General features: G+C 45.8%; 1 protein-coding gene across 3 annotated transcripts; it reads left to right on the top strand.

The window, feature by feature from the left end:
- Positions 1 to 282: 282 nt before the first annotated feature.
- SHQ1 (SHQ1, H/ACA ribonucleoprotein assembly factor) lies at positions 283 to 61,513 on the top strand. 3 transcript variants are annotated; one of them, XM_068154370.1, is made up of 12 exons: positions 283 to 311; positions 1,848 to 2,030; positions 5,099 to 5,163; positions 5,968 to 6,090; positions 6,853 to 7,004; positions 7,500 to 7,612; positions 8,311 to 8,438; positions 19,358 to 19,512; positions 21,846 to 21,899; positions 24,191 to 24,314; positions 35,567 to 35,687; positions 60,284 to 61,513. In XM_068154370.1, the coding sequence occupies exons 2-12, from the start codon at positions 1,888 to 1,890 to the stop codon at positions 60,930 to 60,932; spliced, it is 1,827 nt and encodes a 608-aa protein (XP_068010471.1). In that variant the 5' UTR covers positions 283 to 311; positions 1,848 to 1,887; the 3' UTR covers positions 60,933 to 61,513. The 3 variants fall into 3 exon arrangements, with proteins under 3 accessions (XP_068010471.1, XP_068010473.1, XP_068010474.1); XM_068154372.1 differs by lacking the exon at positions 283 to 311 and adding an exon at positions 1,047 to 1,084; XM_068154373.1 differs by lacking the exon at positions 283 to 311 and having other exon boundaries at positions 1,905 to 1,938.
- Positions 61,514 to 121,896: the final 60,383 nt, after the last annotated feature.

Genomic DNA, 121,896 nt, shown 5'->3' with positions numbered 1-121,896 from the left:
CGGGCCGGGCCGGCCCAGCACCACGCCGTGAGGGAGCAAGGGGAAGGCCGGCGCAGAGCGAGGGCGGAGGCTCCCGCTGCCTCCCGCTGCGCTGCACACCGCCCTCGCACCAGTCCCCCGTTCTGAAGTCTCTTCCGCTGCTACTCTCCTCTGAAGGCGGGCCGTGAGGAAGAGGCGGGCCGTTAGGGGGGTGGCTGAGCCGTGCCGAGCCGGCGCTCGTCCCACCGGCGCTCCCTGCGCATGCGAGTCCCCGCCTCAGCGCTACGGCCGCGCGCTGAGGGCAGGCGGCGGCGGCGGCGGGAAGCGGGGTGGTGAGTAGCGCTGACTGCGGGCGGGCCGGCCGCTGCTTCGGCGGGACGCGGCTGGAGGGAGGCTTAGAGCAGCGGTGCCGACCCTGCTGGTAGCTGTGTCCTCGGAGGGCTCTCTCTCCCCTCAGAGGCCTCGGTTCGCGGCTCTTAGCCGCGGTGTGTGTCGGCTGGTGGGAGCCTGGCTCTGCTTGCTGGCTCGCCTCCCCTCACCGCTGGCCGCGTGGTCTTCGCGGCGTCTCCTCCTGTCCCGCAGTGGTCGGGCGTACGGCTGGAGGACTCCGGTCTGTGTCCCCCGTGGGACGGCGTGGGAGTCGGCCTGTGTTTGACTGAGTTCAGCGAGTAGCGGAGGGGAACTCGTGTCTTAATTTGAGGGACCAAAGCCTGTGTCCTCTGTCCTGCCAGCCCCTTGCTACGACAGGAACATTGCAGTTCTACATGCTGCGTCTCTTCTGTAGTGCACAGTGGTGGTCTTACAGAAAAGTCTGTGCAGCTTAATTGGGGATACCTGGTTTTAGGTTTTGGGAATTGAATTGTGGTGGGATGGATTTTGGTCGTTTCTAGGCAGTGGTCTGAAATACCTGGAGTGTGTGTGTGAGCCTCCACATTAGTTTGGGGTCATTGATTTGTGTCAGGGATGCCAGAAGTGCAACAGAGCTGAGAAGCTCTGAGTGGAAACAGCTGGACCCGGCTTTGGGGCTGCTGCTGAGTGTTCTGAACCTCTTGGGTAAATGAAAGTGTAGGCTGGCATATCAGTCTCGAAGGATTTAAACGAGCTGGTGAGTATTTCTTTTATTCTGTGGTGTTAGCTTGTGGTACTCAAATAAGAGATAAGTCCACAGAGATGTACATCATTTTGCAGGTGTTTCTTCTATAGGTACAAATCCATAAGCACACCACAATTTCTCAGTTTGAAAATGGTGAGACTATTGCCCTGGAATCAAGTGATACAGTGAAATGGGGAATTTCACTTCCATATACCTGTCAGTTGAAGTAGGTTATTCATGTGAATTACTTACATGGGGAAAAATTAATCTGTTAATTTATACCTGTTAATGGTTAATGCTCCATGTTTGCTGATGAAGCTGTTAAAATAGGGATATGTTTAATAAAGATAACTGTGAAAGTGGGGAGTAGCATCTTTCCACTGTTTTGCAGTGATCTGTTCACTAATGAGCTGTGGAGATCTAACATCTGCTATGTGTGAAATGAGAAACAACAATTACAAAAAAGTTGCCAAGTTCTAGGAGTGAATTTAGTGTCTTTTTTTTTCCTGTGGAATACAATAAGATGCTTTCCTGTGCTCCAAATGCTTGCATTAATTTACCTTAACTTGTTTTATTAAGGTGTGGAGAGGTGGTGCTTTCAAATCCTTGGTAACATTTTGTTTTGGTGCTGTGGTCTTGATTTTTTTTCTTCTCGAGCATGTGAAAGATAATTTTGTGAGCACCTGAATGTTCTTACAGAATTTTTTGAGAGACACTATTTACTGTCATAAATTAGAAGCTACAATAATCTTTTCTTGTTTTCCTTTTTTGACAGGGCCACCGAGCTAGTGGTTGTTTTTCCTGCTGGATTCACCATGATAACTCCAGCTTTTGAGCTGAGCCAGGATCCGGATTTTCTCACCATAGTAATCAAAGTTCCATATGCTAGAGTTTCAGAGTTTGATGTCTACTTTGAAGGGGAAGAGTTTAAATTTTATGCTAAGCCATACTTTCTCAGGCAAGTAGGGGAAGGATTTAAAAGAAATGGAACTTCATAAGTAAAAGTCTGTAGAGAAGGAACTTCATTTTGGTCCCTTGAGAAGATCCCTCAGCTGCAGGTTTTACCCTCAGCTGCAGGTTTTACCCTCAGCTGCAGGTTTTACCCTCAGCTGCAGGTTTTACCCTCAGCTGCAGGTTTTACCCTCAGCTGCAGGTTTTACCCTCAGCTGCAGGTTTTACCCTCAGCTGCAGGTTTTACCCTCAGCTGCAGGTTTTACCCTCAGCTGCAGGTTTTACCCTCAGCTGCAGGTTTTACCCTCAGCTGCAGGGAATTGTTTTTATGGATCAGGCCTCTTTGTTTCTAGGCATTAAATCATGTTAATGGGAATTTAAGTAAATACTTTTCTAAATTTACAATAGATTTTTAATGGTAAAATGGCCAGACAATTTTCTGTATGTAATTTGTGTGGTATAAGTGTATGTTTTCTGTGTGGAGAGCTGGATACAGTGTATTTGGTGAGGAATGGATTTTGATGCACTTGTAATAATGTAAAGGTATAAAAGTTGAGTGAGTGGAAGTAGGAAGCGAGGTTCTGTGCCATAACCTTTCCCTAGGTAGCAAGTTCCCCACTGTGCTACAGCAAAAGAACAAGAGGCAGGCAGTCTCAGTATGAAAGTGTTAAGAGAACCTCTGACATGTAAGAACTGACAAGCTATTAACCTGTTTCCTGCATTCCTGGACATGTTCCTCCTAGATACATTAGCAGACCACAAGAGTTTTAGTAGACTGGTAGGATGCAGTGACTTAGTTAATCTAAATAACCAATACAGGAACTCTGGATGAGTTCTCATAACTTGTCACAGCAGCATAGTTTAGAGTTTTAAAATTCTAGAGTCTTCCATATGTTACACACTGTGCCAAGGGCAGCACTGCTGTGGTGACTATGACCTTCTCCAAGCTGGCAAACCAGGATCTGTAAACTTCGTGTATCAGCTGCTGATCTCTTGTGCCAATAGTTATGGAAAAAGGTTTTGGAGTACATGGGGATTTAACTGCGTGACTTCCATTACCATCAAAAGGAGTCGTGTAGTTGAGGCCTTATGCTGCTTTTGGAACATGAAAAATTTAAGGATGTTGCTAGGTCTTGTAGGAAGAAAATTAGGGAGGCAAAAGCACATTTGGAGCTTAGACTGGCCTCTGCTGTGAAGGACAACAAAAAGTCCTTCTATAAATACATTAATAGCAAGAGGAAGGGCAAGGACAACCTCCACTCCTTGGTGCACATGGAGGGGAATGTTGTAACAAAGGATAAGGAAAAGGCAGAGATACTTAACACCTTCTTTGTCTCAATTTTTACTAGCAGGACAGAATGTCTTCCAGACAGCTGGCCTGCAGAGCTGGCAGAAGGAGCCAGGGAGCAGCATAGTTTTCCTCTGTTCCAGGATGGGGTAGTTGGTGGTCTGCTCAGCCGCTTGGATCCCCACAAGTCCATGGGACCAGATGGGATCCATCCTAGGGTGCTGAGAGAGCTGGCAGAGGAGCTGGCCAAGCCACTCTCCATCATTTTTCAGCAGTCCTGGCTCACTGGCGATGTCCTAGAGGACTGGAAGCTGGCCAACGTTGTGCCCATCCACAAGAAGGGCCGGTTGGATGAGCCAGGGAATTATAGGCCTGTCAGCCTGACCTCAGTGCCAGGCAAGATCATGGAACAGGTCATCCTGAGTGCAATCACACAGCACTTAGAGGATGGCCAAGGGATCAGGCCCAGCCAGCATGGATTTAGGAAGGGCAGGTCCTGCCTGACCAACCTGATCTCCTTCTATGATCAGGTGACCCGCCTGGTGGATGTGGGGAGGCCTGTGGATGAAGTCTACCTGGACTTCAGCAAGGCCTTTGACACCGTCCCCCATAGCAAACTCCTGGCCAAGCTGTCAGCCCATGGCTTGGACAGCAGCACTCTGAGCTGGGTTAGGAACTGGCTGGAGGCTGAGCCCAGAGAGTGGTGGTGAGTGGTGTTGCATCCAGCGATCGGCCAGTCAGTAGTGGAGTCTCCCAGGGATCAGTGCTGGGCCCCATCCTCTTTAACATCTTTATTGATGATCTGGATGAGGGCATTGAGTCGATCAGCAGTAAATTTGCTGCCAACACCAAGCTGGGGGCAGGAGTTGACCTCGACAGGCTGGACAGATGGGCAGAGGCCAAGGGCAGGAGATTGAACACATCCAAGTGCCAGGTTGATTGGCCACAACAACCCCATGCAGAGCTACAGGCTGGGGTCAGAGTGGCAGAGAGGGACCTGGGGGTGCTGGTTGATGATAGGCTGAACATGAGCCTGCAGTATGCCCAGGCGGCCAGGAGGGCCAATGGCATCCTGGCCTGCATCAGGAAGAGTGTGGCCAGCAGGAGCAGGGAGGTCATTCTGCCCCTGTACACTGCACTGGTTAGGCCACACCTTGAGTCCTGTGTCCAGTTCTGGGCCCCTCAGTTTAGGAAGGAGGTTGACTTGCCAGAGCATGTCCAGAGAAGGGCAACAAAGTTGGTGAGGGGTTTGGAACACAAGCCCTATGAGGAGAGACTGAGGGAGCTGGGGTTGCTTAGCCTGGAGAGGAGGAGACTCGAGGGTGATCTTATTGCTGTCTACAACTACCTGAAGCGGAGTTGTAGACAGGCAGATGTTGGTCTCTTCTCCCAGGCAGCCAGCACCAGAATAAGAGGACACAGTCTCAGGCTGCGCCAGGGGAGGTTCAGGCTGGAGGTCAGGAGGAAGTTTTACACAGAGAGAGTGATTGCCCATTGGAATGGGCTGCCTGGGGAGGTGGTGGAATCGCCATCACTGGAGGTGTTCAGGAGGAGACTTGATAGGGTGCTTGGTGCCATGGGTTAGTTGAGTAGGTGGTGTTGGATGATAGGTTGGACGCGATGATCTTGAAGGTCTCTCCCAACCTGGTCTGGTCTGGTTATTCTATTCCTATTCCATTTCTATTCTATTCATTTCTATAGGCTGAGATGTTAAATTCCAGAATTTGTTAGGCATGCAGTGAGGCATCTTGGTTTTGTTTTGTGGTTTGTTGTTTTTTTGCACACAGATTGACACTTCCTGGAAGAGTTGTGGAAGATGGCAGAGAAAAAGCATCTTATGATACAGACAAAGGTATTAGTTAATGTTATCAGTATATGTATCGTGAAAAATGCAGCTAAGTCTCCAACAATTTCTATTTTGCTACACTGGAATTGCCTGGAACTTCAGTGAAGTATTTGATACTTTAAAGAAATGTAAAGTTTATCCTATGTTGTATTTAAATCAAAAAATAAAGCTGAGGATTTATTATACCTATTTAGGCCATCTTTAAGCATCAAGGATGTGTTAAGAGCTGTGGGAGCTGTATCAGGATTAATCTGTAAAGAAGGCAAGGTAGTGCTGAGTAGAAAGGAGAGAATCCTGAGGCAGTCTCTTAGCTACATCTTAAGAGAGTAGACATTGGCCTTTCTCCACACTCGAAGGTGTGTACTCGAAGGTATTTCTGGAATTCAAGTATGTAACTTCTGAAATGAATGTGTTCATTAAAAAAAACCAAACCAGCACTAAAACCTGTAATTTGCTGCTAGCAAAGTACTTGACTTAATAATCAGCTTGCTGAGTGTATTTTCCTGTCCTCTTCTGTTGATTACTTGATTAGTGGAAGGATTAAAAATAAAACAAAGCTTCTTTTTCTATTTGTTTCTGTTTATATGCTGTGAGTTCAGAGAGCACAACTGCTTAACTATTTTGTATCATTATGGTTTTTGAATTTTGTGTAACTTCTGAAGTAAGGTGCACAGAGATTGATGCCTAATAAAAGTGCTGCCTGCAGGGGTCCCATCTTCTGCGAGCCTTTTTCTGTAGAGGGGAAAAATGCACATTTTTGTTTGTCGTGGTTGTTTTAACACAATAACTATATTCTGACTTTCCTTTAAGGAACTTTTACAATTCAATTACCTAAGGAGATTCCTGGCCAGTATTTCGAGGGACTGGACATGCTAACATCTCTTTTAGCACCGAAGAAATCAAGATCAGCAAAGCCTCTAGTAGAAGAGATAGGTATGACAAAAATTACCTTGTTTATATTAGTAATACGTGTGCATAATGAAATAATTCTAGCTGATAGGTAGCAGGAACACATTATTTCTGTTTTTCTAACCCAAAGTATGAGAAGGATGTGAATAAATCTGGAAGTATGGATAAGCATGGAAATAACTGTGGGGTAGGTGATATATATAGCACCTCTGTAGGCTTTATATTGCTCTGAAATACGCTTAACAGATGCGAATCCTCTGTAGATCTTTGTACCCCTCTAGTGGCTGTATCCTACATCACACACTTGAGTCTTCTGCTTCCCATACTCCGGCGCAGCTGGACTCTCAGCTCAAGTGACAGCAGCTAGTTAAAACCATAGGTTCTGGTGGATGACTTGTTTAACATCAGTATTAACAGACAGGAATGTTTGACTATCTGAGTTTAATTTTGTAATACTCAACCTTAAATTATTGATAATATCACTTTGCTCCTGGCAGGGATCTTTTAACATCCAATTCTGACACTAGTGGAACCATTGTTTCAGTCTTTGAGGGAATGTACTTTAAAGCTTTAGTGTTCCTGATTTTTCCTTTTGAAAGCTGGAGGATTTGGAGCAGGACCTGTGGATTGCTGCTGTGAAGATGTCTGTGTGACCCAGTGTTGTAGAATTACTGACAAATGGAGTAAAATGAGACAGGCTTAAGGTGTGATCCGTGCTTGCCTTTCTGTTACATCATGTATATGTTGTATGTAATAATTTTCTTTCTGACCATACAACGCATACAGCTGCCTCTGCTGACTTGTCTGAGGAGGAGGAAGAAGAATTTGACTGGGAAATAGAGCAGACCCCTTACAATGAAATTGCAGAAAGCTCTCTACCACCAGAGTACTGTTACGGATTTGGGAATTTGCGGTCAGGGGTGTTCCAGCGGCTGCAGGTAGAAGCATTTTTGCCTTTTTCCTGTCATGAAAGTTCTGGGTCACTTGTTGGGTGGGCTTCCTGCTTAATTCTGTAGTCAGGAGAGAATCATTAGGTAGCTGTGACAGAATATTCTGCTTTTGCATGTAGTAGTATAGAGGAACCTTTGTTCTTGCAGAAGTAGGGGGTGGTTGAGGCTGAGTTTATTCTGTAGCAGAGTCAAGAGCCTGACCTGTTTCTGCAATAATGGCAGTGTTAGAAAGGCCTGAAGGGGGTTCTTGGCAAAAATGGCTTCTGGAAGTGAGCTGCTATCACTATCACAGTTCAGCTGCCTGTGAAGATGTGGAGGAAAGGCCTGGATGGAGTAGGCCATGTGAATAGTTCTGGCAAGCTACAGTCTACAGGCCGTTAGCATTCTGCTGTTAACACTTTATATCTGGTGTTGTCTTCTTAATAAATAAATTTTGTGAATCATAGCTGAGGCTTGGTCCTCTAAGTGTTGTTCCATTTGCAGGATGAGCTCAGTGATGTTATTGACATTAAGGATCCAGACCAAACTCCTGTCGATGAACGTAGGAGGCAACGCCTGGCAGCTGAGGCTGCCAAGTTTGACCCTGACCATTACCTGTGAGTATTGATGTATTTCACTTTGTCAGGTGAAGATACCTTGGTTGAAAAATACTCACTTTTTCTTTTCATAAGTGATTGGTTTTAAGATCACTTTTGGAAAGAATGGAATCACAGGATCATTAAGGTTGGAAAGGACACCTAAGGTCATCAAGTCCAACCTTCTACCCAACATCTCCATGACCACTAGACCATGGCCTGAAGTGCCACCTCCATTTGTTTCTTTTTAACACCTCCAGGGATGATGACTCCACTACATCCCTGGGCAGCCTGTTCTTATTTATCTGTTTCTTTGTCTTGTCACAGTAGGCCTTAGAGGATGTGTGTAAGCAATGTCTTGTGTCAGTGTCACACTCTTCTGTTTTGGGGTTCTCTGCTGTTTAATTACTGCTTAAGTCTGTACCCAAGCAGAGACTGTTGTGACTGTTGCAAAACTTTGTTTCCTAGTCCACCTCTTCAGATGAGTGGCCAATACTTGCCAGCATTTTTGGATTGTAGATATCAGAACTTTGTTTTTCCCTGGTGAAACAAGCATTACTGAACCATTCTGGTCTGTAACTTCAAAATTACAAAGTTTTTCTCTAGGCCACTTTGGGTTTTGCTTTCATCTCCTGAAACTTTTTTCACAGTGGAATGAGAAAGAGTTTCTTTGTGCTTTGCATGACTTCTTGTTTTGCTTTTTTTTCTTTTTTCCCTAGAGCTGATTTTTTTGAAGATGAAGCTATTCAGCATGTTTTAAAGTACAAACCATGGTGGATTGATGCTCATAAAAAAATGATAGCCTTGCAGAGAGAAAGTCATCAGGAACATGACACTCAAACACTTGGTGAGAACAAGCATATATGTACACACCCCCTCTGTTGCTTGGGTGATAATTGCTGTGGTGATACTGTTTAGGTTATCATTCTTTAAGCAAAAATTTTGGTTTTAACCTACTATTTTAGCTCTTAACTTTTATTCTTAGAGGAGTACTGTTACTTCTGTCCTCAAATAGCATTTTTGTGTTCTCTGATGAATAGTTACATGTTATGAGACAGTTGGGCTTGGAGCACTTGGCTGTTTATTACAAAGTGGTCATTTCCCTGTTAGTTGTGTAGTGTATGAACTCTTTTTAATCTGCAGAACAGATTTTTGGAGGTAACTGTTCCTAAAGGCCATTCTGGAATTTCAAGTGTCTGTGAAGAAAAAATTCCCCTTTAAGGCTATGCTGTAGTCTTTGAGATTTCAGAGGAGCTGTCAGTGTCAGTAAGTCATGGCATCTGAAATCAAATCAAACCCATCTTTGTGTAGTGATTGTAATAGCTAGAAAATAGGTCACTTATTGCTGGTGCTTATCAGCTCTTCACTTCAGAATTTTCAAGGAGCTGTTCTCCCTTTCCTAGTTGTATTTTCAGTGGAAAAAGTAGTCAAGACTGGATTTTGTGCCTGCTTCCACATATGGTGCAGGCACTTCACAGCAAGTTTTCAAAGAAACAGCTGTGGAAGATTGTGCTAATATGAGCCCTTATCTCTGTCTTCTGGAGGATGTTTTATTTACACAATGCAACAGAAGTTGAGGGTATTTATTATTCTGCTGCTATTTTTATGCATCCCAGAATTTTTTCAGAGGAAAATCTTTGTGTCCTCTCAGAATGGTTTAGATTGGTAGATGACCTTGTAACAACACTATTACCAGCCATCTGAGATTACCTTGCTGTACACAGTGACTACAGGCAGCAGTGCAAGTTGCTGTTATGAGTTTTCTTTTATTGTCCTTTGTTCATTTCCTATGTCTGAAAATCCTATATTCCTGAAGTAGATAATGATAATCCCTTCACCAGAAGTTCTTAACAAATATTAGTGCACTAATAATACCTTCACTTTCATATTTTCTACAGGAGAAGAACAATAGAATTTGGGTAACTTGTGTATTTTACTGTGGGTGTAATCTGATCTTCATTACTGGGCTCTTTTCAGCCTCTCAAGTCAGAAATTGTTAATTACATTCATCATAAGCATTTGATTTAAAAGCATTGGACAAAGGTACAAGAGGCTTGAAAATATAATAATGAGGGGTCTTTGTTTGTTTTTATCCATTCATTCCTTTGTAAATGGAACACTGCTAATGTTTGCCTATGTTAAGAAGGATAATGAAAAGGGAGAGCTGCAGAATGTGATTTTTGTTGACACAAAATGGGTTTACTCCAAAGTGAGATTCTGAAGGAAAATGCCCATATGTATGTGGCTGGGGTTTAAAGGCAAAACCAACGGACAAATTACTCAAAGGCCTGACAAAGCTGCTAAGGAAAGTGAGGCAGAAAACTGGGCTACATAGAAGGTCATCTTTTCTCTGAACCACTTGTTAGAGCAGATACATATGTCCTAAAGATGATTTAAAAACAAATAAGTTTAGTCTGACCTTTGCACATCTGAGTGAAGAGGCTCCTGTAGTTTTGTGGACCTTTAGGAAATGTAAGTAACGTAAGAGGCCATCTGGTGTTTGGGTTATATTAATGACAACATCCGACCCTTAGAGAAGAACTCAGTTTTGGTAACATTCTTACTGCTCTTTGTCTGGCAGCTGCTTCTGGGAATGGTGAGCAGCTGAATGAGGATCTGAAACTGTTGGAGGTACTAAAGCTGAGTGAGTTGCGGTGAGCAAAACCACCATGAGGGGGAGTACAGGTTCCACTTGAAGGTCTCTTATGAATGGAAATACAAAAGGGCAGGCAGGAGGTGGGTCTGGGGTGTTGGACCTGGAATCTAATCATCAACAGGATGAATTCCCTGTGGTTTTGTGGTTCTTTTATGCTCTGGCCAATCTAGCTAGTCTGAGTTACAGATTCAGGAGCCCTTAGAAGCTGGAGGCAGTTTGACTGAATATCTGCATTCATATGCACTGCAGCATTCTTGCTTGGTAAGTGGAAGTGATATAGCAAAGGCACGTAAAAGGAAAAAGGACTGTGTCAAATGAAGGACCTTCTTGAGAAATCTCATGTTATTTCCACTAGCACTGAGGAGCAGTCTGCCTGCATTAAGCCAAGATGTTGCTATTCAGCTAGAAGGACAAGCAAACTGTCACTGGTATTAGAGTGCGGTTGTAGTAAGGAGCCTTTGAACACTAGTGTTTAGCTATAAAAAGCCAAAGGGTACTCAAGCACCGAAGCCCTGGGGACTCCAATGTTATATGTATTTCACTATGTTTCAGGGTGTTTTATGAAGTGATATGTGCTGATTCTTTGAGCCTCTGTTAGGCACACATTGCCCTGCAGGTAGGTGTGAGGTCAAACCTTTTGTCTTCTAAAAATCGGATACAAATGTCCCCTGTTTACTTTTGAACCTCTTTAAGGGCATAGAGGAGGAGGAGTTGAAACCTTCGTGCAGTTTCTTTTTATTCTTTGTGTAAAAGAGGCATGAAGTGAGGAGTACCTAGAGTTCTCACTCTTCCTGAGTCCCAGATTTGTGTAGGATTTCTTACTTCTCCTGAGTTCTGAATTTCTGTTAAAGAAAGCATCTAAAATAAGGCAATTTCTGTCATCTTTCGTGATGGGGACTTTAAAGCATACTGCTTATGGAGAGACTTAAATACCAGGGTGTTTAAAACATGTGCAACTCACAGCAGGTGCACTGCCATGGCCAGCTTGCAGAATTAGTTGTCTATCCTGTGTTAAGGAAGGTTTTAGTTTTGATTGTGTGTGCTGTCTGAAGCTGTTACATGAGAGCATGGAAATTGAGAGAGGTGATGAAAATCACATAGTGTCAGATGTGCAGCACTGTGTGCTGGGGAAGTCCACCCCCCTCAAACATGAAAGGATGTAACTTTACAGAGGGTTGTTTATTGAACTTAAGTGACTGGTAAGACAAGTTAGAAATGGTAATGCTAAAGCTGATAATAAATCTACTGTTGGGCTATTTGACACCTTTAGAGTTCCTGCATTTTGTGCTCTGTTACTGCTGCCTTTGGGACAGTCCCTATCCACACTCCATGGAATCAAGAAGAGGGAAGTGACTCCTCGAGTTACTACACAGACAAATGAGTTTAATGTGGGAAAGTGATATAAAAAATTAACAGGTTCCTTAGGTTTCAACTATCTTTAGAGATATATCTGCCTGGATGCATTCCTGTGTGATCTACTCTAGGTGATCCTGCTCTGGCATGGGGGTTGGACTTGATGATCTTTCGGGGTCCCTTCCAACCCCTAGCATTCTGTGGTTCTGTGATCTTTCCTTACGCAGAAACACTGAATGAAGGACAATTTTTGGTTTCCTCTTTCTGCTGATTTATACTGATGTCCTTTTGGTCCTTTATCTTCATTGGTTTCTTGGAAGCAAAAACTTGATTACTTTTGTATTTATAATGTCTTTGGCTGCAAGGAACAATTAGAAATACAGATTGCTGGAGGGTTTGCTCTTTTTTTTCTTTCTGCATGGCATTAAGTGAAGTGAAGATTTTGTGTGGCTGATTACTGCTTTTACTCTCTTGCTTTCATTCCTGGTTATTCTCTCTTTTGTTTTTATATCATCAGGGTTTTTTTAATGTCTCATTACCAAATACATTTTTTAGATCAGCTCTTTTCATTAGCATTTAAAGTCTTCAGCCTTCAAGTCCTTACCTTGAATCTATTTTTATTTAACCTTTTAACTTCTTCTCCAGCTTGTGTGCATGGTGTGTGTATTTTGGCATCTTTTAATTTTTTCTTTTATTGTCTTAAGTGTCTCTTTTGTTTGTCCTTTTTAACATTTTATTGTATATTGTCTCTTCTTGCCCCTTGTGGGGCTTTGTTGTAGTCTTGTTTTACTGCCTTTGCAGTATTGCTGAGGGATCAGACGAACTGGAGAGCAAAAGTCACCATTGTGAATGTAGCAAAGTATCACTTTTGGAGTGGACATTTCTGAAGCTGAACGGCCCAGATTTTATTCATAGTTACAATGTCTAATGCAAGTCAAGTAATACTCCATAAAGCCTGACTAATTGCACAGCCTTTCCTGTGAGGGAATAAAACTTCTGGAAAGCTTGCTTTCTGCTGCTGCTGAACATTAGAGCCTTGCTTCTACAAATTCCAGATGAAAGGTTTTGTATTTTGTAACAGTCACGTTCAACTTGGTTAAAAGTTCATTGCTACTCTACTTCAAATTGCACAACTGTAAAAACTCCTTTTTGAGGTAACACAATCTTCAAAGGCTCAGCCTGACATATGTATGTAATATAACATTGATATGCTCCAGGGATAATTTGTTTTCTTTAAGGTAACCTGTCATGCTTCCAAATGACCATTCCTTCTCGCTGATCTCTTTAGAGAATGAGAGACTATTTCTTTTTAAAGATCCACCTTTCAGTCGGGCTCTGCTCAGATACATACCATTACTGGTAGATTCATAAGTTTAAGATGAACCATTTTCCTTTTTTTATCAGATTTCTGCAATTGTTCTGTCTCCCTGTTCTACTCAGTCTTCCAGGCCTTTGCAGTGTGTGTACCTCCCTGGCACTGTTCTACTACAGTCCAAGTATTTTTCATGTGGGGAATGATTGCTTCTTTATTCATGCAAAATTCTTGCCATAGAGATGATAGATCTCTATTGTAAAGGAGCTTAGATTTTAAAAGGTAAGAAGAGTAAGACATGGAAGAAAGAACGATGTGTGATTTTGATCTGGTTTGTAGGAAGTGCAGAGTTGTTGAAGAATAATGACAAAAACTAGTTTCAAGGGAGTTGTGAGGTCTAGGAAAGACTGTCCCAGTCCAGTGACTTTATGGAGAATGGCTGGAGGAAGAAAATCAGAAATGGTAGGGAGGATATGTGCTGTAAAGGTTGATTTAAGAATTGGAGAAGAATGGGGGAAAAAAAAAGATGGCATGTGAGGGTATTTCTTCCATGGATGGAAGAAAAGATATTTGTGGGGGAGCTAAAATGTGAATGGAAGAACTGTAAAGAAAAAGGTGGGATGGACAAATCAGACATGACTGATTGTGGTTCAGAGTGAGTATAGATGTGGAGACTGCTTTGTTTTTAGGACATTTAGTTCACCTCTGGAAGAAATGGGGCTTGTCTGATCACAGTCTCTTTGATAGAGCTTTAGGGGTTCTCAAAGCTGGCCATGTCCTCCAAGTTCTGCAGAACTGGCCCCACACACAAGCGAGGGAGTGCTTTTATTGACCCTTCAGTGCTATCTTTTTAAAAGTTGTAGAGTCCACAGGAAGAATATATTACCAGTGTCAGTACTGTGGAAAGTTGTAGGGGGAAATGCTGATCCTCAGCAGAGCCTTTGGGCATCCTTCTAATCACAGTAGTGCTGCCTTTCCTGCTTTTCTTAGGAAGAACTTGAATTGTTTCCTACTGATTAAAATCAATACGTAGCCAATTAATCTGCTGTCTACTGACTAATCTCCTGTTTTAACTGGTGTTGCTGATTGTTTACCTTACAAGCATAGAAGTACATATTTAAAACCTTTAACACTGTAGCACAGTATTTTAGTTAACATTAAAGGAAAAAAAAGAGCGGAGATACACAGTTCTGCTTAGATACTTTCTTTTGAGGTAACTGTGGTACTCAAGATCTTCCTTCACAGGACTGTGAGCCAAGACTCTGCTCTCACCAGAAGGCTGGACCAACTGATTATCAGAGATCCATCCTGACATACTCATCTGTAATTCACCAACTCTGACCACTGAGTCAGCTATCTGTCTTGATAACACATTTTATCTAAGTGCCCTTAACACATTTAGAACCCTAAGAGCCACAGCAGTCTTGAGATACAGATCTCTCACTGGCTTGATTTAAGTGATGGGATCAGCAGTGTGAAGTATCAGACTGTAAGAAAACAACCTCTAGCTGTCAGACCTCATCCTCCCCTTTGGAGATTAAACTGTGCTTCATTGACAGCTGGGTACTGTAGGGCAATTTGAAATATGTTTATTTTAACATGAGGGATGACTAGTTGAAATAAAGGAGGTGGTTAAAAATGGTAATTGCTGTAGTATCATCTAACAGTAACTTTATGTATGAGATGAATTTGATTCCTTTAGTAACACATATATTATTGCAGAGTCATGGTTTAGGTCTTGACAAATGTATGAAACATTTTAAAATCTAACTTAAGGAGAACTTGCAAATTTAAGTGCTTTAAGTAGCAGCAAATGCTGCTTTGCATTAGGTGACTGTTGTTCTACAAATATTAGATGAAACATTAACACAAGTGCACAAAAGAGTACAGGTTTTATAGCACAGAAAATGCAGTAATTTTGCTTGCTTTGTTAATCTTATGCTATGTAGTTTTTGAACTGGGAATACAAAAAGGTAGGTAGTAGTTTTGCTGTCTATGAGTTCCAAGCATAGAGTCACAGAATTGTTTAGGCTGGGAAAGAACTAAATGATCATTAAGTCCAACCATTAACCCAGCACCGCCAAATCCGCTGCTAAACCATGTCCCTTAGCGGCATATCCACACATCTTTTAAATCCCTCCGGAGATGGGGACTCCACCACTGCCCTGGATAGCCTGTTCCAAGACCTGACAGCCCTTTGAGTAAAGAAACTTCCTAATGTCCAGCCCTAACCTCCCCTGGCACAACTTGAAGTGGTTTTCTCTCATCCTGTCATTGCTACTTGAGAGAAGAGACCAACACCCACCTTACTCCTAACTCCTTTCAGGGTGTGAGCATCTCCCCTGAGACTCCTTTTCTCTAGGCTAAACCACCCCAATTCCCTCAGCTGTTCCTCATGAGACTTGTGCTCTAGACCCTTAACCAGTTTTGTTTGCCTTCTCTGGACACCCTCCAGCACCTTAATGTCTTGAATAATTTATTACTCAAAAGCTTTAGGGAATGGCTAGATATTTATTTGTAAAATTGGAGTATTTTCTCCAGAGAGAGAAATGTTATTTAGAACACCTGGCACTTTGCAGTGAGTTAATGAACATCTTGTAAAATCTATCTGTGGGAATTGTCTGGTATGCCTCTTGTTTACTGTTGGGTAACAGATTGCACTTCCTGTGTTTGTGGTCCAGTTGTTTGTGTTGTGATGCTTCAGAGAGTTTGCCTTTTAGAGGAAGGAAACTTCTCCTATGTTTTATGAACTTCTCTAGGAGTTTATTTTGCTTTCTGCTTGGGAGGGAGATATGGTTGGCATTTGTATGTTCCTCTAGAATGTGGATTTGGGAGAATCTGAGAAATGCTTGTTATTAAAACTTCAGAAAACCAATTTTTTGTTCTTTATTTTTGCTATCTTTATTGGACCATTTCTTCTCTCTTATCAGAGTGATTAATTTTGATCAGTTATGAGACACAAACTTCAGGTTGTGGTTCCTGGTTCAGAAGAATGGATTCTCACTAGTGGGTTCAGTGCTGAATATAATGAGTTTCAGAAGGAAAAGCTGTGCTCCTAATTCAGGTGCAGCTCGGCTGCTGACTGCAGCAAGCACAGGGGGGTAGGTGTAGAAATAAGAGAGCTGACCTGTTTAATGGCTCTTCTGTCTGTGATAGATTCTTCTGTGCTTTCAAGGAATTACATAGCTGCTTTGTTACAAACTTCTTTATTCCTGCAGTCATCAGAAGTGTTTTCATGCTTCATGAATTTGATCTGTAGTGATCTTTGCTAAAAACTTCTGGCTGTTTGCTTTTCTGATTTTCTTTTCCACCTTCAGCCTCAGAGCCTTGCTTCTCCTTTGTGCTTCTCTTCAGGGTGAAAGTGCCACTTGAATGTGATTTTAGAATAAACTGTGTTGTGGAGAGGGTTTTCTAGTGAAAACTAGCTGAGATGGGAAATGCCTTTTCTCTTTCCAATTGGACCTTCAAGCTGTAAACACCCCGTTGTGATACCTCATTAAACCACCCTCCTGTAGCAACACACAAACTGGTTCTATGTCTTTCAGAAATAATCATTACCTCTTTTCAAATGTGCTACAACACTGCACATCTGGTTTTAGGAAGAATTCTGATATGAATGGCAGAGGTGAGTCACTGAAGAATCAGTGCCATTTGAGAACTTACAAATGGGCTGGTAGAATCTATATTCATCATCTGTATTTGTGATTTAAGGGCTAATACTGAACTGCATTGCATTAACAGCAAAGCAGAGTTAGAGCTGCCATAGTCTTGCTAAATTGTCACTTTGTGCTGGATCATGGTGAGTGGAAGAAATTGGCTTTCTTGAGGTGATATAAAAGCTGGAATTTCTTCTTTTTTTCTGTGGGAGCATGTAAATAAATGGATCTGGCTTGATGCCAAAGAAATGTTTAGCTCATCAAGAAGTTTCCATAGGAATTTAAATCAAGGTTTTCATGGTTATGAAGCTGATAGAAACATTAAAAAAAGTTCATAAAGGAAAACATTTGAAAATGTTTCTCTTAATTTGTAATTTTATGTCTGGAGATGAGGTGTGTGCATATGTACATGCCTTTGGCATCACAGGCATTGCTTTCAAAACATGTAATAAAATTAGAAAGCTTGGAGGAAGCTCCTGGGATGAAGACCACATGTCTGACAGGCAGACTGTGTCCCTGAAAATGTGGATTGTGTGAAATGATGATGAGCAGTGTTTAAGGAGAAACATCTATAAGCACACTTGCAATCATCATCCTGAAGATAGAGGAATATGCAAGGGGTAAAAAGGAACTTGGCTTAGTAGCAGTTGTAGCCTTTTCTTTCTGTAACATGCACCCCCTCCAAGGATTTAAATGCCCCTGTCCCAGGGGTCCAGGGTTATTCCCAAATGGCTCATGCAGCTGAGAAAGAGCTGTGAGAGAGTCTGCAGAAAAATAAGAGCAGTATAATTGCAGGTAGGATTGCTGAAACAGGACCTTTGATAGCTCTGGGATTCCAGAGGCAAATACCTATGCAAAGACCTAAAATCCTAAACTGGAAAAACTGGGAATCAAGTGTGGGAATTGTTGGGTTATCGGTTGAGTTGTTAGCACTGATGAAGCTGGTGGAAGGTGACAGCTCAGCAGTGTTCAAGGATCTGTCTCAGGGAGCCACAAGGACTTAACCCTTCCCAGCCACCTGCCTGGCTAGAGAGGACTCTTCAGGTGCTTTATCAGGGGTGATGAACAGGTTAATACTTAGCCAGTATCACATGCTCATCTTGGTGTTAACCATTAATTGTTCTACATGTTACTACACCTTGCCTTCAGCTTTTCTCTGCCCCAGCCAAGTGTGCCAGAAAGTAATGACTCAAAGGGGTGATAAAAGAATAATTGAAGGGAATTTCAGTATTAATTGTAAGGTTTTGGGTTTAATCCCACTCCCCCTTAGAATAAACAATTAAAATTCAATTAGTTAAGGAGTATATCTTGTCTCTACCTCTGGCACATAGGGTTTCTTTTGAGAGTGTAAATGAGTTCCTGTCCTCAGAGAAATCTTGTTCAATGACTGGTATTTTATACTCGGGCTGGCTCCAGTGTTACTGGTGCTCCAACAAACTGTGGAGTGGGACTTCCTCAATGCAACACAGCATCAACTGTCAAGCTAGTAACAATTTTCTCCCATCAAGTTACCTTATTCCTGTAAATTTCTTCTGTGATGTGACTAAAAATGTGCTCACTACATCTCTCCCATTGAGTAGATCAGAGCCTATTGACACGGAACACCTGCACTGCATGCAGCCTGGGTGAAAATCTCTTAGCTCTGGCTTCTGGCTGTTTTAATTGTACTAAATGGCTCCTTGATTTACTTCAAGTTTGTAGAGATGGCTTCTAGTCAGTTATCTACTTCATCTCTACTGCTATTTCAAGGCAATTCTGCCATCCTTTCTGAAGTGTTTGAAGTGTTCTTCAGAAGGTTACCATTCAGCATTCAATATCCATGCCCATACTTTCTAGAGGAATATTTTGATGCATTGTCACAGCATGCCAGCTTTGTTGCCATCTTTCATATGCATCCCAAAGAGAAAGTACTGGGTAAGAAGGGTTTTTTGGGTTGGCTCAATATAGCCATTCCGAACTAGGTGAGGTACAGTAAAGATAAGCAAAATGTGATGGTGACTGATAGTGGCTACCATAGGTCGTTGGAAAGGAGATGCAGCTGTCACACTAGTGTTGGTGGGTGTAGGATTTTGAACCTTCTTCAATCTTCCACAGACACTGGAAGGATATTATCAGACAGCATAAATGCAGCTGCTAAATCCTAAACAAAGCTCCTAAATCAAGCCTGGGTTATGAGTTGAAATTCAGAGTTTTATAGAATGGTTTGGGTTGGAAGAGACCTCAGCGATCATCTAGTTCCAGCCCCCTTGCCATGGGCAGATTGCTCAATTGATGAGACTTGGAAATACAGCATTGTACCTTTTCTTCCCCCCCTCCCCTTATTTTTCCCCTTCTTTTTCCTTTCTTTTTTTCTTCTTGTTTCTTCCTCTTCTGTTTCTTCCATTTTTCTACAATTAGACTGAATGTTTGCTGTCTTGTTTTCTTATTTTTATCCCATGCAGCGTGGACTTAGACTTCAGTTTACCAAGATCCTGAATGTGCTTTTATATCTATATGAGACACCTAGGCACCCACAGAAATCCTTGGCACTTTCAGAAAGGTTCAATAGTACCAATGTGTACATGCAGTACATTGCAGGGCTGGAACTTGACTTTGAAAGGAATATATTAAGAATTTAATCAAAGTGAAAACTGAAAGCAGGAATGATTTAGGCTTTTTGTTGAGTGATGAGTGACTTGTGATTAGTTATAGGCTTCTTTTTAAAGGGACTATTGAAGTAGTATTACCGCCTATTAAAATGAATGTGCCAGCTTTAAATTCATAATCAATTACCTTTTTACTTTTTATAGTTGTCTTCTCTGAGGAGGAGAGAGAGCAGATGAGGAAGTTCACAAATAAATCTTATCTGCTGGATAAAAGAAGCCGTCATCGTGTATATCTTGGTTTAATTGATATCCTGCTGGCATATTGCTATGAAATCTGTGTCAATGAAGGAGACAAGAATGTAAGTCCAAAAAAAACCCTAAACCATAAAAATTGAGTCTGTTTAAGGAACCTAGCTCTGGACTTTGTACTGACGTTTAGGAAACTTGCCTTTTAAAGTGAACTTACCTCAAAGCATTAAAAATACATAATCGAGTAAGTTAAAATGAAAGACTTTAAATCTCTAGATTGAGCTCTTGGGATGTATGTGGGGTGGGTCCAGGGGAGGGCCAGGAAGATGATTAGAGGGCTGGAGTACCTTGCTTGTGGGGACATGCTCTGAGAATTTAGGCTGTTCAGCCTGAAGACAAGGCAGCTTGGGGGAGACGTTAGGGTAGCCTTCTAGTACCTGAAGGGGGCCTGCAAGAAAGCCAGGAATGGACTTTTTACAAGGGCTTGTAGTGAAAGGATGAGAGGGAATGGATTGACGCTTGAGGAGGGCAGATTTAGACTGGAGATTAGGAAGAAATTTTTTTCAGTGAGGTTTTAGAGACACTGGAACACGTTGCTCAGGGAGGTTGTGTTGCCCACTCTCTGGAGGTGTTCGAGGCCAGGGTGGATGAGGCCACGAACACCCTGGTCTAGTGAAAGGTGTCCTGTGGCAGGGGGTTGGCACTAGGTGATCTTTAAGGTCTCTTCCAACCTAAACCATTCTCTAGATCCATGATTTAATACAACTACAAAATATTTCTTCTTGGCTCATTTTACTTGGAAAGGAGCAGAGTTGTGGGAGACTCCAGGCCATTCTGCTTCTCTGATTTGGCTTCTGTCATAGTGTGTCTTGACTCAACTACATGCAGATTTCACAAAAGAGTTGTGCTTTTTTTTTATTGCTGGTTCTGGTTTTGGAAAAGTTCCATAACAGGTACCTGTATTTGTAGTAACACCACTACTGCTTTGGAGAGTCCAAGAAGGGATGGGAAATCGTTGTCTGTAGGTCTGAAATTATGTGTTCAGTGTTTTACATAGGTTACCTTTAGAGGCCTTTAACCAAACTGATGGGGGGTTTTTTGGTGTGGATTTGTTTGTATATGTATTTTTTAAGCTTATACACTGGCTATGGAAAGTACTTCTTGAGGTATTCTGGAAACTAGAATGAGGCATTTAAAGGTGGTTGGGTTTTTTTTGTGTTTGTTTTTAATTGACACACATTTTAAAGAACAAAAAAAAATCCAAATGCAGAGGAGTTTTCTCCTAGTGTTCAAGCACTGAAGGGAAGTGGGAAGGCATGTTTCCATTTTCAGGATTCTGGTGTTTTCCCATCTCTTATACAAAGAGCAGCCAGCTTTATTTTGTGTTCTGCATCCAAGGTTTTTCACAGGAGATAAATAGCAGAATTTCAGAACTGATTCCCTGCTGTCCTTTGGAGAGCTTTTGTTTTTGAAATGGACTTGCTCCCCAGATAGAACTTTGTGCCTAGCGTCTCCTCTGCTGATATTAATCAGTGGGATGTCTTCTCAGTGCTTTAAAACAAAATATTGAAACATACAATCAAAACCATTCCATTGTAATCAGCCTGAATTGTGGGGCATGGGTTTTAAGAATGGCAGGCACAATGTTCAGACCTGGCCACATAACATTTTAATAACACTGTTATTCAGCAGAATAATCTGGCATGGTGGTTGTATCATGTGTTAGTGCTGCACAAAATTGCAAAACCATGAAGAACACAGTTGTACAATTCTTTGCAGCAACTGTGTGGTAGATGTGGAGAAAACACAGTGGCTTTTTTTTCCCCCCTTTTAAATATTTTTGGTGGGTTTTTGTTTTGGTTCCCCCCCCACTCTTTTAATAGGAAAACCAAGACGTTCAAGCCACACAAATCTTTACTTGAGCCAGGATTAGAGATGGAGGCTTCCTGGCTTTTTGCCCTGCTCATCCCACTAGACCACAGTACCACAGAAATACTGTGAATCTGTCACACTTCAAGAATAATGACATTTTACATGTACTGCTGGCTTTAGGACCCTCTCCGAAGGCCAAAAGTCATGAGCTGCTTTCAGGAAACAAGGCATTTTAGCTTGAGCTTTGTTGATTTAAGTTTCTGGTTTTTTGGTGAAAAGGGACAGAATTCCACTAAACTACCATTTTCTGTGATTGCTGTTACATTTTAAAGGCTTTTGCTGCATGGGCTAGATACTCCCAGCATGGAAATCAAATCCGTTATTTAACATCTGCATTGCAATATAAGTTTTAATGCTGTCCTGTGGCCATTTGAATGCACATAATATAATTACTGCCTCATATTCACAAAGGTTCTTAAATTGCTGCCAGAATGTTATCTTAAACAGTTTGCCAGCAGTCTTGAATGTTGAATTGGATAATACTTGTTTTATGGTCTTCTCTTAAAATCAGGTTGAATCATCTTGGAACATCAGGAAACTGAGTGCAACGTTGTGCTGGCTGGAGGTGAGTTAAAACTTAAAGCTTTGCATTGTGTTTGCTGGATTGGTTCTGATATTTTATATTGCTTTTGTGGAAAGTTTATTGGCATTGAAGATGACTTAAGTATGTTGTTTTTATAATAAATATTACAAGAAACTGACTCTGACATCTGGGCTTATGAGCCTGGAATATGAGCTCTCACCTGTCTGGGTGCTGGGCCGCCTTCTGTCCCACTCTGGAGGATAGGCACAAATTGAAAGCCGCTTGTATGCATGCCGTCCCTAGCTCTTGGGCTTGATTCACAAGTTCTGACCTTTAATTAGGAAGTAACTGTAATTATTCATCCCATATGTCCACAGTACATGCATGCGACTCCATCCTTAGGGCAAGCAAATACAGCCTTCTGTCTCCTTGATCAAAAGTCACAGATATACCTTCCCATTTAACTGGCTAAAGTGTGTTGAAATAGAAAGGGCATAAAGGGCTTGAAAGCAGGCAGTGTAATTTCTTAGTGTGCTTGTGTTGGGTCCTACCTCAGATACAGGTTTTAATAACTTTTGGAGGTGGCAGGCCTTAATAAAGCAGCCTGTTGTTTGCCTCTGGGGGTTTTGACTGCTGAGCCTTTTTTCAGCCTTTCTAGTTCATCATTCTGCACTTCTAGCTTGCACTTCATCTCAAAATCAGGTGGCTTCTGGCTTCTTTTCCATTCTGATGTGTGTCTTCCAAGATTTCTAGTAGTGGCAGAAGAGAAGGCTTCAGGGAGACCTTAGAGCAGGCTTCCGGTACCTGAAAGGGGCCTACAAGAAAGCTGGGAAGGGACTTTTTGCAAGGGCTTGTAGTGATAGGATGAGAGGGAATGGAGTGAAGCAGATTTAGACTGGAGATAAAGAGCAATTCTTTGCCGTAAGGGTGGTGAGAACACTGAAAGAGGTTGCTCACAGAGGTTGTAGATGCTCCCTCCCTAAAGGTGTTCAAGGCCAGGCTGGATGAGGCCTTGAGTGACCTGGTCTAGTGGAAGTTGTCCCTGCCCATGGCAGTGAGGTTGAAACTAGAGGATTTCCAAGTTCCCTTCCAACCCAACCCATTCTTTGAATCTGTGAACTGGTTTCCCAGTTCTGTTAGTTTGATTTGCAGTTGAATGTTCTGCAGTAGCAACAGAGGAGTGCAGTTGAAACGTGGCGATTGCCTTAACTCTTGAATTTGTCTCAGATCCATAGCCAAACACAGAGAAGGAGTTTGCTGCATGTGCTTATCCTATAATCTAGCAGCTCTTGGCGCAGCCTGTGCCAACAGTATATTTCACACCCAGAAAATTCAGTCTCCTGGCACCAAGCTGTTAATAGCTATATCTGTTCTACAAACCATGTAGAGGCGGGTGTTTTCATCAATCTGTAAACAAAATTGCCTCAGCTGTAGTTTGTTTGAACTGACTGCCATTTTGCTGTGCATGACATCTACACACCTTAGACTCTAAATATTAAATGATAAAACATAAATGATTCAGATGCTTGCTGGTGATCCATTAAAGTGAAGAAACAAAAAATGGGTTGGGGGAGTCACATAATGCCAAAAAGTGCTGGCTGTCAGCAAAGTGTTTTTAGTCATTTTAATAAATGGAGGGCTCAGGACAAAATGGGTGGTTTTATTTGAAGTCATAGATGGTAAGTTTTGTCTTGAAAAGTGAAAGCTGGGAAGGAAATTACTCTCTTAAAGTCCTTAATAACTCATTAATGCCTCTGGCCTGAGTAAATTAGAGGTCTTCCTCACTCATAAAGGAGGACGATGAACTACTTTCCCTAGGCAGATGTATTTATCCCTGTCTTGAATATCTCTCATTTTCATGAAAGGCAGAGTCATGTATAATTTTTAAAGATCTTATATGTACACATGTATTTGGTTAATATCATATGGTTTTAATTTTTCCTTTTTCTTAAAAGGCTTTTTATAGCTTCCCCTTAATATATCTAATAATGTAAGACAGATGCAATTTATTGCTTTAATCTAAATAACGGCAGAGTCTTGAGTTAGATATTTTTATTGTTCTTATTTTACTTCCAACCCACCAAAAATCGCTGGACTTCTGTTAGCCTGCCATGCACACTAAATTGGCAGTGTCTTGTTTCTATTTAACATGCTGATTTCCATATCTATTAAAATACAGATTGATTTTTTTTCAGAGGCATACTATGTTAAAGTGTTGGGGTTTATTTTTATTCTGCTATGGCTTTTTTTCCTTAAAGGGAAAGAAACAAAATCCTACTAGTTTATATCAAAAAGTTCACAGACTGATTCAGATTCTTCCCTGATCTACACAGAGTTTCACTAGTATTCATGATGTCCTGGTATCTTTTGGGAGAAGAGTGCTGTGCTATCCTCTACATAGACATTTTGGACTAGTGACACGTGCCTTCAATGACACAGTCATGATACTGCAACTAGGTAAGTTTTTTAGGGGTGAAAAGTGATGCTTACATAGCCACAATGCTTGTATGCCTGGGGTTTCTAGTAAACTTTTATTCCTTTGGTTAGTTTCACCTAAACTTGCTAGAGCATCAACATTCCGAGGCATCTTGGGGTTTTGTGAAAATGGAGCTGGGGAGAGAAGGGAGCAAAATTAGCATCCAGGAAAGAGCCCTTGAAGCAGCTGATGTATTAGCCAGGGATAATGCAACTGTAGTGTAAATGCAGCTGTATTATTCACTCCAGAAAATCTGCTTGGAAGAAATGGTATAAATGTCACAACAATGTTTGATCAGATCTTGTATCATGATAGATCAGGATAATTCAACCATGATTTGTAAAGCTTTATGGAAAACATCTTCTAGGTATTTTTCTTTGTGCTGTATTTGTCTGTGAAGAGGCATTTTTTTTTTGTTGGAAAAGAACATTTTAGTGAAGCTTTGGGTAAGGTGGTGTAATTTTTTTAGACCTCATTCTAAAGGTGTCTATTTTATTTCAAAGCAGGGTCACTTATTGTTACAAGTACAGCAGCAGTCATTTGTTCTTTGTGTTCTTCAATTACCTGGCTGAAACCCTGTTAAAAGAAGACTGAAAAGATTTCTGATAACTTCCATGATTTATCTCCATCTAAGGGAACTTTTTTCAAGCATCATCTTCAGTTGTTCCAGCTGTTCTGTTTAAGTCCTACTCATCATACATTTGCAAGTGGAAGCCTGGGCAGCTTCCCTGCACGATTTACTGTTTGGAAGGGCTATTATTTTAATTTAACCCCTGTCAGGGATGTTAGGATTTTGACAGAGAGGAGGCTTGCCCTAATGTTGAATTCCAGCTCTCTTTGCCAATTTCTTTTTCTAGAATTAGATCTTCTGTTGTTTTGATTTATTTTTAAACTGAGCCAGTCCATTAATTACTTTTTTCCTGCTCCAAATAACAGTAGTTGATATCGAGCCATCTTAATTCCTAAACTGTTCCGTTGTGTGTGCCAGTTCAGCACTGCCATACAGAATCACTCATTGGAGGGCAAGAGGTGGTTTTGTGGTTTCTATTCAGTATTACAGTTCTTTGTAGGATTAAGGCAGAAGGGTTGAGATGACTCTGTGTTAAGTCTAGTGGGAAAACCCGAAGTCCTGAATTTCTATCAGCATTAAAACATGTTTTGCATCATTGCTCTTTTAGTACTTTCTATGTCATTTTTTTCTTTTAGGGTCAGAGGCTTAGGCCTCTGATTTTGATATGTTATCTTAGTTGCCTGTTTGTTATTAGGAGAATAAGACAGCTCTAAATAACAGCCAAGGAGACCTGTTCACAAAAACCCAGCAGTGAATACCACAAAAATGATTCTGTTGAGAAATGAATATTAATTTTAAACCTTTTTTTCTTTAAAGCATAAAGAAGTGACTGCATGCTACACATTTGTGTCTTTGTTTCACATTCAGGAGTGGAACTCCAATGATTTTAATGACTGCAAATAGTGCTTTCAGCAATGATACTCTTTTTATACACTCCCTCATTATCCTGGACAGCTTTCATATAATAGTGGAAATTTTCAAACATGCTCATTCCTGCTTCATAGTTTATAAAATGCTTTAGCTTGGAAGGACCCTGGAGATCATCTAGTTCCAGGCCCCCTCCTGTGGGCACGGACACCTCCCAGTAGACCAGGTTGATTAAGATTTCATCCAGCCTGGCCTTGAATACCTCTGGGGAGCGGCATCCCCATCCTCCCTGTGTAAACTGTTTCAGTGTCTCACCACCCTCACTCCACTCTAAAGCAGTCCTCCTCAAGTTCACTCCATTCCCTCTCATCCTGTCTCTACAAGCCCTTGTAAAAAGTCCCTTCTAGGCTTTGTATGTAGGCCTCCTTCAGGTACTGGAAGGGCATTCTAAGGTCTCCTCAGAGTTGTCTTTTCTCCAAGCTGAATAGTCCCAACTCTCTCAGCCTGTCCCCACAGGGGAAGTTCTCCAATTCCCTGATCATCTTCATGGCCTCCTCTGGATCTGCTCTAGCAGCTCCATGTCCCTCTTATGATGAAGTAGCCAGAACTGGCTGCAGTACTCCAGGTGAGGTCTCATGAGAGCAGAGTAGAGGGGCAGAATCACCTCCCTTGTCCTGTTGGTCACACTTCTTTGGTTGTGTCCCAGGACATGGGTGGCCTTCTGCCCCACCCTGCCAAACATCAATATTAGTATCTACTAATGCAAAAAAAAAAAAAATTGATGGTTCAGAATAACTTCTACTGTAAGTCAGGTAGTGAAGGTTTCAGGGGAAGATATATTCTGTCCCCACTTACCTCCACTGGTTTATGTTGCTGTTTGAGTGTGAAAAAGGAGACTTCTGATAAGAAGACTGAAATCATACAGCCCTGCCAGTCTTTCAGGTATTTTAAGAGGCTGGTACCTGAGAGGTGAGCTGTTTGCTTTGTCTTTTAATATTATGATGGAAGGTGTTATTGGGAGTGAACCTTCAACCATCCAACAAAAGTTTTCAGTGGTTTGGTAAAGGAGGTGACATCTACAATTATGGCAGTGTCAGATTTCCCTCTCCATCCTTCCTTGCTGGACACATGGCTGCTGTTGCCTCCTTAGCCTCTGCTTCCAAAACACAGCAGCCTCAGTAGTGCTTATTGTCACGGGCTCTCTGTGTCACCCATGATGGTCTTGCTCCAACAACAAAGTCCCCAGCTTCTCAAGGAGTAGTTTGGCTCTGCTAACTCTTTCTCTTCTGGGATGGGAGGTAGGCTAGCCTTGTTTTTTCTGACCTCAGTGATTTGCCTAACAATGACTGCCTGCCTTATAAGAGAACTTTATTTTATTGATGGTGAGAATGGTTGAGAAGCAGTGGCAGAAGTTCAGAACTGCAGCAGGTCTGGCATCATTCTGTGCATGTCTGTGCTGTGCTGGTTGCCTGGGAAACGTTGCAAGATGGGGCGACCGGCCGCCTCCACAGAGCCGGCCGGCGAGCTTCCAGACGCTGAAGAGGCACATGCAAGCCTCAGGAAAAGGGGACATGTGCCTCTTTCAACTGGAGTTGTTCATGGTGGAGATGAGGACACTCCTGAGTATGTGCTGTGATGATGTCTGGGAGCTGCCTGCCAAGCAGACACCCGTACATTGCTTACTTCATGTGGACATAAATCTGTTGGGAGGGGCATTAGCAACTTTGCAGTGTAGTGATAAAAGTAATGATGAATATTAAGTTCTGGAAGTTCTGGGGCTTGTATCAACTTAGTGTTTACTGTTATGATGTGTGTACAGGGTGAAAAGTGCTAAGTTTAAGTAGACAACTACCAAAGAATTGGGAGAGAGAAAAGATGAAGTTATCTGTCTATAACCAGGAGCAGGGGGGGGTGGGGTGGGTAGTGTGTGTCTGTGTATTCTTAAGGAAATTTCTAGATGATGTTTGTACTGCCAGGGTACATTGGTTCAGCCAGAATACTGCCTTGTTCAGTGGAAGCTGAGCCATGCTTTTGAGGACTTTCTGGTTTTACACAATACTTAGCCAGCAACACAATGTGCAAAGCATAGTAGTCATAGGTAGCATTAAATACCCAGTTCGTCTGTTTGTTTAGTGGAAGTGATGATGCTTCACCAGTTTGGCACTACTGCAATATATATGTGATGGACATAGGTAAAAGTGACAAGTAACAGATACTGAATTCACATCACAGGTTCACAGAATGGTAAGGATTGGAAGGGACCTCTGGAGATCAAGTCCAAGCCCCCCTGCCAGAGCAGGACCATATCATCTAGCAGGCCACTTAATAGTGCCACAAAACTATTCCTTGTCATGTAGGTGCCAGAGGACTTGCACCTAAACTTAAAAGGAAAGATCAATATGAGTTGACCTCATCCTGACTTCAGGTTTCTCTCAGGATGCTGGTAACAGAAACTGGGATGTAGTATAATAACATTTTGATAATAATAAGCACAGTAAACTAATGTATTTAAAAACAAGTAGAGACTTCTGATGGGATGGAATTGTAAAGCCTCAAGTGATGTGACTTGACTTTACAAATATTAGTACTGCATTAGTGGATCCCTTCCAAGCTATAGGGTACTGCATTTTAAAGCTATTAAGGATCCTTGTGTGTGGTTGAAACACTTTTCTATTTTGAATGGAGACTTCCTGCCAGAGTGTTAATTGTAAGACAGAATGCATTAAGCTGATTAATGTGGAGGTCCTCAGCAGACTTTTCATGTTTTACTGGTCTGTAATACTTGAACAAAACTGTTTAGAATTCGGCATGGTTGTCAAGCATAGCTATAGGATTTAGCTGCTCCTTGGGTGAGTTTAATAAAGGGAAGGAAGTGGCAGCTATAATGTTATTCCCAGCAAAACGTATGTACTGCATTGGACACTTAACTGACAAGTTTCTCAGGTGTGTTTTTATGTCAATATGTGGAGTCTTGGGGGTGTTAGTGGGTGATTAAACTCAGCATGAGCTGGCAATAGTTGCTTGCAGACTGGAAGACCAGCTCTGTCCTGGGATACATCCAAAGAAGTGTGACCAGCAGGACAAGGGAGGTGATTCTGCCCCTATGCATAGCTCTCATAAGACCCCCATCTGCAGTAGTGCATCCAGTTCTGGTGCCCCCAGCATAAGAGGGACATGGAACTGCTGGAGCAAATCCAGCAGAGGGCATGAAGATGATCAGAGGGCTGGAGAGCCTCCCTTGGGGGGACAGTCTGAGAGGTGGGGGTGTTCAGCCTGAAGAAAAGGTGGCACTGGAGACACCTTAGAGCAGCCTTCCAGTACCTGAAGGGGGCCTACAAGAAAGCTAGGAAGGGACTTTTTGCAAAGACTTTTAGAGACAAGATGAGAGGGAATGGATTGAAGCTTGAGGAGGGCAGATTTAGTGGAGATTAGGAAGAAATTCTTTCCAGTGAGGGGGGTGAGACACTGGAACAGAGAGGTCATGAATACCCAGGCTGGATGAGGGTGTTGAGTGACCTAGCCTAGTGGGAGGGGACCCTGCCCATGTCAGGGGGTTTGAACTAGATAATCTTCAAGGTCCCTTCCAAGCTGAACCATTCTATGAATCTCTGAATACTAATTTGGCATTTGCCATCTATGAGCTAACAATGAAGAGAAAACATATTTGTGCTCTTGTGACACAAAATCTGCCTAACTTCTTTCCATTCAGCAGTTAACACCAATAGATTTAGGATGATAGGATTGTCCATTAAAACCACATAGTACTTTTGCCTAGCTGGGTAAATGATTACCAGGATTATTTCATTTAAAAATCTTGTCTTGTTTTTAAGAATGATGTTGTTCTCAATTTTAATTGAGATAGTGAAGTTCAGTTCATCTTGGTAGAGGAATACTTCTCCTTTTAAAGTGTGGGGAAACATAGAAATGTGTAGGAAAAATAATGTAAAATAGATTGAAGTGGACTGCTGATTTTTTTTCTGTGTTTCCAAATAGGAAGCACATAGGAAAGCTGGCAGAAAGTAATGAAGATTTAAAATCAGTAGGTTGTTATATGAAGTGGCAGATACGGAGCTGGGATCAAACAATAGCCTTTTTAGAAGTAATCTGTGGAAAGGAACTACTTTCCTCTCAGAAAAAAACAATGGATTGCTCCTTATATTTGGTGTTCCATCGTGCAGTGCTTAGCTACGTGAAGCAAAGGAGCTTTGCTCTCCTTGACATGTCTTCATCTTCTATTCTGTGCCTGTCTTAACTCCACTATACAGTGAAATGACAGTCCTAGGGCTATAAAAGGAGTATGACTTTTGCAAGCAGCACATTTTGGGTTTGCTTTAATAGACAACCTTTCAGTGAGCTGCATTGACATAACTGACATAACTGCCAAAAAAGCTCCTTGGCTGTTCATCTCTTGGCTTTGTCAGTGCTTTGATCCACTTCTCTGTATGGATTCACAAATACTTGCACTACTACATGACAAGGAGCTGTGGAAAGGTGAGGCAAAGGAGTGCAACAAGGAGTACTTAAAGCAGTGTAAGTAATAATACTACTGAATACAGAACCACAGCTTGAAAGTTAAGACCAGATGTCTACTGAAGACTGAAACAGTTACCCAAAGACAGAACCTGCAGTGTGGGATTTCACAGGAATGGGCCAAGTATCATCTGTATGTTATGGGATATCATACACTAAGGTTGAAATAGGGCTTGGTCTTCAGCTGTGGGTTTTGGGTGGGGTTTTTTTGTTGGGTTGGTTTGGTTTTTTAATTCCTGTGGTAAGGAGTTAAATGCAGTTTTGTAAAAGGACTTCTTGTTTGTAGGATGCACCCATAGGATGTGTAGTCGAAAGCAGAAGTTTGCAGTCTGCTGTGCTGTGTGTTTGCCTGTACAAAGGGTTTTCTAGGTTATTGCCTGGCTGGGTTTTCAACTTCTCTGCTCAGAGGCCCATTAAGCTACTCTAATCTTAAACTTCAGGAAGAAGAACTGCTTTTTATTGAGAATTAGTTTTATCAATTTACAGTGTTACCTGACAGATGAGTAACAACAGTGGATGTTGTAAATGGTTTTAGGCTGGCAGCTTGACAGCTAGAACCTTAAAAATTAGTGAAATGTAGCATTTCTTTTTAAAAGAGCACACTGCTTTTTAGTCAAAATAGTTAAGTCTGATGAGCTTGGCCTGACAAGTGTTGCTGGTGATGCAATCTAAAAGTTCCTCAGCTACATCTGGGATTTTATATTTTCTTTCCTGACTTCTCTTCAGTTGTTCTTTTCCAAACAAGTAAGGTGTTGGAGTTCTGTTTGCCATGGCTTCTTACTCTCCACATTCTTTTGCCTTGTTTCTATCTTCCACATCCTTTAATTTTCACTCTGGTCTGTATTTCTTCAGTACTGAATTACTTTAAAACAATTAAATGTTGTGCTTGAACAGCAGGGGGAGTTCTGCTCTTTTTTGGGTTTTGGTGTGGTGGTTTAGTTTTTGTTGGTATTTTTTTTTTAGATCTCTAAAATGTAATTTCATCCATGTTCAGGTTTCATAGCCTAGGAGGAGCCAGCCTCTTGGGAGAGGGTTATTAGATTCCATTTGCAGTAGTGGCTGTTTTCATTTGATTCCTTCCCCCCCACCATTAAACAGTGAAAATGATAATTAGCAATTTTGTAGTGTTCCAGCACTTAACCCTTTAGCCACTTAGATCAGAAAACTGAGAGGAATCAGTTCTCTTCTTCATAAACAATGGCTGCACATGAAGAAAGCTTAACTACAGAGGGACTTCTGGTTGTGAAATGAGAAAATGAATATTCCAGTTTTTAATCTTTTACTGCATCCAAAGAGTAGTGATCAATGCCTCACTGTCTAGATGGAGACAAGTGACAAGTGTTGTCTCCAGGGGTCTGTACTGGGATCAGTGCTGTTCAATACCTTCATCGATGATACAGACAGCAGAATCGAGTGAACCCTCAGCAAGCTTGCAGATGATACCAAGCCGAGCAGTGTGGTTGTTAAGTCTGAAGGATGGCATGCCAGCCAGTGGGACCTGGAGAGGATAGCTGAGGAGAATCTCATGAGGTTCAATAAGGCAAAATGCATGATCCTGCACCTAGGCTATGCTTAACCTCCTCTTCACCAACAGGGAAGGGCTGGTGGGTGATGTGGTGGTCAGAGGGTGTTTGGGGTCCAGTGACCACGAGATTATTGAATTCTCGGTATTTGGTCAAGCTAAGAGGGACAGCAAGAAGACCTCCACTCTGGACTGCCGGAGGGCAGACTTTGGGTTACTCAAGGAACTAATTCAGAGGGTTCCTTGGAATAAAGCCCTTAATAATAAAGGAGTCCAGGAGAGCTGGACCTGCTTCAAGGAAGAATTGTTGAAGGCACAGGGACAGGCTGTGCCAATGTGCCGGAAGATGAGCCGCCGGGGCAGACGGCCAGCCTGGATGGTTAATGAACTTTTAATAGAACTAAGGGAAAAAAAGAGGGTGTATCATCTTTGGAAGAGAGGGGAGGCAACCCACGGGATGTTTAAGGATGTTGCCAAATCATGTAGGAAGAAAGTTAGGGAGGCAAAAGCACATTTGGAACTTAAACTGGCCTCTACTATGAAGGACAACAAAAAGTCCTTCTGTAAATATATTAATAACAAGAGGAAGGGCAAGTACAACCTCCACTCCTTGGTTGACATGGAGGGAAATGTTGTATCAAAGGATGAGGAAAAGGCAGAGGTACTTAACACCACCTTTGCCTCAATTTTTACTAGAAGGACAGAACGTCTTCCTGACAGCTGGCCTGCAGAGCTGGCAGAAGGAGCCAGGAGCTGCACAGTTTCCCTATGTTCCATGAGGAGGTGGTTGGAACTCTTCTCAGCAGCTTGGATCCCCACAAGTCCATAGGACCAGATGGGATCCATCCTAGGGTGCTGCGAGAGCTGGCAGATGAGCTGGCCAAGCCACTATCCATCATTTTCCAGCAGTCCTGGCTCACTGGAGAGGTCCCAGAGGACTGGAAGCTGGCCAACGTTGTGCCCATCCACAAGAAGGGCCGGTTGGATGAGCCAGGGAATTAGAGGCCTGTCAGCCTGACCTCAGTGCCAGGCAAGATCATGGAACAGGTCATCCTGAGTGCAATCACACAGCACTTACAGGATGGCCAAGGGATCAGGCCTAGCCAGCATGGATTTAGGAAGGGCAGGTCCTGCCTGACCAACCTGATCTTCTATGATCAGGTGACTGCCTGGTGGATGTGGGGAGGCCTGTTGATGTGGTCTACCTGGACTTCAGCAAGGCCTTTGACACTGTCCCCCATAGCAAACTGCTGACCAAGCTGTCAGCCCCTGGCTTGGATGGGAGCACACTGCAATAGGTTAGGAACTGGCTGGAGGCTGAGCCCAGAGAGTGGTGGTGAATGGTGCCACATCCAGCTGGCAGCCAGTCAGTAGTGGTGTGCCCCAGGGATCAGTGCTGGGCCCTGTGCTCTTTAACATCTTTATTGATGATCTGGATGATCAGTAAATTTGCTGATGACACCAAGCTGGGGGCAGGAGTTGATCTGCTGGAGGGTAGAGAGGCTCTGCAGAGACCTCAACAGGCTGGACAGATGGGCAGAGTCCAAGGGCATGAGATTGAACACATCCAAGTGCCGGGTTCTGCACATTGGCCACAACAACCCCATGCAGAGCTACAGGCTGGGGTCAGAGTGGCTGGAGAGCAGCCAGGTAGAGAGGGACCTGGGGGTGCTGGTTGAAGGTAGGCTGAACATCAGCCTGCAGTGTGCCCAGGCAGCCAAGAGAGCCAATGGCATCCTGGCCTGCATCAGGAAGAGTGTGGCCAGCAGGAGCAGGGAGGTCATTCTGCCCCTGTACACTGCACTGGTTAGGCCACACCTCGAGTACTGTGTCCAGTTCTGGGCTCCTCAGTTTAGGAAGGAGGTTGAGTTGCTGGAATGAGTCCAGAGAAGGGCAACGAAGTTGGTGAGGGGCTTGGAACACAGCCCTGTGAGGAGAGGCTGAGGGAGCTGGGGCTGCTTAGCCTGGAGAGGAGGAGACTCAGGGGTGACCTTATCGCTCTCTACAACTACCTGAAGGGAGGTTGTAGACAGGCAGAGGTTGGTCTCTTTTCCCAGGCAGCCAGTACCAGAACAAGAGGACACAGCCTCAGGCTGCGCCAGGGGAGGTTCAGGTTGGATGTTAGGAAGAAGTCCTATACAGAGAGAGTGATTGCCCATTGGAATGGGCTGCCTGGGGAGGTGGTGGAGTCGCCGTCATTGGAGGTGTTCAGGAGGAGACTTGATGGGGTGCTTGGTGCCATGGGTTAGTTGTTTAGGTGGTCTTGGATTGGTCGATGGGTTGGACACGATGATCTTGAAGGTCTCTTCCAACCTGGTCTGGTTTATTCTAAATAAAGACTGGTTTATTTATTCTAAATCTTAGACATCAGTGCAGGATAGGGAATGATGAAATTGAGAGCAGCCCTGCAGAAAAGGTCTTGGGGCTCTGGTCGATGAGAAGCTGGATGTGAGCCAATGTGCACTTGCGGCCCGGAAGGCTAAGGGCATCCTGGGCTGCATCAAAAGATGTGTGGCCAGCAGGTTCAGAGAGGTGATTCTGCCACTCTGCTCTGATGAGAGCTCACCTGCAGTACTGTGTCCGGCTATGGAGCCCCCAACACAAAAGAGACATGGACCTGCTGGAGCAGGTCCAGGGGAGGGCCACAAAGGTGATCATAGGGCTGGAGCGCTTCTGCTGTGGGGACGGGCTGAAAGAGTTTGGGCTGTTCAGCATGAGAAGAGCTACATTTCAATATCTGAAGGGGGCCTACAGGAAGGCTGGGGAAGGACTGTTTAGAAGAGCTTGTAGTGATAGGATGACAGGCAATGGTTTTAAGCTGGAGAAAGATTTAGATTGGACATAAGGAGGAAGTTCTTTATGGTGAGGGTGGTAAGATAGTAGAACAGGCTGCCCAGGGTTGTGGTTGAGGCCCCATCCCTGGAGACATTCAAGATCAGCCTGGATGTGGCCCTGGGTAGCCTGATCTAGTTGGAAGTGTTGCTGCTTACTGTAGAGGGGTTGGACAAGGTGACCTTTGAGAGTCCCTTCCAACCCAAATGCAATCTGTGAATTGATCAGCTGTATGTCAAGTGGCACTTTTTTCAGCCCAAAGAGAAATTTTTGTGGAGGCTCATTTTGCCAAATTTCTCTGTAACTGAAAGAGGTAGGAGAAGTTCTGCTGCATTCAGAGCAGTGATCAGAGCTTAGGTGATGGAATCCCTCATGTTGGCTTGCACAACTGCTGGGGCTTCTGTGTGCTTGACCCTGCTGTGGGCAGTATTCCCAACCTTATCATTTCCCAGCACAGGTATTTGTGTAGGCACAGAAACAGCTTTTCTCTTCAGATAAATGATGGAGCACAACTTCTGGTTATTTGACAGTTCCTTTTCAGCTTGCCCTTTAATTTTTTAAATTTTTTTAATATTTAGTGCAGTGTGTGACTGCTTAGGTTTGGGGCAGCACAGTTCAGAGAACTGGCAAAGCTGGGGGAAGGGGATTCTTCAGCTGTAGAGAATTACACGCATGACTGTGCCTTGAGGCTTTGGTCTTGCAGAAAGATTCCTGCTGAATGCAGAGGCTCCACATCCAAACAGATATGGGTACTGAAGGGCATAGTCATATTACTGCTGTTCTGAGACTGAATCAACTTCAAGTTGCAAGGTGTTTGTAGATAGCATGGATATTAAAGCCTCAAAGGTGAGAAGATGAAGATTATCTGGTGTGATTTCTCGTGAATTACAGAAGTAAACATCTCTTCCCAGGAAAAGCTGCGGTTTTGAAGTGCCTGCTGGACATTCACAAGATTTTTAGGGAGAATGACCCAGCCTACATTCTTAATGATCTCTTCATTACAGACTACTGCATCTGGATTCAAAAAACCAAGTAAGTTCTGAAGCAATTCATGATGTGGGGAATGTTTTCACCATGTTTCATCTATGAATGAGATTCAGTGAAATCAAAAGAAAGGCTCTCTCCTGTAAATGGAAATGTGATCTCTCTTTCATTGGGCAACCTTGGCTATCCAGCTGTTATTAACTATGTAAGTAAAGACTTTCAGTGCCTTTTTGTTTTTAGTGTATGGATCTCATTGTGGAAAGGAGAGAGAAATTGAAATTTAAATAAAAATGTGATTTTTTTTTTTTTTGTGTTGTTGTTAAGGATTTTGTGTTCTAATGGTTTTGGGGGGAAAGAAAAAACCCAGTTCCTGGGGAATTTTCATTCTACTGTGATCTTAGGAAGAGAGATGTTTATATAACACTTATGTAACATTAGGAAAAAAGGATGGAAACAACTGCTAGCTCAGGTTAAATTTATAACTTCCAGTAGAATTGGTAACTTCCAATTCTGGGGGGATGCACATGCAAACCATTTACATCTGCATGAAGCAGCTGATTTATAGACTGTAGCAGTTGTACCAATTGATTATTAACAGCAAAATAAGTGTCACAAATCTCCGTGTGCTGTGCACTCTTGCCCTGTGGTTGCTTGCCAGCTCTTTCCCTGGCAACGTGCTTTGGCTTCCACTTCACTTGAGAGGAAGCAGTGACTCTGCCACTTCCAGATACAGTCACTGCTCTTCAGCACTTCTGTGTTTCACCTGGGCTCTTTCAGTGGTTGTCAGTGTGGCTTTGCTGATTTCCAGTCTGGGGAGCTTTGCAACCAGACACATGTGCAGCATGCCTTAATGGTTTAGGGGGGAAAAACAAGTATTAGTAGGAAAATGGTGAGAAATTGATGAAATGAACACAGAAATCTGCATGTTAAAATCTTACTAAGCTTCATATTGTTCTTGCCAGATATATTCTGTTTCTCATGTAGGTTGTTTTCTTTGTCCCTCTCTTTTTGTCTTTGCAGCCTTCTCTGAAGGTTCCCAAAAGTACACATATGAGCTGCAAGTAATGCTTCTCTGCAAAGGAAGGCATTACCTATACAAACACAGAAATGCCATTGTCATATTTGATAAGGCAGCAATACCTAGACTCATAAACCAGTGGTTAATAATAGTATTTTCATTCCAGTTCAGTTTGCTGTGAGGACAGGCTGAGGGAGCCGGGATTATTCAGCCTGGAGAAGAGACCTAGGTGGGGGGACCGTAGAGCTGCCTTCCAATACCTGAAGGGATTTGACAGGAAGGCTGAAGAGGGACTTTTCAAAAGGGTGTCTAGCAATAGGACATGGAGGATTGGTTTAAAGCTGATGGAGAGTAGGTTTAGGATCTTAGGAAGAAGCTCTTCAGTATGAGGGGTGGTGAGACTAGAATAGGTTGCCAAGGGAGGTTGTGGATGCCTCCTCCCTGGAAGTGTTCAAGGCCAGGTTGCATGAGGCATCCCTGAGAGGTGTCCCTGCCCATGGCAGGGAGGTTAGAGTAAATGATCTCAAAGGTCCCTCCCAACATAAGCCATTTTATGATGATTTAATGAGAGACTATGGGGTGGAAAAAAATAAGTGTACAAGGCAAGAGGCAGTGAGGGGATACAGAGGGAACTTGGTAGTAATCATGATCAGAACAGAGAATATGAAAAAGAATTAAGCCAACTTGCCTAGGTTGTATATTTAGGTGTGATTTTTGCCAGTACTCCTTGGAGAATTAACGGCCTTCAGTTCATAGCTGCTTATTACATACTGCAGAGATTGTTGATTCTTCTTCTCTGTGTGCTTTCAATAGCTGTGTTCCTAGAGATGACAATGCACAAAATTTCTAAAGCAGCTATAGATGTCTTCAGATGTTTTGATTCATCAGTTCTGATTAGTTAGAGGAACAGCCAGTTCATTTTACATGGCTGATTTTGAGGAGGCCTTTTTTGGCCACACCTTAAACACAAGCATGGGGAAATTCATGTTCAGGTTGAAAAAGTGCACTAAGGGGAAAAGGAAAAAGTTATTTCATGCATCTTTCACAAAGAAATGATTCACAAGGCAGTAATATCACTGCTGCCCATATCAATGAATATAATGTCTAGCAAGTCAGTCATAAAACCCAAGGCTTTCTTTAAACACTGCAGGGGAGAATGTATGGTGGATATAAGTGACTGATACATGAACACATTTACTCCCAGACGCATACATTATGTACCAGTTAAGCAGAACTGACAGCTTCTGGAAAGAGGGCAATTAAGCTATCTTATTGTCGTAATGACATGGCACAATAGTTGTCTGTCATTAGGAGAACAAGAGAAAGAGGAACTGCAGAAACCATTCCTATTTTTAGGGTCTGAATCAGAAAAGCATTTAACTATGCGCTTAAGTCATTCGTGTTCAGTTTAACGATGAAGGATGTTCTTGAAGCTAAGGACGTGCAAAGTGAACAGGAATATCTGGCTTACCTTGAAGGGAACAACAAAGCTTGCTTGTCATTCCAAAAACACTAACAGAATGAGAAATGGGTGGTGGCTTGTCTGCTAAGGACAAGGCTTCCCAGCTCCCCAAGGTGAGCAAGGAATCTGGAATGGAGGGTGGTACATCCTCCATTCCAGAGGAGGAAGGTTATGAAAATTACCTGAGAGGAGGTTGTAGCAAGATAGTTCTACCTAGTAACAAGTGGCAGCATGAGAGGAAATGGCTTCAAGCTACACCAGGGTAGGTTTTGGTTGGATATTAGAAGAAACCTCTGCACTGAAAGGGTTCTCAAACATTCAGATAGGCTGCTGAGATAGGTGGTTAAATCCCCATTCCTGGAGATATTTAGAAGATGCAGAGGTGTGTTGCTGAGGAACATGATTTAGCAACAGGCTTGACAGAGTTCAAGAATAGTTGGACTCAATGATCTTAAAGGGTTTTTCCAACCAAAACAATTCTATGATTCTATGGCATCCCTCTGGTAATTGCCTTAGTGGTGAAAGAGTTTTGGGAGGGGAGGGTATTTACAGGCATTTTTGTGGTGGTCTTTCAATCAAGTTATTTGTGTATCTGATCAGTCTGGATACTGCCTCTGTTTTGTTTCTTGGCTGTTCCTTACTCTGTGCAAGCTTCATTACCTGTCTACATTTTCTCCTGTTATTTCCTAGCTTAGTCCCAGTGCACTCTCAAAATGTGTGAAGAGGTTTTTCTTTTCTTCCCCTCTTTCCCTGGTGTGTGACCAAGTCCTAGTGGAGGTTGGGGTCTTTTTAGCAGTTAAAACTCTCTGCAGGTTCTCTTCACTGAAAAACTGAAGCACTTTTAAAATCAGTTGGAAGGAAGCTTTCTAGCTCACCTGTACTGGCAGAGAAAAGCCTGGGAGCTGGAGGTTTAGAGGACCAAAAAACCCAAAAAGCTTGGCACAGACAAAAACATAAAGGATGTATCAAACATACCATTGTATTCCAGAGTAAGCCTCCAGGAGATGAACACTACTGATAGGTACTGGCTTTTAACTACTCAATGTGGAACAAAAACCTTATAGCCAACAGTTTGTCAATAGCTGATTGCAAATTTGGTTTGAGATCATAATTTAGCTCTGGCTAAATTAGATGAATAAGTGAATGTGTCACTGGGCTGGCAAGAGATGATTTATTTTAAGCACAATGTATCTGGAATTGGAAATGATGAAGCTGCTGAATGAAATGCATGCAGGTGGCTAATAGTCAGTTGGGTATGATCAGTATGATGAGTACAAGCTCGTTCTTTAATTCTAAGCACTTTTTAATTTCAGTGTAGTGCAGGCTTTTTTAGGGAAGTGCTTTCAATCAGGAACCTGTTACTAAGAGAAAAGTAGATTCCTAGAAGTCTTAGGCAGTGCAAGATAGTAGCAAATGTAACCAAAATTTTGTCTGCAACCTTAAAGCTAGTTTTACCTGCTTTCGAGGTTTCTAGTATCTCTCCTTGAGCTGCCTGTGCAGTTACTATTAATACTTTGATTTGTCACAAAAAGTGACACGTCAGATCCTTTTAACGGTTCAGTAGGCTTTGAAGAAAGGGAGCATGTTGCTCAGCAAAACTTACCAGAAAAGAGGGAAAAGTAATGCTAACCTGGGTAACAAAAGCTAGACAAAGACCTGTGGAGGCAGCTTGTAGTAAATCTCAGCAGGTGGTGTCAACATTTATGTTGAAAAGCCAGATGCAGCCAGATGGAAAATTGCATCTTTAACCCCTGAGGTCATAATGACATGTCATCACTTCATTTGATCCCCCTGCTAAGTGAGCTTATCATGCACCCTGCTGTCACTTCTATTATTACTTTCATTTCCATAATAAAACCAAATTTAATTTGTCTGCTTTGCATACTTTTCTTCTTTAGGTCAGAGCTTTTACAAACCACTATGATATGTATGGCAGCCTCTCCAAGGTGAAGTTATAACTGAATATGCATTAGAAGTCTCAGGTTTTTCTCTGCCTTTCACACCTTATTTGAAGAACATGAGGAAGGAGAGGAGGAGCAGCTGTGGGGAAACCCCTGGTTGTCTGCTAGGAACAGAGCAATCTAGATGTCGGTCTGTTACAGGAGAGCTTTTTCCCTTCTGCCAGAGGAGAGTGGTGTGCCCATGACCACCCCATAGGAGCTGTGTCTTTATAGAAGTCAGAGTAGCTTACCCACTGACTCTTGCTCTGCTGAGGTTCCTTTGTGTAGCCTGATGTCTTTCTCCAGTGTTTTGTACTCCCCTTTGTGCCAGCCTCCATTCACATTGCTTTTAGTTGGCCACTGTTGTACATACATCCCTTCTGGCAGCTTGGCTGCTCGGCTGCTGGCCATAACACGTGGCTTAGGTGGAAGGGTGCACGAGGTCCTGTGAGTCCTTGTGCAGGCAGGCAGTTAAGTATGTGCTGTTCTGCAGCCCTGCAGAAGAGAACAACTGAGCCCATGTGATTTAAGATATTTTTACCTAACATTTCCATACATGTTTAGTTTTAAACCTGTACCCCTGTAGTATCAGTATATGTCTATTTTCTGTGTTCCTGGTGGGAGGTGAAGCTGTTTGTGTTCCTGGCTGTTCTCCAGGGGTTCATAGACTTGCTTATGCACAGTTGTATTGTTTACTTCTCAAAGTTTTATGAGTGTGATGAATGCAGGAGAAGGATGTTAGATTCTCAGGTATTTGTATTCTGTTTTTCATTATTGCTGTTTTTCTACTCTTTAACCATTTCACCTTTCATTCATGATCTCTTCAGTTGCAAGAAACAATCAAGTCATTATTTGTGTTGCTGTTGCAGTAGCTTCAAAACAAGCAGTGAAGGAGACCTGTATGTTAGAGAGATGAGCTGTTAAGTTGCCTCATTGTGTCCTGTGGAACTGTATCTGCAGCTTGATTTGGGGTATCAGTGCATAGGCTGCTTTAATGTCTGTGAGCTCTGTAGTTGCACCTTCATGTATAAAAGTCTGTTTGCTCTGCAACCTAAGACCAATGCAGGTGTAGGTGTAACGCCAGTTCAAGCATGGACTATTTGCTTTAAAGTAAAACCCAGGATTCCTGGTGGCATTCATACAGTCTTTTCAGTAGCTGCTAAGTCAGATCTTCCTAAGCATATTTGCTTCTCTTGCTTTGCAGGTGAGACATACCCTAAAAGATAGGCTGGCTTCACAGGGCTGTGTTCCTTTTCATCTCTTCTGTTACAATGGAAACCTAGTCCTTGTTACAACATAATTACCTAGTCTGAAGCCAGCAGGGAATTGCTGCTTTATGTGTAGGGTGTGAAGCTCTCTAAATAAATGTGGGATTAATTACATTCACAGCATGTCATTGAGGTGATGAGACTGACTCTGATTGTTCAACCCCCCCTTTTCTTTTCTCTAGGTTTTCTGAATTACTGTTTTAATCAATATAGTGTAATGTGGGCCTTGATGTTGAAAAGGCATTCAAGAGCTCAAGTCTTTCAGGAAAAGAATAAGATCCATGAGATGTAGGATTTTTACAGCCTGTGTCATATGGGATTGTAAAATGCACAATGTAAGGAACCCAACTATCAGCATTGTAGTTACAATCCATTGCACTGGTTAGTTCGGTAGAGGGAAGTTTTCTTTATATTCCTTCTGATCTCTTTCTTTAACTGGCTTTAAAAAACCAAAAATCTATTCTACAAGTCAGCATCTCTATATTTGCAAAAAAGACCAAGTTTGAGTGTTTGAAACAGCCTACTTTTGGCATTTGGCAAAGCTTACATTTGACAGTTGGAGTGGTGCTGATGGCTTGACTGCTGTTGTGCCCATTTAAACACCCTCTAGCAGGCTGCACCTTCAGATGCCTCTCTTCAGATCATGTGTTTGCATAGCTCTATAGGTCTGTTACTAATTTCCATGCAGTTCTCTCCTCTGTAGAGCATCTTATTTCCCTCATATCTTGTTACATATAAGAGCTCACCCGTCCCCTGTGCTGTGCTCTGCTTGCTTGTAGGGCAAAAACTATTTGAGAACAGCCTTCCTGAAAGAATTGCCTTCAGCTTTTGCTAGCTTTGGGGAGAATAGCATCTAAGATGGAACATCTTTAAGGGTCTGTAGTCAAATATTAGGATCTTCAGAGAAAGGTAAATAAAATTTTAACATACATTCCAGTTGTGTGTAAAAAGTATTGGTGAAACAGATCATTTAGCTGCAAAATTAGGAAATTTGATCCACTTATTTGCTAAGAGGTGGAAAACTCTTTGAAGTGTTTCACAGTATGTAGAAAGCACACATGTAGGCTGAGGAAAGAATGGCTCAAGAGCAGTCTTGAGGAGAAAGATTTGGGGGTGTTGGTTGATGAAAAACCCAGCATGGTTAATGGAAGTCCAAAAGGCAGCCATGTCCTGCAGTGCATCAAAAGGGGTGTGACCAGCAGGACAAGGGAGGTGATTCTCCTCTCATGAGACCCCACCTGCAGTAGTGCATCCAGTTCTGGTGCCCCCAGCATAAGAGGGACATGGAGCTGCTGGAGCAAATCCAGAGGAGGCCATGAAGATGATCAGATTGCTGGAGAACCTCCCTTGTGGGGACAGGCTGAAAGAGGTGGGGGTGTTCAGCCTGAAGAAAAGGTGGTACCAGAGCCACCTTAAAGCAGCCTTCCAGTACCTGAAGGAGGCCTACAAGAAAGCTAGGAAGGGACTTTTTACAAGGACTTGTAGAGACAGGATGAGAGGGAATGGATTGAAGCTTGAGGAGGGCAGATTTAGAGTGGAGATTATGAAGAAATTCTTTCCAGTGAGGGTGGTGAGACACTGGAACAGGTTGCCCAGGGAGGTTGTGGTTGCCCCCCTGGAGGTGTTGAAGGCCAAGGTGGAGGAAGCCTTGAGCAGTCTGGTCTAGTGGGAAGTGTCTCTGCCCATGGCACTGGGCTTGGAATTAGATGGTCTCTATGGTCCTTTTTATGGGAAGAAGAAGACTAGGGAAGGTGTGGGCCCCCTCAGAAAAGAAAATGGTGACATGGTCACCTGTGATGAGGAAAAGGCTGAGGTACTTAATAACTTCTTTACCTCAGTCTTCACTGCAAAGGCCTCTAGCCACACTCCTGATGTTATGGAAGTCAAAGCCAGGGACAGGGAGGAAGAACTGCCCATTGTAAGTGCAGATCAGGTTCGTGATCATCTGAAGAACCTGAAAGTGTTCAAGTCCATGGGACCCGACGGGTTACACCCACGGGTGCTGAGAGAACTGGCAGATGAGGTTGCTAAACCCCTCTCTATTATATTTCAAAAGTCATGGCAATCTGGTGAAGTCCCCACAGACTGGAAAAGGGGAAACATTGCCCCCATCTTCAAAAAGGGTAAGAAGGAGGAACCAGGGAACTACAGGCCAGTCAGTCTCACCTCTGTGCCTGGAAAGATCATGGAACAGATCCTCCTGGAGTCACTACTCGCTCAAAAGAATAGTGAAGAGGTGATTGGGAACAGTCAGCATGGCTTTGCCAAGGGCAAATCCTGCCTGACCAACCTGGTGGCCTTCTATGAGCAGGTGACAAAATTAATAGATGAGGGGCGAGCAACTGATGTCGTTTACCTGGACCTGAGCAAAGCCTTTGACACTGTCCCACACCACATCCTGGTCTCCAAACTGGTGACACATGGGTTTGATTGGTGGACCACTAGATGGATAAGGAACTGGCTTGATGGCCGCACCCAAAGAGTGGCTGTCAATGGCTCCATGTCCCAGTGGAGGCCAGTGACAAGTGGAGTCCCTCAGGGATCAGTCCTGGGACCTATCTTATTCAACATCTTTGTGGGGGACATGGACAGTGGCATTGAGTGCACCCTCAGCAAGTTTGCTGATGACACCAAGCTGTGTGGTGCAGCAGACACGCTGGAGGGAAGGGAGGCCATCCAGAGGGACCTTGACAGGCTGGAGAGGTGGGCACAAGCCAACCTCATGAAGTTCAATAAGAGCAAGTGCAGGGTCCTGCATCTGGGTCGAGGCAATCCCAGGCACAAATACAGGCTGGGCAGTGACTGGCTGGAGGATAGCCCTGAGGAGAGAGACTTGGGGGTGCTGGTGGACAAAAAGCTCAACATGAGCTCTCAGTGTGCACTTGCAGCCCGCAAAGCCAATCAGATCCTGGGCTGCATCAGGAGAAGTGTGGCTAGCAGGTCGAGGGAGGTGATCCTCCCCCTCTACTCAGCCCTGGTGAGACCCCACCTGGAGTACTGTGTCCAGTTCTGGAGCCCCTATTACAAGAGGGATGTGGAGGTGCTGGAAGGTGTCCAGAGAAGGGCCACGAGGATGATCAGAGGGCTGGAGCACCTCTCCTATGAGGACAGACTGAAGGAGTTGGGGCTGTACAGTCTGCAGAAGAGAAGGCTCCGAGGTGACCTAATTGTCGCCTTCCAGTATCTGAAGGGGGCCTACAGGAAGGCAGGGGAAGGACTTCTCAGGATATCAGGTAGTGATAGGACTAAGGGGAATGGAGTGAAGCTGGAGGTGGGGAGATTCAGGCTGGATGTGAGGAGGAGGTTCTTCACCATGAGAGTGGTGAAACCCTGGAATGGGTTGTCCAGGGAGGTGGTCGAGGCCCCGTCCCTGGGGGTGTTTAAGAGCAGGCTGGATGAGGCTCTGTCCAGCCTGATCTAGTGTGGGGTGTCCCTGCCCATGGCAGGGGGGTTGGAACTAGATGATCCTTGTGGTCCCTTCCAACCCTGAATGAAACTATGAAACTATGAAACTTTCCAAACTAAACCATTCTATGAACCTATGAAACTATTTTGTGCATGCCATTTATGCAGCTGCTTCTTCTTGGCCTTTTTATGGTGGTTGTTGCTGTTTGTTTTGTGGTGAAGGGTTTTGTAAAGCTCAAAATACTGGAATGGAGGGAAACCAGCCTTTTTTAAATCTTTGGCTCCCTTTCGGTTTTTTAAGCTTCTTGTTGTGTTGATACTCATGAAATCTTATTCACTCTTCATGGCATTGTCTTGTTCCTAGGAATAACTTAACTGGTATCTAAACTCAGGACTACTGCTAAATGAGGGGTGAACGGAGTAAGTCTTGCTGGCTATGCACTTCCACCATTAAAATACTAAATTCAGACAGTAGGCTTCAGGAAAGCCTGAAAGGTTTTCAAATTATGTACTGCTAACATGTTAGTTTATTGAATTTTTTGGTCTCTGATGAGGAGAGGAAGGAGTGTATGAACAGAAGAACTAATCAGTGCTTGAAAGCATTCTCAAACGTTAGAGGAGTATGCTAATTTTCAGCTGTTAACCTCTTGGATGCAGCAAGCATGATTCAGAAGAACAAAGGCACCAGCAGTAATATATTCTGGCTGAAAATCCTGCTTCTTGGCTCTGTGGAATTGAACTGATTTGTACAGCGTGTGTAAAGCACTTCATACAGTTCAGACCTTAGGAAGACTGCACCTCATAGTATTGTATTTTGTCTGCATTACAGTTTCAGGGTGAACTGTGCTCTGCTTTGGCTGTACTTCAGGTTTTACTTTACCTTCATTTCTGCCCACGTTAACCTTAACTTAGTGATGGCTGCAGTCATGCCAGGTTTGATAAAACTCCAGTATTCAAAGTAGGTGCTGCAGAGAAAAGCCAAATAGCTTTTATGTAGCTGCTTTGAAAGCAGCCTTGCTATTAACATACACTTTTAGTCTGTGTTCTGGTGTAGCCAGTTATGTTCTTTATCAGACAGTTTAACAGCCCCATTGCCACTGTTGCAAAATGCCTTATTTTGCTCTATTTTGTGCTTAGAGGATTACATTTTTCACTATGCTGCTTTAATGGTATTGTCCTTGTGGATACACTGAAGCCACTTAATTCTCTTCTTTCCACTCCCTGGAAAACAAAACAACTTGTTGGATTTTGAAGATTTTTAATTTCCAAGCTTTGCTCTTTCAGTTCAGGAAGACCCATGCCAAGTAGAAGGGATCCCTGAGAAGCTCTCGGTGCCACTTGTGATCCCAGCTTTTCCACAAGCACAAGAAGAAAGCCGTCTTTTGTCTGGTTGCTTGCCCCTTATTGTCCTGTGATGACTTGCTGGAGTAGCTCATGACTACAATCCCCAATTAGTGTAATTCCTTCTTAGCAGGCTCTGCAAGCTGGTATTACTACTGCTGGCAGCTAGTTCAGCACGCAGCACTGCCTTTGCTTACTGCTTTGAGTAATCTTGCTGCGTTAGGTTTGCCTTTCATTCACTTCTTTGGTGGCCTGAAGTGCTGTGTTAACTTTCAAATGTCCCTGCTGGTTTTCAAGCTTTTACCAATAATGGGAGTGGCCCTTCAAATTATCTCTCTGCAGGCTTTTTGAAGTTTAGTTTATGCATATTTCAGTTGACATACCACCAACCTCAGGCGTTACTGATGTGTCAGTATTCCAGAAAAGAGAAGCACAAGGACCAAAACACCCCAACCAATCAACCAACGAAACTGGAACCCTCACAAAAACCTGAAAACAACCTGGGAAAACACAGGTTAAGTTTTTATTGCTTTTTAAAGTTAAGATCACCCATTGTTTTCAGAGTTTTAGTTTCAGGGTGTTTAACAATCTGTAAGAATAAACTACCAGTCTTTTCAGATAAAATGTTTTGGTGACATTAAATGTTATTCATTTAAAGGTAGAAAATTAATTGCACAGACTGACCCCAATTGGCAGTAGGTACTTACCTGAACAAGATGCATTTTAATACAATCAGGTATAAGATGGCATGTTCACAATAAAAGATTGTAGATCATAGTTACGGATTGGAGAATGTAAGCTAGTTGAGGGCAGCTGTTCCAGAAAAATAGGTTGGTTTGTGCTTGAGAGCAGTTTGAACCTGAGCACCTACTCATCTCTGAGGGGGCAAGAGGGTGAGTACAGTCTCCAGCTGAAGAAGCAAAGTGCTGTCACTTAGAAGGGTCATGACCTCAGACTGCACCATTTGTGTGCCTGTGCACACAAGCACAGACTAGAATAGAATAAACCAGGTTGGAAGAGACCTTCAAGATCATCACGTCCAATCTATCATCCAACACCACCTAATCAACTAACCCATGGCACCAAGCACCCTATCAAGTCTCCTCCTGAACATCTCCAATGATGGTGACTCCCACCTCCAGGGGCAGCCCATTCCAATGGGAAATCACTCTGTCTGTGTAGAGACTAATTCTAATGTCTGTTCAAAAGTTGTTGAAGAATGGTGAGAACTAGGGGGGAAATGGTTCTGTGAATGTCCATCTCTGAATGACATATGGTGAGAGATTGGATGAACTCAGTAGTTCATTGGTAAGAAAGTTGAAGATCAATTTGGACTTGTCTTCAAGTATGATAGGACAGAGATTTGGGGGTTTAGCCATTGTGTAATACAACAAAGAAGGATTGCAAACAAAATCCATCTAGTTCAACAGGAAGAATTCAGCCAGCAATACATTTTCACATTCTTCTAGTGAAGAGTAATTAGGAGTTGGCTCATTCTCCTGTTCCCTAATTCTGTTCTGTCTTACTTGTTTCCATCAAAATAGCAGAGCTCAAAAAAATACCTCATACTTCAAACACGAGCTATAGGGCCTGGTGCAGGAAGGAGTTGAGATTCTGTGCAATTTATTATGCTACTAAAGCAGTCTTTTGCAATCTTCTAGGAGGAGATGCTATCATTTTCCTTAAAACTTAGATAAGGGTTCACCAATTTATCAAAGAGTACATTGACTGGTGGTGCCTGAATTTGGTAGAGAACCCAGATTTATTTCCATCCCAAGTCATCTGCTCTTAATCCTTAGATCAAAGTTCTTTGATTTAAAAATAGTAACTAATAATTTGCAAGCACATTATCTGTCTCCTCTTTCACTGTTTTGATGCATGGTTTTAATACAGTTTCTTTTTGTTTACTGTCATCTCAAGCTGCCGTGCCTCTCATTAAGTGTTGCATCTTATTTAAGGCCTGAGCTGTCACTTCAATTGTCTGTAAAGCAGTAGGTGAAAGGAGAGCACATTGTAAATAACAATACCCAAGTAATGTAATACTGACTTAAGAGGCTTAAAGCAAGACACTGTTTGCCCTGAGGGCTGAAAAAGGTGAAAGACAGGTGGATACAATACCAGAAACTCCCCTTTATATATGTTTTAGCAAGCCCTGTAAAACATGGGTCTTTAACAAGGGATTTAATCTCTCCTCCCAGCTGCTAGCTGCAGTTTCCTTTGATGTTTTTCTTCTCCTTTCCTCTGTTGTTTTCTTTTTATTTATTCCATCACTTTTCTATAGCTCATACTCCTTCAGGCTGTGTCTGAATGCACCTTGCTGTGGGTAGAGAAGGCAGAGAAGAAAGCCATTTTTCCCGCCTCCCCTCAGGCTACTGCTTTGATTTTTCCCAAGTCGTTGGGAGGCAGTTCCTATCTGCCTACAGAAGGGTCAGTGATCTGTGTCATGTCTTTTCAGTCAGCACGTCTCAGCTGACTCCTCTTCTGTTTTGACTAGGGGAAGGATGAGCTTGTAAGCAGGTGGAGTGTGCAGCTGTGATCAAAGTGAGAAGCTGATCTGCAGGCTGGTAGTGTATCCCTGTTTTGTTTCCAGCCCTGTCAGTACCCAGCTTGGTCTTTTCCACCTGCCCCATAAACCTCAAGATAACAGAGGCAGAAAGAGAGAGAAAACACATTGGATGAGATAACTTAGGCTGTGGGCTACTGCACACCCTCCACTATTCTCTGGGGACTCCTTGGAAGAGATGGATGCTGTGGGCCAGCTGCATGACTCGGCTTGTGTGGTCTGCAGGTTTCTTTGTCCTGGTCAGGAAGCTGGATCTAGAGCCAGTTCAGTGGGAAGTGTTAGTATTATTATTAGTTACTGTTATTCAGAAGAGACATCATGCTCTGGAGCATCTGATACTAGGTGCCCTACAAACACTACAGGATTGGGGAGGAGAAGACTGGAGCAGGCAATTAAGTGAAAATCCGCTTTCCTGGCAGGAATTTGCAAGGTGCTGAGATTTGGTGTCTTTTTATGTTTAGATTGAGTTGAGAATGGACCCTGAGTGGGAAGGCTACAGGTGGTCTTTTCCCTTCAAGTGTTAAGGGTGTCAATCAAGTGATGGAGCAGTGTCAGAGTTAAAACTCCGATCAACCTCACTAGGACTTGTGTTGTTTGGTGGGGAACTGCTTGAGAGGGTACTGCAAAGGGCTACGAAGATGATGAGAGGACTAGAAAACCTTTCTCATGAAGAAAGGCTGAGGGGCTTGGGACTTTTGAGCCTAGAGAAGGCTGAAAGGGAATTTATTGCTGCTTATAAATACTTAAAGGGTGGGAGTCAGGAGGATGAGGCCTGGATTGTTTTCAGTGGTGCCCATTGAGAGGACAAGAGGTAATGGGTGCAAACTTGAACATAGGAAGTTCCATCTAAGCATGAGGAGGAACTTCTTTACTTTGAAGGTGGCAGAACACTGGTTGTTTGAAACCCACTTGGACTCCTAACACAGCTTTGAAAGTGCTATCTCCTGGATACCAGCAATGATGGTGATGACCAAGTTCTGGGTAATGGCTGTTAAGAAATTTGAGGGAGATGGAGCTAATGCAGCACAATTGGGGGTGCACAGCCAATACTTTCACATTCCAAAATCTGCTCCTTCCTCTGCATGTTTTGTGGCAAGCTATCCATTCATCTTTCATTGTTTGTATTTGTCATATGTAACTCAAAACTTGCCTTTGTTAGATGTTTAGACTGGCTGCAACTTACTGAAACTATTTTGGCAACACTGAGCTGCTTCTAAACTCAGTTGAAGTATATTTAAAACATCTAAATACTGCTCAGCTTCCTTTTATAGTCCAATATTAATTCTCAGTCTGTTTTCTCTTAGGAATATTTTCATAGTATCATCTCCATAAGTAAGCTGTCTGTGGTGTGTTTGTGTTCAACTTATCAAGAAGACCAAGTAATGGAAGTAAGATGTTCTATTGGAAAGCTTCACCCCTTCTTTTTTTTTTTCAGTATTTATACTGAAGTTCAGCTCATGCAGTATTTAGATTCACTATGCAAGCAGCTCTGTGGAATTTCAGAATAAATATGGAGGGAAAGTCAGTTGGAATATTCCTATTTATTAAATCACTTGAATGGAGATGGTGGTGCTGTGTTTTCTATTTGATTTATGGTTAACAAACTCTACTACTTGAAGCTAGGTAGAGAGAAGTTCGTGTTTACAAGATTGCAATTTGGATTGCAGTGTATCACTCTTTTAGTTTCAGAGTTCACCTAATGCCCTTTGAAAGCCAGAATTCCAAGATGAAAGCATTCTGTGTTCCCCTTAAACCCACTGGATTCTTCCACATCAGCCTTTGTTTTATGGTGCAGGACTGCTTTCTGTCACCTGAAGATAAGTGGTGGTGTTCTCTTGTCAAATGTAGTCTCTTTATGCTGGATTTCTGCTCTTCTCTCAGTTTGAAGTGATGACATCTTGCTTACATAGAGATCTATTTTCCAGGCTTCTTTTTGAACCCAGTGCTCCATTTTTTATGGTGTGCTTTTCCTTTATTTAAGATACAGTGAACTCTTTTCCAGTCTCCACTTTGTCTGATTGCCTGCATGGGAGGGAGGAAAAAATAGTTTCTTTAAACTTCCCACAAACCCAAGCCTTGTGCCCTGATCTCTTCACCACACCTCTAGCAAGCAAGAAGCAGCATATGCAGTAACTGGTTTTAGCACTGGTCAGCTGGTGCCTGCTGCACCCTCCTAGTAAGCAAATGCATGGTAGCTGTGTTCTGCTGGCCTTTCCTTCTGGGGTTCTTATTTGTACCTTGGCTTATTTTCATGAGATATGTAGGAATGTAAAGATCTTTTCAAAACTCTGGTTGGCCTTAAATTTAATCCAAGTTGCCTGATTCTTCCTAGAGTTAGTAGAATGGAAATAATTAGCAGTGAGTACAGACATGGGTAGTATAACTATGTAAACCTAAGTTATTTAGGCTAAAAATCAGAATCCAGCCTCCTGAGAAATGAAAAGAATGAATTCTTACCTGCAGTTGCATCAAATCCCTTGAATTGACTGAGCACTCTTTATTTTAGCAGCTGGCTTTTCATGAGGAAGCATGGAAATTAAGCAGTCTTCAGTGCTGTGTTGTGGAGATGGTTTATTTCTTTCCTGGGAAGACAGTGGTTAATCTGGTACTAAATCATCTGAACAAATGTTGCATTATTTCTCTCGTGTTTACCCTCGTCTGTCTGTCTTCTGCAGCAGATAATGGAGTGGATTAGTTAAAGTTTAGGTCAATTTTCACCTGAGCCCTGAAAAAAAAATGGCCCCATTTCTTCTTCACTAAGGTATTAAATCCAGCTTTGTTCTTGTATTCTCTTCCATACTCATTGATCAGAGCTAATGAGATTTTAATGGAGTTATTTATTGGTTCTGCCTCTTGCTATAAAAATGTATAATAAACTAAGCCCATGAAACTGTGGAATGGAGCTGTTTGTGTTTATCTCCCTGGTTGTTAATTGCACTACCTGTTCTGGGCTTCTCTCAGAACTCATAAGCAAAGTAGAGTTACAATGAGCTTGCCAGCTAATAAAGGCTGGGAAGTGATTCAGTAAATGCTGTATGTTCATCTTTCCTTTTAACTGATACAATAAGAGGTGCTATTTTTGAAAGGAGGTGTGGAAAAAAGGGTTTTAGACTTTCTTGTTCATTAAGAAGCTGTGGTATTTTCTGTGCATGGCACAAGCATAAAAGAATATTTCCTGTGCTTTGCTGGATGAGGGCCTTTTGCTTCCATGGAAGGGTTGCCCTGTGGTTCAGGTGCTGTGTGTATTTTCTTTTCCACTTCATGCCTTGAATTTCAGGGTAGTGTTGTTACGCTTTCTTAAGCTTTAGCCATGTTGCACTATAGGGAATAGTTGTGTTCCCAGAGCTGGATGAAATAAGATCTATGCATAGTTTCCCTAAGCTTGTGGGGAATTGGGGTAAAGGCATGTGTAAGGTACACTGCAATATAACCAGAGTAAATTTAGGTTTGCTGTCATAGAACCATAGAATGGTTTGGGTTGGAAGGGACCTCCAAAGGTCCTCTTGTCAACCCCCCCTGCCATGAGCAGCCACATCTTCCGCTAGATCAGGTTGCTCAGAGCCTTGTCAAGCCTGACCTTGAATAGCTTCAGGGATGGTGCCTCAACTGCTTCCCCAGGCAAACTGTTCCAGTGTTCCAGCACCCTCATGGTAAAGAACTTGATCCTAACATCCAGTCTAAATCTCCTCTTCTCTAATTTCAAAGTATTGCCCCTCATCCTATCACTACAGGCCTTTGTAAACAGTCCCTCTGCAGCCTTCTTGTAGGCCGCCTCCAAGTAATGGAAGGCTGTTATTAGCTCTTCTCAGAGCCTTCTCTTCTCCAGGCTGAATGACCCCAGTTCCCTCAGCCTGTCTTAATCTGCAGCAAATCAGTGTAGAGTAAGGCAAAGAGGTTGTCATGTTCTAGCATTTACCAAGACTATGGACTGACCTTCTGTTAAGAATTTCTTTCAGAACTTGGAGTATTTTTGCTCACCAGTTCTGAACTTGCTTTCTCAGAACTATTTCAGTGTGGCTGGAGGCCATTGACTAGTGTGGAACGTAAAGCATGCATTAGGAATAACCTTGAAAGTGAGATTAAAAATGGTGAAATATTGCACCTCGTATAAAGCACATGCTAAAAGTTGTAATTGAGTCTTGCTCTCTTATCTCCAGACTCTGACACTCATGTTCTTTTCTAATCCCTGACTTTAAAAGAGTAGCTCCAGCAAATGGATGATGTGTTTAGTGTGATGAGTTTATTATTATTGCAGCTACATGTCCATTTGTAAGGATTCTTTTCCTGAACTGGAGGATTTTTGTGTTATCTAATCTCATTGTTCAGCCATTTATCCTTTCTTGTGCATGTTGACTTTAGATGTTTCGATGTTAATGAGGTCTGCTTTTGCATTCAACACCACCATTGTTATCACTTCAATGTTTTACCACTCAGGGTGGATCAAGCTTAGGCCCTTTCATGTCTTGAATATTTTGTTAAAATCAAATTGTCTTTCAGTTCTGTATCATAAGTCTTAAATAATTATATTATGTTTTTTCTTCCTATCTGTCTGAAATTGTGTCAAGAGTGGTGGGATGTTTGACTTGTCTTTCTGAGGAAAGCATGCTACTGCTGGTCTAAAGCCCCGAAGTTGAAGTTATGTTACAGTAATTCAAGGGTATACCTCTCTCCCCCGGCTTATCCTTCCCTCCTGGGAGTCAGAATGTGTTTACAGGAACTTATTTATGGTGTTGCCTCACAGGATGTGCTCAATTATCAACTTCAGGAGACTTTCCCCAAAGACTACCAGCTTGGTTGCTCAGGCAGCTGTGCAGGACTAGATACAGAATTGACCAGGTTGGAAAAGATGGAAGCTGACACCTGGATTTTAGGAGACCAATTTGTTTTCTTCTTCAGTATATATAAGAATAATTGGATGCTTTGCCAGCGTTGTCATTCTTATAGGAGCTTACTTTCTTATCTTTGATACCATGTTTGGCTGTAACTTGTCGAGCCTTCTGCCTCAAGAGAGCTTAAGCAGTAGACTTACTGCCATAGGGATATTAATTTTCATCAAGATCATGACAGAGTTCCTGTGGGAAGTTAACGTTGGCATTATCAAGGGACTGAATGTTGAACAATGTCTCTTCGTACCCCTTTTGTCTGGGCAGATAAGGCTTAGACTGAGAGACAGTGATGGATGGAATCCAGCAAGAACCGCTCTGAGCAGGAGAAAATAAGATGATCTGAAGAGTCTGGAGAGCCTGACCTTCTTGCAGGTGCCCTTTTGTTCACCAGTCACAATCCATGCAGAAACTCCACTTGTGTCCTATTGCAGCCTGTCTTCAACCAGTCTCGTGGCAAGGCAGGAAACTTCCTTCTTCCTTATAGTTTAACTGACATCTTAGTGTCTTGCAGACACTGAATGTACACGTCCACTGTATCTGAACTACTGAGGCTCTGCTTTGGGAGTAATACCTGGTGATGTCTGAGATAATATTAACTCTAGAATTGTCTTAATACTTACAGTGCCTCTGGCTAAAAGAATAATTGTGGGAAATTGTAAGCAATGTTGCCAGGTATGTAATTTGGAACACATTTGAAGTGGTTCTACTCTTGGCTGGATTGCTTATCTTACCTGTTTTTATCTAAGAAAGAGAAAGAGTCTGTAAAGCTCTCTCCTAAGTCATGAGTTTTGCCAGGCCTTGCTGAGAAAGATGTTTTAAATATAGACTTGACACTCTGAGCTTGATTGTTTCTCATGCAGTAAATGCAGAAGTTTAAGGCAGCTGGGAATATCTGGTGATCCAGCAGGCAGAAAGCCTTTTGCTTCATGCAGCAGCTTTGCTGTTAGATGGGTCTGATGTGTCCAGAGCTCCAGCTGAGTGGAGATAAGTCAAGTAACTGCCCTTTTCTACGTATTTGTCAGCCCTGCTGAGTGGCACAGCATGATGCTGGTTTGTATTTGACTGCCTCTCAAGGAGCTGTAGGCCTATGAAGGACTGTCTGCTTGGAAGTGAGACAAGCCCAATTTCATCTTTGGGGGAACCTGGGACTCTGCAGAGGCACGTCTGCACTTGAAGTGTCTACTGCTCCTTTCAGACTTGTTTATCTTGCCTGTAAGGCTTACAGATAATTAACATAAGGTGTTTTACATTTAAAACAGGTCTTGTCAGCCCTGTGGAGCCAAGTTGGAGCACTCCTAGCTTGGAGGACTGATTTCCCATTGTAACACAGTGAATACACCCTAATCACATTCAAACAACATAATATAACAAGACTTCAGTTGATTCTAAGATTAGTTAGGTTTCAGCCTGGTTCCAAGACCAGTTAGATCACATTCAAGCACCTGGCTGCTAACCAAACCTGTTGTCAATGGTTTTGATATGCAGGTTCCCATGCTTTGTTGCTTTTGTGTTGTGCCTGGGCAAGGACAGCTCAGTCTGCCATGGCGGCACTGGTGCACTGCAGGCTGACTCTGATCGAGTCAGGGTAAACAATAGGAAAATTCTGTTGTGTTTTGCCATGTCTTACACCTGGCTTACACAGTGTACTTCAGAAAAGTGGCTGTTTGTATACTCTGTCAAATGCAAAACCAAACTTAAGAGGCTATAGAAATAATCCTTCTATTGCTTACAAAAGCAAGCTGGGGCTTGTGCCTGTACTAGCAAAGCCACTTTTCATTCCACAGTGAAATGTTACTGACTTCAGCTTGGAGAGGCTATGCTGCCAGTGTGACTGTTTGCTGCCATGTTTACAAGTGCTCTGCACAGTGTTTTACATACACAGTGCCCATGCCATGACTGATTATGCAGTGCCACCCATCATACAGAACGAGGAGCAGGATGCTGATTTTCATATTTCCACATTTTCTTTGTTTTGGGTTTTTTGACATAACTAAACTACTGAAGCAGAAGAATTGGATGTAAGGCAAGTACCAGGCAGATGGAAAGGCCTTGGCCCATTAACACTTTTTCTTTAAACCTTTTCCCATTGTTAGTGTTGTTTCTGACTGATGGACACTCTATACAAAAGCATAACTATTTTTTCCCAAATGCTCACATAAATAGAAGATTTTGTGCCTGGATGTATCCCATGAGTCCTCTATTTATTTTCTTACTTTCTGTGGCTAGGTTGACCTTTGTCTCCTTCCAGCTTACATGAAATCTGCCTTGGAAACAATCAAATCCCTAATGTCTGCCTTCTGTGAGACACCTTTCTAGTAGCTTCACATTCTGAAGATAACAGCTATCTTGATTCATCAGATCCTAGGGCCTTCTATTCCTTGGGACAGCAGGTAGAACCTGAGCCTGTAGAAGCATTAGTCTTTACCTGGACAGGTTGTGTCCTGCTTTTCTCCCACTCTAGCTTCTGCTTGTCCCTCAGCACTGCTGTTGGTCCCTCTCACCATCACTTCTCTTTATGCTGCCACAGTAAACCTCTAATGAGTTCTCTTTCCTGTTGCCATAATCCTCTTCTTTCTGTCCTTCTATTATCCATCTCCCTTTATTTGCTAAATCTCCTTTGATTCTTTGCTCTTTTCACCCCACTTTTACTCTTATAATCTGAGATCAGTAGAAAAAGATACTTATATTTTTTTCTTCCAGCACATGGAGAAGCTCTTCTGTGCCTAGCCAAGGATTACAGTAGTTCTGTCTTGAAATTTTCAATTCCAGACTACATGGACAAGCCCTGAGATGCCTCTGCTCTTATCTGTTCCTCAAAGCTATACATTAAACAAAACATGCATCTGATCAGTTTAACCTGTAATTAAACATTTTCCTTAAGCAACTGACATCTTGATAACTAATAATTATCATGTGTAGCACCTTTAAAGCCTATTATGCATGTTTATGTAAGAACACCATTACCATAATAATAAGATATCATTACCACAAATGTGCATAAGGAATGAGCATGTCTTAAAGTAATCATACAATTCCATTAATCATACTTGAAAAATTAAAATATTTGCTGTCTAATCTCCAAAACACTACTCAAAAGATTTGGGAAACAGCAGGACCTGTTTACTGCAAGACTTCTTAACACATAGCTTGTTTTGGGTGTCTCGTTTTTGCTGCCTGAATTGCGGCTAAGGAAATCCCCAGCTCAGAGCCCCACAGTTGAAAGCGTTTCCATGCTCTGTTTTATGCTGTTTGCCTTGAATGAGTGAGTTGGTTTTTTTTTAATCCAGTGAGTGCTGCCACCCATTCTTAAGGAGTGCATTTCACACCAGCCCTAAACTCAGTTCTCCTAGAAATTAGCTAATTGCCTTAAACAAGATGGACTGATAGCTAATTGTAATGTTATTAAGCCTCTTGCAAGGCAGGAGGGGCGAAAGAAATAAAGCTGTTGTTCAAGTGCTCTTTATTTCTTGTCATAGAAGACTGGAAAACCAGGAAGCAGTTTCCTGGTTTTATGTGCAAATTCACCAAGAGTGAGTTCTGAGTTTCTCATATTGAAATGTTGAGCTTTCTGAACTGTCCATTTGTTTTTCTGGAAGAAAATCGATGACCAGCATGAAAGTTAGTAAGAAACACGTAGCCTGCTAAGGAAGCTAAGCAACTGAAAAGGGACTTAGTCATGTGGTTTTCATCAATTATTAGAAGATTGCTGTTATGGTTGGCCTAACATGATCTGTAGGGGATTGGTGGTGCAGAGAGAAAGAAGGCTGTGCAGGTCTGTGTGAAGCGTGCACCCTGAAATATGCTGGTTGGTAGTTCATGAGCTGTGTCCTTGTGCACAGTGCTGCTCCGTGGGATCACTGCAGTGAGGCCAGTTGTAGAGGTTAGGGGAATAGGCAGAAATGTTGGCTCTTTGCAGACATTTCCTCATCCAGACAGAGTTAGTGCTGTTATTGGTAGAAGGGAAAAGCAGGCTGCTTTATTAATGTTTTGGTGTTTTTTTGGCTTTTCATGCAGTCCTTTCTAAGTAAGAAGTGTGTCCTCTCTCTGTGGTTCTATTGACATTTCTGAGTTAAAGGACTAAACGTGACCCAGTTTTATGAAATCACTTGTTGTCATTATTTTGTAGTGCATTTTGATCACTCAGAAGGAATTAACCCAAGGTTCTCAGACTGAGTGATTTTTGCAGTTCTACAGGTGTCCAGTACAGTGATGTTTGTAGCTGCCTTTTCATTCATTCTCTTTGAACTCATTGATAAAAATCTGCTTGTGTAAAGAGTCACCAAACACTTACTGCTTTAGTGAGGCCATTTTTATCTGTCCTCTGTAGGACCACATCTAATTTAGTAATATAACTTCTGTTGAGCCAAATGAGTGGATCACTGTGTGTTTTCTTCCTTAATACCTGGCATTAAGTAATCTGGAGATCAGTGAAGTATTTATCCATGCCAAAAGGTACATGATGCCACACATCTCCTTAATCATTCAGTTGTGACAGGTCTCTATATCCAATGTGTTAGCTGATTTATAAGGCAATAGTAAGAGAGGAGGAGAGGACTTTAAAGGAGTAATTTCAAGGACTGAGAGTATCTGCCAGGAAAAAATATGTATGAAAAATTAGAACAGCAGAAATAGGGAAAATCCCAAAAGTACGTCTAGGATGGGGAAACAGTGACAAGATTTGATAGAAGAGATGTGAGGACCACCAGGACTTTCACAATTGATTTTCTGCCTATAGTGGCAGTAGTAAAACAGGTGGGTGAGACTGAAGCAGCTGGAGCTGAAGATGTATCACCGGAGGAAATTGTTGTGTCTCCAGTTCTTTACTCATGGCTGTCAATGAAATTACAAGAAACTAGAAATAAAATGGGTATAAAGCAGGGTTCTTTGTCACAAGGCACATTTAGCTTTGGGAGCTGGTTGTGTTGTTGTGGACAGTCAGGCAGTAGGGCAGGAGGAAGGATTGGATCTTCATGTCATCAGCAGCTCTCACAGTGGAAGGGAGCACAGGCACATGTGTCTGTAGTTAGAAGTGAGGAAAGAGATGGTTTCAAAGGCAAACCAAAACACTTTCTGAAAGGGACATAAAGTGGTGTATGAGCAGGGGTATAAACCAGCCTCTCAGCAGTGTGCTCAGGAAGCAGATTTCTCTGCAAGGCAGTTACTCTATTACCACCTATCTGCAAGGCTTCATGAACCTTTCTATGCATCACTTCACTGCTGCTGCTTTCTCTTTAGCTACGGAGAAGACTTTCTTTGTTCCAAATTAAGTTAGCAACTTCTCAAACCCACCATAACTTTCCAAGAAAAGTTCAAGTTCTCAATGAAAAAAAATGAAAATAAATAAGAATGAATGAAGTAAGCAGCTCTTTACAACTGGGCACCCATGTTTATGTTACATCTGCTAGGACAATGTTGTCATTTAATTCCTAGCTTTAGATTTTAAAATCCTGAAGATACAAATTGTTCTCGGCTGCTTCACTTCTGGGGCACACTTACTACTTAGTTTTCTGGTCTGTGGGTTGAACTAAGGCAGTTCAGTGTGTTTTGTTCCTAGCTCAGCTTTTCAATGTAGCACACTGTCTGTGAAATGTGTAAGACTCTGCACTGGATTTCCCCTTCCTCCGCTTTTAAATACAATTCCTTTAGGAGGAAGAGGGGAAAAAAAATGGAGCGTCTGTGTTATACTGAGTAATTATGCCCCCTGGGAAATAGAATATAAAGATCTTTAAAATCATTCAACTGAGAGAACAAGCACTTTAACTTTTGCCTCGCAGGAGTCATGTATTACATTATCAGCTACTTGCTCCTGTGTCAGTGTGTCATGCCTTGCAGGTTAGCAGGTTTGGCAGAGGAAATGAAACCCAGTCAGTTACTGCAGGATTTATAGTAGACCTGCTGTTGCAGGAAGTGGTGAAAAGTTGATTGATAGTCTGAGGCAAAACTCTACAACAAGAAACAGGATGTATGTTTGTTATTTTAGACCCATTTTTCCCTCTGCCCCCCACCCCTCCATTTCAAGGCAATCTTTTACTTTTTGTTCTCTCTATAAAATCCATGATGCCCTTCTCTGCTGGAGCATGTGCTGACTTCAAAACACTTGAGGACATGGAAAGGGCTCTATCTAAGACTCAAAGCTGATGTCTCATGCCTGCTTCATTAGAGGTGTTTATCTGAATTGGTGTGGTATTTCTGTGGAATTACATTTCAGCTGAGTTAACAAGTGAAAGGTAAAAGGCATCTACAGGCAGAATATTGAACGTCATCTGTCATGGGTGCACCGAGCTAGCTGTGAAAGGAGAATTTATCACTGAGATGGATTTGATCAGCTATGTTCTATCGGTTCATCTGCATTTAACAAACATACCTGGAGGGGTGGGGGAGTAAAGCAGAAGGATTTTGCTGCCAATAATCCAGGAATTCAATGCCAAAGGCAGCAACCCTGAAAAGGTTTGTTCAAAAATCCACCTTCCCTGACTGTTCACTGCTGAAAACTCTGAACAGCAGTATCTTGTCTGAAGGTGTTATTGAAGACTCTCAGTGTGATGATGTTGAACTGTGGGAAAAGTTCCCCCAACTAATAGTGATTATGGGGGTTTGGGGATTTTTTTCCCTTGCAGTATCTACTTCTAAAGTCCTAACTGTAGAAGAATGTTGTTTGCAAGGCAATTATATAGTAGGAGTGTTTCAGATTTGTGTTCTTGTTATCAAATGGCAAAGTTCTGTTTGTAAGGTTAATCAACATATCTTGTTCTCTGTTAAAGGTCAAAAAAGTTGGCTGCACTCTCTGACTCCTTGCAGAAAGCCACACTTGCTAAGTCCCACATAGGATTTGAACTAGAAGAGCTGGAAGCAGCAGCAGTGCTGGTACAAGAGGAGGAGAATGTGTTAAAAGCTGCTGGCACAGTTTCTGAGCAACAGCTGCCTTCCTCTGAGTCGGAGACAAGTGACTCTGAAGAATCTAGCAGTACTTCATCATCTGAGACAGAAGGCTCTGATTCAGATGAGCAAGAGTCCTCAACCAGTGAAGATGGGAAAATAAATTCTTTACAAGGCACGCTTCAAGAGGAGAGGACAGCTCCACTTACTGACTGTAATGGATTAAGGCAGGGCACAAACACTTCGGCGACTGAAGTTAGTGATGAAAAATCAAGGGCTGCTTTGCCTTCTACATCTGTTCCTGGGAAATTGATAGAAGAATTAGGAAAGCAAATGCAGACTGCAATTAGACTTTCAGAACAGCCTGAAGGACTGGCTACTGCAAACTGCATTTTAAAGGAACAAGAAGAAAACTGTGTGTCTGAACCTGGCAGATGCTCAAAAGATAGTACCGAGAAGGGAAATTTCTTGGAGGTGTCTTCAAAGAGAAGCTCATTGCTTTTTCTCTGCGGCAGAGATGAAGACAAAGACTGAAGGACCACCTTAGAACATGATGTGACCCACTAGCAGCACAGCCCACTGCTTACAGTAAGCTGTTCCCAAGGCAGTCCTGAGCTGCAGAAAGGAGTTGATATTTTTCTTCTTTGTTGTGTGACAGTTTGAAGGACAAGACTGCTTTGAAAAGAACTGATACGACTGTGTGGTAGATGGCCACATAGTGAGACTTCTGTTTTCCTTCTCTGATTCAACAGTCTCAGATTTGCTCTCTACATGTAGGAATGTGCTATTTCAGTAAACTTCTAGAAACCTCTTTTATTAAGCTTATTTGGTACTAGAATGATGTCCTGATAAAATACAACTGAACTGAGGAGCAGCATCACTTCAGTTATCTTTAGCTGTTGGGTTTGTGGGAAAAATATCTTCATTATGTTTGTATCAACCTGTTTGGGACATTGCGGGTTTGGGGTTATTTGAAGTTATAGATAATAATTTGAAATAGGGTCTAAAGAGTGCTGAAAGATTATTTTTTAAATACATAAATATTTCCTAATTTTTATACAAAAGAAAGTAAATCTTCTCATCTGTGTGGGACGGAGGGCTCGGGGAGCCGGCGGGACGGAGGGCTCGGGGAGCCGGTGCCCGCGGGATGGAGGGGTGGGGTTGGGGAGTCTGCGCCGGCGGGACGGAGGGGTTGGGGAGCCGGCGGGACATAAGGGTTGAGGAGCCGGCGGGACGGAGGGGTTGGGGAGCCGGTGCCCGCGGGACGGAGGGGTGGGGTTGGGGAGTCTGCGCCGGCGGGACAGAGGGCTTGGGGAGCCGGCGGGACGGAAGGCTTGGGGAGCCGGCGGGACGGAAGGCTTGGGGAGCCGGCGGGACGGAGGGCTTGGGGAGCCGGAGCCCGCGGGACAGAGGGGTGGGGTTGGGGAGTCTGCGCCGGCGGGACGGAGGGCTTGGGGAGCCAGCGGGACGGAGGGCTTGGGGAGCTGGAGCCCGCGGGACGGAGGGGTGGGGTTGGGGAGTCTGCGCCTGCGGGACGGAGGGCTTGGGGTCTATCTTCTGCAGTTCTTACAGAAGCTATTTCAAAGTTTTGTCATGTATTTTTGTGTTGTTTTTGAACTCTCACTACATGTGGACACTGCTGTTGCTGTTTGCAAAACTGAAGTCCTAGTTCTTATGTATTTCTGCATGTGCACTTCATATCACCACAGTAATGTTAACCAGGGTGAAGAAACAACGTGGTGTAGTGGTCTTGAGTATAGGAACAAATGCAAACCTGTGCTGTTTAGACCTGGCTTTGTTAGTCCCTTGTGTAACTTCAGGCAATTTAGTGTTGCCTTTGTATTATTAAAATAATCCAGTCAGACAGTAGGATTTGTGCTAACTTCTGTTAACTTGTAGATAGGCTCATGGAATCAGGTGGCTGCTGCAAATTATATGCTGCTATTCAGTCAGGATTGGGGGAGGGAAGCAGGATGGGATGTGGACCACCAGGTTTGATTTAGCAGCCTGACAAAACAGGATTACCTGATTCATGCCTCTGGAGGAGTAACTTTTCAACCTTTCTACTATTAAAAAGTGTTTAAAAACCATAAGTTTAAAGACTTTTATTCTTCACCAATGCTACACCCTGCTGGAAATCAGCAGGCTCACTCTGTTCTGTGCTGACTCCTCTTCAGTGAGAACTGCAGCCCCTGAGCTGCCAATAATTTTTATGTTCTTAAATACCTACCGGTCGCTTAATCATTCTCTGTGTTCTGTTCCCCAGGGGAGGAACCTTTCCCATCTTGCATGTCAGTGAGCACTTACTCTTCTAAATGCTAGCAATAAAATCCCCACTGTAGCTGCAATTATGCAGCATATGTCTGAGAGGGGGAGAAATGTGTTAAAAGAGGAGGAAAGAAGGTAACCCTGCTCCCTCTCTCCCCAAATTACATGTGTGAACTCTGAGACTTCCTTCAGCTGAATGTGGGCTGGAGAAAGTTCTGAGTGCAACTTAGCAAATGCACATGGTGAAAAGCAATAGGTGTTTGTAAGCCCCCATCTTTGTATTTTTCTTCTCTATTCTCCCATCTTGTGGCAGACTTCAGGACAATATTCCTCTCTTTTCCACAGGCTGATGACCTGTAGGGCCTGTCTGCCTCTTCTGAAGCGAGGACATCTTTAGTTAATCTTTTTGAGCTTTGCATGCCTGAAAGCATGGTTTCTTTATGCTGTTTGTGAGCCTTTTCCATCTGCTTGTGTGAATCTAGTTTGGATGTCAATCTGTTCAGTGTCTGTACAATGCAACGCTACAATACATGGCTGATGCGACCATGGCTCACACCTAGATGTTAGCTCCCAGATAACTGTGATGTCATTGATGTCCTCACCTTTGAGACCTTGTACATTTGTGCTCTGTTTTTACCTCTGAAAACTTAGTGGTTACTGTTTTCTTCAGAATCACAGAATATATTTGGATGGAAGAGACCTTCAAGATCATCTAGTCCAGCCTTTGATCCAGCACTGCAAGGAAAACGCCAAACCATGTCTCTGAGCACCAGGTCCACATATTGTTTAAACACCTCCAGGGATGGTGACTCCTTCACAGCCCTTGGCACACTGTTCCAATGTCTGATAACCCTTTCAGTGAAGAAATATTTCCTAATGCCTGCTTCCCCACTGCTCTGCAGCATGCTGCCTTGCCTTTCGTGATAGCACTGCTCTGCTGATGTTCATCATTGGCTCTTTGCAAGACTGTTTACTGGTTGTGGAGGTGATAATGACTGTAGCTTGTTATGTATTGATTGATAGGAACTTTTTGTGGCCTTTGTAGAGGTGGGGTGGGAAGTTTTTGCATATTGGATAATAAGAATTTCACATGTGGCTGCCTCATCCAGCACTCTCAGGATGAGCAGGGGCTGTATGAACAAGAGGCCTTGCTTCTCCAAAAAGAACACACAGACAGTTGAAGCAAAATGGAGCTCTGAGCCTTCTCTAGACAAAACAGGCTTGCTAAATCTATGAGCCACAAAGACTTGGGAGAGGCAAAAAACTCCCAAACAAATCCCCCTACCATTGTTGACCCCTCAATCCCATAAGCTGCCATAGGTTCTGAAAGAAGTGAGTGAACACCAGTAAGGAATAAAACTTACATATGGATGAATCTATGGATTCATCTATGGACACATGATGGATGAATCCATAGAAATTGTTATTCAGGTTTTCCAGGCTGGAAGTTTGTTGATACAGGAGGAGCTCAATTCATGTGTAGTCTGTTCTTTTGGTTTTAGAACTTGTTTCTAGTGCCCCTCCACAGCCCATCCACCCAAACTTATTTGTAGCACAGCCAATGCTTTGTTTTAGCTTATAATCAGTCTGAAGACAACTGCAGTGTCTGGACACAATTCCTATTGGAAGTCTGAATGCAAGCTAAAGCCCAGAAGGGATTTGCTGGAGGAGGGGAGAACAGGCTGTCTGAGGTGTACAGAGTTGGAAATACTTGTTTAATGTCTTGTTATTAATCAGTTAACTTTGCATTAGAGGTTTAGGCTAAGCAGAGTGTTTCGTCCCAACTTTATCTTGTGGTGCAGAGCTCCTGTGAAGCCACAGGAAGGTGACTCCAGTTAACATCCTGACACACCACTGCCACCACAGACTGTAGTTGAGACAGCACCAGCCTCTGTTCTTACCCAGAGTCAAGTGAAGGCACGGTCTTGTTCTCAGCTTCACATCTTGTCAGAGGTGTTTGTGAGCTGCCTGGAGTGCTGCTCTCCCTGGTAGGTGAACAGCAGCAGCCTGGATTCATGCCCGAGGCCCTGGGGGAGTCTGCTCTCCATCCTCGCTGCTGCCTGGAGTGCTGCTCCTGCCAAGTAGAGCAGGAGAGGGATCTGCAGGCCCAGCTCATGCACATGTGCCAGCTCTGCTGCCTTGAGCTGCCTGACTGTAACAGAGCCCTGCTAAAGGAGAACAAAGGGGAATCTGATGCTTTCAAGCTTTGGCTCTACTGCTTGGCAGGACCAGGGGCCCAACAAAAGGTGTGTGTGCAGAGCAGGGGAGTCCAGCAGCTGGGTGCCCTTACCTTAGGGAGATGCTTGTTCATGTAGTGCTTTAAGCTTTTAAAAGCAACAAGGGAAATACTGGAAACAATTAGTAGCTAAAACTTTTTCTCTCCTATTTCTCCACGGGGATGTTGTCACCCACAGAGCATTGTCACCTTTTCATTTCTTTCCCCAAACAAAGAAGGTAGGGTTGAATTGATTAAATAATTGATTTCCTCTCCCCTCCCCCCGCCGTGGCTGCCTCTGGTTTTTTTGGGCCATTCCAGCCAGCTTTCTGAAAAGTTTTGGGCTCACAGAGCAAAAGAAGAAAGCATCGATTAGACTTGATTTAGTACAGCAAATGATAGATATGGCAAATAAATTGATTCACAGCACTGGAGTGAAGGGGGCCAGGCAACCCTCGCCGTTGACACAGCTGAGTATTGTCAAAGCCAGAGCCAACTGTCTCAAGGCTGGAGAAAACAAACAGGGAAACACATGTCAAACAGATAAATAGCTCTGCTGTTTAGAGCTCTCCGTGGAGGCCATTTGTCTCCAAGATAAGGAAGAATGCACTCCAGGGCTGTGAGAAGATAAGCTGGGAGAAGAAAATGAATATGGAATTGCTACTCAGGCATTTACACAGGGAGCAAGCACCACACCCCCACCCCGGGGGGCCTCTGCAGAGAGCAGGGTGCAGCACCCAGGGAAATGTCTCCTGGCCTAGCAGGCTTTTGTTAACTATTTCAGCAGTAGATGCCATTTTCACCTTTACAGCATGCAAAGAAGTGGGACTGGTGTCAGTTGTCTCAGCAAGTCACTATGGTATTGGCTGCCTGACACAGATCTGTTATTCTCTCTTTTAGTGGTAAGTGGGCTGCTGCCTGTGGTTGTGTGGGCATGTGTGAGACATGATTTTGCATTGACACAATAAATTTGGGTTTGTAGTATTGTGGTACCCATAAATCATACTATATCTGTATTCTTAGGTTTGGAGGAAGTGACAGAACTGCTTTCTCACACAGTGTATTTGCAGACCTGATGTGGATTGTACCTGAAAGGTGCTTGGTGACGTTGGTTTGTGTTTCATTGAATGTTTTCTCGTGTTCAAAAGCCACAACACAGTGGAGCACAGTTGGCAGCATTTTGGTGGATGTTTGAGGACAAGAATCACAGAATGCTAGGGGTTGGAAGGGACCTCAAAAGTCATCCAGTCCAACCCCCTGCCAGAGCAGGATCACCTAGAGTAGGTCACACAGGAATGCATCCAGGTGGGTTTTGAATGTCTCCAGAGAGGGAGATTCCACAACCTTACTGGGCAGCCTGTTCCAGTGTTTTGTCACCCTCGCAGTGAAAAAGTTTCCTTATGTTTCCATGGAACCTCCTCTGCTCCATTTTGCACACACTGCCCCTTGTCCTGTCACTGAACATCACTGATAGTGTCTTTCTGACACTACCCTTCACATCTTTATAAACATGAGTGAGGTCACCCCTCAGGATCTTCCAAGCTAAAGAGCCCCAGCTCCCTCAGTCTTTCTTCACAAGGTAGATGTTCCACTGCTTTCAGCACCTTTGTGGCTTTGCCTGGACCCTTTCAGGCAATTCCCTGAGGTCCTTCTTGAACTGAGGGGCCCTCACTGGAGATGAGGCTGACCAGTCTGTAGTTACCTGGGTCCTTCTTCTTGCCCTTTTTGAAGACATTTGCTTTTTTCCACTCCTCAGGCACCTTTCCTGTTCTCCACAGCTTACCAAAGATGATGGAGAGCGGCTTAGTGACCAGACCCTCTCTTCCCTGTTGATGTTCTGAGTGACTTTGCAAATAATTTTCCCTGGTTTCACAGAGGTACCAGGTGTGAGTTGAGAAGGTCCACATTTTGGAAGGGAATCACAGAAATACAGTAAAAAGGAATAAAGCTCAGGTCTGACAGTGGAGACTTTTCCTGCAGCTGACTTGTGCTGAGCAAGGAGTTAAAATCTGCAGGTTTTGATGTATTCTTAAATACCTTTTTGTGTGTCAGTATCCCAGTGTCTGGCTTAAGGCCATTGGTACCCCAGGAGCTGTGTTTCTCACCCACACCAGCTGGACTCACTTCTCCTTTACATGCCTGAAATTCAGATAAACCTGGCTAAAATTAGATACCAGAAACCTTAAAATAACAAAAGGATGCACCTGGAGGCTTGGCTCTCTGTTCCACTGTGTATCAATACTTCTATAAAACAGACCTCTTAGCCCTCTGCCCAGGGGGGTCTGAGAGACTTCATCACCACTTGAACAAGACTTTGGTGGTTGAATCCGGAAAGGTCTTGTTGGGTGATCCCTGGGCATGGCCTTGCTTCCATTCAGCAAAACAGGATAAAACCCACTGTGTTTATGGGAAACTTTCTAGCACTGGAAACATATTCCTGGTGTTTCCTCTTGGCTAGCAGATGACCTTTGAAGAGCCCAGAAATGCAGTAGCCTCTCTCATTCTCATCACTGATTTAGCTTGCGCCATTCTTCTCTGTGCATGACCTCATTTTCAGCACAGAACTTCTTAGTCCTAGGCTAAGTTGCTCTTGGAGGTCCCATCTCTGTACATCACTCCCCTGCTCACTTCACCTGTTCACAGTGCATTTACCCACAGCATGTCTGCTCTTTACATTGATACATTTTCCTTCTCACACCTCTGTTCTGCCACTTGGATGTGGTGAGACCACACCATCTGCCTTTCATGGGGTGGGAGCTGCAGGGAGTGAAGGAGAGGGGAGAAGCTTCTTGGGAGGGATCATGGAGCCATTGTTGACCTTAAAGCTGTGCCTAAGGAGTAATAGGAGGAGAAAGTTCAGCAGCAGGTTTTGACAGGAGCTGTGTGTACTTGCCCTCTGCCAGCTTTGGCTTTCCACAGAGAGCAGGGAGGGCTGCTGCTTACACCAAGGATTTTGCAGTTCTGCTTTTCAGCCTGGTGTCAGTGGTAGGGTGAATGGCAGTAAACATCATTCTCTCTAATTATGGATGGGTGAGAGATTTGGGAGTATAACTCATAAATGGTAATGAGATGTTGAAGGCATAAATCAACTGCATATCGAGATGAGAACAGACTCCCCTCAGCTGTGCTCCAAACAGGCCAGGTAGTGACCTGATTGCAGCACCCTCCCTCCAGGCCTGTAATTACTTTTCATCTGGTGCCCTCAATTTTTTGGCAATTATGCAGAAATATCCCATTTCCTGTGGTAAATAAATTTGGTTTCGTGTTTTGCCTTGATGTAACTCCTCCCCCTCTAATATGCTGCATTGTCCATTGATTTGCCTAATTATGTGTATTACAACTGCATAAGGCTCTGGGTAGCAGCAGGGGTCTGTGCTGTGGAGAGGAGGAGGGTGATTGCTCCATCTGTTCCTCTGAGCTGCCGGGAGAAGCGTTGGGAAGTGAAGTGGGAAATGGAGGGAAGGAATTACCATTTAGTGCAGGTGCCTCTGGAAGGGGAATCCCACTGCCAGGTGCTGGCAGGCAGCTCTCCTGAGCTCCTTGCGTGCTTAATTACCCTATAGTGAGCCTTCCCATCTCAAATTAGAGCAGGCAATTGCAACTGAAGTCTTGAAACGGAATGGGGAGTGGAGCAGTGCTTAATCTATTTCACTACGGAGACCTACATTTCTCATTCAGCAAGATTCACGCCCCATTCGGCCGAATTTAAAAGCAGTTACCTGGAATTAGATGATTAATGTTAACATCTGACTGTAGAAGTGTAAAAGCAGACAAGGTCAAAGCATCTGAGCCTGCACATTTGGGTTTCAGCACTGATACTCAAAAAAAAACCCCAAACAACCAAGGGCTGTGGGTTTAAGAAGTTGCTTGGGACTGTTGGAGCCAGAGCAGGGAGTTCCAGGCAGAGCCCAGGGATGAGCTGTCATTGCTTTTCAGTTTTTACCATCCTGGACAAGCAGCTTAATGCCTGCACAGCTGCTTCTCCCTTTCAGGCTCTGAGGATGGCTGATGGATCAATAGTGGCAATAGGGTAACGTGTTGCTCGCTCTCCCGCTGGTTTCTGCCAGGCTGCTAACAACTGGGAGCGGGTAACTCGTCAGATCGGCTTGTCTGTTAGCCCAACTGGAAAAGATCTGAGAGATAAAAATGGGCTAGAACGTGTCCTGTGCCATCCTAATGAGTAATGCACAGGGACTGTAAGGTCCTGGGAGTAATGCACTTGGGAGGGGCAGACTTATCAAAGTTGAAGTCATGGTGGGTATCCTGTTGTGATTTAAGTTGCCTCAGGACTTTTCTGTGTGTTTCTGCACCTTGAAGCAGAGCTGCGAGGAGTTACACACAGAGTGCATCTGTGCAGGGCTCCCCAGTTCAAAAGGGGCAGGGATATGCTAGGCAGTGTCCAGCAGAAGCTAGGGGGATGATGAAGGGACTGGAACCATCTGTCTGATGAGGAAAGACTGAGAGCCCTGGGGCTGTGTTAAGTCTGGAAAAGAGAAGACTGAGAGAAGATCCTATTAATGTTCACAAATACCTGAAGGGTGAGTGCCAGGGAAAAGGGGCCAGTCTCTTTTCTGTGATAGGACAAGGGGCAATGGATACAAAGTGGAGCACAGGAAGCTCCACCTCAACATGAAACACTTCTTTACTGTGAAGGTGATGGAGCACTGAAACAGGCTGCCCAGAGAGGTTGTGGAGTCTCCTCCTCCGGAGACATTAAAGACCCGTCTGGGGGTGTGACCTGCCCTACGTGATCCTGCTTTGGCAGGGGAGTTGGACTCAATGATCTCTGGAGGTCACTTCCAACCCCCACTATTCTGTGATCTATCCTAACTTTGCTGTACCTGGCAGATTACTCAGGAGTTGCTAGTCCTGTCATTAATTTAGGAAGTAAATCGTCTGGAATGATCACATTACCAAGAGTACAATAGAAAGTGAAGACTTTTGGTCCATCCTTCCAATCACTTCCCCATCCTGCTTTATACCTGCCCTGACTGACCTGTCTGTGCCTGGTCCCTGTAGCTGGAATAAAAAAGTAAGCTGCAATTGCCCTTCCCCAAGACCTGGTGTAAGTTACAACACTTAATGTGCTTTTCTTCCTAACTGCATGGTACGTGTGCCCTGCTGAGGCCAGCAAAGCAACACCGTACCTGCTGCTTTAGGAAAAGGCAGAGGTGAAGGCACAGGAGCAGAAACTGGTGTGCCTGGGAGCTTGTGGTGGCGCCACGTGGGAAAGATCATGGCTTCATCTGACACCAGCCTGTGTCAAAGTCAGAGTTGTGAGGATCATCTAGGAGAGCTATGAAACTGAACCGAGGTGCCTGGCAGCACTCCAGCCATTCATCCACAGTCTGAGGTATTAGGCAAGGATTTGGAGTGGGGCGCCGGCGGAAAGTTCCCTTTTGTCCTCAGATATCCGACAGCAAACCTCATCAGTCACGGTAGGGGAGGATATTCAGGGGCTCTGAGAGTAAGTGGAATAAGGCTGTCTAAAAATTGGGGAAAATATTCCAAGAAGATCCTGATGCTAATGTGATTATGCTCTCAAATCCACAGGGATTTGAGTTATGAATAATTACAGTGATACGTCTTCTCTGACTCCATTCTTTATTGTTGGAACAGTAAGCTCATGGAACCTTAATACCAGGCTCTTAATGACCCTAATGAAAGTCCTAAATCACACTTTTCTTACCCCACCTGCTGGGGTGTCCATGACTATCTATCAGAGAGAGCAAAGGAGGCATGTGTGTGCACATGCACCTGGGGGGTGTGCGTGTGTGTTAGTCAATTTGCTTTTCAAAGTGGCTAAAAACAAAAGTCTGAGGAGTTCCCCCTGCGAAGTGATTTCCCTGGGTGCTGCTCAGTTCACAGCCTCTGTGCTAACTGCTCCTCGCGCTAATGGAATCCTCTCACCACAGAAAACATCGTACTTCAGATCTGAAGTGGTTGGCAGAAGCTGTAATTGAGGTGTGAAGTGACTTTCCACACAAGAACCTGCCTTCCAGCGCTGGGCTCCTCGCTCATCACCGCCGAACGCTGCTAGCAGAACCTCTTCGGCTGGTAGCTGTGGCTACAGGGGGGGCTCGGAAGCCTGTTTCCATCCCTGCCATCCTGTTTGGATTGCTGATCCCCCCCAATTTGTACCTTAAATCCCTTAAAATAAAACAAACCTGGAAATGCTATCACACCCATTGCTCTGAGAAATGTAAGAGAGCATAATATTTATCGTGTAAATGAATAGTTTTAGCCCCAGCTTTCTCAAAACCAAACTGCAATTAGTGTTGTTTTCATTCTGAAATACTGGTAGCAACTAAACCAGGAATTCTGAGCCTTAGAAATATGGTTTGAGATTTATTTGCTATTTAAATACTAGTAGCAACTAAAGCAGGAATTCTGAGCCTTAGAAATATGGTTTAAGATTATTTTTTTGTTTGAGGAATCGTCAGCTTTATTAATTTACTGCAGAATTTATAGGGAGAAGAAGAGAAACTGAAGAAAATAATGCCGTATTCAGTCAGCAGGAGACATGATTCAAATTAATCCAAGGAAGCAAGTGAATCCCAGGCCAGTCCTGGAAAAGAATCAGTTGGATTTTGGGAAGTCATGGGAAGATATTTTCATTGATAATGTGATCCAGCCCCTGACGCATGTGTTCGCTGCATGGGAACGCAGGAGGCCTTGTGGTGGGAGCACCAAGCCCCCAGTGCATTGCCTGCTGCCTTGGATTCAGGGATCAGTGTCTGCCTTCCCCAGAGGCCTCTGACCTAACCAGGCCCTGCAAGAAGGTCTAGAGTTGCAGTATCAGGTTTTCATGGCTGCTGATGTTATTTTAATACAGCCCTAAGTTCCTTGAAATTAGCCAGATATTTCCACTGGATCCAACCCCAGGCACAAAGGAGGAGAAAAGGGGTTGAGGAGGAAGATGCAGGGGTGATAGTGTCTTCTCCCAAGTAACTAGTGACAGGATGAGAGGAAGTGGGCTTAAGTTGTGACAGAGGAGGTTTAGATTGGACATTAGGAAAACATTCTTTACTGAAAGAGTGGTCAGGCATTGGAACAGGCTGCCCAGGCAGGTGGTGGAGTTGCCATCCCTGAAGGTGTTCAAGAAGTGCGCAGATGTGACTCTTCAGGATATAGTTTAGTGGTCATGGCAATTGGTTAGGGTTGGACTCAATTATCTTAAAGGTCTTTCCCAACCTTAATGATTCTATGATTCTATGAAGGATAAGTAATTTTGATTCATTGTTGCTCACTTGAGTGACCACAGGCACCCCCATTATGCTCTTGGCACCCTCTTCCCTTTGAATGGAAATGTTAAGATCTCCTTGCCTTGAGCTGTGCTCCCCAGTGAAAAGCATGGAAGAGATGAAATCTGTGTTCATGTTCTCCTTTTGTCTTAAACTGACATCCTACTTACAAATCACTTAACTTATAGGTTAATCGAGGGTGTAGAGTCACTGGGAAATCCAGTGTGATATTGGAGAAACCCAGCAACAGGTACAGGCTGTAGCTGTCAGTGCCCCACTGTGATAGAAATATTAGATGGATGGTTTATAGATTAGGGAAAATGGGATGGATGACTGACAGCAGTGGGGGGAAATGTAAGTACCTGGAGATGCTCAACACTGGAAATGTGGTTTGAGTGCTAAACTGACCATTGCATTATACAAGTCAACTACAAGCGGTGTGGTAAGCAGATGTGAGCTCCAGGGAGATTTTAAACTGGTGTCATGCATGTGTGAGGTGAAACAGAAGAAGATATACAACACTCCCCTGGAGAGCAGGAGCTGCACACATTGGAGTCCACTTGGATTTGGTCCATGACTGTATTGGTGTGATGGTGTAACTCCACTCTGGGGAGCTGGATGCTGTCCTGCTGCCTCCTCCAAGTCCTGCTGCCTCCCCAGATTGCTGGTCTGGAGACACCTTCTGCTCAGGAGAACCCCCCATGAGTGAGCAGACATGGCAGCAGGCAAAGGGCAGGTTTGCTGCCTGAGATAGAGAACTGGAGCTGGCTTTAATTTATCCTAAATATACAACCAAAAAGTGTTAGTGTCATAGAATCACAGACTGGTTTGGGCTGAAGGGCACCTTTAAAGGTTGTCTAGTCCAACCCACCTGCAGCCAGCAGGTTCATCTGCAACTAGTTCCTCAGAGCCTGACCTGAAATGTTTCCAGGGCCTCTACCACCTCTCTGAGCAACCTGGGCCAGTGTCTCACCACCCTCAGTTTAAAACTTTTCCTCCTTCTCAGGTCATCCTGGAGCCTTATCTTCTGCAGGATGAAAAACCTCAGCTCTCTCAGCCTTTTCTCACAAAAGAAGGGTTCCAGCTCTCTGGTCACTTTTGTAGCTCCTCTGGCCCTGCTCCAATAGATCCATATCTTTCCTGTGCTGAGTACTCCAGAACTGGACACTACTCCAGGTGAGATCTTGCCAGAATGGAGTAGAGGAGCAGAAGCCCCACTCTTGACCTGTTGGTTATGCATCTTCTGATGCAGCTCAGGAGATGGTTGGTGTCTGTGGATGCTGGCAGTATGTTCAGCCACAGGTCTTCTGGGCTGTGCTCAAGTTTTCCAGTGCACACCCTGAGCTCCAGGAATTCCAGGCTTCCATAAGACTTTCTGGTGCTGCTGTGTGCTGGAGAAGGGCCATTTGTGAGGACACAGGCACTGTACTCAGGTGATGGAGAAAAGAGTCCTTTGCTTTTCAAAGTCTGTTGTGGCTGCTTCTGTGTTGCCTCCCTAGCCTGACCTTGTGTCCTCACAGCAGCCTGGCACAGCAGCTTGAATTGAGCGAGAGGCTGGGAGCTCTGCCAGAGGTGAGACCACAGCTTTCCTGGCCTCTTCCCTCACTGTTAACGTCTGCATCTTGCTTTGGGGAAGGTTGACAGGAAAAAGTGGACACACTCAGCTTAAACTTAGAAACAAGCTACTGAACCGTGAATTCCATCAGCTCCAAGAGGTGCCGAGGTGCCAAGGTGTCCAGCAGTGACCTCTGCCCACTGCGGGTGGGAAATCGAAACCCGGAGATTTCACAGGCAACCAAACGCTGAGGCTTGACGAGCAACCCAAAACAAACTGAAGGCCTCCATGAAAAACTTTCCCAAGTCACCAGCCTGCGTTTTCACTCCACCCTTAGCCCAAAAGCAGCCCCGGGCAGTTGTTTGCTGGCTGAGATGAGCATGTGGGCGGCTTTGATCTCGGCAGCTAAACCAGCGCCAGCGTTTCGCTCTGCACAAACCCGCCCGTACTCGCCACCGGCTCTGATTCTCTTTTCCCGTTACTTTTCCCCTATTGCCACAACAATTAATTAAGAATGGTTCTGCTGAACCCTGTTGATTCATTTGGCACTTGGAAGCTTAATGAGGTGTAAACCTGCAGACTGCGGCAGCGCTAGGGCTGACACGGTAATTTATATCAATTGGGGTGATTAGTCCAGGTCCTCAATCACCGCATTGTTTCTCCCTGCAATCTGTCACAGCCCTAACAGGGGGACCTCAAAGCTGGATTTCTCTTACATTGGTGGGTAATGTTCTGGAGGTGCTGCTAACAAGGAAAGTACAACTCATGTGATGCTTTCAGAACAGCAACATACAAATTGCTGTTGTAATAACGTGTACTTTTCACTCCAGAGATGACGGAGATCCAGCCTTCAGAGCTGCGCGATTTGTGTTTGCAGTTACAGCAGCTGCAGCTCTGGGGCGCAAACACCCACTGCAGGTGTGGTGTTTTGGAAGGGTTTTCTTTTGAGACATACCTAACACCTGGCTAAAGGTCCTCGTTGCTTCAGACTGTTAGGAGCTTGCTGGGAGAGGGCTCTGCAGATGGTTTTGTGGGTTTTGTGTGCACTCTGCCTTGACCAAATTATTCATTGGTAAACTATTAGTTCTGCAAACTCAGAGCTGGGACGTTGGACCTACCCGAGATTTCTTCTCCTTTCTATCAGCCGTAGCAGAGGGGTCAAATAGAGCAGAGCAAAGGTTGTGTGACATCTGTGCAACCATGCACACCTTGGTTACGTCCTGGGCTGCACCAAAAAGGGTGTGATCAGCAGATTGAGAGAGGTGAGTCTGCCACTCTGCTCTGGGGAAGCCTCACCTGGAGTACTGCGTCCAGCTCTGGAGCCCTCAGTACAAGAAGGACATGGACCTGCTGGATAGGGTCCACAGGAGGACCACAAAAATGATCGGAGGACTAGAGCACCTCTCCTATGAGGACAAGCTGAGAGAGTTGGGGTTGTTCAACCTGGAGAAGAGAAGGGGCTGGGGAGGCCTTATAGCAGCCTTCCAGTACCTGAATGGGACCTACAAGAAAGCTGGGGAGGGACTGTTTACAGTGAGGGGACAAGGGGCAATGGTTTTAAATTAGTGAAGTATAGAGTTAGATTGGATGTTAGGAAGAAGCTCTTCACAATGAGGGTGGTGGAACACTGGCCCAGGGAAGTGATGGAGGCCCCATCCCTGGAGACACTTAAGGTCAGGCTTGACTGGGCTCTGAGCAGCCTGAGTAGTTGGGGATGTCCCTGCTTACTGCAGGGCAATTGGACTAGAAGGTCCCTTCCAACCCAGTGCATTCTATGATAAGTGATACTGCATCCTCTTAATGTCTATAGTCCAACCAAAATGTGACTCTTCAGAGTCTTGGAAATAATTTTGTTGGTGAGGTCTGACAAGAAATGGAAGGAAATGCTTCCTTTTGGCAGCCTAGGCTCAGCAAAGCCACCAACAATGAAAACATAAATCAGCAGCCACATCTCTGCTCTTCAAAAGGAGTTGTTCTAAGGGTAAGCATTCAGATAGGTGGTGTGGATGTGCAGGCTCTGGTTTCAAAGTACATTGCCTGTTGCGATGTCATTTCCAGGTATCCCCATATACATGTGCCTTGTTTGTGCCCTTCCTTGTGTGAGGGGCACTCTGTGAGCCACCATCGCTGCATCCTGGCTTGGGGCAAGGGCTGGGACAAGCATCAGGAGCAGTAGTGAAAGCTGCTGCTGAAGGCAGTGTCAGAGCACAGCAGGACGTGCGAGGAGTTGCTGTGCACAGCGACAGTAAATCAGCCCTGGGAATGAGGAGTGGTTAACAGCAGCCTGATGGAGTTAGTGCAGTTTGAATGGAGATGGTGCTCTTTTGTTTAATTGCTTTGGTCTTATTCATGGATAAAAAACATGAACAAACCAACCTCCTGCCCCCAAACTGAAACCAGAAATGTGAGGAAGTTGAGCTACCCCAAAATCAAAGCATTCCCTTCAGATGAGTCTCTAACCAGGTTCCCTGGGCACACAAATACATCTCAAAAGCATCACAATTAAGGTAAAGATCTTTTTAATAGTTGCAGAACCAGCAGGAAACTTGAAAGTTGTTTCTTAGGGCAAAGAAAATCTGTCAGAAATCCTGCATAGTCAGTGTTAATGCCTTTAAACCGAGCAGTGAGGCACAGACAGATCCATTTCTGTACCAGGACTCTTCTCCACCACTGCAGTTGTGTAAACTGATTTTAGCACCCTTTCTATTTTCAGTGCAAAGAGTCCTCAGAGTAAATGAGTTTTTGACCTGTAACCACCAAGAGTAACATTCACTTTGGGGCCTATGTGTAGAGAAATATAATTTATTTTAATGATATTTAAACTAATGAGCTTGGCTAATAGGTATCTTTGAAGCCCTTTATGGGGGTTCAGTGGTGGGACAACATGCCACTGGGCACAAATGCTCATTTACTCTGCAAAATGTCAGAGAATGGCCCATCTATTAGTAAAGTGCGTTCTGTTTGATTTTTAAAGAATATATTTCCATAAATTACCATCCAGAGAAATAAAATAAATCAGCCAGCTATTCAGTGAAACCTTAAATGTTAATTGAGAGTCACGGGAGTGACAGGAGCCAAAGGACAGAAGGGAGTTGGGGGTGCAGAGCTGTCGGGATGGCTCCACTGCTCAGAGGCTGTGTCGCCCTCAGGGTGCCCTGTGCCAACAGGTCTACCAATTCTTTCACCTCAGGTCTCTATTAACTTCTGCTGATGGGGACCCTGTCGAGAAACCTCCCTGGGGCTGGGCAAATGTCCTGCCACCTTGACCACAAGCTGCTGAGCGGGCTGGGCTTAGGTGGCTGCTGAGGCTGCTCCCTGGAGCAGCTTGGACAGCCTGGAAGTGAAAAGTGAGCCCAAAGGGAGGAGAAGGATTGAGAAACTGTCTCAAGACTAGAAAGATGATGGTCAAATGAATCACCATGGCTCCACCCTGAGTAGTGCTGGCACTTGGAAACTCCATCATGTGTAGGCTGATATCTGTAAGTGTAGCTATCTTCCCTACAGACCTGGTTAAATTTTGTGTGTCATGATTGTTCCTTTTCTCTGTGTTTAATTTCCTCAATGCCAGCCAACCACTGCTAGCTTCCTCTGAGAGACTATAGTTTCTATCACTGACATATCAGTGACCAGCTTGAGCTGGTCACATTTGCATCATCCTCAGAATTTTCTGGGACCTGGGAGGGAAAACTGTACCCATAAAATCATTGCTTCAGGGAGCACAAGAAGAAAACAGAGCTTGCAAGGTCTGTTTTCCTGCCCTCAGGCAGGTTGATCTGTGTCAAATTCATTCTCAGCAGCTGTTTACTTAACTGATTCTTGAGCTCTGCCAACACTGGAGATCCCAGAGTGTCTCACTGCCATTGCCATTACAGTTTTGTTTACAGCCCATGGCATGGATGTGCTGTTATCCAAGTGCTTCATAACAAGAATGGCAGGCTTCTTATCCTCTCGTTATTAGCAGCAGCACCGTGAAGCTCCTTTGTGGCTCAGAACAGCAGCAGCAGCAGAGGGAGGGGGTAAGGGCAGCAATTAAATCTGTGTGAGTCCTGTCTGTGGGCAAGCCCTGAGGCTGCTCAGCACCGGAGCAGAATCTTGGATCTGAACACCTCCCCCCCCATCTACTTTCCTCTTCCTTCTGTCACGTGAAATGGTTTGGGTTTGTGCCATCCATCCTCCTCCCAGCTGTCAGTCCAGGGAAGGAGTGAGCAGCACCGGTGGTCACCAAGCAGCTGGCTGGGCTGCTCTGCAGGTAGAGCTGCAGCACCTCTGAATGCCAGCAGCCTAGGTCTGCACTGAGCAGATGAAAGATTATAGTGATCAATTTGGTGAGAAGGGAGATATTTCTCCATCTGTCTACCCTCAAGGCTCTATTTCCTCATAAACCATTCCCCGAGACATCAAGAAAATTGAAGCTGTTCAGAAATGGAAAAGATAGTTAACCCACAATGAATGAATATCCGATAGACTGGCTGGCTCTCCTGGAACAGAAGGAAGCAGCCAGCTGAGCCGATGCCTTCCTGCAGCAGGCTGGGCTCTTTAGGACAGCAAAGTGCCCCTGTAGCCTGTTGTGTTCACCCTGCATTGCTCCTCTGCCAGCCACACCGCTCAGGGAAGCACGCTGCAAGCTCTCCTCCCCCAGCGCTCACAGTGGCCTCTTGCCTGCACCACCCAAGGTGGGAGGGGGCTGAGATGCAGCTCCAAAACTCAGCTGCTGTGTTGAGCCCTGGCCCTGTGCTTAGTGCTCATTAGGAAGGCCTGGGGCTGATGGACTGGTCCTGGCCGGCTTTGGCAGCTGCCATTTCCTCATTTGGAACATGGGCTCCTGGCCCTGAGGCTCTCTGCTCATTTAGGAGTCTAATGTAGTCTGATTTTATTTTTCTAAGGCATTAGCAAAAGATGAAGCAGAGAAGACATTTTAAAGGGTATATGTTTGTGAAGCTTTCATGTCCTGTGCTTCAAATCCTCTCAGCTTGATTAACACTCAGTGCAAACCGGCTGGAGCAGGAAGGTCACCTCCAGAGCTTGGGTGCAGGTTTCCAGGTGGGACCTCAGGATATTGTGAAGGCACCTGTCTCTGTTTCCCTCTTGGAGCTGGATAGATAGGAGGGATGTCATCCTGTGTCCTCTTCTAAGTATGCCCCCATCCCTGCCCTGTTTCTTGCAAGGAATTTAACTGTCTCCTCTCATCACTTTTCAGGCATGGCCAGGAAGCAAGAGCTGGAAGATACTGTTGTTCCTTGGAGAGGCTGGGAGCTGCAGGGAAGCTCTCAGCTTCCCTCTTAACCCTGCTCAGCCTACAGATACTCCAAAGCCCTAAGGAAACAATGGCTCTGCATCGTTTTATTTTTGCCTAAAGCTTTGTTTCTGCCAGCAAAACTTCTCCCACATGTCCTGATCTGAGTCTGAGTGGGCAGCCCCCAGCAGCTGGTGCTGTCTCCCACCAAAGTTCAGTGACAGCAACTATGGCAGGGAGGCCAGAGCTGCATCCTAAAATAGTTGGGGTCCTCGTGAGATGATGACTGGTGACCAGATTCTGAGGGAGTGAAGGCCACATGTCCTACAAAATCACCCCAAGCATGAGCTGTAGGCTTCTCATGAGGGAGAACCTTGTGGGAACACCTTGCTCTCTCCACAGCCCATTAAATATTCGAGTGAGGGCTCAGCTCTTCCCCCAGGCACCATCCTCATCCCCCTGCCAGCCCCAGCCCAGGGCTCCCTCTGGGCTTTTGGATCCTATAATGCAAGTGAGGGTACAGAGCAGCAGGCTATTGTAAGCAAGAATGCAGGACCAGTCCTTTTCCTACCAGCTGTCAAAAAGTATTATTTAATCTCAAATAGCTCTCAGTAGCTTTTTTTTTTCTGTTGGTTGTTGTTGTTGCTGTTGTTTCCTCTAGTTTGTTTTAAGAAGGTTGTGGAGTGTGAGAAAGCAGGAAGCAGTGTCAATAACACAGTGGGTTTGTTCTTTTCACAGACACCCTTTGAACTCCCTTTACTCTGCCTCCCCTCCAGTTACATTTACACACCCTATAAATAACCTCCTAGTGCTTTGAAATGCTTTTATTAAAGCTAAAAGGGATTTTTTTTCTCTTCCAAATCCAGTGTTATTTTCTGCATTATCTGTAGACAACCTTCAGAATAATTATTATAAATGGCCCTGGGGTTTAACCCATTTCACTGTGTGTGCTCAGTGAGAAGGAAAGCCCTGCATAAAAGGGGCAGAAGCTTGCAGAGGACATGATGGATGTGACGGGACCCCACTGGTCCTGGGTCTCCTAGCAGCTGTGTCTGTGGGGCAAGGGAAGCAGAGGCCACGCCTGGCCTTAGCTGCCTGTGGTCTCCTTAGGGACAGCTGCTGTGGATGGTTGCATCTTTCTACATGAGTCTTGCAGTCCCTGAAGACCATGGGTCTGTTGGAAGGCACGGGGAGTAACACTGGGGGTGTGAAGATAAGAGGACGAGATTTATGGCTGGCTCCAACCCAAAGCATTCTGTGACTCTATGATTCTTAGTGGAGAGGCTGCAGGTATGTTCATAAGCAGTCTCCCCCCAAGCCCAGCCTGCTCTGCCTGAGCTCCTGGAAGATGAAATGTGTCCTCTCTGCATTCTGGTAAGAGAACTAGGGGCAATTCCTCACTCTTGGGATGAGTTCAGCACAATCTGACTTTCTGGGATGGGTATTTCTTTGGCTCAGTTGTTACTTTAGGCTTCATCGTAGTAATTCTGTGAGCACCCCTGAAAATGTTCAAGTCTTCCACAGTAATTCCCCACTGCATGCATTGCTGCCAGTGCTTGTTTTCCCATGCAAATTAGAAGCAAAGCAAATCTTGCAGTTAGGCTTCAGGACCTCTGCTCCTGGTCACCTTCCTTCCTACTGCTGTCTGTCCCTCGCAGAGCAGTGAATCCATGACAGAACCACCCTCACAGCTTTATTGACCCTCATTTCTCTCTTTTCCTAGTTATTTGGCTAAAGTAATCTCAAAGTCTTGGAAGAAGTGCTTGGTGAGGGACTTCATAATGATATTTAGTGATAGGACAAGGGAGAATGGTTTTAAGCTGAGGGAGAGTAGGTTTAGACTGAATCTAGGAGGCGGTTCTTCAATACTAGGATGATGAGACTCTGTAACAGGTTGCCCAGAATGGTTGTGGATGCCCTCTCCCTGGAGGTATTCAAAGTCAGGTTGGATGAGGCCTTGAGCAACCAAATCCAGTTGAGAAGTGTCCCTGCCCATGGCAGAGAGGTTGGAATAGAGTCTCTAAGGTACCTTCCAGCCCTTCCATTCTGTGATAAGTTTTGCTATGTCTCCCGGAGTCAAATCACTGGAAAACCACCCAGTCCCATTAGTGCAGCACTTAATGACAATGGATGAAGCTTTCTGGAAATGTAATGAGCTGTGAGATAAGACCACTCCTACCAGCCCTGCAGCCTACAGAAGTATTTATCTCTGCCTCTTGTTATCTCTCTGAGTGATGAAAATCTTGTCCACCGTCACTGATCTTCAGCCTTCTCTGCCAACAGGTTGATCCCATTAGGCAACTGCCTCAGCTGTGAGAGAGGAATGAGGGTGATGGAGTGTCTCTGCTGGGCTGCTCAAGGAATGTCCCTTGCTGCCACCTGGCACAGATTCTGATGAAGGACAGTGTCAGCCTCAGATGAACTGCATCTCTACTCAAACCAGGATACCAGAGTAGCCTCTGCTACAGTGCTTAACACACCCAGCTTTTAGTGAAAGATTAAGGTTTGGTGCAGAAACATTCCTCAACAGGCACCTGAGGCTCTCAGAGCACTTGTCCCCTCCATTGTCACCAAGCCTGGCCAGGCACTTGCTTACATTTTCTGGAGCAAAACAATTCTTTGCCCTTCAGTTCAAAAAACAAAATACAGTGCAAAAAATTACTTAGATTGGAACCAACAGCAAAGAAATCAGTAAGTGTTTGTGCTGTCCTGGAGACTACACCACAAGGTCTGTCATAATTTGGCTTCACTGGCAGAAATATATTCCCGGGGGGGATTTATGAGGATGTGACTAGGCTGCAGTAGTTAACTTGCTAAATCTAAGCAGAAACCAGGTCTGTCCTGTTGCCTGCCCGGTGCGGGATGCCCAGTTCTGTCCGGACATCCACCACCCACCAGGGATATATGTTAGGATTTCAGAGCAGGTCAGCCACCTCATGCCCTCATGAGTGCTTTCATGGAAGACCCAAGGAGGTGGACAAATGCTTCTGAGTGATTTAGAGGTGTAAAAAAAAAGTTATCACTTCTCTCCTGCACTCAACAAAATGATTGCATGAGCATTAATAGCTGAGAGCAATGTGATGGGGGAGCTCTGCTTAAACCATGCTCTGCAGGGATTGACTGGAGGTCTCTCTTCTGGAGCCTGTGGATAGAGACATCACATTTATAAAGCAGTTTCTTTGCTTTTCTTCTAATAATAACCTTTTTTTTTTTCTCAACTGCTTCCCCCCAATCTATTAATTCCTGAATCACCGGTGGCTCCAACTCCTCAGCTGTGAAACTCATAATTTACCATGGTGACCTGAAAGTGGGAAAAATACTAATTTGAAAGTCAGAAGATGGCAGAAAAACCCCCAACCCAACCCCACATTATTGTGAGATAATTGAAATAATTCTGTTTGTGAGCTTTTTTTTTTGGTCCTGCTTTGTTAATATCTGCAGCTGTCCAGTTAAAAAAGACAGCTCCTTAATATGTAGTGTGAGACTAGGGAGTTAAGGAGCCCTTAGCTTCATTTTAAATAGAATAAAATAGAATAATAGCAGCAGCAGTGGGTTAGACATTCTCTGATCCATTTCACACAGAATCACAAAGGTTGGAAGAGATCTCAAAGATCATCAAGTCCAACCTGTCACCACAGACCTCATGACTAACCCATGGCACCAAGTGCCACGTCCAATCCCCTCTTAAACACCTCCAGGGATGGGGACTCCACCACCTCCCTGGGCAGCACATCCCAATGGCTAACGACTCTCAGTGAAGAACTTTCTCCTCACCTCGACCCTAAACTTCCCGTGGTGCAGCTTGAGACTGTGTCCTCTTGTTCTGGTGCTGGTTGCCTGGGAGAAGAGACCAACCCCCACCCGGCTACAACCTCCCTTTAGGTAGCTGTAGAGAGCAATAAGGTCTCCCCTGAGCCTCCTCTTCTCCAAGCTAAACAATCCCATCTCCCTCAGCCTCTCCTCAGAGGTCTTGTGCTCAAGGCCTGCACAATTGATTTAAGTGTTTTGAGGTGGACACTTTCGGCAAGGTGAATGAAAACAAAACACACCAAAAAAAAAAGGCTCTTGGGGAAATGTTGTTGTTGCCTAAGAATAAACCCACCAGTCCTGAGATATTTTTCAACACATGGTTGGTGCTATGGAGAGAGAGCATTTTGGAGGAGCTGAAGGAAGGAGGGATTTTTCTGACCAGTGTGCTGCAAGCCTGGCAGGTCATTTTCTATTCTCCATGTAGCTTGTGCAGGGGAGTGCGAGCGATGAAGGGCATTAGCTAAATAAGAGATGATTTAGTGGTGATGGCACTGTTGGTCTGCGTATCCCACAGCTGCTAAATTTCAATATCAACTCCATAACTCTGGCTGCAGAAAGGAGGCAACGTGCACAAGAGACTGTTTCTGAATATATTTCCCCCCTGCTCTCCAATAAAAGGCACAAATAATAGCATATTTTTCAAAGTGCAAAGCATTTTACATTGCAAATAGTTACATTACATTTACATTTCGCGGGTGAGTGGCTGTGGCTGCTGCTCGCCACATCCTCGCTGGTGACACTCCAGCAGTGGAACATGATCTACTGCCCACTGCATTGCCCAGGATTAGAGGGGGCTGAGGGCAGAGAGTGGGGACCATCTTCCACAAACCTTGCCTTCAAAGTCAAAAGGGGACAGAGTGAAAGCACAGGAGATCAGGTGCTGGGGGAAGCTTGTGCAGCTAGGTTGTGATTTTGGGGCAAAGCCAAGGGCATGCTGGTGCTGGAAGGGCACAATTCCTGTGCCTTTAAGGCAGGGGGTAGCAAGACACCTCCTGTTTTTATGGCAAGAGGCAAGCAGTGTGCTCCTGCTTTGCAGCAGAGAGCCTGCAGATGTTGGTGCTTTCCCTCTAAAGGTCAATACTCTCCCTGTCCCCGTTCTCTCCAGGGATAATCGATGCCATGCAGACGCTGTGTTGACAGTTAACGCCTGCCACGGAAGGCTCATTTTCTGCTGCTCCTCATCGGGACATGGCTGCAGTCACAACCCAGAACAGCTGCACGCCCTCCTGCCATAGGTGACCTTTTCTTGTATGTCACTAGAGACAATTTTAAGGCACTCCTTTGGGGAGCTCACAGGTCAGAACCCTTTTGGCAGTTACAGGCTTCCTGGTTTTCCTGCCAAATCCTGACTGTACCTCCCCTCCTTGTCCCTGCAGATTCTGCTGTGCCTGAGGCCATCAAAACAACCTCTGTGTGCTCCCTGGGGCATGGTATGTTGTAGGAATGAGTGTCCATCCCTATGGCCATGGCCATGTGCCTCTGCAAAGTCCCTGTGCCACCAGTACATCACAGGAAGAGTGTCAGGCAGGAGCTCAGCTCTCTTTCCCTGCCTCCCACTGCTGCAAGAAAATGCAGGGATTTTTTTCCCCTCTTTTCTTTGCTTATCTGCAAGAGCCTCAGTGACTTTTCTGGTCAACCCCTATCGTGCTCTTTCCACTCAGCACATTGTTGCATTTCTAGTCTCCAGTTTCATTGTTTGTCATTTCTCTGTGTTAGCTTTGGCACCTGCTAGCCCAGGATATGTGCTTGAGTCAGTCCTTACCTGGCAGGGATTATTCCTCATGAGTTGCAGTGCTAGCATTTACCATCCTGGCAGCCTTGAGATCCTGCCTGATGCACGAGGCCAGACTGAGTCACAGCTGGATTTGCTTCCATGGAAAATGAGAGGCAACCTCAGAAACAGTGCTGGGGTCTGGTCTCATCTCCCAAGACACAGAAGGACAGAGGTGCTGTCTTGGGGAGCCCCAGTGGGGATGTTTCTGTCCCCCAGCCTGGCCCAGGTACAGTACAAGCATCTATTCCCCATGGGATTTATCTTGCCGTGGTTCTGTCCAGCTGTGCCCACACTCACAGATTAAAAACCCACGTGGGTTTGCCAGCCTGTGCTGCAGCCATGACTTTGTCAGTGTGCAGTCATGGCTGCAGTCCTGCTCATGCCTGCCTGCAGGGAATTTGCTCTTTTATGGGTTTTTTTTGAGACTCCTGGGAGAGATCTTCCATTTTATGACTCCTTTTTCTGCAGGCTGTGCTCCTGTTCCCTGGAGCAGTGGCACCATGCCACCAAGCCATGAACTGTTCTACCAAGCCACTCACTGTGCCACTGAGCTGTGCAGCGCCATGGGGCCAGCTCCTGTTCACAGCCTCAGAATCTCAAGAATGATCCCTCTGTGAAAAAAAGGCCTTGAGCAGCTCCTTAATAAACTGGTTGAATGTATAAAGAATTTAACTGTTGTGTAATTTCCTGGTAAGCCAGCAGGTCCCCTAATAAACGCAGGAGCGTCGTGCTGGCTCCCAGCCAGAGCTCAGGCCTCCCTGGCAAGTTGCCATGTGCCAGCTCGTAAAACCCTCCCTCACCATCCCCCCTTCCTGTCCCAGGACCCCTGTGGTGGCATATCTAGGTAGGGAGGTCCCCAAGAGCCCCCTGAGTCTGACTCAAGACTTGTTACCCCATGCTGTGTGGGGAGGTGGTGCGGGCTGGACGGCATCTCCTGGCCTCCACGTCCACATGGCTTTGGTGACAGAACCAGTTTTCCTCCTCCGTGTTTGCATGCACATGGGGTCAGATGGTTTCTGGTCTCTGCAGCAAACCCATGGGAAATATCACCAGCTTCTGGGGTTTCTCTGAGTTTTAGCTGTTTCTCACCTTTCCAGCCAGGGAGGGAAGTGTGGAAACCTGATTCATCCCATCCTTGCAAACCAGCTCAAGATCCATCAGGGAACCAGCTGAACCTCAGGTGCTGAGTTAAACCTCCCTGTGTTATAAACCAAAGTCATGGGTTTGGAGGCTTGATGCAGATACCTCAGCCTTTAGGGTCTGATCCTGACGGCCTGATGGCTCACCATAAAGGCTCATCTTTTCTTTCTGCATATTAATTCCCTTCAGTATCCCCTGAGCTGGTGCCTTCCCTGTGGATCTCCTGGCTCTCCTGGCTGAGGGCACCATGGCTGACCTGAGATGTTGCTGATGTGCTGTGTCTGTTGGGGTGCTGCAGACACCCATCCAGCCCTCTCCCAGCCATGTGCTGCTGGCCATGTGCTGGCCAGCTGATGGAGGCACACAGGCTGTGCTGCGTTTGAACTGGGGGGGAGGTGGGACCAGAATGCAGCTTCAAAGGCTCTCAACCAGTTGCCAAGAAGTTCAAAGTGGCAGCACGAGGCTGAAGCGATCCAGATTTGGGTTTTATTCTGACCCTCACCAGAGTTTTGATACCTTCCTTTCTGAGCTGTCAGGATGTCATTCTGGGGTGTGGAGGGCTCCCCCAGTCTGGCTGGCCCTTGGTTTTCATACAGGTCGTATGTTTGCTGCAGAACCCCTCTGGCCAGCAAACGCAGGGTGCTGATGGCCCCTCCTCTGAAGCCCCGAGAAGAGGAGGAGGCCGGATGCCCATACGTGTGAAGTGAAACCATCTGGTGACAGACACACAAACAGACATCCCACACTGTGTGAGCCCAGGCCAGGCTCTGTGGTGAGGAGGACAGGGAGAGGAAGACACAGGAGCTGGGCTCCATGAAAACATCTGGCATTTCCCAGCTGGCTGCTGGGACCAGGCAGATTGGGCATGCTCTTCTCCCTGCGCTTCCTGCTGCAGGTCCACCATGGAGGGTGACATCTGACCTAAGCTGCCTGCCCAGAGGAGTCTGGAAGGGTTATCATGACAAGATGACCTTCAAGGATCCATTCCAACCCGATGGATTCCGTGAGTCTATGTGGTGGGCATTAATTATGGTCATCCTGTTCTAAACTTAAAGGCTTGTAGTGTTAGGATGAGGGGGGATGGCTTTAAGCTGGAAAAGGACAGATTGAGATTGGATATTAGGAAGAAATTCTTTACAAGGAGGGTGGTGAGACACTGGAACAGGCTGCTCAGCTAGGTTGTGCCCTGTCTCTGAAGGCATTCAAAGCCAGGTTGGACAGGACCTTGAGTAAGCTGGTCTAGTGGAAGGTGTTGCTGCCTATGGCAGGGTGGCTGGAACTAGGCAGTCTTTAAGGTCCCTTCCAACCCGAACTATTCCATGATTCTGTGATCTTAAAGGTCTTTTCCAACCTAAATGATTCTTAATTCTATGTTTTACTTGTTTTCCTTCAGACTTTCTACACTTATAAACAAACGTCCACTTGGGTGTGAACTAAGGTTAAACTACAAACCACGGTTTGATGCTGCAACTGCATTAAAACAAAGAGCAAAGGAGGTTTCCTGCCTGCACTGGGCCCCGTACAAAGTCCACTGGAGCTGATGAGTTTTCTGCTAACTTAGTGGACTTTGGACCCTGCCCTTTGCCACACACTTCTGAGTGCTCTAGGAAACAGTGAGTGCCCTGTGTGTAAGAGAGGGAGCTGCTGGGAAGCCCCTTGTGTTTTCCAATTCACAACAGTTTGGTTTTAGTACTGGACACGTCACTGTACTAGCACTTGTTTGTTTGGGTAGGTCAGATGAAAGCACATCCAAAATGGTTCACCTTATTTCTGAAGGAGAATCACTTGTAAGGGTTTTTCACAGCATTTGAAAAGACCTACTGGCCTGGATCTGCCCAAGAAATGCCATTGTGCTGGGGATGATTTTAGTCTGTTTGGGCAATTTCTGCCAAGCCAGAGAAGAATCACAGAACTGCAGAATGGTGGGGGTTGGAAGGGCCCTCTGGGGATCATCTAGTCCAGCCCACAGGTTGCCCAGGATCACACTGTCCAGGCAGATGGAATCTCTCCAGAGAAGGAGACTCTAGAACTCTCTGGGCAGCCTGCCTCAGGGCTCTCACAACAAAGAAGTTTTTCTGCATATTCAGATGGAACCTCCTGGGTTCCAGTTCACGCCCATTACCCTTTGCTGGGCACCGCTGAAGAGTCTGGCCCAATTCTCTTGACACCCATCTTGATAAGCATTGTGAAGATCCCCTCTCAGGCTACTCCTCTCCAGGCAAGAGGATCATCATGCTGCTTCTGCAGCCTGCATGCTCACTGGAAGGATTTATTTCCCCTGGGAACTTGGCTGAGCAGGGGCTGGCACTTTTGCATTCAGCAGTTCTTCCACTAAATGCACAAGAAGGTAAGATCTGCTGGCACCTCTTCCTCTAGGAATGCTCTCAGACCCCCAGTTTAAATTAATTTCTCATCAGCTAATCACTAAAGTGCACATTTCTGTCCTATGTTAGTGGAACTGACCCTTCCAGGTAAGCCCCTGCAGATGTTCACCACGCAGGAGAGCGCCCAAGCAGCCTAATCTTCAGAGCACAACTTGTGGCTATGATTCAGTGGAGGATTTTGTTTGCTATTTCGTGCAAGACCTGCGTGTCCCTCGGTGCTCACTGCATTTCTTTCCTCTTTCCAGGCAAATTGCAAATCAATCCCTTCGCCTCGCTCGTCCTGCAGCTGCTTGCTACAAGCACCTTGCGTGGCTGAAGGTTTTCTTCAGATGCACCATCTCATGGGAAATCAATTGTGTTTTTGTTTGAAATCACTCAGAAGGCAACTAGTTATCCATACTTCCCTAGTTTTGCTTAAGTGGCCATCACCTCCTAATTGCCATCACCTCCTAATTATAGTCTCCCTTTTTTGCTTTTCTCTTTTTTTTTTAAGTACTGTACTCAATTTACAGCCTAATTACCCTTACCTTGTTTGTTTAATGAAGCTTATATAACGATTCCTGTGATCCTCAGGAAACATTGCACTGGGATTTTAGTTTTGGTTGGGTTTGGGGTTTTTTTGTTGGTTGTTGGTTTTTGTTGTTGGGGTTTTTTTTCCCCCCTCCACTTTTTAAACTGTGATTTTATATTAATGTTTTATAACCTCAGGTTCCTAATCATAAAGTCATAAGGAGTTTAATTGATTTGAAACTAGCCATGCCCTGAAGTGTGTACATGTCAGATTGATTCAAATTGATCCAATGTGTTTAAATAAAGCTCGTGCCAAAAGCGCGCAGCACCTTATGCTGCCAGATATTTGCCCAAAGCCCTCTGGTAACTTAATTATGCTGCTATCTTGGTATAATAAATTATTGACTAGGACATGTTTTTATGTGTGTTTGTTGTACTTTGGGAAGCCAGAGAAATCCTCCAATCCCATGAGACAGTGGCAGGCACATCGTGTTGGAGGCAGCCGGTGCGAATCCATCGGGTCCTGTTGCCATTGAAAGCTCTGTGGAGGGCTGAAGCTCTGGTCCTGGCTCACTGCAGCACTCTGCAAGTGTCTGCTCACATCCTGGTGCCTTTTCACACTTCAGGTTTGTTTGGGCACACTAAGAAGCTCCTTTTGCTGTTTAAAGAAAGGAATGAGAGTGTGGCCAGCAGGTTGAGGGAGATTCTCCTCCCCCTCTACACTGCCCTGGTGAGAAGGACACATCTAAAGTATTTGTTCCAGATTTGGAGTGCCCAGTTCAAGAGAGAGGAGAAACTACTGGAGGGAGTCCAGTGGAGACTACAAAGATAATGAGGGGAGTTTAGCATCTCTGTGAGGAGAAAAGGCTGAAAGACCTCGAGCTTTTTAGCCTGGAGAAGAGCCGCCTGAGAGGGCATCTTAATGCTCAGCAAGAGCTAAAGGGTGGGGAGCAAGGGGATGAGGACAGACTCTTTTCAGTGGTGCCCAGTAACAAGCCAAGGGGAAATGGACACAAACTAGAACCCAGGAGTTTTTATCTAAACATAAGGAAACACTTCTTTCCTGTGAAGGTGGCAGAACACTGGAGCAGGCTGCCCAGAGAGGTAGTCTCCTTCTCTGAAGAGATTGCAAACCCACCTGGGGTGATCTTGGGCAACCTGCTCTGGGTGACCCTGCTTTAGCAGATGGGTTGGACTAGGTGATCCCCAGGTGGGTTTGCAAACCCACCTTCCAAACCCTACATGGTGGGATTCTGTGAATATGTTGTGGAGCCAGGCCAGAGCAGATGCAATGGCATCTGATTTCAAACAGAATGGTCAGCTTGGAAATCATGTGTATCCAGTCTGCCTCGTGTGACCTTTATGCAGGGACCTACAAAGTGTGTTCAGACCTGATGGACCCAAATGATATCAGACTGTAAACTCTCAGATCTGTCATTCAGAGAGGCAAGCAGGGTCTGCTAAGGCCACAGTCCCCAAGTAATTCCTGCAAGCTATAAGCAGCACCGCCTCCCACGAGATGCTAAATTTGGCATCTCTGGCTGAGGGATGCAGCAGCTATTCCTGCTGTTGAAAACACCCAAGGAGTGCCAAAAATCTTTGCTGGATAAACCCTCATGCAGAAAATCCTGCTGACAGGTATGAAGGAAAAAGGCAAGGTGGTCAACAGCCATGCTTTTGGAAAGTGAGATGTGATCCATGCAACTCAAGAAGCAATCAGCAACATCAAATGCTTGCTCACCTCAACCTGCCTGAGCAGTGCATGGGTCAAATCACGCCTGGGGCTGTCTCCCTGGGCCCCATCCTTGCCTTGGAGTAATTTGCATGCCTAACAAAGCCTGGCAGGCTGATTTACACCAGTACAAATTTGTGAAGTAAAATGAAGACAGTTTAATCTAGAAAGATGACAACAGGTTTTTGGCTTTAATTAGAACTCAGTATTACTGCTGGGGTTTTATTTATTCTGTAGCTGGATTAGATTTTAATAACATAGGTGCATGTGTTAGTACAGAGAGGTGAGCAGAGACAGAACTGCTGAATAGGCTCAAACACAGCAAAGTTGATTACAGTGACCTGGCTACAAGGAATGGAGTCATTGCATTGAGCAATTTTTAATTTAGAGACTCATCCTGATCCTTTTTGTCATCACACCACTGTGAAGAAGTCTGTGCCTGTCCCCCTGGAGCAAAGCAGCCAGGATCTGTGTGCCTGTCCCCCTGGAGCAAAGCAGCCAGGATCCGTGTGCCTGTCCCCCTGGAGCAAAGCAGCCAGGATCCATGTGCCTGTCCCACTGCAGCAAAGCAGCCAGGATCTGTGTGTCTCACCCCCTGGAGCAAAGCAGCCAGGATCTGTGTGCCTGTCCCACTGGAGCAAAGCAGCCAGGATCTGTGTGCCTGTCCCACTGGAGCAAAGCAGCCAGGATCTGTGTGTCTCACCCCCTGGAGCAAAGCAGCCAGGATCCATGTGCCTGTCCCACTGGAGCAAAGCAGCCAGGATCCGTGTGCCTGTCCCACTGGAGCAAAGCAGCCAGGATCTGTGTGCCTGTCCCACTGGAGCAAAGCAGCCAGGATCTGTGTGTCTCTCCCACTGGAGCAAAGCAGCCAGGATCTGTGTGCCTGTCCCACTGGAGCAAAGCAGCCAGGATCCGTGTGCCTGTCCCACTGGAGCAAAGCAGCCAGGATCTGTGTGCCTGTCCCACTGGAGCAAAGCAGCCAGGATCCGTGTGCCTGTCCCACTGGAGCAAAGCAGCCAGGATCCGTGTGCCTGTCCCCCTGGAGCAAAGCAGCCACGATCTGTGTGCCTGTCCCCCTGGAGCAAAGCAGCCAGGATCCGTGTGCCTGTCCCCCTGGAGCAAAGCAGCCAGGATCTGTGTGTCTCTCCCACTGGAGCAAAGCAGCCAGGATCCGTGTGCCTGTCCCACTGGAGCAAAGCAGCCAGGATCTGTGTGTCTCTCCCACTGGAGCAAAGCAGCCAGGATCTGTGTGCCTGTCCCACTGGAGCAAAGCAGCCAGGATCTGTGTGCCTGTCCCACTGGACAAAGCAGCCAGGATCTGTGTGTCTCTCCCACTGGAGCAAAGCAGCCAGGATCTGTGTGCCTGTCCCACTGGAGCAAAGCAGCCAGGATCTGTGTGCCTGTCCTCCTGGAGCAAAGCAGCCAGGATCCGTGTGCCTGTCCCACTGGAGCAAAGCAGCCAGGATCTGTGTGCCTGTCCTCCTGGAGCAAAGCAGCCAGGATCTGTGTGTCTGTCCCACTGGAGCAAAGCAGCCAGGATCTGTGTGTCTCTCCCACTGGAGCAAAGCAGCCAGGGTCTGTGTGCCTGTCCTCCTGGGGCAAAGCAGCCAGGATCTGTGTGCCTGTCCCACTGGAGCAAAGCAGCCAGGATCCGTGTGCCTGTCCCACTGGAGCAAAGCAGCCAGGATCCGTGTGCCTGTCCCCCTGGAGCAAAGCAGCCAGGGTCTGTGTGCCTGTCCCACGGGAGCAAAGCAGCCAGGATCCGTGTGCCTGTCCCCCTGGAGCAAAGCAGCCAGGATCCGTGTGCCTGTCCCCCTGGAGCAAAGCAGCCAGGATCCATGTGCCTGTCCCACTGCAGCAAAGCAGCCAGGATCTGTGTGTCTCACCCCCTGGAGCAAAGCAGCCAGGATCTGTGTGCCTGTCCCACTGGAGCAAAGCAGCCAGGATCTGTGTGCCTGTCCCACTGGAGCAAAGCAGCCAGGATCTGTGTGTCTCACCCCCTGGAGCAAAGCAGCCAGGATCCATGTGCCTGTCCCACTGGAGCAAAGCAGCCAGGATCCGTGTGCCTGTCCCACTGGAGCAAAGCAGCCAGGATCTGTGTGCCTGTCCCACTGGAGCAAAGCAGCCAGGATCCGTGTGCCTGTCCCACTGGAGCAAAGCAGCCAGGATCCGTGTGCCTGTCCCCCTGGAGCAAAGCAGCCACGATCTGTGTGCCTGTCCCCCTGGAGCAAAGCAGCCAGGATCCGTGTGCCTGTCCCCCTGGAGCAAAGCAGCCAGGATCTGTGTGTCTCTCCCACTGGAGCAAAGCAGCCAGGATCCGTGTGCCTGTCCCACTGGAGCAAAGCAGCCAGGATCTGTGTGTCTCTCCCACTGGAGCAAAGCAGCCAGGATCTGTGTGCCTGTCCCACTGGAGCAAAGCAGCCAGGATCTGTGTGCCTGTCCCACTGGACAAAGCAGCCAGGATCTGTGTGTCTCTCCCACTGGAGCAAAGCAGCCAGGATCTGTGTGCCTGTCCCACTGGAGCAAAGCAGCCAGGATCTGTGTGCCTGTCCTCCTGGAGCAAAGCAGCCAGGATCCGTGTGCCTGTCCCACTGGAGCAAAGCAGCCAGGATCTGTGTGCCTGTCCTCCTGGAGCAAAGCAGCCAGGATCTGTGTGTCTGTCCCACTGGAGCAAAGCAGCCAGGATCTGTGTGTCTCTCCCACTGGAGCAAAGCAGCCAGGGTCTGTGTGCCTGTCCTCCTGGGGCAAAGCAGCCAGGATCTGTGTGCCTGTCCCACTGGAGCAAAGCAGCCAGGATCCGTGTGCCTGTCCCACTGGAGCAAAGCAGCCAGGATCCGTGTGCCTGTCCCCCTGGAGCAAAGCAGCCAGGGTCTGTGTGCCTGTCCCACGGGAGCAAAGCAGCCAGGATCCGTGTGCCTGTCCCCCTGGAGCAAAGCAGCCAGGATCCGTGTGCCTGTCCCACTGGAGCAAAGCAGCCAGGATCCGTGTGCCTGTCCCCCTGGAGCAAAGCAGCCAGGATCTGTGTGCCTGTCCCACTGGAGCAAAGCAGCCAGGATCTGTGTGCCTGTCCCCCTGGAGCAAAGCAGCCAGGATCTGTGTGCCTGTCCCACTGGAGCAAAGCAGCCAGGATCCTGAGGGTGGTGAGACCCTGGCCCAGGGTGTTCAGAGAGGTGGTAGATGCCTCATCCCTGGAACCATTCCAGGTCAGGTTGGACAAGGTTCTGAGCAACCTGCTCTAGTTGAAGATGTCCCTGCTCACTGCAGGGGTTTGGACTAGATGACCTTTAAAGGTCCCTTCCAACTTAAAGCATTCTATAATGCTGTGATTTACGAAGTGCTTTGAGATCCCCAGGTGTGAGGAGCCCTGACTGTGACTGTGCCTGCATGCAGCATGGACGAGGCAGCCAGCACTCGGTGCTGTGTGAGGATGGACATCACAGGCAGCAGGCAGCACTGGCCTTACTGGAGTCACTGGTTTCTCTGCAAGAATTCAATCCAATGCCATGCATCTGGAAAGGAGACACAGATGAATACATTTTATCTAGGATTTCGTGTCTGGTTTTGTGGAGGTGTTTCAGCCGCTGGTATGAAAAGCCACAGGACTGCTGTGGAGATTTTATTCATCACAATGAATTTTGTCCTGCTTTGGAACATTGCTGTTAAAAGCATCTGCTACTTCCCTAACAGGAGAGATCCATGTAAATCCTGGCTTAGATCATCATCTCTCTGCAGGCCAAACAGAGTCGTCGTGCATTGATTCCAGAGGAGGATTCCCCACGGAGCACTCACATTTGTGCTCCCCGTGTCAAGGCAGCCCTCTGTGCTGGGTTGTGTAAATCACACAGCTCTGCACTGACTGCCCAGTAAAATACTGGAGCTCCAGAAATAATGTGCATGGCTCTCAGGAGAATACTTTTTATCAATTGGCCCATAAAAGTTCACCAAGGAATTATGCACACACCAATATATCTCCAGCCTCCTCCCACTGATGATGGCATCCATTTGGTAGGGATGAAATTGAATTTTAATTTGTTCTCCTTCACACCCAGGGTTTTATTTTCTGGGTGTATATATGGGGCTTGCACAAAGCAATGGGTCTGCTGGGACCTTGGTTACGTGCATCACTACTTTTCATGACCTGGTGGCATTGGCCAACAGCAAATATCAGAGACATTACTCTGTATATCTGTGGCCAGCCAGCTCCAGTTGCAGCCTCCTGAACATAGCGTGCCTTGTAATCATTGCTGAATCAATTGGAAGGGACAGATTTCCCTGGGTGGCCATGGCAGCTGTAAGTCCCCTTAGCACCATCCACTGCCCACGCTCTGGCATTTGCAAGCACTACAGGCAGTGACTGTCTCTATCTCTATGCTCAACTCGAGATTTGCACCAATTGCTCGTGCCTGAGGACATCTCTGTACTGACTGCATGGCTCTGATGGTCCCTGAGTGCTAGCAGTGAAGTGGCCCACACAAAGCCTGGGCTGCTCTGCCAGCATCCTGGCTGCTCCACCCATGGGGTACATCATAGAATCATAGAATTGTTCTGGTTGGAAAAGACTTTTCAGATCATCAAGTCCAACCATCACTGCAGCACTGCCAGGTCACCACTGAACTATGTCCCTCAACACCACATGGCTTTTAAATTCCTCCAGGCATGGGGACTCCACCAGCTCCTTGGGCAGCCTGTTCCAGGGCTTGACAGCCCTTTTGAGGATGACAGTTTTCCTGATGTCCAATCTAACCCCCCCGTGGTGCAACTAGAGGCCTTTCCTCTTGTTCTACCACTTAGTACTGGGACAAAGAGACCAACACCCACCTGACTCCAACCTCCTTTCAGGGAGTTGTAGAGAGTGAGAAGGTCTCACCTGACCCTCATTTCTCCAGACTAAACAACCCCAGCTCAACTGCTCCTCACGAGTCATGTTCTCCAAACCCTTCACCAGCTTCATCAACCTTCTCTGGACCTGCTCTTGCACCTCAATGTCCTTCTCATAGTGAGGGGCCCAAAACTGAACCCCATATTCAAGGTGTGGCCTCACCAGTGCTGAGTGTGGAGGGATGGTGACTGCTGCAGTCTTGCTGGCCACACTACAGCTGTTTGAAGCATCCCCACAGGCTGTGGTCCCAGCCCTGCTGGCAATGCCAGTGTGTGTTGGGCTGTAGCAAACCCTCTTTGCAGTAACAGCAGGGGAAGACTCGAGCGTAAGTCCCCATGCTCTTCCGCATCCCCTGGAGAGCCTGGGGCTGTTGGAGGTCTGGGGGGGGTGGGGAATGCTTGTCACAGAGGCAGGCTTTTCCATGAGGCTTGTGTCCAGTGGGGCAGCAGCATACCCTGGCCCCTCCCAGGACCTGACAGGCAGACAAAGTTGAAGGCGCAAAGGGATATTGACCCCCATGGAGCTGCTGAGTGTTGCCTGCAGACGAAGGGGTATTGCACAACTGGCACCTGGTCCCTGGCTGTCCCCCAGACTCCAGCCTCCGGGATCCAGCCTAAAGTCCTGCTGGACCCAAATGCTGCTCTTCCTGGTGCCCAGTCAGACTGCAGTCTTGACAGGTGATCTAGGACAGGACATGTACAGCTGGATTGTAAATTCAGCTCGCTCTCTCTCTCCCCACAGAGTGGGGAGAGCACCAGGATGATTGCAACATCCAGTCACACTCCTCCATCCTCTTGCAGCTACACAGTGTGATGGCTGGAAGAGCCGGGCAGAGGTTAGGCATAATGGCAGGGTGAGGACAGGATGATTTATCCCAAGTCACTGCTGGGCAGGGGGATGTCTTTATCTCCACTGAGACCCACAGCTGGCTGATGGAGCACAGCTCTTTCTGCCTCGATAAGCACACGGGCAGCATATATAATTCTTGCCAAGGTTTCCTGCTAACCTAAACAGAGATTCTGCAAACTTTATGTGCTCAGAAGATAAAAGGTAATGAGACTCCATACATTTCCTGGCTGAGCCCCTTTACCAACCCTTCAATTGCTTCCCAAATGCCCTCTGGTAACCTCTCCATTAGAAATAGATTGGAGGTCTTAATTCTCCTCTTATCACAGACAGTGCCCCGGGGAAAGAGTCATGTCCTTCCCCTCCTGCTCTCCGGGGGGGATTTGCTTCCCAGGCAGGTTGTAACCCAGAGCAGGTCTTGTGCTTCAGGCTGTAATGCACGCAGATGGGAAGGTGGCAGGGGCTTGTGGCAGTTCATATATCTGCACTGATGGAGAAGAATTAAAGAAACAGGAGTGCACTGAAAGCAGGCGATTGTATTCCTGAGGTCAGGCTGCTACATTTTTATTTATCATTTAAAAATAATATCTCTGCTGCCCTTTCAAGCCTGCTGAAATCCAGCCCTGCTGGTGCTGGCCTTCATTCACAGAAAAGAGCAATTTCTGCTCCTGGTGAAACAAAGATGCCACCAGCTTTTGGGTTTGTGGTTCAAAGCTGCTCAAATCTCAATGATCTTAAAGGTTTTTCCCAGCCTAAATGATTCTATGATTCTATTTTAAGCTCCTTTAAGAGGCAACCCTTCTGCTGTGAGAATAGCCTGAGACAGTTGGGGTTGTTGAGCCTAGAGAAGAGCAGGCTCCAGGGAGACCTTCATGTGGCCTTTCAGTACTTAAAGGGGTTGATAACTTTTTAGAAGGGTCTTTTGTGACAGGACAAGGGATGGTGGCTTTAAACTGCAAGAGGGAGATTTAGACTAGAAAGAAGGAAGAAATTGGTTTTTTTTTGCTGAGGGTGGTAAGACACTGAACCAGCTTGCTCAGAGATGCCCCATCCTTGGAAACATTCCAGGCTGGTTGTGGCTCTGAGCAGCCTGGTCTAGTTGAAGATGTCCCTGGGGGGAGGTTGAACTAGATGACCTTTAAAGATCTCTTCCAACCCAAACCAGTCTCTGATTCTATGCTTCTGTCATTCTGTGATTCCCTGGTACTAAGCTGGTACCTACCCTTTGTGCCTTGTCTCTGGAGCAGCCTGGGAGCAGGTCTGTGTTGGGTCTGGCTCTGGGGAGCTCTCTGCTGCAGATCATCAGTGTCCTCACTACGCATTGGGGCCAGCTGGCAATACCTGTTGCTGCTGAAGGCTGGGATGTGTTTCATATAAATCCAATACACAAAGCTGGCAAGGCTCTAGACAAGAGGTGTGCATCCCCTTTCTCAGGACTTTTCAGACGAGCAGGTGGGCAGCAGTGAGGTCAGCACTGCACTGCTTGGGGAGAGGATATGGGGAACCCAAGAGACCCCTCCAGTCTGCCACCTGATGGGCTGAAGCAGTCCCCTGGAGAGGCTCTGATGTTTCAGATGGATTTAACAGGTTGTGCTGCTCAAATGGCTCGAGAGTCTCTGCCCAAGGCCATTCTGCTTACTCTGAAGCCTGGCAAAGCAGAGCTGCTCTTCCCGAGGCATTGCAATGCAGCGGGCCAAGTGCCAGCATCTCACCAAATGACTATTGATTTTCTAGCAGGGTGTCTGCATTGTAGGCAAGAGAACTGCTCTTTAGGCTGGCTCATGTTGAGAAGAGGAGAAAAATCAGCCAAGTGTCACTTAAAGACACCAGTTTGCCTTGCTGACCCCATGCACGCTAGGTGCCAAAGAACTCTCCACTTCCGCGGGCAGCAGCGGGTGTCTGTCTTGTCTCTGCATAATGCTGAATGAACACTTTAGGGACTCTGCAGGCCAAGGAGGCACCCTGGGCTTTTTAAATTGTTTTTTTTTACTGGATCTATGCTCATGGGTGATGGTGCAAAGGTGGCTGAGGACCTCCTAGGGTGCCTGAGACATGCCTACAAATATCTAAAGGGTGGGTGTCAGGAAGAGACAGGGTAAGATGTAATGGGCATAAACTTGAACATAGGAAGTTCCATCTAAACATGAGAAGGAATTTCTTTCCTTTGAGAATAGCAGAGCACTGGGACAGGCTGCTTAGAGAGGTGGTGTTCCTGTGTGATCTGCTTTAGGTGATCCTGCTCTGGCAGGGGGGTTGGACTTGATGATCTTCAGAGGTTCCTTCCAACCCCTACCATTCTGTGATTCTGTGTTGCAGCAAGGGGCTTGTGCAACACCTGAGAGACACCCACCTCATTTTTGGTCACTGTCACTGCTCAGAGGCTTTGTGTAGTGAGTTGCACTTCTCAAGGTGCAGCCAAGAGTTGCGTAAGTGCTGCTGATACCCAGCAGTGCCTGTTGCTATAACTACAGCGCTCACAAATTCAGCCACAGGCGTGGCTCACAGGCAGCTCCCAGTGTGGCAGGGCACAGGAGGGCTTGTTTGGTTTCATATTTATGAAGTTGTGTCTTGAAACCAAATTGTGCTGGGTTTGTGTCTGTGTTTTGGAGACCTCAGAAGGAAACTGGATTTCCAGTGTTGGGGCTACAAGGCAGCAGAGCAGGGAGGATGTCCTGCAGCATCTGTGATGACCCCAGTACAACCACAGGACCAACCGCCAGCAATAGGCAGCTTCATTCCCTGTGGCTCTTACTGAGAATGATGCACTTCTGGGCCGGGGCACTGAAGCAATCCTCTTCCAGCACCTAGAGCCATTTGTCTTGCAGAAAGTGCTGTCTCAGTTTCCCCTGCAATAAACTCACACATGGTACAAATGCAGCTCCTCTCCTTGTCTGTTAGGAAGATATGGTAAGAGCAGATCTGAGCTCTGTGGACAGTCCTGTCTCCACTCCTCCTTCTGAGTTCTGCCCAAACTTGCTGGAAGCCCCTGCTTGCCCCTGCCACAGTTGCTGCTGCTCAAGGACCTCAGCAATCAAGTTTGACTCCTGTTGGTGCTGCTGCCTTGGGCAAGAGGTGGCTTGCCCTGACAGCAATGCTCCCAGCAAGATCTGAACATGATGTGCTGGCACAGGTCCAAGCTGGCATATTTTGCATGGCCTGCTCAAATTCCCCAGTCTCAGGCATAGTCTAGGGGATACTTTGCAGCAGAAAGAGTCCTGCAGAAGAAGGCAGAAGTTGGTTCTGCCTTAGCAAGAGCTTAATCAGGAGTGATGGCCAAAAGCTGCTGTTTCTTCCCACTCGTTCTTTAAGCCACAGCTATGTAGGGGAAGAGGAGAGATGCAGCCTGCAGAATCTCCCCCAGGGCTGCTGCTCCGCTCAGCCCCAGTTAGGTCAGTGGGCTGCGAGAAGGACCAAAGAGGAGGAAACCCTCTGCAAAATGTGGCCAGGGTGGGGAAGTTTGGAGCAAGTTTTAGCTGCTTAGCATCAGCTATTCCTCTCTACTACAGCAGAGCCAAGGTGGCTACTCTGCAGGGCTGGGTGTTTGCAGCTGCTCTTTGTTAGGGAGACCAAAGGTTTCCTGGACTAAATAAAGCCTCTGAATTGACCAGCTCTGTAGCTCGAGGAGATATGCACCCTCTTGCTGTGAAGATCTGAAGTGGGTAATGACTCCACTTGGCTCATTTAGCCTTTGCCTAACTCCAAATAATTACAAGCCCTGTCAGCCTTGTTCTTGCAAACCCCTTTAAGTTTTTTCTTTGGAAAAGGCTTTGCTGGCACTAAACATAGAGCCTGTGAGCTTCTCTGAGCCGTTCCAGGAGAGCATCAACTGAAGGTTGCCAGTAAACCAGGCTGCAACTAGTGTGGAAGGGCTGTTTGGTCTGGAGCAGCAGTGCCCAAAGCAGGGAAGGTGCTGATGGCAGCCAGCAACTTGATTTTCCTCCTCTCCTTTAGAAGGAGAGAGAGAGGAAGAGGAAAGCACAGCCATGCTTGGAACATCTTTCCACTGCACCTTGAACTGAGCAGTGAAACTGCACTGAGGGATTAATTTTTGGTGCTTCAGGGCACTGCTCACAGGGGAACTGTGGGACATAAATTCCTCTCTCAGGCTGAGTGAGGGGGGAACATGAGGCAGTGGAGATTCAGTCTCCTCCCGAACTTTTCAAACCATAGGGAACATGCTGCCCCAGGCCACCACTCTGGTACTGCTCCCACATCTGCTGGGTGACCTTGTGCACAAGGCAGCTGTTTGTCATGGGATTGGGGAGCTGCTTGCAACCCACAGCTGGAAAGAGCTGGATGAGAGGCTTTTTACTCCACAGCCTGGGGAGTGAACAGGACAGTGATGGTATTGAAATAAAGGCAATTTGCACGGTGTGGGCAAAGGAATTTTATGGCATTAAGCAGCTACCAGAGTTATGAAATGGGTCTGGCAATGGCTTGATGTGATATGCTGCAAGCTGGGGGAAAGCATGGCAGGATGATCCAGGGATCAGCAACTCCCTCAAAAGATTCAGTATGCATGCCTTAATTGTCTGCAGGACACAGTGCTGCAGACAAGAAATGACTTATTTTGTCTCCAGGGCTTTATAAAACATGGATGCTGTTGTCTCCTTCACTTTAAGAAGGGCTACAGCACTGGTGGAAGCTGCTGGGGTAGTTTAAAATGCCAGTATCCACCTGGTAAGATGGAGAAGGAGCTGTGCACGTTGTCAGCATCACAACCGAATTTCTACAGCACCGCGGAATAACCAGCATCACCCAGTGCTCTGCAGAAACAGGGAGGTGTGTGCAGGGCGGCTGTGACACCGAGATGTGTTGATGAATGTAAAATAGTTATTTAGCAAACCGCCAGAACTGGAGGCTAACTGATGTTAAATGGAGCAGCTGTTGGCTTCTATTTTCCTCCAGCAGCTTATCAGAGATCATCTCTTCAATCAAAGGCACTTAAAAAATCTCTGACAATCAATTCATATTCTACTCTGTGCCGGGGAGAGAAGAAATACTAATAAAAGACCTCCCATGATTGCCTCTGTAATTTCCTTTGTACAAGATAAGTTTAGGTCCCAGTTCGTAAAGTACAACATGGAGGACATTAAGTTGTTGTTTTATTCAGAAAAATGCTGCCAGCCCCTAAAGAATTCAATTTTGTGATTCATTAAACCTTTATTCCATGTCTCCAGATCATGCTCTTTGAATACATAATCCCAGACAGGCTTGATTGGTAAAAAGATAATCCTATTTTTAGCTTGGAAAAACATCTATACAAACAGCAAGGAAAACTTCCATGGCAGAGCATGGAGAAGATATAAGATCCTGCGTGGTGGGGTAACAACAAACCGCTCATTAAAGCTGACGGCTTTATAGAAGCCAGCCGGAGCCAGGGAAAAGACCGTACATAAAGGCATGAATGGCACTTTGTTGTGTCGTTATCCCCCATTATTCATGTCCTTGAGGTATCTCCTGCAGAAGAAAAAGTGCAGGTTGGGATCCAGGATGATGAGTGAGACTCTTGCTGCTCCCGATGAAGTGGGAGCAAGCTCCGGCAGTGATGAAGGCTTGAATGTCCAACCAGGATACAGGAGGAGAAATGGTGGTCTGAGGGTGTGTGAGGAAGCTCTTCTCCCCATGGAAATGTCAGAGGGACATTCCAAGGGGCTTTGAGGTTGAGATGAGACTGCACTGCTGTGGCTTCTTTTACCCTCTGCACCACAGCAAAACAAGTTCACTGTCTCTTTGCTGCTTGGACCTGTGCTTTCCTCTTGAAGAATGAACTGGGGTCTGCAGGTTTATTGCCTTTTCATCTTGCTTAAGGTCTTGACAAGAAGGCTGGTTTGAAGCTGAGTGCCCCAGAGAGCTGGGAACAGGCTGCTTGGGATGCTTTGGATAGCAGCTCTCCCTTGCTGCTGAAAGAAGCCTGGTAGGAAAACAGAAATACACCAGAAAGCAGGCATCAGGTGAGAGATATTCCCTTTGTCCAGAGGTTTCTACTTAGAATCCAGACATTTGGATGTGCTAGGTTGTAGGTAATTGTTAAGTAATGGGAAAGCAGATGTTTGGGGCCATAGTCAGCACAGCACTTGGGTATCTGCTACTGCTGTAGGGTTTGCAAACCCCAAATGCACATCTTCAACTCTCTTACTCCAAGAAGAGGAGGTGTTGTTTGTGTTTTATTTTCATATCAATTAGAGATGAAATTAATGAGCAGGGAGCCAGGTGCTGGCAAAACTGCACCTGCAATGCCTCTGCTGCCAATATCTGCCCTAACCACCTTTGGCTCCCTAAACCTCTCCAACTCCTTGGGCAGGTTTGGAGTTTTACTCTGTGATAAGAATTTTTGAACTGGGCAGTGTTGAGCACACGGGTGCAAGCTCCAGGAGCCTCCAGCCTGGGGGCTGCCAGGCTTCTAGGCAGTTCTTCAGATTAAATGCATGTGGCTTAAATAAGATCCACGGCAGCCCAGCAGCTGGGACATCACAGCCACAGCCATCACTTCTGTTTGGTCCCTTTCCAGGCACGGAGAGAGGCTGTGCGGGTGCTTTATACTGTTGGGGGGCACTGGGGCTGGAGGATGCTGGGGTGCCTAGTTCTCCCACCCGGGCCAAAAGCCCCCCCATAAATCCCCAGGATCCCTGTGCACCCATTCCTGCCTTGCTTTCTGCCAGTCCTGCTGGGAACAGAGCTGTTTGTGTCTCCTGATTGATGGTGGGCATAAAACCCTTCTGCTGAGACGAGCGTGGTTTATTGCTCCATAATTCATTCCCCGGGGGAGGTGGCTGCCCTGTGCCCCGACCGTGATACCCGGCTGCGGTGATATACAGCTCCAAGGCCACCATGTGCTCCGTGGTTCCCCGCGGTGGAACCGGACTAGGGGTGGGGAGGCAAACCCCTAGGGGCTGCAGAAAGTGCTCAGTCAGGAGCACCTCCGCACACAGTGCCTCTGTGCGTGTGTATACACAGACATCTGAAGACGCTCTCTCTCCCCCAGGCATCCTGCTCAAGAGGTGTGGGGGGAGCAAAATCTTTCGATTAGCTGAAACTTATCCTCTGGGGCATGCAAAGAGCTGCAGCCTGTGGGCATCAGCAGTTGTGTGAAGGCAACAGGTAGCAAACCCCGCCGCCGTGCAGCGAGCATCCCATCACCCGCCTCATGCCTGACCTTTATCTGCCTGAGGAAGGAGAGCGATAACTCACCGGCAGCACTGCCACCACCGGCTTAATTGGTCTCATCTCAAGAGCGAAGATAAAGGTCGCTCCGTAGCTGGGTTCAGCCAATATGTTCTCCACATGGACAAGAAATGTAGCTTTTGTGTTAGCCATGTGCTGAAGTAGGGCTTTTCTTCCTTTTTTTTTCCACGGGGTTTTAAACTTCAATGTAGCTAAGCACCAGTCATTAAAAAATAGCTCCAGCTATGAGAAGAAGTTATGGTATTTATAGGCAGTTAAAAGAAATTGCTGCTTCCCATTTAATGCTCCAGTTCAGCAAATCACTTAAGTGCACGGTTAAATTGCAGCTTGTGATGAATCCTCCCCACGTTCAGCAGAGCGTCGCCGCATGTGTGCACCTTCCCCTTGCTCTTGGAGGGACTTCTGCGTGCTCCTCAGAAGGGAAAAGCAAAGATTTATGGGCTTCACCTGGGGCCGGGCTTCACCGAGGCCGTTTATGAGCAGCAAATGTAGAGATATGGCATCAAAGCCAATTTATTTATGCAAAACCACGTTCCTTTTCTAACGACAAGACAATTGTGGGAAGTGATCAAAGAAGGTTTGAAAGTTAAGGTGAAGGCGTTGCTTGTGGAGCAGATGGGAGAGGATGTCCTCACCCGCTCCAGCTTATCTGCTTGCCGCTGCTGCTCACAAGCTAATATTGACATGGGCTCCCAAACCCCACGCTTAAGGGCACGGCTTGTTTAAGTAGTGGTATTTAACATAACAAACACCGTAATCATTGTATCAACACTATTGCCTGGGAGATCTTGCATATCTGAGAAGGCTTTCAGCCCCCTGGAGCTGGCTGCAGGGAGGGCCACTGCTCTTGGCATGACTTTGTTAGTGTCCTCTCCTGACCCTGCTCTTGCAAGCCCAACACGGTAGTGCCCAGCAACCATCTTCTACCGTGCTTCCTCCACCGTGTTTCTTCAGCTAGCCCTGGCTGAGCATCCACAGAAGCACTGAGGAGGACACGGGGTTTGGGAGCTAGTGGCTGGCTCCTGCCTGACACTGGGCACCAGCAGCACACTGCCCATGTGAGGGACATCTCTCCTCCAAGAGATTGGGGGGATTCCATGATGCTCATGCCCAGTGCAAGCAGCTGTGGCCTTTCTCTCCAGATGCTGCTGCTTCTAGGCAAAAGGTCTGAATTCAAAAACCCAGTTCTGGAGCAAGGAAGCAGAAGACAGGGACTGGATCAATCATGGAGGTGGCATAGAGGTAGGGTCACTGGAACCCAGCCTAGCAAGGACATTACCTGGGGAACCCCCACCACATGGGGCAGGGCCCCAGGCTCAGGTGAGGGACTTATTTACTTCCCAGCAGGAAAACAGGGAATGCTGGCTAAGTGCTCTCTAAATCCTGCACATTAATGGAGCTTGCTCTGCTGTTTACCCACTAAGGTGCCAGGGAGGACAGTAGGCAAGGAGGGATAGGAGAATGTGGGGAAGGAAGCCAGTGTGTCCCTGCACTAAGGAGATCCCCTTCCTCATCCCTCTGTGTATGTGTAGGGATGGCAAAGCACATTTCTGAAGGCTGAGCATTGCAAGCCCACCCTGTCTGACTGTCAATCCTGTCAACACAGAAGAGAGCATTTCCCCTGCAGGGTAACTCCAGGCGAGTGCTGGCTTTCAGCAGAACGTAAATGCCAGGATAGTCTCAGCTGGTCTTTTTTTCACTCTCCTCTTGGGACCGAGGTGTGGAGGATCAAATTCCTCTTCCTCCTCCTTGGTAATACAGCTTATCCAAAGAAATCCTGTTGTTATCCGAAGCAATCTTCTTGTTATCCAAAGAAATCCCCTTGTTCTCTAGAGAAATGATGTCCACAAGAACTTGGCACTAACAAGCGGAGCTGGTGCTCATCCTGGCCAGTCTGGGAGGTGAGAGTCTGGCAGCTGCCCAGCACAAGCAGCCTTCCTGCCACGGTGAGCAGCCTGTGGGGACAGCCACCAGCACTGGCCTGGGATTCACTGGGGTTGAGGTGAAATTTGATTGCTTCCTTTGCAGATGGCAGTAAGGCTGTGACCCAAAGGCTCGGGAACATCTCCGGTTCCTGAGTGTGCTTCCCTTCGAATGCTCGATGCCAAAGAAGACAAGAAGCAGCAGCAAGGTCCCAAGATGTTTTGGTTTCATGACGCTGGTGTCACTGCTGCTGAAAGCTTGTAACCATTTGTCTTGGAGGCGGTGAGGGCAGCCCTGCCTCAAAAGGGATAGGTGATAGGGCAGACATGCTTTGGGCTGCCTGGGGGGGACATGTGCATCCACAGCCACTCCTTCAGACATCTGTTAAGCTTTGAGCCCCGGAAATCCATTATTAAAACCTCTCTTTGACTTCAGCAGGAGCAGGATTTCATCTTTGGGCTGGGTTTTGAGCAGGGAAGGGATTTCAGCTCAGGGAAGCTGGGCTGGACTAGTCTTTTGTGTATGAGCTTCAAACATCTTTCACATTCACTTTAGCTTTACCTGTGTTGAACCAGGAAATAAATAATGCATATGGGAAGTAGGGTAATGCATTGTGGCACCGAAACCCTGGAGATGACTGAATAATAAATAAAAGCTTCTTTCCTTTTATCAGTGGCTTATGTCCTCACTGGCTGAGTATCAAGCTGGGCAGCCAGAAGAGCAGTGTAAGGGTGAAGGGAGAGGAGAGGGAAAGGCAGCAGGAGCACAGCAGCTCTGCAGGAAGCCCTCAGGACTTCCCAAAAGCAGCAACGGGCTGCCACTGGTACCGCTGGCTCAGACCTGGCCCTGGGGAGCCACAGTTAGCAGCCCCTCTCTATCCCAAACCCTCCTGCCCTGCACCATTTTGGGGTGTGCCCAGAGAGAGCAGTGTCTTACCTGCATGGTGGCTTTGTACAAGGGCTGCTCATCATTTCACACAGCTGTGTCACACAGGCTGGGGCATAAGATTTTGACCTGCAAAGCAGTGTTCCATTGGCAGGGGACTGTGACCTGCTCATAGGCAAGTGCTGGGTCAGAGTTTCGGGAGTTTTGCTCATTGCTTGACCAGGGGGACCCATTGATGCATGCCAGGAGAATGTCAGCACCTCCAATATCAAGAGAGAAATCCAGTTGAAAGTTCAGAGAAAAGTGTTAAATCCTGACCTCTGTCAAGCATGGACCCATGAATGGCAGGAAATGCTGGGAGGGACTGTGGGGAATAGGAGGGTGGAGGGGAGAGTTTGAGTCTGAGCTGAACCCCAGGAGGAGAAACTGCATGTAAGGACCCAGAAAGTACAAAAGGAGGAACCAGCCTGCAGACCAGGACAACAGGGGCTGTGTGTGCATCCTAGCAGCCTCTCAGCCTCTTCAAACAGAGGATGGATGTCTGGAGCTGAAATGAAGCGTTGGCAGCTGCAGGCACAGATTGCTTCTCTCTCTGCACACCCATCTCCAAACCCTGTAACTACTTTGTTCATATTTAGGTTGCAGCAAAGAAATGTGTTTTCTATTTAATGTTTTCTCTGAGGAGTGATCCCAAGGTAGGGGGTGGATGTTTTCTGGGTCCCCCAGCCCTCCTGTGTGCTCCTGGAGGGTTTGGCCTCAGACATCTGAGCGATGGAGCAAATAGGGGCTCGCCCCATGGATCTCCTCAAGGAAGGAGGCACAGGGGGATCCTGAACCACCTCCCTAAGAAGTGGAAAACGTGGAGAAGTTTGTCTTTGTGAGACCTGCTGAAACCCTGATCATTCCTGCAACTCTCTGCTGCCGCTGGAGTCAATCGATGCAGTTTGTTTGCCTCTGGGGCAGAGGGTATCGATCCCCTTTGTTTCCCTCCCTCCTTGTGTGATGCCAGGTGTCTGAAACGTGTCCAACTTGTGCTGGTGCCAGGCCTAGTGGCAGCTGAATTATCACCTGGGTCACCCTGTTGCTGTTGGAAATGCACAATGAGCTCTCAGCTAAGAGAGAGAGAGAGAAAAAAAAAAGAAGTCAAACAAAACCCTGTAGCAGCTGCTCAGCAGCCCTGGGCAAGCAGGCCCTTGCTGTGCAAGCTGGACAGCCCAAAGCATGGCAGGAACAATGCCCTGATTCCTGTGCTGGCACTGCTCACAGGAGGTGTCCCCACTTCTTTCACCTGGGGACCTGTTTGCAGGGGCTGGCTCTGTGTGGGTGCTGCACCCACGGCAGGTGGCTGTGGTGGCTCTGGGGTGGCTTTCTCTGCTCAGCTCTCCTCCTGACAGCTTCACTCTCATTGTTAAACAGCTTAATGCAATTCCCCTGCCAGCCTGGCTCTGCAACAGGTACCAGCTCTAATGAGGATAACTCCAGGGGCCACGTGCTGTGTCTTGCCAGCTGACTGAGCCTTTGCGTTCAGCTGCTCCCAGTGTGACAGCTTGCTCAGCAAGGTTTGTGCAGGGATTAGGCATGCTGCTGGCAGGAGAAGGGGTCTGTGACCCACCTTTGTCACCAGTGGACTTCATAGAATTGCCTGATGGGAAAAGACTAGATCATTGAGTCTATAACCTACCATCTCCCTGTACTGTTAGACCATGTCCCTAAGTGCCTCATCCAAATGTCTTCTAAATACCTCCAGGGATGGTGACTCCACCTTGGCAGCCTGTTCCAGTGCCTGATGACCCTTTTGGTAAAGAAATGTTTCCTACTATCTGCTCTGAACCTCCCCTGGTGCAGCCAGAGAAAGTAACAGGATGGGGCTATTTGTGTGGGTGCTGTGGGTGCCTGAGTGTGATCTGTGCATACACAGATGTATGTATTTATGTATGGATATGTCTGTACAGTGTATGTGCCTGCTGGGGGCATGGAGCAGCAGCAGCCTCCCCTCCCTCAGGCTGCTGGACCCAGTACAGGGTATTTTCCTCTTACAGGACTGTACCAAGTGCTTAAAAACATATAGTCAGTGCTGGCAGTAGTGACAGTCATCTAAGAACTGGGGTTCTAAAATAATAACTATTAGCTGCTTGCTCTGTTTTGTGCTGTGGTCAACTGAGACTATGCAAGGACAAGGCTTTTGGGGTAATTTGGGCAAGCAAGAGAGGGCCCCATGCATGACAGTGACATGCCTGCAGGAGTTGGAAATTTTAGACAAGTTGGTTATAATTATTTTCCTAACCAGCTAATGAGAAGCAATGATGCCGGAGCCCTTTGCACTGGTAAGAGGCAGGTCTGCTGGTCACTCTGACGCCAGCTGAACCTAAGCTGCCAAAAGGGCTCAACCCATGTAACTACAGCTGGAGTTTCTCTCCTATTTGAGCAGAGAGGTGACCTGGCAGCATCCCAAAGCACCCAGCCTGTGGATGCTGTGCACCTCCTAAAACTGACTAACACACCCACAAAGCTCTTGGATACCCATCCCTTGAACAGCCCAGATTCAATGGCAGTTGTTGGGTACAGCTCCAGGAGCACAAATGAGCACTGAAGTAGCAAAGTTTGTTATTCTAGCATGGTCAAAACCATCAGGAGTGCCCCTGCTAAGGCTGGAGAAGCAGGTTTGATGCTTCCTTTGATACACACCAGAAGCATCCACAGAGAGTAAGGAACATTCATCAAGCTCCTGAAGCTCACACTCGCACGGCTGATAGGAGCCAGCTACAAGTGTTTATATATACTCGTGCCCTCCCCAGGGGAGCAGAAAGGGGATTTTCTGCTGCAAGGAGGTGATGTGTAAGCTGCAAGTAAGTGTGCTTGGGCTGGAACTACTGGACTCTGTTCTCTATTGCTTGGGTTGAGTGGTGTGACGTGGTGTTGCAGTCTTGTAGGGGTAGGAAGGGACCTTTGGAAGCCAAGAGCAGGTTGCCTAGGATGGGTTTGGAATCTTTCCAGGTGAGCACATTCTGCAATCTCTCTGGGCAACCTGCTCCAGAGCTTTGGCATCCTCAGAGGAAAGAATGTTTCCCCTATGCTCAGATGGAACCTTGTGGGTTCCAGTTTGTGCATGTTGTCCCTTGGCTTGTTGCTGGGTACTACTGAAAAGAGTTTGGTTACATCCTCTTGACACCTGTCTGTTAGATATTGATAAGGACTGTTAAGATCTCTTAGTCTTCTCCAGGGTAAGCAGCCTGAGGTCTCTCAGCCTTTCCTCTGCAGAGATCTTTGTAGCCTCTGCTGGACTCTCTCCAGCAGTTCCCTGTCTCTCTTGAACTGAGGAGCCCAGAACTGGAGACAATACTTCAGCTGTGGCCTCAATAGGGCACTGTAAACAGGGATGAGAACCTCCTTTGATTTCTTAATACACCCCAGGATACCACTAGTCTTCTTGCCCCCAAGAGTGCATTGCTGGCTCATCACAGTGAATTAGTGCTGGAACAACTGGCCAGAGGAAGCTGAGCCCCAGCAGGCAGAGAGCAGCTCTCTGCAGGTGTTACAGCAGGCTAACTCCATCAGCCTGGGTAGCAAGGGAAATCCCAAACCAAGAATGAATTCTCTCTGTAGCATCTAGGCTGCTCGGCCACGTGGCTGTCCCCAGCACTTACATGCCTCAATAGCTTCTTGTCATTTTCCTGCGGGAAATAGCAGAGAGAGCCCTCCTCCTGTGCTGTGTGTCACCGAGGAGCTCACCATTTCCCTGCACAGCTGGGAACATCTCTTAGCAGTGCCAGGCGTCTCACCCCCACAGAGTGGCTCCCATGCTGCAGTAGTCAGGAGATTCATGGCTCCTGGGAGATGCACAGCCCTCGGGAGTAGCCTCTCACAGATGTAGTGATACCGACCTGATCCAGGCTGCCGGCTGCGTTGTGTCCCCAGGCACCTTCTCTGTAAGAGAGTGTGGGAAGATGAGTGGCACAGGACCAGCAGCACTCACTGCTGGGTGGTCACCACACTGGGGCTGGTCACCATATTTGTCTTCTTGGTGCTCAGCCGAGCATCGCGTTCCACAGCTGATTTAAAATCCTGTGCACACGTTATTGCTGTTCACCAAAAGGTATTTTGACAGGGCTCTGTGATACACTAATTGGAAACAGTCACTTAAAATCCACATCTGAAAAGTGTTGTGAAGCTGAGGTTCAAGGAGTGCAGGTTTGCTACAGACGCTAGATTCCTAAAGAACAATTTCCCACACCTAAATAATGATGTTTTCCATCATGTTACATCCATTAGCTATAGCTTGGCAGTTGCATCCATCATAATATGCTATTTCAGGGAAATAAATGAGTGTATTTTTCTCTGTGAGAACCAAGGCAAAAATATCTGGCTGCTGAAATATTGAGCAGGTTGCTACAGCTAGACCAAGTGCAGATCTCTGCTCTAATACCTTGATTCAGCCATTAACATCCAGCACAGACTAGGTTTATAATCTTCTAACTCCAGAACTAACATGTTCATAGTTACTACTTATTAAGTTTGCTTTTAAACTATGCAATTAGCCTTCCAGCAATGTTATTAAACGAGATCATGACTCTGCCAGAACCAGCCTGCCTGTATTTATAGCTGTTCCTGATAGCCTCCTTGTCTTGGGGAGGTGTCTGCTTTCCCCTTGCTTTTTAAAAGCATTTCAATTGAATTTCCCAAGTTGTTCCCAACCGTACGTGTGTGCCAGCAGGTCCCTGATTCTTCTGTTCCTGACTTGAGGAGTGCATTTCAGGCAGAAGAGTGACACAGCTCCAGACACATATGGCTTCCCTGGTCTCCATGTGCTGTTGATGGGAAGAGCACTGACATTCCCGTCGTACTCCATCAGCGTCATCTCTGCTTTGCATTGGAGCAAGATGTGCTGCTCCGGTGGGATGAGCCAAGGAGGAGGAGCGTTGCACTGTGCCCTGAGCAGCACCCCTTACATGAGCTCCTTGGGTGTCCCTGTGTGCCTGTCCTCTCTCATTTTTCCATCTGTAAACTGGAAATTAACGTGGTTCATCATCCTTTTCGTGGAGACTAACAAGTACCTGACATCCTGCGAGCTAAAAGCAACATCTTGCCAGTCTGAGGCACCTTATCCTGAACCTCCAAGGCCAGTGGGACTTGAAACAGATTTACCACCCCCTGGAAGAAGGAGATGGCCCATCTGGGGTTGATTTAAAACTATCCCAGGCTGCAATTTCACTGCATCCATGAGGCTGCTGATATGAAACTGCTCCTTGCTTGGGAGGAAGAAGAGAGAGCAAACTGGCTGCCAGATGCTCTGAGCCCTCCAAGAAATGGTGCATCGTCTGCTGGGGTGCAACCAAATTGTGGGATAGGTGGACAATACTGCATGGGAACAAGCAATCAAGTATACCACTTCTTCCAGACTCTGGCCACAGTATTTGCCAGCTGGGAATCCTTTCCCTGACCAACAATGGGGAAAAAAGTGTGCTGAGGATTGTAGTGAGGTGTCACTATGCTTTGCTGTGGGACTGACAGGTGATGTGGTATGGAAAGGGGTGGAGAACCCCAGGCTGATTGATAAACATCAAACAAACAGCAGAGAGTTTGGAAAATGTGCCAGGCAGGGTTTTTTTTTTTCAGTGATATAATCATGTTATTAAAAAAGCTTGATTCTCAATGAGCCTAATCAAAGGGAAGTTCCTGAACCTCAGCTACAAAGCAAGGCCCCATACCGTAACAACATGAGCGCTAATCTCAGAACCTTTAATGGACTACATGAGCAAAGAATGCTCCTGGGACAGCAAAGCAGGCCACATACAGAGTGAGTGAGAGAGACACAGAGAGAAGCAGGCTCTGGAGTCAGAACCTTCCTCTTACATGCTGGGTGCTGAAACAAGGGAGGCGAAAGACCAACAGGATCTTCTGCTTCCAACAGTGCTGCTCCCATTGATTTCTGCAGCAACGAAATTGGCCTTTAGTCAACCACTGTGAAGTTTCCTAAAGAATATTTGATGGATGGCACCTATCAAAACTTTTAGAGGGAGGAACAGGTACAATTAGCAGCTGCATACAGGATCTCCTCTGCCATTTTTCCTTGACATCATCAGCAATTACCTGCACTAAACATTGCTGCTGCGCGTGGGCTTGTCAGTCAAGAGGCAGCTGAGACCCAGAACATCAGAAATTCACTGTCATAAACTTTGATGCCAGATTGAGGAATAAGTACTATAAGAAGGGGATGCAGCATCTGCAGGACTCTCTGTCCCTCCCTGTGACCTTGCAGCTGAGGATGGGGAAGGAAATTACCACGGAGCTGTGCCATACGTGCCAGCTGAACACACCAGTACTTCCAGCCCTCCAGAAGAGCCATCCCACAATTACCTTATGTGAGCCTGGCAGTTCCCTCCGCTGGAGAGATACAAGGTTATTAAGCAAATATGATTAATGAATAAAAGAACCTCTGGCACGCTGGAACGAGGCTCTGAGGCCTGTCGGGCTCCAGGAGGATTCGTCGGCTGGTGCTTTGGGAACCACGTCAGGTTTCTGCAGTAATATGATTAACACGCTGTGTAATGGACTAAATCCATCCCAAGTGTCCCTCTGGTTAAGCCTCTGCGTGGACACCTGGGATGAATTTGGCCCTTTTACATGGATGCGCTTGACAAAGCCATACTGCCAAGCTGGAAGAGAGGAGGAGCTCAGTTACTGCTACAGCCAGGAAGGAGGTGGCAAAAAAGGATGGAGACGAGGGATGGATCTGGGAGGGATGTGGAACAGCCCCTGCCCTTGCCACCCTCTTAGAGCACAAGGAGGGCTGCAGGGTTGGAGCAGATGTGAGCTGAGCACATGTGCCTGCCATCTCCATGGCCAGCTGCCACACTGTGGCACTTCCCAACCAAAGCTGTGGGACTTGGCCACATGCTTGTCTGCCATGCGGTGCTGCTGTCCCCGGTTCCAGGAAGCACAGAGCTGCCAGACCTTGCTGGCTGGAGGAGTGAGAAGGATGGGGAGCACTGCTGTCCTTATCTGTGGGGCCAGATTGTGAGCAGCTGTGGGCAGATAAAGAGCGATGGAGATAGGCTGGAGGAAGGCGTTTGCTTGCCCTGCAAAGCAAACTATCTCTCCCTTTTCCTAGTGTACTCTGGCAGCAATGGTGCTGCCTTCTGGGCAGAAAGTCTTCTCTGCTGCAGGGGTAAAAGCAAGGGGATGGATGATGTAAGAGCAGGAACTTGAGTGATGATTTCAGTTTGTTTGCAGACTTCTGCTTTATCTCACTCTGTCAAGGCTGCTGCTGCTTCCTACCTCCCCTTGCCTGGGATGGTTGACCCTTGCCAAACAGCAGTATGGCCAGGAGCAGCCCCACACAAGCTGCACCTCAACAGCCAGGCTTGGTGATGGGCTTTGCCTCACTATTGCAATGCTCTCTCATAAGTAGGCTCTGTTCTGCTATAGTGCCCTGTGCAGCATTAATTGCAATATGATATTTCTTACCCACTCCAACACACCTTCTGTTTTGGGTAGGTTCCATGTTCTTGTGGTGGTTTAATAATTCCCAGCAATTACCTTTGTTTTCCAGGCCTTGGATAGTTTCATGCATGTGTTCACTGTGGTCCCTTACAGTTTGCTTTAGTCTCATGATTTCTGAGTGATCGCAAGGAATCGAGTTGTTTAGAGCAGCTGCCTAGAAAGGGATTAATCACATCCAGACCTCGTTAAAATCCTGTTGCCACACCAATTCCCCATACTTACAGAACCTGACCACAGTGTGAAAATTGATATTTATGCTGAGGAGTGGCTATGTGCTGCCTTGTGCACCATTCCCTGGTTCACTGTCCTCTGGGGTTCAAACCTTGGGGTTGCATCCAGACTTGCTGCTTGATTTCCAAGCCCCCAAAATGAAGTAAGTGCCCACCCAGGCCTCCTGGCACCGAATGTGATCAGCAGGTTAATGCTTCTGGATTCTGTGGATGATCAGCCTCCAGCTTTAAGTTAAATTGCCTGGTTGTTTGCAGTCTGAGTCCTGCAAACTTGTTGAACTGGATGAATACAGTAGCAGAACAGCCAGATTTTGTGATAGGGATTAGAAGTCTGCTGCTGGGCATGATTTAAATTCATTCCTTTCAGCCTCTGCTCTCTCTCTGTCCTGCTGGCTAATGGGGGACAGCCTCAGCACACAGGTGACAGATTTTCAGGGAGGCTCAGACTGTTGGGGAAAGTTTTTCTGGAGATAAGTTGGCTCTCCAGGCTTGCTGGGGACTGGTGGTCTTCTCCCTGGGCAGCATGTCCTGCAAATGGTTGAAGAAAGCTCCCTCCCCAGGCCCGGGATGGGTTTTAGAGTTTGCTGAAAATGATAAAAGTCTCTTAGTTACCAGAGTTATGACACAACAAAAGAGAAGATTTTGTGATACTCTGTACAGTGGAAAAACTCTGAAAAAGTGTCTGTTGGCTTTGAGAGTGGCTTGCTCCAATAATCTTAACAGATGGACGGCTGCTCGCAGCGATGTGGCTGGTCTGCGCTTACAACCCTTTAGCTCCCGTGGAGACAGAAATGTTTGGTTAGGAAAGAGCAAGTTCTGCCTGAGATTGTGGCTATGGCCTCAGGGACATAGGGGGTGCAGGCAGGAGAGCGGGAGCCTGATGGCCCAAACCTGGCAAGGCACAGCCTACCCAGCCCCATGTGGTACCCAAGGCACTGGTGTGACATTTACACTCTGCAGCCTTTCCATGGGATGCTGCTGAGGCCTGGGTGGAGCATCATGCTGAAAAGGATGCCAAGGAACACTCACTGGAGCAGGGGCAATGAGTACTAAGAATTTTAATGATTCTGGTTTGACCAATAATGGATCTGTTAACGCAGTCTCTGCAACTAGGAAAGACAGGTTTATTTCTGTACCTCTCAGGAGACAGGCTGGAGCTATTATAAAGTTATTGAGCTATTATTATATCCAGGTATTAAGGCTGAACGAAGAACTCAAGTGCTGTGAGGGTGTATAAAAGAGAAACCTCAGAGGTGCAAAGAGAAGTTAGGGAGGTGATGGTTAGGCATTCATAGTGTGAAGGGGCTGCTTTAGCTAAGGGACCAAGCAAAAATAGAGAAGATAAACCACAAATCATCTTTGAGCTCTCAACAAGGTGTGCAAACCATTTTCTTCTGCCACATACAGCTGATTTGAGAGGGATTCCCACAGGGAGGTGTGCATCCTGTTCACTAGATCTCTAAGTGTTGTTGTGCTCTGCACTGTGAGCAGAGACCAGCCAAGCTCTGAAACTCAGGGAAAAGCCCACCTGGGACTGCACTTCTTAGAGACCTCTGCAAAAATTATGTTGTAGTCTGCAACACTTGTGTATTCAGTGGGAGTGGAGTGAGCGTGCAAAGCCTGCAAAGTCCAAATTCAGCCAGCTAGAAGAGGGAAGCTCAGCGAGAAGGGAGGATTCTAGGTAGAGCTGGCATGTGGAGAGCATGCCTCAAAACCCAGTGTGGGTAGCTTCTTGGAACTGAAGCTCTAAACACAGTGGGATACAGCAGCTGGATCTTTTTCCAGCAATCTGAGCATCCACCACAGGGAACAGAGCCAGGGATGTGACACACGAGCACGAAACGTTAGTCAGAAGGGACAAGTGGAATGTGAAAAACCACCAGGAACTCCCAAAGTGGGTCAGATTCCTTGATGCATCTAACAATAGAAGCAAGACAGGAAGGGCAGGGTCAATCTGGTTGCATGCACTCCTGTGCCTCCCAAAATCTGGCCTCTGCTGTGGGCCTGACTCCGTGGCGGGGAAATTCAAGGCAGGTGGCTGCCATGGTGGAAGCCAGAGCTCCGGCTGCGCCTCCTCCACCCGAGCCTGCCTGGCATAATGTTAGCTTCACGCCTGAGTGAGGAGGATGGAGCTTATTAAACTTGCAAACCTGCCTTGTGCTAGCCCTTGGGTATTTAGGGCTGCCGGGTCTCTGGGGCAGGATGCTCTAATGCTACTTTAACGCCACATCTACCGCAACGAGGCCTCCTTAATTGGCTTGTGGTTCCCACCAGCACTGCAAGCAAAGAACAAGCGATGGAGAAAAATCTGCCAGCACCACAGCTACCGCTGGGCGCTGGAGCATCATTAGCTCACGTGTCATCTCTCTCCCCAGAGACAAACAAGCTGGGTAGCCAGAAAGGTCTGCAGGGAGGATGAGCAGCAAAATCCAGGCACAAGAAGTGGGGGGATGCAGGCAGTTCTTGCCCACAGGGCATCCCCCTGCCCAGTCTGGTTTCTCCCCTGAGTTTTCAGTAGCATGGGGGAACTTGTAGTGAAATGTTCTTTCCTTTTTTTTTCTTTTTAAATAATCCTATATTTAAAACCCAGCCCCACTCCTCCGCTTTAATCACTTTAAAGCAACCCCAGAGGAGCAAGACTTGGGTAAATAAATGTGGGAACCAGGGGAGTTCTTGAACTGTTAAAGAAATCAATATAAATCACAGAGTAACCTTGCCCTGATATCTTCCTTATCACCTCTGAGGCTCTACCTGCCTTTGTCTAACAACAATCTCAGTTAATTAGATAATTAATCTAATTATCTAATTAGGTGGAATTGCTAATAGCTATTCCACCTAATTAGGCCAGTGGCTGTATCTCAGCAGCGGTGATTCTCTCTTTCTGGCTAACCCTGCACCTTCTGCCATGCCTGAAACCAGGCTCTGACACAATTCAGGGCTCTTTGTTTGCTTTAACCAAAACCACCTGGAAACAGTTTTATGTTTCTACTCAGGCTCTCCTTGAATGAAAGCAAGGTGGCCACTTGGAAAGTAGAAAAGGAAGCACTCAGCAGAAGATTAATTTTTTTAGCTATGAATGCAGGAAGCTCTTCATTTTTTTTAATTCATTCTCCTGGTGTAAGATTAATTTTAGCTCTGATCACAGCAACCTGTTATGAATTGGAGGGAAACATATTGCTCTGAGGCTGGGGAAACAACATAAGCAGCTTTCCCCCCCTCCTTTTATTTGGACAAGTTTAGCTAACTCATGGCTGTGGTCCCAAATACAGTCTCTTTCCCTGCAGAAACATGAGATGTTCTCTTGCTGCAGCTTTCCCATTTCATCCTATGGGAATGGGATAACACAAGGGAGCTGGGCAGAATTAGAACCAGCCAGGGGATGTTGGTCCCACTGGCAGCACAGTCTCACTGCTCATGGCTGCAGGGATGCTGCAGCTGGCATCACCATGACACTGCTTTTGGACTGTCCCCTCAGGAGCTGTGGACTCCTTTGGGGCTGCAAAGCTGCCATATGGCACTCATGGGTGCTTTCCTCCTTGATGCCTAAATTGGATTTAAAGCATTTTTGTACATTCCAAAACAAATCTACAGTTGTTTGCAGCCAGACCTGGCCCTGAGCAAAGAGCAATGTGCTCACACTTCGTACACAGAGCTCTGCTCTCCTGGGATCCCACCTTATGCACCAGCCTAAGTGCAGGAAAAGACATTCAGCATCTGAATAGTCAAGAATTTAGATTCTTCCATTGCTGTACATTGCTGGAGAATCTCACTGGAGCCTCTCTGATGCCTACAGTCATGGCAGGCACCATTTAGTATGGTGCTTGGGGAAGGAGGCATTTGGCTCAGAAATCAGCCCTGAGTCCCTAGGAACCCTGGCTGGATTCTGGATGAGGTAAAATAGCCAGGAAGGTTTTGCAAGAGCATTTCTGTGGCAGACCACTTCTCTCTCCTGGAAATGCTTCCTTCCTGTAGTGTTCCCAAGTTAATCTGCTGTGATAGCATCTAGACCTGTGATCTGCTTCTGGGGAGAGAGTCCTGCTCCTGCCTGCATCCTCCTGCGTGACTGGGATGATGGGCAACAGATGAACCCATGGCTTTTCATTTTGCTTTCTCTGTGTTTTGCTGGGATTTTTCATTTGGTTGAAGTTCCTTTGGTGTGTGTATATATATATATAACTGAAACACCATAAAATGTCTCCTTAGGGTAGTTTGATTTGTCTTCAAAATAAAAAAAAATAAAGCTATATATTATATATTTTTGAGCTGCTTGGAGCAAACTTGTCTCAGCATTCTCATTTTGAAACCTCCATATTGAGGTGTTTATTACAGCATCGTGAAAATTCACATTTAGCTGAAACTTGGCAAATGTTTCTTTGGCTCGAAGCAAGCTTTCTTTTGAAGGAGTTTACTATTAAGTGTTTAGGAGTTGGGTGGCTTGTTTTTTTTCTTTTCCTTTCCTTTCCTCTCCTCTCTATTTTTCTTTTCATAAAGCAACACTTTCCAGAACTGAGTTCAGAAGCTATAGGCCAGCTCTGCAGCAAGTGTGAAAGCTGCAAGTCAAGCACAGAGTTGCAGCCATTCATGGTTTGTTGTTTGGTTTTTGTTTGTGGTTTTTCTTTTCTTTTCTTTTTTTCTTTCCCTTGACATCTGTTACAGGAATGGGAGGAAGGGAATTCAGCTGCACTCCATGAGAAAAGAGGCTTTTTTTGTTGTTGTTGTTTTGGTGAGTCCTGAGTAGCTGCGCTCCCACCAGATGCCTGTGATCCTAATGCCAGCTGCACAGAGCACAGCATCTCTGATTGCCTGGAGCTGGTCCTTTCACACATCCCAGAGCAAGCCAGATTTGCTGTACCTGGAAGAAAATTGAGAGCACAGCAGGCTTGTTGCTGTTCTGTGACTTAGATGTGTATTGAACGATGACATCCCTGGCAAGGGCTCGGGTCATGTTGTTACAGTTCCACTGGAGTAAATACAGTTACTGCTGGTTTGTGCTATGGCCTCGATACTGATGACAGAGCCTATGCTTTGCTTTATATTTACAGGCTTTCCCTCTTTTTCAGGTGTTCAGACCCATCTTGAGATTTTGAGCAATCTGCTCTAGTGGAGAGTTTCCCTCCAGTGCCAGGGGGGGTTGGAAATATGTCCAGTTCTGGGCCACTCAATTTAAGAAGGACATTGTGACTCTTGAATGTGTCAAGAGAAGGGCAATGAGGCTGGTGAGAGACCTCGAGCACAAGCCCTGTGAGGAGAGGCTAAGGGAGCTAGGATTGTTTATCCTGGAGGAGAGGAGGCTCAGGGGAGACCTTATTGCTCTCTACAACTACCTGAAGGGAGGTTGTAGAGAGGTGGGGGTTGGTCTCCTCTCCCAGGCAACCAGCAAGAGAACTAGAGGACATAGTCTCAAACTGTGCCAGGGGAAGTTTAGGCTGGAGGTGAGGAGAAAGTTCTTAACAGAAAGAGTTGTTTGCCATTGGAATGTGCCGCCCAGGGAGGTGGATGGAGTCACCATCCCTGGAGGTGTTCAAAAAGGGATTGGATGTGGCACTTGAAGCCATGGTTTAGTAGTCATGAGGTGTTGGGTGACAGGTTGGACTTGATGATCTTTGAGGTCTTTTCCAACCTTATTGATTCTATGATCTTCAAGGTCCTGTCCAACCCAAACCACTCCATGAATCTATGAATCTTTTTCAATGTGAGGAAGTGTGGGCAGACAACCAGGTTTCTAAAAGCCATGCTAGAAAGCTGCATGGCACATAGAGCCAGAGGCAGGTGTCACTTACATGGTTCTCTGTTGGGCCACAAGCCTTACTTCATCCCTGCCCTGCATGCAGGACTTGTGAGGAGGCAGCAGATGTGTGCACAGAACTCTTGTAGGGATGCTCTTCCACATCCTCTATTTTTGAATGCTAGGATGGGTGTGCTAGGAACTGGTGTTGGCAATGGTAGGAAATGGCTGTTACTGACCAATATTGGGTCTTGGCTGGCCAAGGGCACTCAGTGGCATTGCTTCTCTTTTGCCCCTTTTCAGCCTGCAAGCTGTGAGATGAGTGAGGATGAGTATGGGCAGACAGCCAGATCTCAGGCAGTGCTTCAGCTGGGCCAGCCATAACAGCCTTGTGCCTCCATATGGAGGTGGGCAGCCACCTCCAGAGAGAGCCAGGACCTCCCTGCTGTCTGAAGTGATTCCTAACCCTGAACCCAAACAGGATATCTTCTGATATGTTGAAATACTGTAGAGGGTTTTTTTTTCTCATTTTCCCCCTACTTCTAGTTTCTAGCACTAGTCAGAAGGAGAAGTACCCAAGTCTCAGGAGTGAGCCTGCTTACTGTGGCTCTGTCTTTCAAGCTTGGGACGTTTGAGGAAGTCTGATCATCATCCTTACCCTTGCTTGTTTAGTAGAACCGAGGGAGTTCCCAGTGCCCTACCTGAGATGACTCTGCTCACAGGACTCTGCTGGCTGTCTGCCACAACAGTGCTCACTGGAACAGGAAAAAGTAGCATTGGTACCTCTGGTCCAGTCTTTCTGGTGCTTTGTCTGGTTTTGCTCTCCTGTTGAAATTGCCACAGCAGAATCATGCTTGTGCTGTGAAGACACCAACCTGTCACCACCCTTTTGTACCACTGCAATGCTTCAGGCACCTTGCTGGAACATCTGTGGTTGGACAAGTGTGAGTTGGGCTTCATCTGTACTGGGGCTTTTCAACCCCTTCCACAACACATAATTTACTGAGGTGACTGAATTGCAGTGTTGACTTTTTGGTTTCCCTTCCTCTTTCCCTACCCCATATTATCCTGTTTTTTTTGGGGGGGGTGGGGGGTGGTATTTTATTAGATTTACTTTTTGACAGGATGCTGCCACATATCACTGCTATGCAGATGTTACACAGACCTATTTACCATTTTCCACTTGCCACATCTCATTGGTCTGTTCAGTGACTGTGTCCCTCCTCACTATAGGCTTTGATGTCCTGCAAACCACCTGGAGCTGAACAATCTAGGTGCTTTTTCTTGGTTGCCAGCATCTAGCACAAAGGGAGAGGCGGATTTGGAGACATTGCTTGTTTCTATGGATAATAATCAATAAGGCCCATTAGGGAGACAACTACATACATCACTAAACTTTGACCTCTGCTCTGCGGAGCAGTCCCAAGATGCCTATTCATATGCTGGTGACATCCAGATTGCACTATTGCATAAAGCCTCTTTGCTTGGGAAGGGATTACAGATTTAAATTGCACAGTCTTTGCTATCTGTAGAGTACAGCATGCAGGATGCTTAGCTGCAGCCTCTAGTTTTTGTTGGCTTTCTTTACTACTCAGCCGGTTTATATTTAACGCTGTTGCACACACAGCTTTTTGTGCCTCTCCACCTTTTCAGGCTGTTTTCTACCCCTGTCTGTCTGGCATTTTAAGGGTTTACAGACCCTAGAGATTCTTGGCACTGGCTGTTGCTTGCATATTGCTCCTCATCTTTCAGACCCTTTTTTTTACTACGTTGTTCTTCAGCAGGCTGTTTCTGATAGAAAGTTTTTGGCTTGCCCTTTGAAGTTCCTGATAGTCGGCATTTGATCACTTGCTAATTCAGTTCTAAAACTATTCTCCAAAGAACCCCTGAAAGACTCACTATAAATAGATCATATTAAAAGAACGAGAGGAAACTTTAAAAATACCCTTATTTTGCTGAACAGAGGAAGCTTTAAGTTTTCTGGGAGGAAGAAGCCACCTAACAAATTTAGAAGCACATGGGAAATCCCTGGGTGTTTGGGAAATCCATTGCTAGGCACAAAAGCTGGATGAAGAGTTTTCTTCTCCCTGTACCTCTCCTCTTCCTTTGAGAGGGCATCTCTGGAAATCCCTTGGTTGGAAACAACTCAGATGAGATTACTGGTGTGGGTGGGTGAGAAGGCAGAGACAGGACTCTGATGACAGTGAGAGGTTCTGACCTCAGCAGGATCAGAGGGGCAGGATGGACTGTGTGAGCTGCTCTGTTGTGCGATTCCTTCTGTAAGTGATCAAGGTCCATCTTTACAACGAGTGCCTTTGCTCCTCCCACTGAGAGGCTCTTTCTGTTCTGTTCTCCTCTGAAGGTTAGAAACAGATGTCTAGTTTCCAGCCTACATGTTCAGCATAGATCAGTTGTGCTCTTCATTCTTGTCTTTTGTTGCTGCAATATGCTGCCTCCTTC

The sequence above is a fragment of the Melanerpes formicivorus genome, unplaced genomic scaffold (assembly GCF_026170545.1).
Source record: "Melanerpes formicivorus ecotype bairdi unplaced genomic scaffold, bMelFor1.0.p_v2 SCAF_28, whole genome shotgun sequence".
Lineage (NCBI taxonomy): Eukaryota > Metazoa > Chordata > Aves > Piciformes > Picidae > Melanerpes > Melanerpes formicivorus.
Note: the sequence above shows the minus strand (reverse complement) of the source record. Positions and strands in the feature narration are given on the sequence as shown.

Bases quoted from the DNA above. Each gene is read 5' to 3' on its own strand.
- SHQ1 (XM_068154370.1), top strand. From the start codon at position 1,888: ATGATAACTCCAGCTTTTGAGCTGAGCCAGGATCCGGATTTTCTCACC. The intron at 7,613-8,310 runs GTGAGTATTGAT...TTTTTTCCCTAG, and splicing joins TTTGACCCTGACCATTACCT to AGCTGATTTTTTTGAAGATG. The intron at 19,513-21,845 runs GTAAGTCCAAAA...TCTTAAAATCAG, and splicing joins TCAATGAAGGAGACAAGAAT to GTTGAATCATCTTGGAACAT.